General features: G+C 34.7%; 4 protein-coding genes across 6 annotated transcripts; 2 read left to right on the forward strand and 2 right to left on the reverse strand.

Annotated features, from left to right (window-relative positions):
• Positions 1–238: 238 nt before the first annotated feature.
• Positions 239–10,834, forward strand: LOC126823878 (protein phosphatase 1D). The gene is made up of 5 exons (XM_050552926.2): positions 239–580; positions 2,833–3,008; positions 3,249–3,429; positions 3,934–4,139; positions 5,623–10,834. The coding sequence occupies exons 1-5, from the start codon at positions 277–279 to the stop codon at positions 6,682–6,684; spliced, it is 1,929 nt and encodes a 642-aa protein (XP_050408883.1). The 5' UTR covers positions 239–276; the 3' UTR covers positions 6,685–10,834.
• A 3,625-nt stretch (positions 10,835–14,459) lies between these two features.
• LOC126823419 (zinc finger SWIM domain-containing protein 7) lies at positions 14,460–33,854 on the reverse strand. 3 transcript variants are annotated; one of them, XM_050552254.2, is made up of 7 exons: positions 33,496–33,854; positions 19,742–19,813; positions 19,221–19,242; positions 18,685–18,787; positions 17,051–17,132; positions 16,487–16,512; positions 14,460–14,629 (listed from the first exon to the last, which is right to left on the reverse strand). In XM_050552254.2, the coding sequence occupies exons 2-7, from the start codon at positions 19,779–19,781 to the stop codon at positions 14,525–14,527; spliced, it is 378 nt and encodes a 125-aa protein (XP_050408211.1). In that variant the 5' UTR covers positions 19,782–19,813; positions 33,496–33,854; the 3' UTR covers positions 14,460–14,524. The 3 variants fall into 3 exon arrangements, with proteins under 3 accessions (XP_050408211.1, XP_050408212.1, XP_050408210.1); XM_050552255.2 differs by lacking the exon at positions 33,496–33,854 and adding an exon at positions 20,739–21,516; XM_050552253.2 differs by lacking the exon at positions 33,496–33,854 and adding an exon at positions 20,418–20,511.
• On the forward strand, positions 20,573–42,119 carry LOC126823418 (beta-ureidopropionase). The gene is made up of 15 exons (XM_050552252.2): positions 20,573–20,727; positions 21,500–21,671; positions 22,416–22,503; positions 23,975–24,069; positions 24,643–24,727; positions 25,005–25,081; positions 25,252–25,306; positions 25,553–25,667; positions 28,091–28,172; positions 28,377–28,419; positions 28,901–28,927; positions 29,686–29,726; positions 36,664–36,750; positions 40,158–40,248; positions 40,575–42,119. Exons 1-14 carry the CDS (start codon positions 20,627–20,629, stop codon positions 40,242–40,244), a joined length of 1,155 nt encoding a protein of 384 aa, XP_050408209.1. The 5' UTR covers positions 20,573–20,626; the 3' UTR covers positions 40,245–40,248; positions 40,575–42,119.
• Positions 42,120–52,796: 10,677 nt separating this feature from the next.
• LOC126824611 (LHFPL tetraspan subfamily member 2a protein) lies at positions 52,797–72,681 on the reverse strand. The gene is made up of 2 exons (XM_050553874.2): positions 71,775–72,681; positions 52,797–54,011 (listed from the first exon to the last, which is right to left on the reverse strand). The coding sequence occupies exons 1-2, from the start codon at positions 72,136–72,138 to the stop codon at positions 53,797–53,799; spliced, it is 579 nt and encodes a 192-aa protein (XP_050409831.1). The 5' UTR covers positions 72,139–72,681; the 3' UTR covers positions 52,797–53,796.
• Positions 72,682–107,295: the final 34,614 nt, after the last annotated feature.

Below are 107,295 nucleotides of genomic sequence, written 5' to 3' on the forward strand. Positions count from 1 at the left end.
TAGGAGTAGGACGTTAAACTCCATTTCATTTCATTTCATTTATTGCCTACTTATCTTTTGGAAACCATAGAAATATATACTTCAGTATATATTTCTATGTGGAAACTAACAGAGAAAATATCAAGTTGAAAATAGCGCCATCGAGCGCAATATCTATTTTTAGAATTGACATCCAGGTCATTATCCCGCCCCAGCCAATCAAAATCGAGTTGTAGTTTTCAGTCGTTGTGATGAACGGATTTCATGTCGGACAACGGTACACACTTGTGAAAGAAAATGACAAGCCACAAAATAGGTGTTAACCTGAGGGTTTCAGGAAATTGTAACCAAGGTGGCAGAAAGTATATGGAAGATACCCATTCGTTTAGATTTTATAAAACTGATGGAAAAGACTACGACTTTGCTTACTTTGGTATCTTCGATGGTCATGGCGGATCCGAAGCATCGCGTTTTGCGAGGGATAACTTGTTGGACGAAATTATAAAGTACGACTGTTTTTGGAACGACAACGATGAAGACGTGCAATGGGCTATAAAGTCTGGTTTTTTGGACACACACAATGCTATGTGGAAACAATTAGGTAAGGTATTTTTCTCGAGCTGTTGTTATGGTAGGCCCACGTAGTTGTACAACCTTTATACAACTCAGCTGACTGAAAATCATTTCTCCGTCAACAACAGAGTGATTTGACCTATCATCAGACGTACAATTTGGTGAAGATGGGGAGTTCCTGAATAAAATTGAATAGTGTCATAGGTTTTAGGGTTATTCATCGTATGGTTTGAAACATCTACAAAACCTCACACACTGTTTATTTTTTGGTATTTGAAAATACAAATCGCGCGCATTTTCTCATCCGGCCATGTTTTCATATTTTGATTTGATAAGAAACCACCCAACGTACGATGGAGACTGGTTTCCTTGACTGTTTATAGTAATTATAGACAGAACGAGCCATTTACAGTTTTAGTTTATATGCAATTGTTCTTCAAGGAATATTGGTAAATATTTTGGAAACCATGGTGTATCCCCAAACAATGTCAAATAGATCATGACATTTCATAAAGATTATTTTGAGGTTGTCGAGTAAACGTGTGCAGTCGGGTAGTATCGCGTCATCACGGATGATCGATTCCGCGAAGTATTGTAAGGCCAAGGTTACTATACTGGGTTTCCCCTACTACAACACCAATTATCTCCAATACATAGATATTATAATACCGTATATGGGGTATTTTCACAAAAACGTACAAATAATCCTGACAAAAATGGTTTACCCAATATTTGATATAAAATTTTTGCTACCAGTACCATCCCCCAAAAAATTATATATTATATTGTACACATCAGCATGAAAGTACCTTTTTTGGGAAAATATATAACTTATAATTATTATAAGGTTATTATTCAATCAGTATCATTTTATCATACATGTATGTTGTCAAAATACTCAAAATGTCCATTCCGTTATGTGGTAAAACTTCACATTCTCTGCTGTTCAATTAGCCATCCAATAGTGCTGAATAAAATGTCCTATTACTATTAGCTATTTAATGAAGAAATAGAAATCAGCTATATCAAATATTGTTTCTGTCAAAATTTTGAGAACAATTTGTCTTTTTCGTTAATGCTTTTTTAGTGGAGTTAACCATATGCCCCGTTATCAAGTTTGTCACAAGGCATTACTAAATTTAAATCAAAGACAATGTTATTGTCAAGCAGGAATATATAGAAAGAAACAATTTATAGAAAGGAAAATCCAAACAATTAAGTTGATTGCACATTGTTGTCGCACAAATTGTATGTCTCTTCTGTTGGTCTGTTCCAAGACACAAAACACTGACTGAAGTGATTGAGAGGTTTTCACTGAAACAACCAGGGAATAAGGTTGTCAAAGCACTCTGTTAATATCATGCATGTTTATGCAATGTGAATGAGTGCAGGCAGTCAAAGTATGTCTTTTCTGACCTGTTATAAATAATGATAATGGAAAAGATTTCTTGTAATTTGTATCGAGATAGAAAAAACAAAGGGTATTTTGTTAAAATTATAATACGTTATCACTTTTTTATGCTTTCTATTCTCTAATGGTATTCAAGCATTTATTTAGACAACTGGAGCCAAATTAATTACTTTGAATTTTTTGTCTTTTCCATTATGTCTTTTCCATTATGTCTTTACTGTTAACATTCTTACAAATTTTGATTTTGTTAAAATTTTGTTATTTTTAACAGCCCTGTATATGGTTATTGCATATACTTCCTCTTGAGTTATAAACCTACATACATGTACGTAAAGATTACTACAGTGAAAATGTCCTTAAAAATTCTTAGTTACTTTTCAAAATTTGTCTTTAACATTATTTGTACATTTTTGTGAAAAATGCTAGTACAGGCCAAGCCTTGTAAATCTACGGCAAGCCACCTGGGAACGTATCTGAAAAGAAAAAAAAAGCACATATCATACATGTACCTTGAGCGTATGGTCAGAGAGAATATACACAAGATGGTAATAAAAAGATGAAATGAAATCCAAAGAAATCAACATTTTTAACCTTGTCATTTTAAAATAAACTTATTAAATATAACACAATGAATGAAAATAGAAAGATGTTGTCCACTAATTATTGGGGAATGTCCTGTCAGGCTGTGTGCTTGAGGTCAAGAATATTAAGGTTTAAATTTAAAAGTGCTTAATGTGTTGAATTGGATATACTGTATTGTTAAATTAGACTGACAAAGGGAGGGAAGTTACCAATTCAGTTCTTTTTCTTACACATGTTAGTTTTTTAATCAAAATCTTATAAAAAATCTTATAAATGTATTCTTGCAGATAAATGGCCAAGGAGGATGTCAGGTTATCCAAGTACAGCAGGAACAACATGCAGTGTTGCATTTGTAAGGAACTCTAAAATATATATTGGTCATGTAGGAGACTCGGCTATAGTTTTAGGATCAGATATTGGCAAAAAGAATGCAATTATTATGAAGGCAGATTGTTTAACAAAGGTGAGTAAATTGGCAAGAATGGGATTTTAGTTTTGTGACATCTTCCTGATTTGTTATGATCATACAATATCCAAGAGATTTCATAATTATTTTAAAGTTTCATAAAGGCACTAATATAAGTAACAATAAAAAAAAAGCAGTTGGGCTAAGCTAAGATTGAACCTTTGACTAAAGTAGATATCAGTTTCAAGTTTATTTCATAGGACATTATGCCATAAATGAAGACTTTTCATTTTGTAGGACCATAAACCAGAATGTCCTGTAGAAAAAAAGAGAATAGAAAATAGTGGTGGAGAAGTAGTAGCAAAGTCTGGTGTACAGAGAGTAGTGTGGAATAGACCAAAATGGAATCATAAAGGTCCTATACGACGTAGTACACCCATAGATAAAATTCCCTTTTTAGCTGTAGCTAGATCACTAGGTAATTATTTATTCTGAGACTTCCAACAAGATAAGAGGTCAAAAATTGGTTTACAATCCATGGTTTCGAAGTTGGTAACATATACTGCCATGACCATTTTGAGTTGAATTAATCGAAATGTCTCGGGGACCAATCAATACATTAACCATGCCGTAAAACTAACATATTTTACAAAACTCCCATTTTCAAAATGTGACAGACAATAAAATTTTGAAGGGAAAGCACTGTTACAATCTTTCATATTTAGATCAAGCTCAAAACATGAGCTGATTAAATTTTCAATAGCTTTTGTCGTAAAACAAAATATGATAAATGTTCTGTGGCAGTGGGTCATGGGCTAATGACTGCAGTAGCACTGCTGGCAGTGGGTCATGGCTACAGTAGCACTGCTAGCAGTTTGGCGGGGATTGTGTACCATAATGCTTGGTTTAATTAAAAGCATTTGGCATTTAATTTGGTTTCTTATATAATTTCTCATTGTGAAAATATGAATGTTTATTTTAGGTGATTTATGGAGTTATGATTATTCTACAGAAGAATTTGTAGTGTCACCTGAACCTGATGTTAGTGTTCATCGTATAGATCCTTCCATCAATAAATGTATTATACTAGGATCCGATGGTTTATGGAATATGTTGTCACCAGAAGAAGCTGTTTCTGTTGTAACAGATTTAGAGTATCACTTTGAAGATAGAGTAGTCTATGATCCCGTAAGATTTTTATCCACAATTATTTTGAACTAAAATTAAAAATAGTAAACTACATACAGCAATTTCTTCCACAGTGATTTTAAAGTTAAAATACAAAATTGTATGCTTTATTACTAAAGTAAAATCGAATATGAAGGTCCTGTATAATCATTAAAACTACATGTGACACATTGTATGTGTCAGACAGACTTTTATAATAGTATTTGTATTACATGTAGCTACATGTAATGTTCCTAACATATGATGTGTTAAAGTTGAAATGTTGTTGAATATTGTTGTCACCCCTTTTTGTCCATCTGTCCATACATGTACATTTGTATTGTAATCAGAGGTCGCAGTCACGCAAAAATCTGGTATTTCATGCATTTTTTTCAAAATAAACGCAGATATTGACAGACACTGCGTAATTTACACGCAGAAAATTTCCCCGACGTGAGAATAATTAGATTATTCTATGTCGTAGTTTGTACAATTTATGTGCTGCACCCGGCATTTATACACCTCTACTGCATGTAGTCTCCGTAGTTTTTTATATTTCCCCTTATTTCATTCTTAAGTTCATGGCAGTAAGCCTACGTAGATATCCTATTGAAAGCAATAAAGCGCATTTCATACAAGACTTGGGATTGGCTAATACACGATAAACTGTTTACATTCAGCCAATCGAAGTGAGAGATTGATATGACTGCCGTCAACCATAGACATGTCGTTAACCTCCAGTTGTCATTAGACTAAAAGAGGCTCTAAGTCAAGCAGATGTAGAGGGCAAAAACGCAAAATTTTGGAATGTCTGCGTATTTTTATGCAACTCAAAATTGATCCACTGCGACCTCTGATTGTAATTGCTTGGGAATGCACTAGAAGCCAAAGTTGGTCCAATAGACTTGAAATTTAACATTTTTAGGTTTTTTTGTTGATAAGCAAAGAATCCTATTGATTTTCAACAATTTCCAATACTTTGCTGAAAATATCATCAGATGTAAGCTTACCCATTTAAGTTCATGTGACGAAAAACAGCTAAAGTTATCATCTGATTACCGGTTCACATGTACATGTTTTGTTTTATTTTAGTACCTTGAAGAATCCAACAAAATTTCATGTACATGCATTTCTGATTTTAGTGTCTTATAATTACTCTTGTTTACCTACTAAAGGGTTTAAATTTGACAACCTTCATGGACAGCTTGAACATCTTGGCTGCTATTTGTGCATGTTTCGTTGCCTGACAAACTATCGTTTTGCTAGTTGCGCAACTGTCCTGCATACATCCGTATCATGTTTGATATTAGAAATTTGGATGCCATTTCACAAAGCATGGGTGAGACTAAAAGTACTTGTAAATCAAATATTTTAGTTTTACATGCAACTCTATTGAACATGGGTGTATGTAACTTTATAATAAGTGAAACGGACCCAATGGTAATAAAATATGCCTTTAGACGTGTATATTTTACATTTATAAATCTATTTTTTCCATTTTTAGACTGCCACAGTAAGTTACTGGATAAACCCTGCTGAACGTTTAGTGTCTCTTGCATTAAAGAAATGGAAAGCCAGGAATCTACGTGCCGATAATACAAGTTCTATAGTGGTATTCATTGATCCACTAGGTCCTAGTAGATTAACTATTCTCAGGAAAAAGAGGGAGGAACATTTTAGCAAAATTCAAGATCACAGAAGTGCTGACAAAGAAAAATTATCTACGTCAGTAAATAATGACAGCTTGATTAGTAAAGAAAGCCCTGCAACTCCCAACTGTGAGCCAAGACCTGTGATATTACCTAAAAGTGCCCCTCCAAAATTAGTGCCTCATAAAGGAGATAATTGTGTTTTATCTAAAAGCAACGACGAATCTCATTCTAATTTGGATGCAGTCGAGAAAGGAAATATAAAACGTGCTAGAAAACTTTCACTGTTCCCCCAAATTGTTAATTCTGAAATGAATGACAGTGTACAAGCAGGAAGTGCTGCTACTTTTGCAGCTTTGAAAGACCCCCTAACACCAGTTAAACACGACGAATCAAAAGAGTCCTCTAGTGAAAATTCTGAATTCTCTAGATTTGGTGCTTTGAACATTGGTATGCATTCTATGAGGTTACGGAAATCGGACAGTATATCTAGTGTTAAAGATTCTAAAACCAATAAATTAAGTAATCAGGTTAACCCAGGTGTTTTACGCAGCAGCAGTCAAAACAGTGTACATGTTAAAGGTGACAGGTTGCCTAAATCATGTCCTGTTCTGAAAAAGTCTGGTTATGAAAATGGACATAACATTCGATTAGTTACACGGTTACGTGTCAGAGATCAGAACAATTCTCATTCCATCTTATTAAGTGCTAAGAATCTACCAAGTAAAAAATTAGGCAATGGTACACCTGGCAGCAGTCGTAAAACATTGCTAAAGGCAAAACTTGTATCTAGAAAAGCAATAATTCAGAACAGTGCAATTCAAAGAACAAACAAAAGTATTGGTGGTATCAAGAGAAAAATTGAAGATAGTGAAGATTGTCCTGTTTCTAAACGACTGCGGGGAAGTCATCCATAATTTTTTAAATCATAACCTAGACATACATGTATTTGCCTTAATTGACATGCCTTCACTTCAGGAAAACAAATTATTAGGCCATACATATAAAAAATAAACTGGTTTGCATATACGGTCACAACTCATTTTTTATCATGGGTATATATTTTTTGTGTTAAAAAGAAAGGTACATGTAAGTCTATGAAACGTTTTCTATTGAGTTTTGAAGTGTCCAGTAGGTTTCAGTTATCAAGCACACAATCCTGATAAATGACTCTTGATGATCATAACTTGACTAATTGTTATCAGGGAACTGAATTTAAAGATCTAGATAATAATTATTCTGCAAACTGCATCTAACAGTAAAGCTTAGACATACATGTACATTGTATGTAATACTAAGTTGTAACACAAGAATTGGTAATTATGTTAGCAGTCTGATTAAAATACATAGAGGATATTTGTCGTTTTAGAGTGAATAACATATTTTATTTCATCGAGAAGCAAGAAAACTTATATTGTCAGCATTCGTGAAAATATAAACGTTTTCTTGCTTAGAGATGAAATAAAATATGTTATTCACGACAAAACGACAAATGTTCTATTTATTTTATGATTTTACAATCATTTTAGGTAAAAACAACATGGACTACTGCTAGCCAGTGGAATAACACTTTTATTTCACTGATAAAACGCGGTATTCCACTACTGATCATAAAATAAAGATCTGTATTTTGTTTCGTTTTTTTATACTTTCGATGGCCTCTATTCAGGCCTCGAAATGGTAACCTGTCACTCAAAATTATCAAAGACCAATCTCATCACACATCATCCATACATGATAACATGTACATGTGGGTACACAAACACTCTTAAATTGTTTAGGTCTTTACGTACAACGGAGTGAAATGTAAACCGTGCAGATGACGGTTTTTCACAGAATTTCCGTGCTTAGTTCTTTCACTTGAGAAATGATTAATTAAATGTACGTGGCGTGGAGGTGAGTATTGTCTTAAGTCAATTTACTGGAACGTCGAGTAAAATTTTGTCTACCTGTCAAGTAGTTTTACTTCCTACCTGTCAGACGTAAAAATCGTCTGTCCCTGACCAGTACAGATGAACATTTTGATCCATGCCTCTACTACATGAAGATCTGACCAGTTGTAGTGGGAGGTTGCGTCAGAGGTCATGCGAGCGGCTTTCAGACATTGATTAATCAATCATCGTTGACGTTTCTAGTGGTTTACCCACAGTTCCGTGCGCAGCACGCCAAGAACTTGCCCTAACAGACCAGAAAGCCTCTTACATAACAACTCTTCCAGATCCTAGTGTTGTGAAGAGAAGTAAAAACGAAATTTTGAACTATAAAAAAAAACGAAACAAAATAGGATCTGTGTTTTAATCAGATTGTTTTGTAAGAATTCCTGTAAACCAATAATGTAAATGTAGAATCTTAATATTTTGATGCTTATGACAAGTCATTTAGCCGCATAATCCTTTGACAAAGAAACATAAATATAAAAACCATCCTTCCACATCAGATTTTTTTGGGGGAACAATTGTCGGAGAACCGAAATATTTTTTTTGTATGGCCTTATAAAACTATTTTTGTAAGATTTCATTTCAAGTTCTCTACATTACTTTACAAGAGAGGTACATGTATATTCGTGATAATTTCGCTTCATATGTATCATTTACTGGACTATGTTGAAACTGAGGTAAAAATTTATATATTAACTTAATAGTTAATGGCAAGGCCATCTAATGTCAGGTATTTGCCATGCAAACTTAATAATGCATTTTCATGTGCCCTCTTATTTTTATTAATTTGCAAGGGGCTGAAGGTATTCTTCAGTAACAAGTGGAAATTACTGAAACTGATTATTGATTTGAATTTGATACAAATCACTGATTATATTGTAAATATTACATAACTTATTTCAATAAACTTGGGTTCATCAGCCATGGTGATTTTGTTCCTGACTGTTACATAATAAATTCCTGATATTTTATTTCTTACTTTACTCCATGGCTTGTTGCTAGTGCTCTACATGTACAGATGTGTATGTATAAGTAAATTCAAAACATATCAATACGTCAACCTGGTTCTAGAAACTATTGTACTATTTTATCAACCTGGTTCTAGAAACTACATGTATTGTACTATTTTATCAACCTGGTTCTAGAAACTATTGTACTATTTTAGGCATAGAGACTTGGAGTGAGTCACAAAGTGAGTAATGCTTAAGTTAATTACAAAACCTGTATGCTTTCTACAATGTCTAAATTTTAATAGGCAAAAAACAAGTAACTAAAGAAATCTGAGGTGGACTACTTTATCAGGATTTCACATAAAACTTACAATCAAGTTCAATTTGAATCGATTGCATTAAGTTTCATGATGGTAACCAAACATTTAAAAAAAAATTCTTTGGTCTGTGAGTAACTGCCCATTATTGACTTCATGCTGCTTCGTTATGCATCTAAATTCAATAGAAATAGAAATATTACCAATATCTGAATTTCTCTTTATTTTACCAAATCAGAACAACTTTTCCAAGAAATTATAATGTCACAAAGTATTTGCCTATATTTAGTAACCTGTTTATTGCCTATTCATTTCACATTTTAATTTATATAAAAAATTATTTTTGGGAAATTTTTTGGTTTTTGTGTTTGGAAGGTATGGTACTTAAATATGTACTATATGTACAATGTATGTATATTACTATCTTCGTTACAAAGTAAAAGTTGCTCTTAAACTGAATTTTATTTTGTACAAAAATCTATTTTATTATTTTGAAACATAAGTTAATTTAGGTTTTTATGTGTATTACCTTTTATTTTCATAGAACAAGTTATTTTGATAGATGTAAATTATTGATGAGGAACTATATAATTAGTCATGTATTTTTATTAGTTCTGAACTTAATAGAAAATGTATTATTCAGAGAAAGAATCCGTAATTATATTTCTTTTAATTTGATGTATCTAAATAGTTTAATTCTGTACTCTATCTGTAACTGTTGTTTTGTTTGTTGAAATGGAAGAGATTTTAAGTTTTAATTTAACTATACGATTTTAAATTTTTATTATTAAAACAGTTTTGAAATTGTTGAATTTTAGATAATCATTACACTGTTACTGTTATGACATACATGTATAATATTGGCAGCTATAATAATGTATCCATGCCTCTATTGTAAAGACATACTGTATATTCAGATTGTTACTTGCTCATTTGAAATCATTAAAAAGAATAAATTATATTAATATGAAAATGTTTAGTCATTCTAGTACATGTATTATTGAGTTTTGTTTAAATATAGAGATTTGAGTACGGTATGGTTAATCTCATTTTCACAGTCTATGCATTCCATATTATGAAGATTCCAAAACATGAGAAATAACCTGTTAAGATAAATGACTCTCTTGGTACATGTACAACCCGTACTCCAGTTTAGGAATAATCCAATTTTATATCTCTTCAAATTAACTTGTACATGTACATCAACTCAATGAAACAACTTTTTATCATTGACATTTATTAATCAATTCACACACTCTTCAACTGAGTAATATTCAAATATAAATTTTTGGATAAAAATTTGTGGTGTTTCCACAGTAGGCATTTTATCCGGAGCAAATCAGTGATTCATAATATATTTAGGATTGCAGCTTGAAATTTTTTTTATCTTCAGGACAAATTGGCACAACTACACAGACCAATATTGCTTTATGCTGTGGTACTGATTTACATGTATATATGTGTAGGCCAGTGAACAACGATTGAGACAAACATTTAATATTACGGTACTAAACACAATGAAAATTTTGTTCAGAGATCAGCATATTAAAACCAAATTATACTTCTATGCAATATTTTGTGTCTACAGCAAACTAAGTCTTTGTTAGTGTTAATAGTATTTTTTTCCTATGTCCAGTGCATATTATATTTAGGCAGAGCGTATCTGTATATTTAATTATTATATATGTATAAACTATTCCAATTTAATAACCACATGTACATAATATAGACACTGTATATTAATTTTCATCCATGAATGTAGTGCTGTCAAACCACCAAATCTGAAGAATTATTTTATGTTTAACAAAGAAAGGTTTTTTAAATATGAAAGAAATGTATGAATTGTTAAAATAAAATTATTAAAGCAGCAATGCACATTTATTTATTTGTAGAATTTGTCAAAGTTGATCCAGATCTGGGGGAAAACAAGCCAACAGTGAGGCTGATGTCCCCTGCTGAAATCCCAAAATAAATAGATGACACATATTAATTAATTGCACATTTATCTTTTTCAAAAGTATCAAGCAATCAAACTGATTATCTATGCTTAATCTAAGCATAAAATATTCACGATCAAACTCAATCAGGTTTTGAAGTACCTCTCCATCAGTTAGAATCAAAGTTATCTTGACCCAAAGCATCGACCAATGAAATTGCCTTGCTTTAGCGGGAAATATTAATCATTGAACTCAGTCAAAACATTCATGTAATGAACATCTATACCTCAATTAAAGGCAGAGTTGTTATATTCCAAATTGCTTATTGCTACTTAGCCTGAGCATAAAAAGCATTCACCTAATAGACACCTGTACCAATTCTGAACATTCTACCCCCATTAGAAGGAAAATTATTGTGTTCCCAAGTCTCAACCAATCAGATTAAGTGGGGATCACATGGGTAAGACGCTGGCTCGCTAGCATTGGACGAGAAAGTTCACCCAGATTTTCCTGCGTGGTTTCCCCTTGTCAGTGATGGAGGACGGAGGACCTGACAAGGACAGCTGTCTAGTCGTTTGAATATGACGAAAAACCGAGGTCCCGTGTACAAATTGGCGTACACGTAAAAGATCCCTTGGCAGTTGGAATTCGATATAAGAGTAGGCCATAGCGCCGCTGCCTGGGCAAAATTTTCCTCATAGCACACTGTATGGCGTATGCCTGTCTTCATTAGCCCAGTTTAGGAGCAAAACAGTAGGACGATAAACCCCATTTCATTTCATTTCATCAGATTAGGTCTCTGCTTTGCCTAAACAGAAAATGGTCAGCATCGAACTTTGTTAAGGTATTGATGTAATGAAATTATACATGAAGTTTCACCACTATCACTCAATTAGACAATTAGAATCAAAGTTGTCGAGCTCCAAAGTCTCGACCAATCAAATTGCTTATCGCTCTGCTTATTATCAACCAAGTCATTGATGTGATGACTCTATACACCAAGTTTCATCACTCTCACTTAATTATCATGTCCCAAAGCATCAACCAATCAAATTGCTTATCTCTGCTTACCCCAAGCAGTAAATACTTATCCGATCTGTATGAAATTTATATGCATCATTGAATTTCAGCAATTTCCGTGAATTACTTCTAGAGTTATGGCCCTTGTTTCATTGTGAAAGCCCTAACGAAACCTATTGAATTGTAACAGTAATGGTCCTTTGTTGATCCTTGTGAACATTCAAACTGTATGAAATTGATAAATCTTGTAAATGCTCTTATTACCTACAAAAGCATAAATAAATTTAGCTGCTGTGGGCGTATGTTTTGTTGCCAGGCACCCTATCTTCATTATCTACTTTTGAACTATTATGGCAGGAATCTCTTTATTCATTTGATCCGATATGTGCATTTCTATACGCCCACATTGAAATGTGGTCGTATTATTGTCGTCGCCTCCGTCGGTCCGTCATTTACAATTGCTTGTGGACGCTCTAGAGGCTAAAGTTAATATCTGATTGACTTTAAATTTATACACAGTGTTTAAGGTCATGAGACGAAGAAGCCTATTGATTTTCTGCTATTTCCGATAATTACTTCCAGAGTTATGGCCCTTGATCACTTCAAAAAATCTTTTGGACGCTCTAGAGGTCAAAGTTAATATCCGATTGACTTTAAATTTATACACAGTGTTTAAGGTCATGAGACGAAGAAGCCTATTGATTTTCTGCAATTTCCGATAATTACTTCCAGAGTTATGGCCCTTGATTACTTCAAAAAAATCTTGTGGACGCTCTAGAGGCTAAAGTTAATATTCCATTGACTTTAAATTTATACACAGTGTTTAAGGTCATGAGACAAAGAAGCCTATTGATTTTCAGTGATTTCCGATAATTACTGCCAGAGTTATGGCCCTTGATCACTTTGAAAAATCTTGTGGATGCTCTAGAGGCTAAAGTTAATATCCGATTGAGTTTAAATTCATACACAGTGTTTAAGGTCATGAGACGAAGAAGTTTATTCATTTTCAGCAATTTTCGATAATTACTGCCACAGTTATGGCCCTTGATCACTTCAATAAATCTTGTAAATGCTCTAGAGGCTAAAGTTAATATCCGATTGACTTTAAATTGATACAGAGTGTTTGAGGTCATAAGACGAAGAATGATATTGATTTTCAACGATTTCCAATAATTACTGCCAAAGTTATGGCCCTTGATCACTTTGAAAAATCTTGTGACCCTCTAGAAGCTAAAGTTATCATCCGATTGACTTCAGATTGATACACAGAGTTTAAGGTCTTGAGACGAACAAGTATATAGATTTTCAATGAATTTTTATGACCTGAACAGATGTTAAAAGTTTCCTATACTAAACGTTAGCATGGGACAAAACTTTATAAAAAAACAAACAAATTCTAATGGTTTTCTGATAATTACTTAATCAGTTGTTACTCTTAATCAGATTTTAATGTATAATAAATGTTTCTTTACTGAAAAAAGTAAAAATATGTGACAACTCTTGTTGACTGCCCAGACGATTTTAGCTGCTGTGGGCGTATGTTTTATTGCCTGGCAAACTATCTTTTGTTTGTGATGTCTGTACATTGTGTCTTTCACGTAGTAGGTTTGTCTTGCGTAATTGTTTGTGTATGTTGCAACCCCCCCTGCATTTACTATTACATAATGGACCTTTAATTAACAATGGTTGAAGTCGTGAAATAATAAAGGGAGCGAGAGAAAGAAATGGGGTTTAACATCCACTCGACACAAACTAGGTCATTTTGGGACTAATACATGGTTCAATTTAATTTCAATAATTTACTTGCGCATAGGGGTCTTTAGCAGTGGGAGGAAACCGGGGGACCCAAAGAAAACCCATGAGGTTGGACAGGCAACCCTACTCCTCGTCACATACAACCATAGAATCGAAACCCCACCAGTTGACTCAATGACAGCGCGCACATGCTAACCATTCCGTCATCCACCCCCTCCCCCAAATAGAGGGAGCCACGGTGGCTCAGTGGGTAAGATGTTGGCTCGCTAACCTAGTGGTCCTGAGTTTGATCCTGGTGTTGGCCAAGAAAATTTGTTGTGATTTTCCTTCACGGTTCCCCCGTATAGCACACTGCATGTTTTCTTTAGCCCAGTCGGTGCAGAACAGTAGGATGTTAAACCCCATTTCATTTCATGAAATAATTACCCATCTCACCATCCTAAATACATTATGACCATTCTCAATACATCTGAAAGTAGATCACAATTTATTTCTCATATGGCATCAGTTCTAAATCCCTATGCATCACAGCACTATGACCATAAGGCTTCAATCTGATAACCATCTTGTACTGGCATGATCATCAACATTTCGATCCACAGCAAATTTGAACACTTTTCAACAATTATAGACCCAAAAGTCAATTAAAAATAGCATGCGAAACAGCAGAAAAGAAGACAAAGAATTATCTATATATAGTTGGATGCTACATTTGTAGAGAACTAACTGATGTCCAGTTCCATTATCTGTGTACCATTTCAAAGAAGATAGATGACTAAGAAAATATAAAACTTTAATGATCAACATAATTTCAACAAAAAAAAAAATCAAACAAAAAAATTCATTCCAGTTCTTGTATAATAGTAGATAACTCTTTATCACTAATCTCATTTGTCTTCAATAAATCCATGGCTTTACATAATTCTATTGCTAATACGTGTTTACACTAGAAAAAAAGAAAGATGTAACAAGACCTTTATGAAACTCAAAACAATATAATATCTGTTGTATCATGTCCCTCTTGATTTCTTTTTTCATTTTCAATTGCAGGACAGTTTTCCTGAAATTTTAAATCCATTCTGGAAGAGCTGCTCCTTAAGACTCTGCTACATCAATTGTAGTTATTGGATTTTCAGGTTATATACTCAGCCAAATTAAAAACTTGACACTGATGAATTTCAACCAATTTTTTTTTCTGGTAAGTCAAATAAATTTTAAAGTGTTTCTAACGATAGTAAGTAGTAAGAAGCCTTTAATTTCATAAAATTGTAAAGTCATGTGGATCAAAGATGAAAAACCTGAAAAACACGTGAGGTCAATCGATGCAAGTTTGCTTAAACTGAACACGCACACGTAACTTGAACTGGAAAAACAAATTAAAATTGTTATTTTCATCTTTGTTAGAAAATGCCGCGCCTTTCAAATGTAGAACGTCTACGTGCTATAGGTAGGCTCTATGCTGGTCAGTCTGTGGTCACTGTTGCAAGAGCCTTTAATTGTTCATGCCAGACAATAATTAATCTTAGAATGAGAGTGCTTCAAACTGGAACTATTGCCGACCGCCCAAGGGGGGGAGCGCCACGTGTAATGTCACTCCAGGAAGATCAAGCAATACGATTACGTCATCTTAGAAACAGATTTGTCACTGCAACCTCAACAAGTAGAGAGATGTTTGATGGAAGGGTAACTGCACAAACTGTTCGAAATCGCTTGCAGGCTGCTGGTCTTCGAGCTCGGAGGCCCTATAATGGACCAATATTGACACCTCTTCAACGCCGTAACCGACTTGTGTGGGCCACAAGACACATAAGATTTACTCAAAGACAGTGGAATTCGGTTGTGGAATTGAGATTTGCCGATGGCAGGGTCCGAATGTACCGCAGTCGAGGTGAACGTTACGCTCAAGTATGCGTCAGAGAAGTTGACCGATTTGGTGACGGCAGCGTCATGGTTTGGGGGTCTTTTTGTGCACATGGACGTTCTCCTCTTGTTGTTGTCCACGGGAACTTAAATGCTGTCCAGTACAGGGATCCGATTTTGCAACCTGTTCTTCTTCCGTTTATGCAGAGACATGGGCCTGGACTCACGTTTCAACAAGACAATGCTGGACCCCATATACAGCAATTGCTACCCAGAAATGCCGGTGTCCAAGTCCTGGATTGGCCGTCGCTTAGTCCCGACCTTAATCCTATTGAATACATCTGGGACAAACTGGGTCGACGTGTTCGTCAGCAAGTGAATCCACCACTGACGTTGCAGGACCTTCAACATGCTCTTGCTGAGCAGTGGCGACGTCTTCCTCGGGTAGTGTTTAATACTAATGTTCTGAGATCCATGAGAAGACGTGTGGCAGTACAAGACACTAGAGGAGGCCACAACTGTTACTAAACACTTTATTCCGATTGTTCTCCAAGTCTGTGAATTTCATTTTGGGGGGTACTGTGACATCACGAACGTCATCAATGTCAAGGACTTTCGGCGAGACGTATTCTTGCTTTCTGTTGATGTCAAGGTCGTCTGTGCACAACATAACACTAAAATAGTTGCCTTAAACCAAATATTAAAAATCTAGTCCCAAAAATCCTGAGTGTCAAGTTTTTAATTTGGCTGAGTATATTACATGCAAATATGTGCCTTTAATAGAAAAAAAATGGAAGAAAAAAATTGGCTCAACAATGTGGTCAGATTGGCTCAACAATGTGGTCGGAATTTCCACCAATCAGCTTGCCCTACATCCTCTAAGGTTTTGGGGTGCCAGTGTCCTCACTAACATAAAACGTAATAGATGAACAATAATACAAACCATTATATAATCTTCTTTTTTCAGTACTGAAATAAACAGCACAAACCTAAATCATTTTAGTCAAACATTCTATGCAGTCCTCAAATCTGGATGCCTAACTGACTGGGGTCAGATATGGTAAATGTTGTCAAATAAAGAGGAATTATCTATTAGTGGAGTACTACCATAAAGTTATTCCTTTTCTACAGTGTTTTTAACAATAATATAACTCCAATTTATTCCAAATTTCTTTAATATGGAAACTAAAGGGAAATAACTGATATAGTATTCATGAAAATTACAAATATCACAATAAAATTTATAACACCATATTTAATCTACGATTGAATTAAATTGTATCTATATCTTCATAACTGACTAACATCCATATTGTTTAATTTTGATTAAATTTAGACTACAATGTATGTTTAAATTAACAAGATAATATTGAATTATATTGAGATAAAGTTTGATTTGATTGTATAAAGGCATTATTCTAACCACAGTTATATAATAATGTTTCATTGTCAGTGATTTAGCCTTCATCATGGAAGTGTATGAAATGTAAAATGTGTATTACTATACCTGAGAATCTGTACGCTGGACAAGAACAATATTTACTAGATGTAAAACATGTATAATATCTGGTACCAGCACTACCGACAACCTGTCCAACAGACATACATTTTCTTAATTACCAGTAACTACTATACCAATGTCCAAAAGAAAGTATACACTGTGCATCTTGTCCTGCTTCAAACAAAGTCATTTTTTCATTGTATGCGGTATTTGGGTACAATGTCCATTTGTTTTGCCTTTTATTTGCTTAGAAATATTTAGTTTGGACGCACGAGACATGTTCAGTGTAGTTTTATCACATTTTTTTTTAAAATTAAACAAAACTTAGTCATATTTTTATTGTGTATACTTTCTTTTAGACATTAGTCAGTGACCGCCCTAGACTCTTAAAACCTTTAGCCAAATTTTTAGCCAAATCAAATTTTTTTTAGCCAATTCAGAATGTTTTAGCCAAATATTTTATATCATTTTTATTCATATGTTTGTTAATTAAAAATGAAAATAAATGTTTGTTTAATATGTACATGTGACATTTAAAATTGAAGAGGTAACACTTTGTTTTGACAGCAATTTGAACTTCTATTTGCAAGTTGGAATGAACCAGAAGATGGATTGTTTTTTCTGAACTATATAATAGCCATGCATATCCCCCCCCCCCTTCTCCCCCAAACAAACAAAATTAAAGACATTGTTTCATTTTGAATGTGTGAACAATTCTTCTGATTCAGCACACACTTCTTTAGCATTGCTGTGGATGAATTTGGATTATATCACAAAACATCAAGCTCATCTAAAGCTTGATATGTGCCAAAATAGAGGTTAAATACAGAGTTCATCAAAAGTAGGCTATTTGTATTAAAAATATTTTAATCCAACAATTATTCAAATCTATCAATTCTAACTTAAATATCTAGGGTTTTTTTTTTGGCTAAATCAACATTTATATGTATTCAAATTGATTATTTAACATTTAATTAAGAAAAGAAAAGTCCTGGCTTGGATTCAATCAGAGGCGTAGCCGTGAAATATATATTGTGGGGGGGGGGGCGTCTGCAACCCTAACCCTAACCTATTTTTTAAAACCCCTAAAAAATATAAACAAACACCATGTGGCCATGTTGTCTACCTAGACACCGCGTGCAAAAGTATTATGGTTACATTGCTGGCTGAGCGGGCGATAAATATTTGGTTTAGGCGGTAATGTTTTTGGGTACCTACATGCGATTCACTCTGATAAGTGGCAGAAAAAAATTAATAAAATATTACTGACAGGGGATGTTCAGGTGGGTTAGCAATGACCTCACACCAAATTTCAGCCGAATCGGTCAATAACTTTTTATTTTACCTTAGTTTAGCTTCTATAAGAGATAAGTTTATCCGATTTTGACGCCCCCCATGTGTGACGCCCATGGATTCAATTAGATTAAAAAGATTACAGGTAGCGCTGGTATCATCTGCAGACGATGCCAAATAATAATTATTTTATCTTCTTCATATAAGCCAATCCACTCTATATGAAGTTAATTTTGTTCATGGATATGCTTAATTACATAACAACATCCATTAAAGTAGTGTATATTTTTATATGTGAATTATCTCACTTGCTGTACCTTTAAAAACAATAGTATGGTTATTTGTACCTGATATACCTGCCTTCCATTACTTGAAGTTATCAATGTTACTGATTCATTATCTATTAATTCTAGAGCTGGTAGAAGTGGTGTTTGATAAACAAACTGTAGTCTGAAAATACAATAGAAATTTCTTAGTGTGGTATTACTAAATCTGCAAGTAAAGTCCTACTATTTAGTTAAAGTGGTGCAAATGTCGTTACACCAATAATAGCTCTTATCAAATAAAAATCATGTCTCATGCTAGGCCTATAATATGGTGTATAGTTCATCAGTCTAACAAAATACCTCCAAGATAACCTTTGGCTATTGATATTTTCATCGTGTTTGCTATTTATAAACGGCAAAATATGAGACAGGCCTTCTGGCTTAATTTTCTAGACTTGGAAATGATAGTCATATTATTATTTAATTAATAAATTTCTCAAGCAAAAGTTCTTCTAGTAGTGTACAAGAAAAGGAAAGCTTAGAATATAACAAATTCAAACTGAAAATGAGGGTTTTGAACTTGTAGGACATACTCTCTCTTTAGGCTGTGTACTTACGCTGATAATATTTCATCGGTTACTGAAAAATAAAAATTAAAGTGTAATGCAAAGACATAAATTTGAAATAATAAGCAAAAATAGTACATGCATCTGAAATTAAAACTATTTATTTCCTAAGACCATATGATTACAATGAATAAGCCCTGCATATTAAAGTAGGTCTTCAAGTTGAAAGCAAGTGATCTTCTCGCACTTATGCAACCCAATGGCAAATTGAAGGTCAGCTCTTAAAAACTCGCCAGCCTTGCCTATAACATGAAAAATTACCTGTAGGTCATGCTGAAATCCAGAATGCCTTATGATTTGTTGATAGGAAAATATGACCCGTGAATTCATGCAGAAGGCATTGTTGACCTGAGGATTGAGACAATATTTCATTACATAAACCGTACACACAGCAGCCAGTTACCATATATATATATGCAATAACTACTATTTTTTCCAAACTATAGGCCTACATTTGTTATTTGTTACAATCGAAGTAAAATCTGTATAGCCTGTAATGATCGAGAGCTTACATTTCCCATGTTCTCTATAAACCTTTTTTACTTCATTCATTAATTGATTTGTTACTTCTGTTAAAGTTTCCACTGAAAAATAGCAAAGTTATGCATGGTTATAATATCTACGACTTTTTTGTGGCAGTGAATTTGGAAATTTAACTTGTCTTGGTGTCGTTTTAAATTTTGCGTTATTTGATCTGAAAAGTAGCAAAGTTACAAACAGTAGCCTATATACCGGTAATCTATGACTATGAGTATGATTTTTTTCTTTTCCAAAATTTTGATTTTTTGGGGGCAGCAAATTTAGGGAATCCTGAAATGTTGTCTTTTTGGTGAAAAGTGCTGATGGTGGCAAAAAGACAAACACATAATTGTCTTTGCAATTAATTTTATTTTTTTTTTATTGTAACTCTAACTGCTATAAAATGTTATATCTATTGTTGACTGCGATATCACCCCGGTGGAAGCGGACGTTAAAAAAAAGAAGCTATTTCAGAGACACTTTCTCTGTGAGGGAGAGCTAGGATAACCATTCAGCTCTATCATGGACCTTATGTATTATATAAGGTCTATGGCTCTCTATCTATGCCGCTTTGGCATGGCCATAAAGGCCTAACCCTAATATTTCCAGCCTTTAGTTTAAATATTCAAAGCACGGATATATACTCTATTAGAATATACATTTACATACTTAACACTGCTTAAAAACTAGTTCATGAGAATTGATTTTCCAGCTTTTTAACTTGAGCCCCACTGACAAACACTGAGTAAAAACTAGGAAGAGGCCACTTATCTATCAAGGTAAGAGAGCTTTCTGATTTTACCGTTAGCTAGTAGGCCACTGGAAAAGTGTTCAGTAAATGTACCTATCTAAAAATAGTTTAGCCCGATGAACTAAAGATGGCTGGAGAATTGGAAAGTATTGAAAAGCTTTTAGAAAATTATATTCCATCACCAGACTTAGCTGAAGTAAGGCGAATATTGTATGGCAAGGAACTGAGGTAGCACATACCGTTGTTTTACAAGATGTATTTGTAAATGACATGCTTAGCAAATAGTGAAATAATATTACGAATATATCTTGAGTCAGTTGGAATAATCTATTTTGAATGTTAGGGATGACAGCTTGTTTTCTCAAGTTGGTTTTCACATGTTCCTTGGATAAAGTTATCTCCGCATGACACATTAGATTACTTGTCCCTACCCGTATTTCAATGCACTATTATTATGTCTATTACTATTAGTATTATGGACCAAGGTTAAGGTTGGCTAAATTTGGCCAGACATCATAATTAAATCATGTCAAAACCAAATAAATAAAATAATAATCGATTTTTTATAGTACTGAACAAAACCACAGGGCCAGGGGAGCCATGGCTCAGTAAGGTTGACTTGCTAACCTGGAGACCCACTGTTCGATTCCTGTGTTGAAAGAGAAATTTCATTATAGGGACAAAGTATAGTCATTCGGATGGGATGGAAAACTGAGGTCCTGTGTTCACATTAACGTGCATGTTGTAGTGCCGCTGTCCAGACTCATCTTCATTAGCTTTTTTAGTAGGTTCAAAACAGTAGGACGTTAAACCCCATATCTTGTACAAGAAACCATAGAATTTAAGACAGCATAATACCAGGTAGTTGCCTTTGTAAATCATCCCCCGTCTTCATTAGCCCGGTTGGAGCAGAAAACCCTATTTCATTCATTCATTCTATTTAAATCAAAATTTATTTTCTATCTAACTTTTAATTTGTTATCCAACTTTTCTTTAAAAGGAAGTTATCATTACCACAATCAGCATTAGACATTGCTAAACAAAAAGAATTTCAACTAGAAAGTTACGGATTTGATGCAGCTAAAGAAGCAACTAGAACTGCACGTATTGTAAGAGTCGGTGCTATACAGAATAAGATTATAGAACCCACAAGCGCACCAATTACTGTTCAGGTAACACAGAGAGAGAGAGAGAGAAATGGGGTTTAACATCTATTCGACACAAATTGCACGTAGGGGTCTTTATCAGTAGGAGGAAACAAGAGGACCCAGAGAAAACCCATGAGGTTGGACAGACGACCATTCTCCTTGTCACGTACATCTACAAGCAGGGAATCGAAAACACGCCATTTGACTCAATGAGAGACCGTGGGATACAGCGTGCATGTGCTAACCATTCGGTCACCCCCCCCTCGACCTTAATTGTGATATAATACGCACGCATTAAACCATTCGGACCCCCCCCCCATTCATGTAACAGAGACAAGGTGTCGGAAATATTTGATTAAATCTCTGAATATTCTATGTTGACTGCCAATATTTTAAATGAGTTATGTTCTATTGGCAATTATATATTGTCCACTTATGTGTTGCTTACAAAGATGTATGATGATTCTTTAATTGTGTCAATTTACTGATAATTGCTTTCAGAGTTATTGCCCTTCACTACTGTGAAAAATCTTATGGGAACTTTGGGAACTTTGGAGGCCAAAGATATCATTCGATTGACTTCATACCCAGTGTTCAGATGTTTCTTACTAAAAGAATCAAATTAATATTTGAAGATTTCCTATTATAAATTTCAAAGTTATTGCCCTTGATCCCTTTGCAAAATAGACAGAAGCGATACAGTATTATCCAAAAAGTTTAATTTTTTTTAATTAAAAGACATACCTTGTGCTTTTTTTTTTTTTTTAGAGAGAAGCTTTAGAGAAACGTATCAGTGAGATAATAGAAGTAGCAGCAGAATGTGGAGTAAATATTATGTGTTTACAAGAAGCATGGAGTAAGATAGCTATAATAAAATCCATTATCCTTTGAACCCCAGACCTCATAATAGGTCATGCTCCCACACCTTTGCCTCGCAGGGTAAATTGCTCAATTTTTCTATTTTGATTAAATGAGGTTTTGTCATTCCCTTACTAGCAGAAGACATCTATCCTTTTGAAAAGCGGAGTGCCTGACAAGGACAGCTGTCAAGCCGTTCGGATGGAACGGAAAAAAAATGAGGTCCTGTGTATACATTGGCATGCATGTAAAAGATCCCTTGGCGGTTGGAATTCGATATCAGAGTAGACCATAGTGTTGCTGTCTGGCGTATGCCCATCTTCATTAGCCCAGTCGGAGCAGAACAGAAGTATGTTAAACCGCATTTCATTTCATTTCCCTTTGAAAAAAACTTACTTTCTTTGCTAGGATATTCAATAGTGTTGTGAAACCTAATTTACAAAACTTCCAACTTCCAATTTTAGCTCTTAGCCAATGAATGGTCTGAATTATTTAAATGTTTTAAGTTTTTGTCATTAAGGCGCCATCATAATATGATATCAGATATGTGATCTGTCTAAAGTTTCTTTTATGCATGATTTTAAAAAAGTCTCAACAACAAAAATTGTCACAAATTGTACTATTCTGAAGTTGCTAAAATAAGTTTGAATCAAATGGGTAAGCAAAGAAAAGTCACATGTAGACTGCTACAGTTTTCCCTACTTTCTAAAGGTTATGTTTAATAAAACTTCATGTAAATGAAACAACTTTAGATCAAATGATATCCATTTAATTAGGAGTTATTCTCCATTTGTCTTAATTGAAAAATGAAAAATAAACACTGTGCATTGAAGTGTGTGGAGATGTACAAAGAGATCATCAGACTTTACTTTTCAAATTCTAAGTCATTATTTCAAAGCTATTCCAATATTTGATTCAATTAAAATGACCAATATCTAGGCTGTTTTTGCTGCATTTTCAGATATCTAAAAACTATAAATTTTTCAAATCAATATATTTTTCATTATCATTTTATTTTGGGATGTAAGTTGAATAATTGAATTAATATTAATAAATAACAAATAACAGGCAAAATTTTATTATTAGTTTTAAATAACATCAAATAACAAATATTGAAATTTCAATTCAAATAGGATTAAAAAATTTGAATACTTGTGTGAGCCCTAACTGAAAGTATACAGTAGTTCAGTACATTGTAAATGTATAACAAAAAACAAATTCCCTGCAATGTTGCAAGAATTTTTTTCTCCTGATTGGGGTAACTCACCAAAACTTTGCAACAGACAGCATGAATAGAAAGATTGACAAACATTTTAACACTTATCAGAAAAGCACATGCTTTTATGGTAACCATTTAAAATTATTGTGAACAATTACCTACTACATGTACTGGGTAGGTTTAATGATTTTAATTATATACTATAATAATAATCATAAGTATATACTCATTAATTGAATATTTACTTCAGATATGCCGTTTGCTTTCTGTACTCGTGAAAAACAACCATGGTGTGAATTTGCAGAATCTATAGAAAATGGCCCAACCACTTCCTTAATGAAAAAGGTAATATGTAACTAATTTTGTAGTTGAATCAGATGTCCTATTTTTTAAATGATAAAATTTTTCTTATTAAACCACAATCATTTTAAATATATCTTTACAGATAATTTAAAACACTTTGTCTGCGTTAGAAAATTAATCTTCCTAGATTATTTAATGAAACCTTTTGCATACTAAAGAAATCTTTCAAATTGAACCATTTGTGCCCTGCTTGTACATGTAATATGAACTGAGAAAAACAGCTACAATTGGTTCCAAAACCAATATTGATTTAAAGGGGCATTGTCGAATTAATACTAATTCCAACAACCAAATTTGAAAATAGATCTTTGCTGGATAGTCAGGGCTATATTTATATATGTGATATAGTTAGTAAAGTTTTCTCGATCAAACAGACACAAGGTCTGGTGAACATTGACAATTCATTCCCAAATATGGGACCGAATTTGAAAAATCAACAAATACCATGCATTAATGTGCTATAATATCTTGCTTCTGTTTCCATGTTAAACTGTAACTCTAAGCACAGCTATGAAAATATGTTTAATATAGCGTTAAATTGTGTATATTTTACAGTTAGCTAAGAAGTATAATATGGTGATTGTATCTCCTATATTAGAACGAGATGAACAACATGGTGATGTACTGGCTAATACTGCAGGTAGGGGCATCACATTGTTTAGATAGGATTTAAAATAAGTGATAGTGTATTGCGAAGGAAAATCAAATGGTGCATAAGTTCAGAGAAATAATAAACTATAGTATGTACGAGATTATAAACAAAATGTCATAGACTAAATAAGTAACCCCCCCTTGCAAAAACTATCAGGCCAGCTTTTAAACTATCTGGACAACAAGACCGTAATTGAAATGAACATAATATATGTTTTGATACAAGAACACTGAATTCGTCAACCTTTGATGTGTTTTTTTTTTAGTTGTAATTTCTAATAATGGTGAAGTTTTGGGTAAATCAAGAAAGAACCATATTCCTAGAGTAGGAGACTTTAATGAGGTAAATACAATAACCCTTTATTTATCTATGAAGACATTATGACAGCTAGGCTATCTGTAATATCAGCATGGATCAAAAATATTTGTTAAGAGTCATATTATAGGAATAACCTGACTCTTGTATTATTTATTTACTTAAAATGCTTAATTTGGTCACATTTGTTATTTCAGTCCACATATTATATGGAAGGTGATACAGGTCACCCAGTATTCCAAACACAATTTGGTAATTACACACATTTGGGATTTTTCATAGGTAGAAATAGGGAACCATATATATTGAACAATTAGGTAGATTTTTATGGCAAGTCAACATTTTTCTAAAACTTATATAAACGTCATATAGTAGTACTCAGTTAAATTTCATTAACATTTTTCTAATAATTGATTAGGTGTTACTTTTTAAAGCTTATCTGAGACAAAGTACTCATTGGAATTTTAAAAAGAAACTTGGGTGAACTTTTCATTGTAGGTCGTATTGCCATCAATATATGCTATGGTCGACATCACCCTCCTAATTGGATGATGTATGGTATCAATGGTGCTGAAATAGTATTCAATCCGTCTGCTACAGTTGGTGCTTTAAGGTAAACACTTTTATTCTATTACAATTCACAAATTCTTCTGTATCAAATTACAAGTTTTATTTTTTAATGGAAACTGTAAAAGTATTAGGAATTTTGAAAGTAAATGTAAATGGGTGAGTTTTAATGGTTGGTCATTTCAAAACATCAGTCATTTTGAGGGTAGCATGTGGTAATTGTTGTTTTATGCCACTAGCTGTACTACCTGACGTTCCAGCTTGTTATTTGAAATAAAAATCCTAATGATGGTGTCTGTAGTTTTTATATCATATAACCGTAGAAATAGGTTGCTAGTTGACTATGAAAATTATCGTCAAGTTACAACCGCTCTATTACATTGTGCATGTGAAATTCAAAGCATGTGGTTATTTGAGGTTAATATTACCTAAATATCAACCTTACAGAAGGTTGATATGGGCAATAGCCACCTTTAAACATTAATAGTTGCTATGGGAGATATAGTCTGAAGGTGTGTAGCTAATTTGGTCTCTGACTAACGAATAAGGCAGGGGACTATTAATATGGGCTTGTCCGTCCGTCTGTCTGTCCATCACACTTTTTAAGACACAATAACTCTGCTTCCAATTGAGCTAGAATGGTCAAACTTGGTGTAGGTGTTTATTAAGCAAATGCTTTGATGGAGTTGGATGATGTGCTTAGCCTGAGCAGAGATAAACACTTTAATTGGCTTATGCTTTGCAAAAGTAAGTCTTCTTTCTTGGACACCGTTGGAACTGTGTTGTTGTCATAGCAGACACAATTGTCATTTCATCAGTTATGCTACACCAAATATGAAATAATTAGCACTGTTAAATTCCCAGTAAAAGTCTGGTTATTATGAAGGGAGGGGGGAATATTTAATTATACTATTCAAAAAAAGTAGGGGATATTTGATTTTGGGGGCATAATACTAAAATATGCAAATGACTACGAAAAAAGTCACTATAAAACCTAACAGAAGAAACATTTCCAGTTACATGTGACACCCAAACGCACCAATAGCTACCGCATGGAATGCAGGTGATGCTTGGGATCATCATGGGGGTCCAACCCAAGATTTGCACGACTCTGACTTTGAATGTTACAGTCATTGTGGCATTGAATTCCAGGGTGGAAACATCAGTTTAATTGTTTTGGTGACCAGAAAACAAATTTTGATATGCGTCGGCTTACCCAAAATGAAAGGTTACGTGCCCTTGGCATGCTACAGATCGGCACAACACAGGCGGTTGTGACGCGGACGATGAATGTTTCTCAGTCTGTCATAAGCAGGCTATGGTCCAGATACCGTGATACACAATCTGTACAGGACAGACCACGCTCAGGTCGACCAAGGGCGACAACTCAAGCCCAGGATCGATTTATCCGTACCTTGGCCTTGAGAAATCGTGTCATCACAGCAAATCAGATCAGCGCTCGTCTTCAAACAGACACTGGTGTGAGAGTGAGTGGCCAGACGATTCGGAATCGACTGCATAGGGGTCACCTTCGCGCCCGACGTCCTCGCGTGATCCCTTGTTTGAGAGATCATCACATTCAGGCAAGACGTCGTTGGTGTAGGGATCGTCAACACTGGGATAATCGACGCTGGAGCAATGTGATGTTTTCAGATGAGTCAAGGTTCACTGTTGATTTTTTGGACAGACGTAGGAGGGTGTGGCGTCGTCGAAACGAGCGCTTCCAAGACGTTAACGTCATCAGACATGATCGATTTGGGGGTGGTGCTGTTATGGTGTGGGGAGGCATCACTGTTGCTGGAAGAACGGCTTTACATGTTGTTGCAGGGCGTGTTATAGGCCAGTACTACCGGGACAACATCTTGGCAGTCCATGTTGTGCCGTTCGCACGACGTCATGGCCGCCGTTTCATCTTCCAGGATGACAACGCAAGATGTCACAGGGCCAGGATCGTTACAGGTTACCTCCAACAACAGAACATCACCACATTACCTTGGCCAGCACTGAGTCCCGACCTCTCCCCCATCGAGCATGTCTGGGACATGCTTGGACAGAGGTTACGTCAACGTCAACAACGTCCTGCCAATGTCCAAGAACTTGCTGCTGCGTTGCAACAGGAATGGGACAATCTGGACCAAAATGACCTTAGACGTCTCATTAGGAGTATGCCACGTCGGATCAATGCTTGTTTGGCAAACAGAGGAGGATTTACCCGTTACTGACTTGGTTGTGATGCTGTGGTAACTTTGCTGTTTGACCCCGGGTATCATTTTACCCTTATAATGGTCAGTCTGTGCCTTACTTAGTCTAACGATCATTTGGAATAAATCGATGAATGTGAACTTCATTTCATTTTGTCATTTGTTTCTTCGTCAGTTTCATTAGGTAACTTTAATAACACTTAAAAATCAAATATCCCCTACTTTTTTTGAATAGTATATTATAAAAGAATTTCATTCTGTGTTTTAGTGAACCACTGTGGCCAATAGAAGCCAGAAATGCTGCCATAGCTAACAGTTATTTTACTTGTGGAATTAATAGAGTTGGAACAGTAAGTTCATTATAATTGCTATAAAGGGGGAAATATAATTAACTTGTTTACCGGTATTTGCATCTATCTGGATAAGTTCTGAACTCACTGTAACCATGAATTTCTGTTAATTTCTTGTTGACTTTTGGATTACGGTATGGTCCCTGCAGAGGCTATTTAACACTTTAGTATGGCACTTATTTATCTTAGTTTTCTTCTTTTTAGGAAGAATTTCCAAATGAGTTTACTTCTGCCGATGGAAAACCAGGTATATTGAATAAATTCTTATGTTTCTCATAGGTAAAATTATCTCCAACCATTAACTTACAAATTGGTAAACGTGTCTTTTCCTATTCTGGACCTTTCTTTGGAATAAACTATCACATTCAATAAAACAATTAACGTCACTCTGTGAGTCCATTTTAAATCTTATCTCAAAACATTCCTGTTAAGTTAATAATCGGTAAATATAACAACCAACAGCATCTTAGAAATTTTTCCTCAGTATTAAAATGCTTTATAAATTACTATATTTATATTATTATTATATTATGATATCAAATCACAAAAAGACAAGCCTGCTCCTTTATCTTTTAATAGAAAAGTTTTCAATTTCAACCCTTGCTTAATCTTTGAATGGGCTGAAACCATCAACATATTAATATTTCAAGTATTGAACAGTATGCATATGTGGAGTATTATTTTTTCACCCTTAAAACTTAATTCTTATCTGTTTGTCTTAATTTCAGCTCATAAAGATTTTGGACATTTTTATGGTAAGTGCTTTTTCTGGAAAAATCAGATTCTCTCTGTGAGTTATTAAAAGCATATTCTCTCTAGAAATGAAAAGTAATTCAGGTCAAATTTTACAAGCTTACACTATATATGTACTTTATGTAGCCACAATTATGCAGACAATAGTCATGTTTTAATATATGTCAATCCATAAAATAATAATAATTGATTTGCATTTTTCGGAAAAATCGCATTTCTCACAGCTTAATCTACGCTAATAAGTACTCAGATTGGTTATTTAAGATTTAATTAAAAAAGCAAAATCAAAATACCATTGCAAGATAATGTCCTAGCTTGGTTTCAAAACAGGCCCATCAAATTGGTTCATGGCAAATAAAGATGGCAGCATCTTGTTACGTAGGGAGCAGCATAGATCGATGGAATTTTTAATTTGTCATAACTTTGTAAACACTTAACAGAATTGAACCATATTTCAACTGATATTTTTATTAAGGATTCAACCTTCACAATACTGTAGTTTGCCAGGGATTCTATGGAACTAAAATCAGGCATAGAGTCTTTAAATTGTGTAGTTGGCAGAAATAAATTAATAAATGTTGCTCTCTAATTGTATGTTAAATTGACCCCAGTTTTATCATTTCCTTTCTTATACTCCACAGAAATCACTTATAAAACTTGATTGTACTGTAACGTTACAAGTAAAATCCCCAACATTGATAAGATTGTTTTTGCTTCTAATTTAATCAGCTATCTTATAGTTTGTATTTATTGTTTACAGGGTCAAGTTATTTTGCTGGTCCTGATGGCAGTAGAACACCAGTAAGTAGCATATTGTATAAGTCAATAATTAAAAGATACAACCCCATTGCTGAAATGTTTAAACAACCCTCTGACATCTTTTTCTGTCTTTATATACCTGTACATTAATCAAATGTACAAGTGACGTGCATAAAGATTGAATTTGTGGGTGTTGATGGATTCGAAAGGGAACCATGGACACTCATACGATTGATGGGTGCAGGGTGACGTTGTTTTCCCTATGGCGTATTGGCAAACTTCGGAGGCTACTTGATCAGAGCTTGACTGAGAAGCTTATCCACGCATTTGTAAGTTCATGGTGAGTAATAGCTCACTATTTGGTTCATATGGTTACCAATTCCGTAAATTGCAGCACATTCAGAATGCTGCTGCTCGCTTAATAGTCAAACGCAAGTTGGATCGTCTGGCAGATATGACGCCCATATTGATGTAACACCACTGGCTACCAATTGAAGCTCAGGTCCAGTTTAAGGTCATCTGTATAATTTTCAAGTTGATCCGTCATACAACATCTGCACCATTATATCTCACTGACCTGATTTCTGTTCCTACACCGGTGACAAATCTTCGTAGTGCTGACGGTGTGAAACTTTTGTATCAACCACTTCGACCCAAATAATCAAGAGCTTTTGCACCAACCCTATGGAATTCCTTGCCTGGTTACTTGAGGTCTATTACGAATTTGATATCTTTTAAATGCTCTTTAAAAACATACATTTTTCAAAAATGTTATTCAACATAATGTATTTATGTCTAGTGACCAATTAATGTTTTTACATATCTATATATGTTATGTACAGCGGTTTGAGATTTTTTAATGTAAATCGCTATATGAAAAATTAATTATTATTATATTAGTATTATAGGGGTGGGAACTTGAGTCAGAGTTGTGTCCCAAGTTGCCACTCATTAAGTCTGAGTCGCTAACTTCATTACCAAGTTGAGTTGAGTCCCAAGTCTTCACAAAGCCCGTTCATGTCGCCAGTTCATCAAATGAGTCAGCAATACATGTTGAATAAGGGAAGTTAGAATATGTCCCCTCATTGCGTCTTGAGTCCTTAGCTCTTTCAAGTCGCGAGTTGTGACGACAATGAATAAATATTGAGTCACAACTCACAATTTATTCGCAAATATACTCCTAATTTCCTATGAAGTTTGGTTTAGATCATGTTTTTTATTGCTTGCAATGTCTGTGTGGTTTGTGTGTCTTTTCCTGTGCAGGGTTTTCTTATACATGTATTTGTTTGGTTTCATTATGAGTGAAGTCTGTATCACAGCGGACACTTAATACGGCTGGCTCACTTGATTTGATGCATACGTTTGTTGACTATTATTTGAAATGTCTGTGTATACTGTGTGTCTTGTCCACAGGATTCTGTTGTGTAATTGTTTATTTGTGGTGTGGTCCTCCTGCAATTACTATTATGAGGTATTATTACCGCCGAAACTTAAGAAATATACCCATTTGCCATTTGGAAAAAAAGGTGAAATTAAAATATCAGGTTCCTACAGATTGTTAAGCCCATTCAGTCAAAGTTGGATGGCCATATGATCAAAACTGATACTTTTTGCACAAGACAAGTCATTTTCATTACAAATGCACCCTTTGACCCGTAACCTGGTCAAGATTGGTAAAAGTTATCATGATAAAAGTCGTGTCCAGTTTTGTGTGTACGAATGATGTCTATTTTGAATGCACTTTAAATGGTTATAACTATTAAATGCATTATAGGTTTTATAAGAGCCAATTATAGGGCCTCCTGTTTTTATACGCCCACATTGAAATGTGGTCATATATTGTCGTCGCTCCCGTCCGTCCAACGGTCCGGCGTCCACAATTGCTTGTGGGTGGATGCTGTATAGGCTAATGTTAATATCCGATTGACTTTAAATTTATACACAGTGTTTAAGGTCTTGAGACGAAGAATCCTATTGATTTTTAGCGATTTCTGATAATTACTGCCAGAGTTATGGCCCCTGATCATTTCAAAAAAATCTTGTGGACGCTCTAGCGGCTACAGTTAATATCCAATTGACTTTAAATTTATACACAGTGTTTAAGGCCATGAGGCGAAAAACGCTATTGATTTTCAGCGATTTCCGATAATTACTGCCAGAGTTATGGCCCTTGATCACTTCAAAAAATCTTGTGGCCCCTCTAGAGGCTAAAGTTAATATCTGATTGACTTTAAATTTATACACAGTGTTTAAGGTCATGCGATGAAGAAGCCTATTGATTTTCAGCTATTTCCGATAATTACTGCCAGAGTTATGGCCCTTGATCACTTAAAAAAAACTTGTGGACACTCTAGAGGCTAAAGTTAATATCTGATTGACTTTAAATTAATACACAGTGTTTAAGGTCATGAGATGAAGAAGTCTATTCATTTTCAGTGATTTTTGATAATTACTACCAGAGTTATGGCCCTTGATCACTTCAAAAAATCTTGTGGATGCTCTAAAGACTAAGTTAATATCTGATTGACTTTAAATTTATACACAGTGTTTGAGGTCATGAGACAAAGAATCCTATTGATTTTCAGTGATTTCCGATAATTACTGCCAGAGTTATGGCCCTTGATCACTTCAAAAAATCTTGTGGACGCTCTAGAGGCTAAGTTAATATCCGATTGACTTCAGATTGATACACAGAGTTTAAGATCCTGAGACGAACAAGTATATTGATTTTCAATGAATTTTTATGACTTGAACAGCTAAATCCATGACATTAAAAGTTTTGTATACTAAACGTTAGCATGGGGCAGAACTTTATAAAAACCAAAGAAATTCTAATGGTTTTCTGATAATTACTTCATGAGTTGTTACTCTTAATCAGATTTTATTGTATTATAAATGTTTCATTACCGAAAAAAGTAAAAATATGCGACAACATTTGTTGACTGCCTGGACGATTTAGCTGCTGTGGGCGTATGTTTTGTTGCCTGGCAACCTATCTTTACAAAAACAATATCCTACCTCACACTTGCTTTTGCTGAAACTTTTAGTTTGAACATCTGTTACAGTTATTAGATAATTATGAAAACTTAAAAAAAAGCTAAAGAAAATAAAATTTTGTTTGTAAAAATGTCAATAGCGACATTTGTTTTTGTTTGGCAAATTTTTGGTGATTCAAAATTATCAAAAAATTATCAAAAATTCTCTCTGTTGAAAGATTCCATTTCATCTTACAATTATAAAGAATGTTTATACAAAAGAATGAAAAGATTGTTTTTGTGTCCTACATTTTTACAATTATGTACTTAAAAGAAGAAATACATAATAATAAAACCAGTATATTTAGAAACATTTGGTAATATTCTATTGATTATAAAAATAAAAAAAAATATACTACAGTAAATCATTAGTGACAATGTTTTCTAAAAGTACTTTTTTATATAAATTCATATAGGCCAAACCAAATAAAAACTAGATTTCTGCTTAATGAAGCTAAAGAGGTTTCATGGCTTGCTAGTAATGTAAAATCCTCCCCAAAAAGGCATAAAACAAATTGGAATTAATTGGTGCATTTCAAATCCTTTCTTAATTAGCCCAGTTCGGAGCAGAACAGTTGGACGTTAAACCCCATTTCATTTCAGTTGCATTTCAAATCGTATTAACCCACATATTACTTAGAAATTCTAAAAGTCAATCTAGAAAGATTGACCAAATTGCTAATTTTTTTTATTTGAGTTAAATATGTTTTTGATATGAAAAGTATATATATCCAAGTGCTTTCTCTGTTAGTAGTTATTAATAAAAAAACAGTTACCTTATTTTCCATAGTGAGCAACTTTTGTCAATACTCCATTTTGAATAATGCATCTTTCAGTAATATATTGTTATTGTAGGAGTGTTTCAATACATTACGCAATGTCTTGCACAAGATCATTAAACAACTTAAAATACAGACACTATTCTGCATGTGCATTTCAATGAAATCGTCATGCAGGTCCAACATTTCATCTGGTATAAATAATGTACAATTGGCATGTTGCCCATACCATTATTTGAAATAAGGTACACCAACATCATAGGAATAATTGTAGTCACTTTCATATGTATATATACCACCTGTCCCTTAGCGTGGATACACACCTTTAAAGTTATTGATGGTAGTCTGTTCTATAGATTTCCATATTTAAATTTAACAAAATTAATGGCTAAAAGGTGGTTTTTTTTATAGTGATCTATACCTGTTAACTAAATAAAAGTAGGTTATATGTCATCTTATGATCTTAAACTTGATGTTAGGGATAAAAACAAGTTAAGTTAATCTTATTAGTTCGGTGACATTCTAAGATAAAAAATCATAATATCAATATAAAGTAAAAGGATAATGGCTAATATAGGATTGGTTATATTAAATGAATTTTTGGACCAACGTGCCTTTTATTAAAGACTGCTTGTTATATTTTCCTTTTAATCTGGAATACTGGTGCCTTATATAGTTTGTATAGTCATAGTTATTCTTAGAAAATAAAGCAGCCCAAAGCATAGTTCTTTTTTAATGTCAGTACATGATCTCATTTGATTCTGGAATGGACTATTCCAATTACATGGAACTGATCATTATTTCTGGTAGGATATTGCTTGGTAGTTAAAATAACTGTTGACAAACAGACTTAACTGATCAATAACTGTGGCTAGTGTCCCCTTTGTTCTCTTTTATGATGTGTAAATAATACAATTAGTTACTGTATCCATTTGACTTTTAAAGGTCGACTGCTCTTAATGTTGACCCAGACAGAGACCCATGATATTTCTAGGCCACATGTTCTTTTAAGAGGAGGATGTACTCTAAATGTACTATAATACCAAGTGAGTAAACTTTACCCTGAATGACATGTACTTTATACACAATATTATGTCAAATGTGCAATCAGTCAGGTTAGAATTACAAACATGCTTTATTTTCTTTTGTTATAAGTCATCATAAGCTTTTTTTGGTCTACAAAAAGGTAAAAATAAGAATTAAATAGGCTTTACATCGCCAAACATGCTTCTAAAGCAGGGGACTATTTAAATGGATCTGTCTGTCCGTCATACTTTTTGGGACACAATAACTCTGCTTCTAATTGAGCTAGAATGTTCAAACTTGGTGTAGGTGTTTATTAGGTGAATGTCTTGATGGAGTGCGAAGATGAGCATTTTCTGCTTAGAGTATTGAAAGATAGGAAATTTGATTGGTTGATGCTTTGAGACACAATAACTTTAGTTCTAATTAGGTAGGAGTGATGATACTTGGTGCATAGTTTCATTACATCACTCCCTTGACTAAGTTTGATAATGAGCATTTTCTGCTCAGGGTAAGCAGAGTGATAAGCAATTTGTTGATGGAGACTTTGAACACAATAACTCTCCTTCTAATTGAGGTAGAATGTTCAAACTTGGTGTAGGCTTCCATTAGGTGAATGCCTTGATGGAGTCTGAAGATGAGCATTTTCTGCTTAGTGTAAGCAGAGATAAACAATTTGATAGGTTGATGCTTTGTGATCTGATAACTTTAGTTCTAATTAAGTAAGAGTAATTAAACTTGGTGTATAGTTTCATTACATCGATATCTTGACTAAGTTCGATAATAAAAGGTTCGCACACTCCTTGAAACTCATTGAAAATCCTGGAAAAATGAAAATGTGCTTTTAATTGAGGTAGAATGTTTAAACTTGATGTAGATGTTCATTAGGTAAATGTCTTGACTGAGTTCAATGATAAACATTTCCCACTAAAGCTAAGCAGAGCTAAGCAATTTCATTGGTCAATGATTTGGGACAAGATAACTTTGATTTTAACTAATGGATGAAACTTAGTGTATAGTTTCACTACCAGGTTCTTCAAAACCTTGACTGAGTTCGATTGTGAACATTTTATGCTTAGACTAAGTATAGGTAATCAGTTTGATCAATACTTTTGAAAAAGATAAATGTGCAATTAATCTATATGTGTCATCTATCTATTTTGGGATTTTGGCAGGGGACATCAGTGTCATTGTTGGCTTGTTTATATGTAGTTTGGGTATATATAGTTGAATAACTTGTCCATCCACCCTTGAACAATTTGCTCATTAATGCGATACAGGCTACAGTTTTTAACATATTTCTTTTCAAAAATTTGGTGTTCAGTAATGTGGTTAGAAGAAGATGAACTGTATCTATTTTCAGCACTTCGAAACTTTCCATTTTGGAATTACCCTAACTTATTTGAAAACCTTATTAAAGTGATAGAGCATTTCTTCCAAATTTTTCGGGTCAGCGGAAGATGAACCCTATTGATTTTCAGTGCTCCACAACCTTCTGTTCTGGAGTTACCCTTTTTGTCTGAAAACTGTGTTAATGCAATAGAGGCTTCTGTTTTTAACAGATTTCTTTCAAATTTGATGTGAAGCATTGGAATCAGTAGAGGATGAACTCTATCAATTTTCAGTGCTCCACAACCTTCTGTCCCTTATCTGAAAACCTTGTTAATGCTATCGCTTTTAAAGGATTTTTTTTCATATTTGGTGTGAAGCATCGGGGGCATTTGAGGATGAAATCTATTAATATTCATCACTCCGCGACCTTCAGTTCTAGATTTACCTACCTTATGCCAAAATCTTGTGAATGCAATAAAGTACAATTTTAACGGATTGCTTTTGAATTTGGTGTGAAACATTGAGGTCAAGAGAGGACTAACCTCAGTGATTTTCAGTGCTTCGCATTATCTTGGTGTTACCTTCCCTTTGATGATTGGAAACCTTATTAACGCGACGATAGAAGCTACAGTTTTTAACAGATTTCTTTCAAAATTGGGCTTAAGGGTATTTTCATTTTTGCATGGCTATCTTAACAATTATGATTGCTCATGTGCTCAGTAGCAACACTAGGTTACGTGCTTAAAGTGCTGTTGGAGTTTTACCAAATTATCAGATATACCTTTTAGTAGTATGATGTTGTGCTTGTAGGGTTTGTCAAGAACACAAGATGGACTAATTATAGCTGAAATGGATTTGAATTTATGTCGTCAGGTGAAAGACAAATGGGGATTTAGAGTAAGTATTTACACATTTGTATTTATACCACTGCTTTCTGTATCTTTAATTGTAACATACAAAAATTTGTGTCATGGTCATACCTTTATGATTTCTGTTGCATTATAATAATAATAACTAGATCTGCTAGGCAGATATGAAAGGTTTCATATCTATTGTCATCCCTTTCCATTGTTATTGATCTGGTCAAGAATTGTAAAGGGAAAAGAATTATTAACTAAATTATGGTTTTCCATTAGAAATTGAGACCCCTGATTGATATCTCTGACAGTTTTTGAGATATAGGCACTAGGGGTAAAGAATAATATCAATAATAATTTTAGTAAAAACAATAGTCTATCAGACGAAAGCTTGAAAGCCTACATTTTTGTAATAATTATAACTATTATAATAATTAAAAAAACCAATAAGGTTTTGTATGAAATATGAAACCTTAAAGATACATTCCTGGGTACAAACTGGGTGATTTGATGATATATTTGGACTAAAAACATATTCAAACTAATTAATTTATCATAATTGTGCTTCAAATTCTTCTCAAAGCACTGCAATTGTCGGGGAATACCCTGGCTATAAAAAATAGATCAAAATAGGTCATGTTTGTGTCACTTACCAACGGAGGCGAAGTCAGAGGAGAATTCATTGCATACACAAGACGATGTTGTCTTTAATCTTTTATTACAAATATCAAAGCCTAATTAAATTATCAGATTATCCACTGCCTGCGACTTTTTCCGTGATTTTTATCTCAGAAAGTGTTGTACGTCTAATTGTTCATAAAGTTTATCAACATGTACATCAAGCGCTCAATCTCAGCGTGCAACCTTCGACGTCACGCGTGCAGACACTCCTAATCGTCGGGGAAACCCTTACATTTTTGTCCTGATTGCGCTCCATGAGTGTTTTTCATTGAATCCAGTATTTTTCTAGTAAGATTGAATATTTCTACTTTCCATATATACCAAAATTGCCATACTTTTATTGGAAACAACCACCCGATATTTCTGGGAATGTAGCTTTAATGAAAATAAACTTAACAGAAATATGAAAGCTTAATAAGTAATAACCAGCGGCTGCCAGGCAGATACACCCACATTTTGCAAGAGATGAATAGAGAACAAGCTAAACAAATAGAGATTTTTCGTACAATCAAGGGCCATAATTCAGGAAGTTATGATCCGATATGCGCAAATATCGACAGGAACCAAGATCTTTGGGTTATAAAGATGTATTGCAAGTTTTATCAAAATCGGATCACAATTATGACTTCTAGAGGGTCAACAACCTTGATATACCATATAATTACACTATTTGCATACAAGGGGCGGCCATTTGTCTGGCAGTTTTGGTCCGATTTTCACGAAATTCGAACTTGAGCATCATTACAGTCTAATGGTGATATACATGTATTCGAACGTTTATTTAAATCATATAATAATTAAGACCTCTAGAGGGACCACAAGCTAAAAACGTGATTTTTCGTACAATCAGGGCCCATAATCATGAAGTTATGGTCCGATTTATTCCAATATCGAAATGAACCGAGATCTTTGGGAGATAGACTTATATTTTAAGTTTCACTAAAATTGAATGAAAATTGTGACCTGTAGAGTGTCCACAAACAATATGTGGATGGATGGACGGACAGGGGCACCAACAATATAAGTCCACATGAAAATGTGGGCATTTAAAAACTTTTTTAAAGTTGCATTATTCAAGATTTAGAAAAAGAGCTGACCATTCTTGCCATAGAAGCTCAAAAATAGATAATGTAAAATGAAAAAATTGAAAATTTCATTCAAATTACTTCATTCTGAGCCAAGCTACCGCTGTTTGTAGTTTTGGCAAGATGTGTGCATTGTGGTAACCGGGACTCTGGTATATTCAAGACTTAACCTCGTTTTTCCATTTTTTAATTAAATTTTTAAATGGCGAAGCGTTCTAATCTAGTTAAAATCTTGAGTATGTGATGCCATCGAGAGTTGATTATGGTCTTGTTTTGTTAATAAATGTCTAATTAACAATTTAGATAACACTTCAGGCTTAAAGAAAGACCTGCCGTAGGCAGATTTAGCTCTTGCATAATGTATGTTTAATGAGGCTACTTATTTAGTTTGCAACAACTAATCTTCCATAAGTCCCTCCTAAGCTACAAAACATATACACATGTCTCTTTAACCAGAGTGATTTACTCATTTTAAAAATGTATCATTAATATTATTCGAAGACTGTTTTATACCTGTTTTGGTCTCTAAATGGTATATCTATAAACTACTTGAATAATTCAGTTGCAAAAAAGGTTAATCATCTAAAAAATGGCTTTTGTTATTTTTAAAACGGCAATAAAATGTAGATAAACATGCCATACATATTGATTGAATTATCTCAATTCTTTCAAGTTGCAATCTTTGTGTAAAGTATCATTAATTTTCGTCTTTTATATTCAATGCATCAAAAGCCCCATGCAGTAGAATTTAATTAATTCTGATAATTAATTTCCTATAATTAATGTCCCAGTTGTGGATCTTGATCATATAAAAAAATCTTTTAGACGATCTAGGTGCAAAATTAATTATTTCTTATAATTTATGGGTTGATCAGTATTTAACTGCATATATTTCGTTGCCTGGCAACCTACCTTTAATGTCATTTAAATGCTCAAATTACCTGTTGCTGTGTGTTTATGTTTTGCCTGGAAATTTATCTTGAATAACCTCCAGGCTCCAAGACATGGTCTTTATGTCGGTGTATGGAATTATATATAACATGGTAACCGTATATATGTTGTTCTTGGGGGCAATACTTTTCGAAAAAAGTCTTAAAGATACATTATGGGAGATTAGATAAAGAGCTGGCAGTTCTCACTATAATAGTTAAAAATCTAGATATTGTAAAGGGAATTTGCTGAAAATTTCAGTCAAATTGATCCACTCTGAACCGAGAATTTAGCGATTGAAGTTTTGGCCTAGTCTCAATCATCGTTACTAAAGTCGGTACGATAGAAAACATAGCCTCGATTATCCATTTGATGATTAAATCATGAATGAATGCTGAGCAGCAAATCGGCTCCTAATCCAGTAAATATCGCAGGGTAGCGATGACATCGAGAGTTGATTATGGTCTGGATAGTTAATTAATGTCTAATTAATAATTTTTATAACATTTCAGGCCTAAATAGGCAGATTTAGCTCTTGCATAATGTATGTTTAATGCTCCAACAATTCATATACGATTGACATGAAACTTGACATGGTTATTATTTGGACAATTGCGCATCGATTGACAGATTGTGATTTTTAATATGACATCACATTACCAAGATGGCTGCAATGATGCCATACTCAGTTCTTGGTCCATCGTACAGTGATACTTCTGTCTTTATGCTGAATTTTTTTGTGTTATTTCAGATGACCCAGAGGTTAGATATGTATGCTAAAGAACTAACAGAAGCTGTAAAACCAGATTATCAACCTCATATTATTAAAGAAAATTAAACAGGTATGTGTTTACCTGTCCTGATGAGAAAATGTTTTTGTAATCTTCCTATTACTATCCATAGATGAGAATAATTTAGTTTCCTTTTCATCTCTACAGGTTATGGAAATCTTTGTAGATCACAATTTTGTTGAATTCGATTACACTGTTTATTACTGGCTACACTTTCAACTGGGGGTTATCTTTATCAAAACAATTATCAGTTAGGGACAGTCATCAGTTTCTTATTGAAGAAGCAAAACCAAATAAACATTGCATGAATACGGTACAGACAAAAATGTCACTGTGCATGGTAAAAAATAGATTTTGATCTTTTGTTTATATTTCAGATAAACATGATTATTACCCAGTATATATTGGTAAAGGTAAAATGGAATGTATGAATTATGAATTTGGAATTATCAGTGGTCTAACAATTGATTTAAAAAAATAATTGGCGAATTTTATTTTTACATGTATTCAATTTTTGCTTGTCTAACTTACTTTTACATCATAACGTACTTTTAAAATCAATTGCAACTTAAAATCTTCTTTTAAGAGCTGCAGACATTGTAAGATTTACCCATAGGCTTGGCTGGCTGAAGCCTTGGGGGCCACAAGATCAAGGGGGCCAATTTGTGTAATATTTTTAACACTCTCATAAGCATTTCTTACACGCTCTGTAGTCTTAAACATCCTTCATCATCGCTGGTTTTGCTCAATTGTGTTTGAAACACACTTTTTATCTTCCTCTAGTGGGGGACTGGGAGGGCCTCATAAGTTGAATGGCCATGGGCTTCTCTTTATCTAAATAAGGTACTGGCTGCAACTCACAATGGTAAAGCCATTGTATTTTTACAGAAGGAATTTCTCGTCATGGTGCATTTGCATCACAATGGTCAGATACAGTTTGACTGGAAAAAATTTGCTCTAGCAAATATTTTAGGAGCAGTTATCGATTCTACATTTTAACAGCTTCAAACAATTAACCACTCAGATTAAATGATTATGCAGATATCTAAAATCTGATTTCTTGACATATTCCTATAACACTGTATTCCGGTGAGTTTACAAAAAAAATCCTCTTCCAGTAATATCTGTTGACTGGATCATTGCTTTTTGTTTCGACGAATGACCTACACTTATTTTATACAGCATTTGATTTTAAGAGAGAAAGTTTTGATGACTTAGTTCCTAGAAATAAGAATTATATGATATTTCAACTTGAGATTTATTTTTTGATGTACTTGTATAAAGAGTAAATACTTACATTCTTCCCTAAATCTAATTAATTTTATGCTTGCTGGTAAATGTGATCTGATAGTGATAATGGCCACACCAATTTGAATGTCTGTGCTTCAAGAAACCCTGTTAAAATTATGCTTCTTATTTTTTGGGGGAAAAAGACTCATTTAAAAACCAAATGTACTTGGTTCCACAGTTCAAAAGCTTTTAGTTCCAAAATTCTAAGTTTTGAAATTTAAAATTAATCATCTTTTATGTGAATTCAGTGGCTATTTGTTTATCAAGACATTGAATAACTGGAAATTAATGGCCTTTTAATGCAAACAATAATTTCTACATTGGTGCTTTGTGAAAAATACAATTGTTCTGTTATTAAATTTACTACTGATATATACAGTATTATGTGGTTTTGATAATTATGTTTTGTATACTTCATGTAATCAGTATTATTATATCTATATTATTAATAGTGCTTTAATTAAATATAATTGCATAATGCAGATGCATAATACCTCCAAATATATTGTTATACAATCAAGGACCCAATTCTAAAAACATTGTAATGATTAGTAAATCATTTTATTAGCTTAAAAAGCACACAATCTGGAGGAGAACTATTGTGCCTTTATTCTAATAAACGATAAATTTTATTTTAAACAAATTATGTTTTTGTTATCATGTTTTCATCACTTTAAGGCTTTGGTCTGTTGATTACAGTAATTCTGAATTCTATGTACATACCTTGTGGTATGGGTCGTTATCTAATCATCCTAAAAACATCAGCAGGGGACCTCAACTTTGATTAGATCGGGCATTGATATTGTGTTGTTGAGTTATCCCCCTTTAGTCTTCAAGTGCACTAGTAGTGAGGTTTGATCATTTTGAGACTACAAACATAGACATTTCAGATGCAAGTCCTCGACTAACACAGGTCTTTTGAATTGAAGAGAATGCAATTTACCAATATAATGACTGTATGCATGCTCTATTCGCAACAGTAGGTATACATCCATTTGTTATACTCGGTTTGACACTGTAACATGGGGAGTGGGGGGGGGGCGCACTACCAGAAAATTTAAATTCTCAGAGTATAAATGCAGGATTTGGGGCTTTATTTGACGTTTGAGCACAAATTGCAACATTGGAGAATTAGGCTAGCTGATATTATATCACACTATTTGTAGATGTTGTTGTATTGATGATAAACATTTTCTTGAAGTGGTTCTATACTATTCTAAAACTAATGAATGGGATGAAAAGGTCTTATAAGGAGAACATGATAATCTGAAGAGTTACTGCTCAATTCATTTGGTTTCCACAATATATATATTCATTAATATGTCAATGGGACAATCATTGGTGATCTGTGGCCTGTCTAATTACGTCTATTCAGTTAGCTACAACATTGTACCCGCATCCTTTCTTATGTGCAGCTACAATTGATACACTATTCGAGGCTTTGAAAAACTATGAGTATTTTCTATGCAGTTCACAGAACTCAAATATTTCCTTTAACTTAATAAGAAAGAATTTTTAATTTTGGCACAATTTCACAGGCATGTTGCCAGAATACATGGGATGCAAATAAAAAGGCCCTTCGCTGATACCGTGTGTGTGTGAAATAGTTTTATTTAATGTCTGCTTCCACCAGAAGTTTAACCCCTATATAGGACACAGCTCACCAATTATTCCTACGCCGTCTTTCTCCCCCTCCTTCTTTCTCTTTTTCCCCGCTTTGCATGGCGATCTTTGTTGACTTTTTGGTGTAGAATTAATGAAAAGGGTTTGAATATACATTTTCTGCCAGGTTTTTGTGATTATTTATGATTTTGAGGTGGAAGAATACAAGAATTAAAATTGGTTAGGTTGTGTATCTCAAGTTTTTCATGATGAACCTCATACATGCTCTTGGGCAAGAGGTTGCTACATGTTGCTCCATCTGTGGTAGAAAGCGTTCTATGCAACAAAAATTTGGGAAAAGGTTAGAGACGGTCTAATGGGGAAATCATTGGTGATCTGTGGCCAATTACAAGAGCCATGGTAATGTAGAGTTATCCCCCTTTAGTCTCCAGTTGGCTTTTTGGTGTAGAATTAAAGAAAAGGGTTTGAATATACATTTTCTGCCAGGTTTTTGTGATTATTTATGATTTTGAGGTGGAAGAATACAAGAATTAAGATTGGTTAGGTTGAAAGGTAGGGCGGAAAATTGCATGTTATTTGTCTCTACTTCCAGCTTGTGTATCTCAAGTTTTTCATGATGAACCTCATACATGCTCTTGGGCAAGAGGTTGCTACATGTTGCTCCATCTGTGGAAGAAAGCGTTCTATGCAACAAAAATTTGGGAAAAGGTTAGAGACGGTCTAATGGGGAAATCATTGGTGATCTGTGGCCAATTACAAGAGCCATGGTAATGTAGAGTTATCCCCCTTTAGTCTCCAGTTGGCTTTTTCTCTCAACATCTTCTGATTCAGTCAATTACTGACAGTCAACTACTGAATTGAATATTCGCCTGGCAGCTTTCACATCATCAGATTCAAACAATATCAATTTTAACAGTTGAAATTAATAACATGGATATACTAATGGAACAAAACAAACATATCTGCCAACGGAATAGGGGACTTAAAAAAAAATACATTTTTATTCCCAATCCCTTTAGCTATCAAAAACGCAACACCATCTGATTGGTGTGAAATGTCATTTATTAAATTAATATAAATGACATTAAATTGTTGGGTTTTTTTTATTAAAAGGTCAAAATGTGAATAGCTGCCTTACACCCCTTGATAACCAATAACATAGACCGGAGAGATTTTGATTTAACAGTTTTTGTGTATTTTTGAAACAGGCTTCGAAGCGTTTTGGTTCTGTTATGCAAGATCATTTTCGACGTTCCAAAGTAAAAGTTCGGTGCTAAGACCACCTAAAGATAAATTTTAAATGTTCCTATTATTAATTAGAACAGGTTTCGCTTTAGTTTTTAAATTTTACGCTGACATTTGTTACTTTAAATCTTCCTGGTGCTAAAACGGAAAATGTGACCTTTTGACCTCTGGGGTCACAAAGAACAAAAGTGAATTTAGCGAGTTTGCATTTTTATTGAAAGTGTGATTACTTTCGATCATTTTCAGCTTATTTTCATGATACAGGAATGACCGCGCATTCACTTTCAGTGCAAATGAACCCATTTGACCTTTGACCCCGAATATCTCGAAAACGCCCCAACGGCGGACTGATTACCACTCGGCATCGTATTCTACGCAAAATTTCACTCTAGAAAAGTTGGGTCTGGTTTTGTGCCTATTTGATGGACCCCCCCCCCCCCCGCGCTAAGCCTCCAGACTAACAGTGGTCTAACCCAGACCCAAATTCAGCCACAAAAGAGTAAACGATGCAACTGACGAGTAAAGAGGTAATTGTCCATTTAAATAGTAGACTGAAACTCACAAGTCACTTTTTTTACCATTGAGAGTATTGCTCCTCTTTAAAATATGACTTTTTTTGTTCCTTTCTGTTTATGTTCTTTTTCCATTGCCCAATATTTCATTATCGAACCAGGGGCCACGGTGGCTAAGTGAGTAAGACACTGGCTCGCTAGCCTGGAGTTCGCGGGTTCAATCCCGGTGTTGGCCGAGAAAATTCATTGGGATTTTCGAGCGTGGTTTCCCCTTGTCAGTGGTGCAGGACGGAGGGCCTGACGAGGACAGCTGTCTAGTCGTTCGGATGGGACAAAAAAAGAGGCCCCGTGTACACATTGGCGTGCACTGAAAAGATCCTTGGCAGTTGGAATTCGATATAAGAGTAGTAGGCCACTGTACGGGCAAAATTTCCCGTATGGCATATGCTCGTCTTCATTAGCCCCACAAAGCATTTCTTTCATTCTTGTCTCCCTAGAACTTTTGATCAGTTACTTTTGATCAGTTTTTAATGTCTTGTAAATGCTCCCATTAACCACAAAAGTATATGTGATAACCCTTGTTGACTACACATACACCTATGCTGCTGGTTCTTTACCTGGCAAGCTATTTTTGTATAATAATGTAATCAAGATATAGACCTAATGGATGCATTTAATTATTGAATATAACAGCACAGAGCAAAGCATTATTAAGTGTTTTGGTCAACGATTCGCAAATTGTATCAGTGAATTGACTGATTTGTCTGACTGGTCACATACTTTGTCATCTAAACATATCAGACTAAACTGCGTAGTCAAGTGAAAAAGGGGAAACCTATTGCCAATCACCTAAGTGAATTTCAATATATCTAAGTAATGAAATAATAATAACAGCAAAACTAAGACAGTCCTGAAATTACGTCTAAATTTGGTAATTCTACTCCTTTTTTAATTTGTACTGTTGGTTTTAGTTTAATAATAATGAAAATAATAATAATAAGGACTGCATTTATAAAAGTCTAAGGCCTAAGGCTTTTTAGAAATATGTACATACTAATACTTTATTTATATACAGTTTCTGAATGAATGAATGAATGAATAAATGCATGGATGTAAAAAATAGATTCAAACTAAGAGATGAATTAATAAAGTACTTTAAATGTATGAATTAATGACAATTACACACAAATATACGATTATTATTTTAATACAAAAAGAGAAAGATTATTAAATATTTAATATATTAAATAAGTGAACATTTAATGATATGTCAAACAGACGTCTTCTCATCATCACGTTACATACATTTACTTCGTTATCTGTTTCCACAATAACTGAGATAGAAGCACTTTACTTTAATTACAGCTGTAATGTAAATTTTAGAATACCCTTCAAACAAATAATGCATTATAAAGTATAGAATGTTCTCTAAACAAACTATGTTTTATAAAGTTTAAAATAACCTCCTGTACCAGAACGTTTTTTCACACACAGAATTTACCCCCAAGATCAAAGTAAATTGACGCCATACTAGGTTTTATAAATCTAAATGGAGGAGGTTAAGATTATATTGTATTCAATTGCAAAGGGAGAGAGGTTCTACATAGGCTTAGCCTGTTACCCAATCCCATTCAGACAACATGAATAAAATATTGTTTTAAAAGAAAAAAAATGCAAATTTTACAGAACTAAATATTCGGGCTAAATAGATCTCAATCTAAGCGCATTTAAGTCTGTGCATTTATTTAAGTAGATAATTAGACTAGTCTACAGTTATTCTTAAGATTTATTTAAAGTTATTGTTCCCCGCCTTTCGAAGAAAGAAGGGGACTATTAATATGGGTTCGTCCGTTCGTCCGTCCGTCCGCCCGTCCGTCTGTCTGTCCGTCACACTTTTTGGGACACAATAACTCTACCTCTAATTGAGATTGAATGTTCAAACTTGGCGTAGGTGTTTATTTGGTCACTGCCTTGATAGAGTTCTAAGATGAGCGTTTTCTGCTTAGGGTAAGCAGAGATAAGCAATTGATAAGTGAGAGTGATGAAACTTGGTGTATAGTTTCATTACATCAATACCTTGACTAAGTTCGATAATGAGCAATCTCTGCTCAGGGTTAGCAGAGCGATAAGCAATTTGATTGGCCGAGACTTTGGAACTCAATAACTCTCCTTCTAATTGAGCTAGAATGTTCAAACTTGGTGCAGGTGTTTATTAGGCCAATGCCTTGATGGAGTTCGATGATAAACATTGTCTGCTTATTGTAAGCAGAGATAAGCAATCTGATTGGCTGATGCTTTGGGGCACGATAACTTTGGTTATAATTAAGTGAGAGTGATGAAACTCCGATTATAGATTCATTATATCATTACCTTGACTAAGTTCGATGATGAGAATTTTCTGCTTAGGCTAAGGAGCGATAAGCAATTTGGTTGGTCAAGACTATGGAACGTAACAACTCTGCTTTTAATTGAGGTAGAATGCTTAAACTTAATGTAGATGTTCATTAGGTGAATGTCTTGACTGAGTTCAATGATTAACATTTCGAGCTAAAGCAAAGCTGTGCTAAGCAATTTCATTGGTTGATGCCTTGGGACAAGATAACTTTGATTCTATCCGATAGAGAGTGATGAAACTTAGTGTATAGTTGATAATCAGTTTGAATTCTTGATACTTTTGAAAAAAATAAATGTGCGATTAATTAATATGTGTCATCTATTTATTTTGGGATTTCGGCTGGGGACATCCGAACGAAAGCCCAGAAGGCTCATTCAAAATTCCAAATTCCAAATTCCAAATGCGAAATTCCAAATCCGATCCGACCAATCGGATCAGGTTTGGCTTTTGACTAATCAGGTAGAATATAATACCAATATTCCAGTTCCGGTTTGCTTCGGCAGATGTGAACAGTTTGGTGATCGGTGGCATATCAGTTGCAGTACTTGATCACTTACTCAGTTCCCAGGGTAAATGTTCCACGGATATTAAATGTATAGGTCAAATCCCCCCGCATCGGCGACACTTTTCTTCTCTGCAGCAGCCATGATGTCACGTGATTATGTCGAATTTGGAATTTCCCATTTGGAATTTGGAATTTCGAATCTAGTAATTTGGAATTTCGAATCTAGTAATTTGGAACATGTGTTTATCTGGCCCAGGCATCAGATAGGTAAACTAGCACTAATTAGTTGTGTAAAATTACAATTTATTTAAATTCTAATTTGTTTAATTGGGGGGGGGGGGGCTGCCAATTTGCTATTTTATTGGTAAGACATGAATTCGGAATTTCGCATTTGGAATTTGGAATGAGTCTTCTGGGCTTTCGTACATCAGCCTCACTGTTGGCTTGTTTATATTTATTTTCCTGGTAAATGTTATATTGCCTAGTTAAACTTGTGGACTGGTTGTCCTAATTATTGGGTAAGGATTACAATCCATCAAAGATATTGGCACCGCCAGGCCAATGCCACTTTTGTCTATCTTACAATGATGGGTGGCAAATGTACTTGTGATTTAATACGTATAAGGACGTTTATACAGCCCATTTACTTGTTCTATAAAGATTTTCCACCTGAAACATTTGATTAGGGAGGCACTTGATGTAAGAGTGTACCAGATTATTGATGTTACATGTAAACTCTTAGGTTTCTTTGTACATGTATTAGGAAATAATGGGGCTTGACATCCACTCAGTGCATTTATTTAGACAACTCTCCTCTCTGGACTTTATACAACCGAAACGACTATTACCAAAATAATATATTAATATATAAGTGCTAACCATTTGAATTTCACGTTTATTTGTATACGTCTGTATAATAATGATTCGAGTTGTATTTAATTTGTGTAAGAATTATTACTTTAGTGGTATGGAAGACAGTGATATTTCGTGTGCTATGGGAAGACTCGCAGCCTTGGTGAACCTCCTCACCATGGTGAATAGATTGTCCACGTTTTTTCACTTATTTTCTTTTTTAATTACGATCTAAATAACATGTCTATAATTTGAATAATGAACTTTTTTGTCGCTCTGCCTGCTCAATCGATTTAAGTGGCATTAACAGTGAATCTTTGTTCTTAAAAACGAGATTATACATGTCAATCTGATCTTGTCAGCAGTATCTTGATGAAAAAGTAAACATTGGGATGGAGGAAAAACATTCAGGAGTAGCCAGTTTCTAGACACGCTAGTCGTGCTAATAATAAATTCTTAATATAGCACAAAGGGCTTGATGAGATTTTATGGATATAAATAAAATATTTTTTTTATTTTAAACACATTTCCGTAAGCACATTCTGTTTGGGTTTTTTAATTCTAAAATAGCCCCTTGTTTCGTTTGATTCGTGTGAATTTTTTTTAAAAGGCCCTTTTTTTTGGCACAGCCAGTCTTTAATTTCCTAAAATAAGACAGTAGAAAAGACATTGCCATTTTGGTTATTTTTCCACTCACGCAACCTCTTCTACCAAATTGAATTAGGGAGGTGAGATGCTGGAGGGTTTGACGTTGATTGTTCTCTTAATTACAGAGATACACCGTTGTGTCTGTAATCATACTGCCTAATGAACGTTTTTCTAAACATAGGATCGTCGCATCAAGAAACAATGCATCACTCATCAAGGCTGGTTGACATCATTCAAAGCACGTTGAGAACTGCACGAATGCAGGACGTCCAAAATATCCCGACCGAATATACAGTTAAAACTGTTATTGTTGAATTTCATCTATACTGTTCGAGTTGTCCTAAGATTCCGTTAAACGCACAAGGAAACAATAATGAAATGGAATGGGAATTAACATTAACTGGACGAATGAAGATTGAAGACGGCAAACAGCAGTCTGCTATAAATGAAGGAAATTTTGTCCGTATAGCGGCTCTACGACCTTCTCTTATTTCGAATTGCATTTGTCAAGGGTTTTTACGTGAATTATGTAACCCACCCCCTCCCTCTTCCTTAACAATCTGAAAACTCAGTTTCGATCCTTTATAAATTTTTTCACCTTTTGTTTATTCCTCAGCACAATTATGTGCGAAATATAAATTTTAGTGGTGCAAAAACAAGTAAATCCCAGTAAATCGAAAACCATTTTTTACCGAACATCGAAGATGTCTAAAACCTCAAGATATCTTTAAGGCACATTTATAGAACCGGGGGTTTCAAATAAGCCGAGCCGGACACCGATTTCCAACTTCGTCAAGTTCATTATTTGCCGGTCAGACTTCATTATATCTAAATCTCCCTTGCATGTTGATCTGATTAGACACATCCAACATGTTCGGAAACGAAGGCTCCTTTTAAATCAGACCAGAAATTGATATAATCTGACACAGCATGGACCTTTTCTACTTTATTAATCATCTCTATAACTCATAATACAGTCATCAACGCATTCCCTCTCTATAATAAAAACTTCTATCATAATTACTAATATTTGATTGACTGCATGGAGTAATACTTTTATAGTCCAGTTATCAACTAATAACTATTTCACTTATACTTTTACTGGCTACTACTGGTCAGTGTAGCGGCCTGTCTAGGGTGTCATTTAAAGGTTATAATCAATGGTTTAGCCATCAACTGGTCATTCAATCTACTTGTTATCCTCTTCATCTCCCAACTACAGCCAGTGACTCCTGAGATTGTCTTCCTTCGTTATTTGATTACTCTAACAGCTCGACTCGGTCATAGATTCTATCAAAATATCCGGACACTGTCTCCTAAATTGATAAGATGGATGGCTTGTAGAGAATGGCGATAGCTGTGTTCTGTCTTGAGCAACTGTTTATCCGCCCATTTGGTTCTTGTTTCTGTCGATGTGGTAGCGTATTGAATTTTGTTTCGACAAAGAATGGCGAAGTCTGTATTCTGTCTTTTCATGCTTGCATGCCAGGTTAGTCAATGTGAAACTATTAATTCAAAGAAATTAATATAAAGGAAATAAATTTTGAGACTCCATATGCGTTTCCAAACGGCCATAATATGATATAGTTCGAAGCATAATTTGTAAGAATATCCAAACTCTCACACCAGTTAGCAATAAGCATTACCGATTATCGAGTATGAGACGGATTTGCATTTATGTGATCTGGATATGACCAAACGTCTAACCTTACTAAGTCGTCTACTTGGAAAACCCTGAAACAACACTGCTTTGCAACGTTAATTATCGTCCTACTTTTCTGCACCACAAACTAATGACTATGGACATACTACACGTCATGCGGCGTGCTGTGCTGTGCGGTGGTGGGGTGAAATGATATGAAATGAAATGGGGTTTAACGTCCTACTGATTTGCTCCTAACTGGGCTAGTGAGGGGGTGAGCATTGCAACTGTGTTTCTACTAAATTTGCACGCCGACTTGCATGTCAACATAATAAAATCTTACTAAAACCGAAGCCTCTCCGTCTACGCCACCGACCACATGGTATACTATGCTCTCTGTCTACATTTAGCCCCACTCGAAGTACATAGTTGGCTTGGCTCAGTGGGTATTGCACTGACTTACTAAACATGAGTTCACGGGTTCGATCCTTGTGTTGGCGAAGAAAGTTCCTAGCCTCAAGGTTTCAGTGGTGTAGGACCGTCTTCATTAGCCCAGTTGAAGAAAAAACTAGAACGTTAAACCCCTTTTTCATTTACACCGCTGAAGGTCAGGATTTACATTATTGCAACTGGAAACTTAGTTCATATTATTTATATAACTGTGTATGCTTATAAAATTATTATTTAGGTTAACACAATTTTATTTAAAATCACTAAACATGCCTTTGATCATTCTACCAGTCGTCTGTCCTCATTAAATTCCTCACCATGCCACAGATTGTCAATATGCCGCACTGTTATTTGCCAAGGATTTAATCTTTATAAAAATACCAGGGAAATAATCAGAAAATAATGGCTCACACGTCAATGGTGACTTAACGGATTTTCTACCGTATGGCGATCTCAATCTAAAAACAAATCCCATGGATAACAGACTAATAATCATAACACTGGCAGTGAAATCTATTCCACGTCTCCAGTAGTTATGTCTGTCGCGGGTAAGACATTTAAGCTATTAATAATAGTGGGGGACCAGTAACGGGCTAATATCTGTCTGGTTGAGAGACCAAGACAAAACTAAGAATATACTCATATTTCAATCAATATTATACCTCATTATACATTCTATAAATAAAATGCTATTGTTAACGCGTTCGTGCGATTTCACAAAAAAAAAATCTGCAAATTCTTTGTTTTATCAAGTTTTAATATCGTATGCTGTAATACTCTGTGTGGTGTACGAGGCAGGATAATATTATGTCTACTTTTTCTATAGCTTATCGCTCCGCGTGTTGGCGTCCAGTATTTCGGATTGGACGAAAACCCTGGTGTGCACCCAATAAAACCCTTGACATTTGGAATCAGAAATGAGAGTAGGCCGTAGCGCAACTGTCTGGGCAAAATTTCCCTGCATGGTGTATGCTCGTCTTCGTGATCTCGGTTGGTGCAGAGAAGTTGGACGTTAATCCCCATTTAACCTGATGCCCTGATATTTCTTCACATTTGAATGAGCAGGTTACCAACATCTTTTTTGTATTTTGGACCAGTAATTTTTGTCGATTAATCTGTTTTGTCTAAAGGGAGCTAAACCTCTTTGATTCAGGTCAAAATAAAGGTCGACCGGGTGTCATAGTGACGGGGCAAGCTCTGTCCGATTAATGTTTTGTCTGGTTTCGTACAATTAAGCCAATCTCGACTTGTTTACTAATTTTTAGTTTAATCTGAATACTTGTTTTATCTATAGACGTAAACATTTCAACGAAGACACAATGTCATCTAACTAAACAAAGCAACATATTAAATCCAATGAAATCGACAATTTTAATTTTGACCCAAATCAAAGAGATCTAGTGATTTTAATTTAAAAATCAAACATGTAACGCACAATTCTTTTAAATAATTTACTGAATGACACATACATACGTTAAAAACAAAATATTTTACACCATTACATGTATCCCCATTTAATCAATTCTGTTTTAGAGTGAATAGTTTGCTTCCATTGACCAAATGTTCAGTGGAACACTTCAGATGCTGAGCCAATCCTTTCTGACAATGGAAAACGGAACGAGAACAACCATTCCTTTATTTACATACAAATCACAGGGCCACTAGCTAGATGTTGTAGCTGTTGTTCGACACGGTAGCTATATATACGATAATGGGGCACAATCGAGTTTGATTGACATTTTATCATCCATTTGACATCAACGATATATGTCAGTAGTTTGGAAGAATAAATATTAAATCACGATTTATAGTTGATTCGATTGTTAAGGATAACGATTGTTTAATTTTAACTGTACATTTATTTCAATAGTTCTCATCCATACACCATGAAACCATCACTATTCTGCTTTACGTTTACTTCTCCCGCGAAAGTTGTACGGGTGGGTGACCCATAATACTACAAGTTGTGACGTGTATCATGTTTGTGGCGTATGTCATGCACACGACATGTTATGCTTACTTTATCATTTGTTAGAAGGCCCATCTGTGAAACGCGTGGTGTCTTGTGGTGCCACGTAACTAATAGCTGGATTTACCGTGACACCCAAACTGTGCTGTATTCACGTATGTATGTTTTGATGTGCAGCTAGCTTGTATTGTTTCACCAATCATAGATTCATTTGATGTAGTCCTAACCAAATCGTGACGAGATCCGATCTAAGAGATCACAATAAGGTCTATGTGAATATTGAATCATAGTAAAATAAATAATAAAGTGAACATCACAACGCAATCCACAATCAATTCTTTGAACACCTATGAAAAAATGTCAGCACAATAAATTATATAATATTGCCTCACAACCAATGGCGGACATTTTCCATGAACATTATGCCATATTGAAGATACCGACCACATACATTTCTGAAAATATTTCTCAAGAAAATAAGTCTGTGGCGTTCATATCGGTGTATTGTGATAAAAACGGACAAAATATTGATAATGCTGTTCCCATGATTCCTAACATGTAACTCCAGCCAACGACACAATGTCCAAAATTATACGGTGCCGATGCCTTGCCACAATAATGTTGATAAAAGGAAGAATTCAGTCCCAATGGAAAAATAAGCAAACCAGCTCCCATTACCAGAACTGAAATGAAAAACAACGAGCATTAGACATAACAATCGGGTGTCAAAACATAATCCATTTGAAACACACATTTTTCTTAATATATATTGAAGTAGTACTTGTTGTTGGACAACATATCTTTTAGGAGCTCAGGGTCGACGGACACCCCCCCCCCCCCGCCCCAAATAATTTCCACAAGAAACCGGAACCCCATTTTGGATCGCGCTCTCCCAAAATTAATTTCATTTAACATTATTCATTTGCGTTGATATATGCCTGATAACAACTTGTGCAATCATGTTGAAACGTCGCAGTGTAATAAACCATAGTAATTATTATCCATATAATAGTGTTTTATTTGATTATGTTTCAATTACTAAATGCCATTCAAAGAAAACACATTTTTATGTTTGTTCCTTATGGTAGATAAATGTTTTGTGTAATGAGCTGGCTAAATGATTGGGTTTTACATTCTTTGATAAAACTGATGGAAAAAAACTTTCGCATGGAAATCACATGGTAATTTTTCCTCGTGGTAATAATTCCAAATACACAGTGAATCCCTAAGCTCGTTATTCAGTGTCTTTACTCGTCTATATAGTAATTATTACCACTGAGAAACTAACTCATATACTTAATAACGCCTTGTGCTAATCTTAGACTAAGTTAATATCTCCAACAAGATTGTTTTGCCGTATTTTCTAATTAACGTTGCGATTAATTAGGTTTTTGGTGGATGTGATGACCCCAATGTCAGTTAAGTATAGTCATTGACCCTGTCCTTAAGGTATTCAGGTACATACAATTATAAAACATACCAGATATGTGGTTCAGGTTTAGCTTCCGGCCTGGTTTTCAAACAAGACGGGGATTTAAATCTAGTACCAAGTTACCCAACTAAAAAATGAAATTGTGAATGCGGGTAGTTGTGTCCTGGACTCTGGACGGACAGTAATCTTGGGGGATTGATAAGGAAGGTATGGTTAATCGTTCAGATATTACCCAAATGATATTACCCCTTAGGCATTTGGAATTAGTAAATAGAATTGCCGCTATCCGAACAATATTCCTCTTTTGCACTGCACACGTAACCATAGAAATAGAAATTCTCTAAAATGCTTCAAAAAAGTGATGACATGACGAAACTTTAAACCCTTTTCAGCAGTTCTTGGTGATACCTAATAAGTGTTCTATCAATTAAAAAAATCAGTAGCATCTGAGAATGTTAATTCTGTGGCATCAAACCATTAAACGTCTCACCAAAGAGGATCTTCAAAGAATACAGTTAATGTAATTGGTAATTCCATTAGGGAATGCCAATATTGAAATAGAAGTATTGGTTTTGTGGGTGTCCAATTACAATCAGATCCCGTCTCTTGCGCATTATCTAAATTGACCAAACAAAATTTGCATAGTTTGAATTGACAATTTGCGTTGGAACTTTTTTTATTGATAATAATGTAAAATCGATCAGGAGTACCAATGCACTGCACGGTAAATCGAACACATAGATCGCTTTATGTAAATTCCCCTTTCACCATCCAATTCAACATGCCCCAAGGGCTGGCGGGAACGGTTGCGTTTCTTTATCTTCTTCTGCACCAAGAAACCCAAACAATGAACAAAATGTGTGTTTGGTGTGATTGAATTGTAGCTGTAGTATGTATAGAATCAGTGAAGAAAAAGATGAAACCTTTTCACTTCTCTTTTGAGGTATTTGACAGTGAAATTGTCCTCATATCATACGCTTAAAGAAACTTTTTTTTTACAGAGGCTGGTTTGACTTACGCTCAAGGGCGGTATAATTAACTTGTCTGTAAGAATTTCAGCGTGATGGTTTTATGGAGAGATGCTATGATAGTGGCTCGATTTCTCTAGGGTCATTTAAGCAACCTGTGCTGTCAATACATGCCGTTAGAAAGTAATGAACATTTCCGTTAAGCCATAATTTTGAAGCCCACCACCCACCGTGAACGAGATGCACAGTATAATAAGCTTGTAAGAATATAGTTTATCCTGGCGTTGGAGATGGTAATAAGAGCAAATCTCTATGTTTAAGAATTAATGCAATTAAATGTACTATAGAAAATAGCATGTGTAACTTATCTATAACATCGGTAGAAAAAACTATGTCCAAAATGTAGCGAAAAGTATGATCTCTAATGTATGTTGGCAATTCAGACAATTTTTCCCGTAATATAGTAGACAAACCATTCAGGAGTCTATTATGCACTCACGGTTCAACACAGTTTTATCCACTGGTCTAACCACCCCTTTAAAGGACAATATTGGTGTCAGCCATTATCAGATATGTGATAGAACTTGTTAAACACGTTCCAAATATAATTTTAACACAGAGATCATTGCAACAATAGATGCGCAACAAAGATTTAAAAAAACGGAAATGACGAAAGCAAAAAAAACCCACGAGCTATCCTTCTATATAACTGCCTGAAGGAACGAGAGATAATAGAGACACAGCCGAATTTCCGCCAACTGATAATTCCTTCGAAGACCATCTATCGTGCAATGATTACTGTGTTAAAATTATATCTGGAACGTGCTAAACAAGTTCTATCACATAATATGATAATAGCTGACACCAATATCGTCCTTTAAGAAACATTTTACACACCAGTATAATTAGTAGGATAGTTTCTAACGAGATATTAGACGGAGCAAGAGATTGACATGCTTTAAGAAAAAAAATATAAAATAACATTCCATCATAGTATATAGCCGATGGTGAGTTATGGCAAGCTGTGTAATGAGCTTTTTGTTCATCTGAATGACATTAATTTTCCAGCTTGATTGACAAGTTCCCTATAGAGTAAAAGTTAATATCAAAGTAATAATTTGCCTGTGTTATTACCGAGTTCTATGATTGAGGTCACCATCGCTAATATATATGATCATACAGATCTCTCTTTATAGTCAACAAATCTCACACTAATTTCTGAGAAAACACATTTTATGTGGATTAATATTGCATGGGCAACAGATTTGCTTTTTTTACTTTGCAAAATTCTGTATTTGTAAGACAATACCCAGCGCAGATCCCAAAATGTTTGGAGCGGGGGTTGTGAAGGATAAACCCAGAAAGGGTACATTTCAAATGCCCCCCCCCTCCCCGACCCGTCCATTTGGATCATTTGACTTTCAAGTTAACATATTTTTAGTAAATATTTCGTCATTTTCTTCGTTTTGTTACTTTTGTTATTAAACCATGTGGATTAAAAGGAAAAATGGACACTTAAAGTTTTTGTCCGATAGATTGATGAAAATAAAGCCTTTGTCCCGGTTCAAATGCCCTGGCAATGTTATTTAACAACGAAAGATAAAATAAATCATCACATAGATCGAAACAAGGATCATCTTTAATGTTCTTTCAATACTACACCGAGGATATTTTAAATTTAAAGACAGTTTTTTATATTTATGAATAATGACTACATGAAAATATGAATAAGATATTCTGGCTCCATTAAAAACGAAAACAATCTTCTGATTTTGTCTGTTATTTTCATTAATTCAATTGATTGGAAACTCAATTGATATTGACGCAAATAAGCAACTCGCGAGATTCAATAAGTGCTGGTAAATAGATGTGAAATTGCATCTATTGTTTAAAAATTATAACACTCTTTTAGTTCACCTCAAGGGAATAATTACTGAAATGAGCAACCTAGCTAATGGGCTCTACTTAAGTACACTAGCTAGTGTAATTTGTCAGACTATTTTCGTTTCCATGGTTAAACGTTTTGATTAACTATAAACTCCCATATTGAGTCAACTATTTCCTTGATACGCTATTACCACCAGAAGGAGAACTCGCTATATTCCTAAAGTATTGAATTTTCGAGAAATTTAAACTAAATTCATAATATTGTGTACAGAAAATAAACATGTAGGGAAATAAATTATAACTGTTTGAAAAGGCCATATAAAACAAACTCAATCTCAAAATAAAAAAAAACCCAACAAATCTACCCACTTCATCATGTCAAATGTCTTAAAGTAATTAACAAACTAATTAAAGCTTATTTACTGATTATTCTAGTCGAAAGGAAAATATATCTTTAATGACACGTTAAAGAAATGAAAACATTTTTAATGGAAATGGTTTAAGAATATAAACATTCATATAAATCTCGTTTTTTCAAATACCATATGCTTATATGTAATCAAATCAAATGTCAAATTATTAATTAAAGACAGGAAAAATATATATTTGGCATACCATAAATCTTTTTGTAATCATAAAATGTTCAGTTTTTAATTTGAATGACGATAAAACATTTACGTGTTGCAATTAAATCTCACATCAATGATTGCAACATATTGTAAAAAAAATAAATGTATTTAAATATCTGCACACAGAAAATCACGATTGATTTTTTTATGAGCGGTTAACGGCTTTAAGAAAGACTTGAATATATCTATTTCATGGCACATGTTAGCTCTCCGATCTCGACTGTTATATCATTTTGAATAAATTGTCGGATCGAAAATGGTCTTTTTTATTTTCATATCTTTATTCCGATCATTAGTGCCGTACCTAGATTTCAAAACGCAATTGATATAGATGTATCCGTTACGTTTGTTCATTAAGTTATGTCGATCACATAGGTTGCCCAGCGAGGAAATATACACCAACAGCAGCCAAGTCGTCCGTGTGTTCCATATTGCGATTCTTTTAAAGGCAAACCAGTAATACTGAGCTTGTGAACAATGGTTATAAATTTCGAAATGGTTCAGAAATAACTTTATCCTCTAGAGTGTATACGTAATATATTCGAAAGTCCGTGGGTTCCATATTGCGATTCTTTTAAAGGCAAACCAGTAATACAAAGCTTATGAACAATGCTTATAAATTTCGAAATGGTTGAGAAATAACTTTATCCTCTATAGTGCAGTTATTTCTCAACCATTTCGAATATACGTAATATTTTCGAAAGTTATCCAGGTCAATAATTATAACTCTGAAAAATTACCAAAATCGGCCAAATTTGATATTAGGCGTCTTCATCTCATTAATAACAAACATATAATTTGGACAGGATTCGATTACATCTTATAGACTGCGGAGCCCTCACAAGGAATTATGAATAGAAAAACGAGGTGACTATACAATCTAGGATCACATTTTCAGAGTGGACGTACAAAAGAAATGGTGAAGCATAATAAATAAGGACGTTATATCGAGATGGCTTGACTTATTAGCCAAGCTGTCTGGTCTTGGAAGAGTCCAACGTTTATGTAAATGTATCAAACTGGCCAAGGCTTTATGCTCGGGATAATATGTCCCAGTGGGCAGTTGCTTTGAAAAAGGCTATATAGGACCATTGGGATTTCACAGTCCTTATAAAAACTAACAACCATTAAACGGACTGCATGCGTATAAAGGACAACAGATGACGCAAAAACACAACCTATCATGAAATTTGAACCATAGTTAAAAGCTATATATATATTTATAAAGATCAGATTAGTTACGCTGATAAGTACACGTGCCCCTAACACTGAGGAAAACTGGTTAATGATAATGCGAGGTGCATTATAGTTGAAATTCATTACACAAAACACAACGCATAGGATGATAGGAAGCGTAGTTTTTAGCAAGTATTTTCCTTTAAATGAAAATGTTACTATATAATTTATTGCAATCATTCTACCTTTGAACTATACCAATCAGGCGCGGATTTAGGGGGTGTGAAGGGTGCGCGGGTGCGGACGTCTCCCCCATAGGACCAATTAAGCACCCCCGTGAGACAAAGTCCCAAATTACATATTATCTGTTGCTTAAATAATATACGTGGCTGTCTAAAAAGATGTTTGCGCCTAAAGCGCTCGATTCCATTATACCATAATTCTTCCGCTCCTCATCTGTGGTCTTATACTCTCTCATCACTATCATATTCACTGTTAGTGAATCGTCCAGTTATTAGTAGCACCAGTGAGTGGGCCTTGGGGCCACAGACTGTACAAGAATCTGTCCCATTTCTTATCCTCTCGTTCACAAGAATTTGCTCCCGACAATGAACTCAAATGCCAGGAAATTTAGGCCTAGTCCCAAAAAATTAAAAGCTTAATTACATATTATACGTTGACTCGATTCCATTATGGGTTCATTCTTCCTCCATTCCTCTATGGTCTTATACTATCTCATCACTATCATTCACGGTTATAGTAAGCCGCCCAGTTAGTAGTACCACTAGTGGGGCGACAGAGTCACTTTATACATTTTCTGCTAACTTTAACAAAACAGGCGGAATTGACAGGCAGATCTCAAGATTCTGTCCCACTGACTCCCATTTCTGGTCCCCTCGTTCACAAGAATTTGCTCCTAGCAATGACGTCAAAATCCAGGATATTGTCTCAAATTTTCAAAATTTTCTCTAAGGTTGGCAAAATCAATAACAATCATAATACATGAAAATTATGTCAACTTGAACAAAACTGCTTTTCGGGAGATAACGATCGGTAAACAACTATATAGGCAATGCGATCTATGTTCTGCTGGGGAGCTCAGACAGTGTTATAGCCAGCATTTTGTTGACTTTCATTGCGGGGTTGGATTGTGGATAGTGCTCTAGATTTGGAACCGGACCCCCTCACTATTCACAGCTTCTAGATCCGCCACTGAAACCAATACGTTCACGAACCGCTGGCAAATTATAGGTTTTCCAAAACAAGTTACCCATTTGGTAAAAAAGAAAATCCATAATTAGACGAAGTAGGCAAATTGAATTTTGTCAGATATAATTAGATATAACCTAGTCGATGCTGAAAAATTGTGACGACCATTTCAAGGTAATCGTTATAAACGTGCTATTGAATGTCGACCAATTTTATTAGATCTTTTTTAAATACAACCAGGGATGATGGAAGCTACGTCAATAAGTACGACAGATGCCATCAGTTAAATGCCGAGCTACATCCAGAAAAAAAAGTTAAAAATACACAAGACGTATCATTTATATTACTCCGGAGGCAGACAATTTGATGTTATGGTACGTTATTGTAGCTTAGATTATAATTCAAAGGGCTAAAGATTACAAAGATTACACATAATAATTATAATGTTTATTAATGTGTGTTGAATGCATCATGCCGTCAGTTTTAGACGAACTTGAGCAAAATGTTCCATATACGGCCTTGTAAATGTTTTATGATAAATTGATCCTGCTCAATGAGTACGAAGATATATCTGTAAGTAGCTCAGAATACTGCTATTATACTTTCCTTTCAAAATTAAAGATTTAAAATTGATTTTTAAACATAGCTATATAGATGACTATTCAAAATTACTATGGTTATTCTGGTCATTGTGTTAGAATTGGCTCTCAATTATTGAATCCCAACTTCCTGGAAATCATTTATGTACTCTGTCAATATTTAAACCTGGGACATCAATTTCTTATGTGTTTACCCCATCAATAATTGTGTAATTTCTGTTGAGTTTTTTGGCTAGACATAATAAGAGGTAACTTGTCCACTTCTTAAAGGTTCCCTACGATTTCAACAATCTTTGTTAACCTTGAAGTCTTCTTGTCAAACATAATTGAAATTGAGTTTGGAAAACAGAACAGAAATGGTTGATGGTGGATTGAACATTTAGTCTTACAGTGTAGCAGGCGGTAATATATCTGAACTAGGCAGACGACATTTCTTCCGATTACTTTATATGATTATCAATATCACCCTCCAGGTCTACATCTGTTCAACACCACAAGAGGAAATGATGGTCCAATACATCAAACATCGTAAACACGAACACGTCTAAAATTCTCTCTCTCTCCTCCACAAGTCAAATAAAACTAGAAGTGTATTCATATCACAAGAGAAAACTTCCCCGATCTGTCTATAGACAACATTACGTGTAGACTTTATCTATTAACTCTTGTCTGGAATTGTTCCGGGGAATACCACTATGAACACTGCTTAGAATTTCCTCCAAAGATTGCGTGGGCCATTATCGCTCCATTCAGAATTATTTTATAATAGGCCAATTTCTACAATTTTCAACACAACAAAATACAGAATATATTATATAATAACCAGACATACGAGAGAGAGAGAGAGAGAGAGAGAGAGAGAGAGAGAGGGTAACGTTCAATCCACGTAAACTAGGCCATTTTGGGTCTAACATAATTCGTGGGGCTGAAACCGGGGGACCACAAAACTGTACAGGCGAATCGTACTAGCTTGGGATTAAAACCATTCCACTTGACTCAATAACAGATCTTATGATCTAAAGCGAAAGCGTTACACAACTTGCTGCCCCCCCCCCTTTACACATTATTTAGACTATTTGAGGGGACAAGGAATACAATCATTGGAATAAAGCATACTAAAAGTTTTCTTCTGTATATGTTCTGGATATTGTACATCTATGGTAGATGTGGTACAATTCTATCATGGCCCAATTGAGTAATATTTGGATATTTTGACATAATAGTGACAAACACAGTTGATATGTACTTAGTATGATCTCTTCATCAGTAAGGTTAACATCAAAGAAAAGCGTTTATTTAACAGAATTAATTCCTTTCCTTATATATGAATAATTCATTAATAAGATCGATAATTAGACGTGCCTACCATTCCTCTAGTGACATCTCTCTCTTTGACCAGAATCACAAATTTCTCATCTGTCTACTTAGTTCTTTAATGGGGTATCACCACAGCTCACGTATGTTGTTAGACGGCATGTTGTAATTTTCAACACGACCAGACACATTATTGAGCTACGCCTGTCTTTAATAAGTATAATTTTATCCAACGAATTACTTTATAAAAGTAATACATTTGGGCGTCTCTTTAGTCTGACTTGGAATTACTCGATGACTTGCATTTCATTACCCTGGTCCTCGGACACAGTACTTACTGTAATGTTTTTACCTCGTATACATGACTATTTCTATGCGTCATACAGGTTTTTCTTATCACATGTTTTGTACTATCCTATTGGTACTCAACTATAACCAAGCAAAGCGGGATATAGGGTTACAGTGCCTTATTTAATCAATAACAAGGATTTGACACCTAGTTGATATGATAATCCAGGTTGAATCCGTGTGGTGATAACTTTGGTCCAATAACCGATGTGACGCTTTTCTCCCATTCAGTAAAAGACAAGGGAAAAAAAATAAAGCGTTGCCAAAAATACCAAAGGTGGTCAATTTTAACCATTTTATTCTCCCATTATGCGATTTCAGAAAGAAATCAGTTTGAATATTCAGTTTTAAAAAGATGTCAAAAACAAATTTATATCTTTAAAATATTTTCGTTAAATATTTTTAGCAATTTCTACAAATAATCTTGAGATTTTAACCAAAATGACTCATTAGCAACCAACAGACGATTAAGATAACAGAGCCCTTTCTGAGCTTTTCTGAGGTCCGACAATTGACCGACTTTGTAATTAAATCGACCTTCTTATAAGCAAACCGTAATGGATGTGTAAGTAATAGAGCGCTTACAGCACCTAATACCTTTACTACAATAGAAGAGACTCTTAGAATAATAAGCCACCAATCCAAGCTGTTATCTTTGTACAACAGTATATAATTTTAACCGACTTTCCTTGAGAAGAACTGTTATTTTCCTGTTTTATTTGCGAAAACCCGGGTATTAACGAGCCTATATAACCTATTATTATTGAGAATGTGTGGAGATGATAAAAACTATAAATAACATTGATCCTAAAGAAAAAGGCGTAATTAAACCTTATCTTTCCATCCATATTTCATATTATACGTTAAAGGAATGGTGTTCAATGGTCGTCATTTTATCAGTCCGCTGTTCAAACGGCATTGCCCAGTTACGGTCATCGTCTTCAGTGCCGTTGCCACGTGTTTGCTAAAGAGGGAAAATAGTCTAAGAACTTGTTTTCTCTTTTTCTAATTTCAACATTTTCTTATATAGGGCTCCAAGATATTCGGATTAAAATTAAGATCCTATTTCGTTTTGTCTTTTATGGCTTGAATTTGGTTTCATTTGTCTTCACTACAGTAGAACTTTGAAGGTCTTTTTTAAAAAATAAATTGCAGGGAGGTGTGTACGCGGAATTCTGGGAGATGGGTGCTTTAAACGGTTTGGGAAGACCATTAGAAACGGAGATACTGATTGGTTAAATAACCAGTCGACGTAATTAAGTCAAGGTTCACCATACGTGACCGTCCTCGTCAGATATATCTGTAGTAGAGGCCGATCAAGGGGTAAATAAAAACTAAACGTTATTTGACTGAATTTCGGACAAATTTTATGTCGCCAAGGTAGCTATAAAACAAAATCCGCAACTTAAACGATTACAACAATTGCCAATTCTCAACAATAACTAGTATATATAGATATGGACAACTAAATTTATGGTAAGTCAGATAAAGCAATGGTATACATTTTCCCCTTTCCTACCAATCCTATTATCTGTTTAGAACAAACAAAACAGAACAACACAAGATGACACTTATGATATCTGCTTTGATAGAAAACATTGCTGTTGGCAGCTTTTTCAATTTTCTAATGTTATGTTGATAATGCTGAATGATCAATCATAGATTGACATGGCTGTTTACAAAATAACACACATGCGCGCAAATAAAGAGTCAGAAAACCCCCCAGAACATTTAGCAAGAAAGAAGGCATTAGCGATAACAATAAAATCATCTTGTTGGGCATTCAGCGTAATGGCGTAATTTTCCTGTCATGGTTTGCTAGATACATGATGATTATTCCGCCTCGTTTAAGACAGTGTATGATAATAATCGCATAACGGATATTAACGATACGATATCGCCCACGATGTTATCAAATCAGATAACCGTTTATCCATAATTCATTGAACGTTTTATTAATTACCGATAATGTCCAACAAAAATTAGTGTTGAAGAAACGTCTTCACTGATTTATGGTTACGTGTAGTTACATAACTTGATATGCTCTCTGCTCTGTTTGTGAATTATCTTATTAGAGCCAAATGTTCGTAAATTTTATAACAGAACCATTAAAAGTAACAAGTCCCATTAAAGAATTAGCCCGCCTTTAAAGGAACAACCATTTTATTGTCCATATTATTTAAAGCCAATAATGTTCGTTAAAAAATGTTTCCCAGAGTGAGGTATTGCATAATCACAGATACCAGTTCCGCTAATAGTTCCTCTAATGAAATTAGATTGATTATTATAACATCATACAAATCGTTGTATCGCTGTACATTTTTGTGTAATATTATCATAATATTTATTTTATTGTGGTATTGTATTATTCTCGGTTTGTATAAAACTGGATGGCTTATTTAGAATTCCTTGTATCCATTATGTCATCCAAAGACGCATTTATTGGCAGACGGTAGTTTATAACTTAGAAATTATAAATAGACGTTTATAATGCTATATATCAGGAAAAAAAAGTAAAAGTGGTTTTTGGTGATTTTTTTTTTCTTTTTAAAAACAATGTTCACATCGAATATTGCTTTTGCTAATTTAAGTTATTATTCGTATGATAGCGAACATTCGGTTAATTTAAAATGTCTTGCATAATCAGGTTTCTAGAAATGTTCGAATATTTATTTATTTGTAACCTGTTCCCGTCTTCATTAGCCCAGCATAGGAGCAGAACAGTAGGACGTTAACCTATTTGTAACCTATTTAAGTCAGAATGGGTCTTTCCAATAATTATTTTTTCGAAATAGCAACTAATTATCCAAATTTAAACATCACAAAATGTTTGACTGAAACTATTAAACCACTAAACAACTGTTGTGACTATTATATTTACATTATGCTATAATTGTCTAAAGTGGCAGTAATTGGTTCCTGTATTAAGGAAAATAAGAAATATTAGTAAAAGTCCACTTAGAACTTTGGAAATCCTAAACATTTGTGCAACTGAATGACATTACCGGTTTTCTGTAATGGGTAATACTATTGATTAGAACTACGGAAATTCAAGCTTTTGTCTAACAAGCACCACGTCTGTTGTGCAAAATTAAGACCAGTGTTGCTTAAAATAGTAACATCGCTCTAACATGGCTTGTTCAATATAACAATATAATTGGTTTTCAATGATTACGTCACAATGTGGCAGTTAAATATTTCTTGTATCAATTTATCCCAAGACGGCCAAATGCAAACCTCTTCTGTTATAAGCCTATTCATATTGACGTATTTAAAGGTACGGTTTAATTTCGCCATCAAAAAAAAATTCCTGTGTATTAAAATTCCTACATTTTGATTCATACCATTATCATATCCAAAATTAAATACATATTACTCTTGTCCAATTGCCAAAATTCCAAAACCTAGCATACAAATCAAGTCGTATTTATCATGTTACCATAATCTTAGGACTGGTTCGCAAGGCTCAAATTTCGGACACAATCTAACAATACAACTATATCGATTAATTGATACAATCACCAAGGAAATATAGTACCGCCAATATAAGCACCCAAAAAGCCAAAAACCCAGCATACATAAAGCAGTGCTGATCGGTCATATCGCATATGTATCTAGTTATATAGATTCTACATGACGTTTTTCTCTGGAATCTTGTTAATGGTTCGCGAGGCTAAGATTTTGAACACAATCTAGCAATCAAATCGATTAATCGATAAGATCACCAAAGAAGTAGCGCACCAATTTAAATCTTTAAATCTGATTAATGAATGCCAGGATATATTGCCCACTGAGTACTGACCGTCCGATCTGGAAGCTAGCCAGATATTCCTGGCTTATTATATCGCCGAAAATATAAATATTCAGTAACACACACTCGGACACCTTGATGTCACTGATGTGTCAATATATTCCGGCCGGGTTCAATCTCCATAACAACGATGTATGAAGCAAGGGCGACATTTATGTCAATAACCGTCGAAAATGTTTCTGAATTAACGATATGAAACTTCTTTAGTACAGTCCAGCGTGTCAATAATAATACGTGGATCTGCTCACTGGACTTTTATTGGGAATGCATTGTTACCGGACCTTCAAAATAATTAACTTTAGATTGTAAATTACGTTTATATTTATTACCTGAATACAATTTGTTGCCTATACTTGTCTATCAGTTAGTAATAATTCTTTATATTGAGAATGCCAACTCGATGCAATTATCGTTCAACATAACGATGTTCCTTTAAAATTTGAACAATTGTTCAATTTTACTTTAATTAAAGATGCTTTATGTAAAATTTAGATAATAAGCTGTCCATTGAGAAATGAATATATTGAAAATTTCAGTCACATTTTACCTTATTTTGAGCATCGGACTCACGATGTCCAAGCCCATGACGTATAGACCCTACTATCATCCTAATGCAAATCTACTTCTAGACGGGCATACAATGAAAGAAGTCAATGAAGAAATTGGCAAACAAAAGTTCTCTCGACTTAAGATTCTTTTCAAAGCAATGCCAAGTTCGTTTGTAACTTGCATAAATATTTAAAATCATACAACTTTGTCTTGTGAATTAAACTATCAACACGGCCATTTTTCAATTACAGATTTAACCGCTGGCAAGGAGCTTGTATAATTAGGTAATTACCCTTGTCACAAACATGCGATGAACTTTTCACAAACCGGCTGTACACCGGAAATAACTCGACTTTTTTCCCTTATTCGATTAGAGCCGAACGTAAAATGTTCTGATTTATTTTTCCACCAGGGACTCTCATTTACATTCAAGAAACAACATGATAATTCATCATTATACGATCTCCCATATGGACGTTATTTTAAAGGGGAAACATTCCATATTGTTCACAAAATATCATAAAAGTAGAACAGTATAATACTATTTTACTGTTGTATCTTATTTAGCACATCTAAATACCTACATCCCTCCTCCACAAAACTACGACGGCATGAAAATTGGACGGAATGATAGCTGAATTATACCCAGACGTAAAAAGATGGGGGCGTGATATAATTACCAAGAATCATAAATTAAAGAGGCATAATTACTTTCCACAAGAATATAGATATAATCTATTTGATATAATTAACATATGGATTGCCAGGCCTGTCTCAGATTCTGCACGCAATCTAATTTAAATATCCTTTGTGTAATCAAACCAAGATTTCAAACCATTAACGCATCTTCTTTCCATAAGAATTCAGCGACTTGAAAAGTATATGGCTTGTTACCCTTTTCGATAAGACCAACTTTTGGGGGTAAAAGAGTAGCTTGTTATGAGAACATATCGTTTGTTGTCCAACTCTGTAAAAACATAATGCCGTAGTAAACTGTGTTTTCCCGTACCATTGTGATTGGTAATTGGCTCAACACTGTTTCCATTCATCGCTGTTAAAGACGAATAAAGAATTCCAGGAAGGTTTTTGACAAGCTGTTTACCAGGATTACGTTTCCAAGTTCGAATATATTAGCTAGAAACATGACTTGTATATAATAAAACAATATCTACCAAATATACTCCAAAATGACCCCACGTACTCATTTTATGTCCATAATTTTGGTATTTGCAGAATTGCGATTGAAATTACTTTACAAACACGTCTAAATGCTGTCCATAATGACAATTGTCGACTTTATTTCACTCTCAAAGACACATCGGTTACTTTTCATCTTATTGCTTTGTTTACGCAATGTCGAATACAGCCTGGGAGCACTTCTCCAAATAAAATAGACTGATCTATAATGACAAATAAAGCCGCAGAGAAATACACTAATTACTATAAAACGTGAGTACTTTAAGTGCTTCCGAGTTACTTATAATTATTTTACCTAAGACATATTCCTGAAGGTATTTCCACATGCACGTGTGTCTGTTGAGTTATAAATGCTCAGGGACTTTAAATGAACAAGAGTTTCGATTCTGTATATTTGGATTAGATCGTCCGGTATACCAGTGGTACCAAGTTGATGCCGTTACCAGGAGGCAATTAGCTCTTCGTATATTTGCTTTAGTCAGGCGTCTGACCGAGGTCAAAGGATTATAAGCATTACGTATTTGTAATGAACTTTATTGAAAATCCGCTCCATCTGGACAAAGTTCCCAGCAACTTACCGATCGTTAAAACCAAGGGATTAGTCACCGTCTCCCAAACATTCGAACCAATAAATTGAGTGATTATCATTCATCAATTGTTAATCTCGACATGATTAATATTGCAAAAGTCTATCACTAAATTATGTACATCATTGTACATTCTTATACGTATAATTTTGAGGTGCTTTTTATGGACTAAGCCTAGTAATTACTTTCTCTACTTGGTTCCTCTACTTACACAACCCCCTTCCCCCGACCAAACACGCTCACACACTCACACATACACTTACACCTTTTGCATAACAACTGTTTTTGACTTTTTAGTTTAGAATCGAAGAAAGATGTTTGAATTTACAGGTGTGGGTGAATATTCATGATTTTGAGACTGAAGGGCCATCAAGTAAATAGGCATGCATCAGGAAAATCGCCTACTAAAATGGCGTCATTGCCTATAGATTCCATTGACCAGGGCTAGCATAAAATCGAAATGGTCAACTCCATTCAATATTTTTATAAAATGATTGTGACATGTCGGGCTCTTTGTGGATATAAAGATTAAGATTATCGGAATGTAAAAAAAAAACCAACCTGTTATAAGCCAAGAAATGTCATGGATTTAACATTGAAATCAATACAGCGAGAATTACTAGTCTGTAGTAACCGTCAACCCTCCGAGGTGAGGTGGGAAAAGGAATGACTGATTTAGTGGGGATGTTCAGGGAAACGTATAGCAACTCGAGGGTTTGATGATGATATATCAATGTTATTTATTTAGACAATGTATACATAACACTCGTACAAAGTTAGACGATGACAGATTTGTAGCATGGGGGTTGGGATAAACAAAGACAGCACTGTTGTATAGGGCGCATGCAAGAATTGTTAAAAAGAGGTATACTATAAATAGACCATAAAATAAAAAAAAAGCTCGGGGTGAGTGAGTTCACAACCCTTTACTTCCCGCCCATTTGGGTTTTTCTCAATTATCATTTCGTATAATTCGCTTACGGAAAAACGAAGAAGACTATGATAGATAATTCGACAGAAATGTTCTCAGATTCCAATTTACACCATTTCCATGATGATATCAAAATCACGATGAGTTGAATCATCCATCATTAAAATGTATAATCAATTCAAATAGACATCAAGAAGTATAAAAAGATAAGAAACAAGTTATACTTCCTATGGTTTAATTTTGATATGTAAAACAGTTAAGCGTGATGTTTGCAAGAAGAATAGCCAATTACATGTAGAAACCATATCTCCAGGAATCCTAACCAGTGATATCACCTGTCAGATGTATTACCCCGGTTATAAATCTATAAATCTACCAGCTAGAATTAAGATCAGTCGTTGAGATAAAATATGTATAGCAAACATATACCGAATATCGTTGATTAGTATCTAAAGACAGAAATGTATTTGAAGTAGATATATACCATGTACCATACATATATACGGTTTACTTAAAAACTTACAAGGGGTGGGGGGGGGGTAATCTTTTGGTCTAAAAATTATTCATGTCGATCAATCCTAGCGTAAGTTATAGCCATTTAATGTGAACCTTACCTTCCACTGATTTAACATTGCCATCTTTTTCTCTTATACTGGAAAGATGACTAGTGAAGGATAATTCATTTGCATCTATGAACACATGTTTATTGGCTTTCTAGCTAGGTGATGTTATAATGCTCAAGAAAGGCAATAGAAGAGCAAATAAATGAATGCCGCCCAAAATAGACAAACTAAAATATACCATTTTTGTAACTACGAGAACGTAACTAAAACTTTGGGATATAGAGATGTGTATGTTTTTAGCTACAATTGGATGCCACTAAATTCACCTGGCAAATAATTTTATACTGTTAGGATTAATTAAAAATACCCGGCCCAAAACTTTCGCTTGACTGCAAATATTAACCCCGCCAGTTCAATATCCATGTTGACAACAGACCCAGACCCTACGTACGTTGAAGATTAGGAGATTCTGGGTGACAGAGACTATAAAGTTAGATCTCTTCCGTTTTAAAACGTCGGATATAGCCGTGTAAATTTCATTAACTCTGGAACCCATTTTATAGTATGAGCAAAGTTACACAATTTCATTAACTCATGTCTAACTGTCAACAACATATTGTGGACTTCCGAGAATAGTAGTAGAAGTCACAACCAGAAAAAAAAAATTTCATGTTTAAAAATAAAGACAGATGACGAAACTACAGATATTTGTGAAAATTAAATCTAAAGTTACTATAAATGAAAGTGAAGAACCACAAAATAATATTTTATTATGCTCTATAGTAACATGTGCAATGCGGGGATAAGCCTTTCATCACAAGATATATTATGTGCAATACAGGACCATTGTTTCCCCATATCTAAAATCACAAACTATCTAATTCAGCACTTTGAATCTTATACCCATCTTTTGCATACTCGGTTTGGTTCGGACCACTGTGCATAGCACTCGAGTGAAAGAGCATTATAGCAAAACCTGTCCATTTGATACGGACATAGACGTCGACATAAAGAGCACAAATGTTTTCAATATCTATATAAAATGAGCACATTTATTAGTTATGTCTCACAATTACTAAACCAGAAAAAAACACGGAAGTAGTTATTAGATCTGAAGTTTAATCTTACTTCAAAGTAATCTCATTCTTTCATCTTTAAAAAAAGATGGAAACTGAAGATGATATGATTACATATTGTTTTACCTGTTTATATAAACAAAATAAAATAGCTATAAAGTATAACATACCTGCAACCGCTTGTAAATATCCTGATAATAAAGATAACTTTTTATTATGCGCTCTGATCATAATAACAGTACATATAGCTAGGAATGCTGATAGACACATTAGTACACACCCTACTCCATACAGTACACACGACGCCTGCCAGGCACCGGACGGGATGTTTCCTAAATGATAATAACCCCCATACGCCGTACATAACTCACGATTGTTTTCGTAATCCGAATCCACGTAACAATAACTTATCATTCCAAAAGCATGAATACAATCCAAGTGCATGATCCAGAACGGTTGAAGAAACGTAAAGGTGCATGCCCCGGCCACCATCACAGACAGGAGAGCCCAAAGCAGTAATATCGGAGGAACCATGTTTTTTGTTAATAAAATCTAATACTCGTTATCACTAAATAACCAACTCTAAAATCTGCATTTAACAAAAACGGATCGCTCTCAACATTATTTTTAATGAAAACTGTTGCTTCGAGTTTTTTTTTTGCTCTGTTCTTCTGCTGGAATTTTTTTTCTCTTTTTCAATCAAACTCGAGAACACGGTGAAAAGATTCGCTGGATATTGAGAAAGTCTATTGTCAATTAAGGCGAGAAAACGAGATTTCCAATTAGCCTTCTACATGATAGAATAAGTCAACTTGATTCCAGAGATCTCATATTGTACTATCCAATCAACCAGCTAACACGACCCATTCTCCCAATTCTATTATTAATCCATTGTAGCGACACTGTACAGTCCTCCAATATTGACTGTCAATGCCAATAACGTTTAACCACAGACTGACGGCTTTATGGTGCCCTCGCTTAGCGTACGATGAGAGAGTATGCCGCGATATCTTGCTTCTCTCCTACTTGGATTGCCAGTAAAATGTGAGGCGAGAAGCGGAATCAATTGACTAACCATATGAACACTATAGTTAGATTAGAATATGTATATGATAAACCAACACTGTCTAGAAGTTTTTTTTTATAATACTTATCACACTAAAGAAATTTTAAAAAAGCAAAGAACACACTAATGAATGTAGGTCAACACGAGTTTTGTTTTCTGAAATTGTTATGACTTCACAAATTAAAATCAGAAGTTGAAGTTGAGCTCGTATAACTATTTAAAGTGATTCTTGAACATATGAGACAGTTGATTATTCCGGAAGTCGGACGATCCGACATCTATTTTTCATCTTACAATTATTCTACCCTCCTCCGTAAGTCTTAGACTGTTTCATTGTTTCTTTTTAATTGATTTTGCTTTACATTTATACTAGATCTTAACAACATATTTAAGATGTGTTTGCTCACTTAACCGAACATAGTATCTAGCCAATGCTGGGATACATGGTCTTGGGCAAGAATGGTAGGAGCGATGATTATATACATAATCTGCCCACCACATTATTTTCTAATTACTTCAGGTAACCAGTGAATTTTAGATTAAGTCTGGTTTAAACATATTTTATTACCATAAAATAAAAGGATTGGACAGAAGTTACTTACAAAAACATCATTTCTTTCATAAGTTCATCAAGGATATAATATTCAAGTACTAAATTTTGCCTACTTGTCTGTCTTTCTTTAGGCCTTAAATGTTATATAAATTATTAATTAGACATTTATTAACGTGGCAAGACCATAACCAACTCTCGATGCCATCGGATGCTCAAAATTTTAACTTGATTAGGACGGTTCGGCCATTTAATGATTTAATCTAAAAATTACTATAGTGCACACATCTTGTCAAAACTACAAACAGTGATTACTTGGCTCAGAATAAGGTAATTTGAATGAAATATTTTCAATATATTCATTTTGCATGATCTATGTTTGAACTATTATAACAAGGACGACCAAATCTTTATCTAAATCTTACATAAAACATCTTGCTTCACAAAGTACCGATAACACATTAATGTGGTCATTTAGAAATTACAGTTATAGTTGTCTATGAACTGTGTTGTGCAGTACGTGGAAGCATTATTCTGCCTTGCAGGCTATATACTGTTACTTTAATCCAACTCTCTTGTTATTTAACAGATCATTTCTGGCAGATGCATATCTAAAGATGTATATAAACAAGTCGTTATATCTAATTCCTACAACTATTACTCTTATAAATCATACACGATATTGCGGCTCTTTGTAACTGAGATAGATCAAGTAATTACAAACGTAGAAAATACAAATTGGCTGCAGACAGCTTGGTAAAGGGTAATAAACGGCTTTCTAATTTACAGAGCCTAATATAAGTGGAGTTGGCAATCACTGCTCAGAGAATGGTTCACCTAACTCATATTTAGATTCCTTACATACACATTTGTAGTAGAAGTAATATTGACAGTAGTAAATAGTTTCACTAGCTTCCAAAACATTCTACTAATAGAACAAAAACTCAGATGGTTTTGGTCTTTTTTCTTTCTTTTTTTGATGATTCTAACAGTTGTTGGGATATATCTGAAAGTCAACCATGTCAAATTATCTTTAGATTTTTGCTTTTTATAAACTCAGTAAAACTAATTGAAGTATATTTGTGGTACTGGGGTTAGACTAAAAGATTGTCAATTTCTCGTTTACCGTCTCCTTATTTTATTGTATTGTTTTACCACCCTGTAACGATTTTAAAGCTCAACTAAAATGTGCTAAAGATATATAAATATATAGATCAGAAAATGACGGGAAAGGTATTTGGGCTCTAAGGGTCGAGTACAATGATTTGTTAGAGAATGATTAATTGGAAATAGAATAAAATGGGGTTTAACGCCCCTATAGCTCTCTGCACCGGAAATTTTGCCCTGACAGTGGAGTTTCCGCTTACTCTTCACTGACTTCGATTTATCGAGGGCTCTTTTACGTGCACGCCAACGTGGGCACGGAACCTCGTTTTACCGACGCATCCGAACGACGGTTAGGTCCTCCTAATTAACCTTGTTTTGCAAAACCTTGGCCGGGTCGTGCACTTGAGTAAAGTTATAAAGTTAAGTAGCAAACTTATTCACAGCTGCACCATAACGTCGTGGTGCTTATAATTGTGTGAGCAGCCCAGTTTCGTTCATTTACTTCTAATGTTTTCGATTCTTTTTCCTCTTTAAACCCCGTTGGTAATTTTCATCCAGCCGAAATATCACCTCTGTCATTACTTTCGATATTATCTCAGAATTAGGTGTAAACGATACCTATATAGGACTGTTTAGAGAAGTTCTTACCCGTGGTACTTTTGATCTTAACTAAGATACGACATTTTCGGAATATAAGGCGACGTTACTCATTATAAAAGATGCAATACCATTAAGTCTTTCATTTTCAACAATAAGAATTAAGCTTTCGTCGATCCAATACGTTTGTGTTATAGAATATAATGGTTCTACCATGGGAAATATTTCAGAGAATTATTCCACCATTCATATCTTTCTCTGTTCAAGTCATTCTAGCTCATTGAGCCATATTTACCATAGATCATGCGAGGTTCTACTTTTTCCATCGCCATAAATCAAACGGAATCTGGTGGTTCCATGGTGCTCGTCTACTCTATGCCAAGATTTTGGGACTGGTGAAGAAAGGAGGGGGTCACGGTGGCTAAGTGGGTAAGACGCTGGCTCGCTAGCATGGATGTCGGGTGTTCGATCCCTGCATTGGCCGAGAAAGATCATCCAGATTATCAGGCGTGGTTCCCCCTCCCCTTGTCAGTGATGTAGGACGAAGGGTCTGACAATGACAGCTTTCTAGTCGTTCGGATGGTACGAAAAACCGACGTCCCGTGTACACATTGGCGTTCACGTAAATGATCCCTTGACAGTTGGAATTCGATGTATAAGAGTAGGCCGTGGTGCCGCTATCCGGGCAAAATTTCCCTCATAGCACACTATGGCGTATGCCCGTCTTCATTAGACCAGTTTGGAGCAGAACAGTTGGACGTTAAACCCCATTTCATTTCATTTCATTTCGGTGAAGAAAGGGTATTGCATAGCGCCCCCTACAAACGTACTGTGAAGCTGTAACTTGTTTCGAATCGAGGTGGGGTAAAATGATTATCTCGACCACATGAATTACATTTTAAACCGGAACCTCTGTATTTTTCCCCAAATGCATTTATATTTACCTTCCTTCAAACATTTCTCCATTAAAAAGAGAAGGCAAATAGTCATCTTATTCGACTTGGTAAATTTGTCTTCGAATACACGATTTACAAAAATGTCATAATCAACATAAATACAGCTTCTCATGAATAAAAATCGTCTGATTTGTTATAGTTTTAGAATGAAATCGAAATTGCAATTTGCAATCCATATGGAGGGACCTGTAAATCTAAGACTATTCATTCAAAATGGATACAAAAGGTATCGATTGGGTTATCTGTCTATATTTCAAACTATTAGGTCCCCTTGAGAAATAACTGATTTTGATTCACAGTTTACAGTTTTTAAAAGGTGCAATCAATTAGATTAATTAAAGTAGCTAAGTCTCTAACTCAATATCATCCAAAGTCTTACACATTGAAAATACGAATTATTTGTCAATTCAAATCAACATTGATGTTGTGGTCTTACCAGGAAAGGCAGGCTTCTGATAACCAATATTGAAGACAAAATAAACGTTTTACCATTGGTACACGAATCGTGTACCATAGTGCGTTTTAGCGTCATTTGCAACAAGTGACCAGAAAGAACGAGGCTAGACATATTCAACTGGAGAGCCTGTTCAATTGACTGGAATAACCAGACGCTAGAAATTTCTATAGGGTTGAGACACGTGCCTTATTTCGCTGGACATAACTGATTTGAAATTAAGAGTCAAAACGGAAACAATTGAAAGTAAATCAGTTTATATACAATCACATTACATTATTATATATGTTGCGACCCATTTGGGTCAATTTCTATGTCCCAAATATTAGCGATTTAGCTCCTTTAAATTTAAAAAACCGTTATCTTGCCACGGCCAACACCTGAGTGATGTAAAGCGCATTACCAAACATCACTTTTTTGTCTCTCTCTCTCTTACTTTTTGATATTCTTGCACCTACCAATAACCCGTCGACAAGTTTATTTCTACTGTTGACGTTTCATTGAATAGAGTTTTCAAAGTATCTCTCGGTACAGTTCTTCTTCATTAAATACAAACAAGACTTTATGGGTTTCATAGCGTAGAAAACAGTTGAAACAACAGTCGGGTGTTATTGCATGTGCAATATTAATTGACCTGTAAGGTGACATGTTTGGCTACGCGATATTACAACATAAGGCTCAGATATATAAGTAATATCTATATGTACGATACTTATATTTGTGAAATAATAAGCTAGAGATGAAACGGCAAACTCGTACTAAAGCTCTGTCAGTCGAGGACTCTATTTTTAACTTTTACTGGGGTTATACAGGTTTTTACACGCGTTATTAATATCGAAGGTTTTTTTTCTCGCCTTCTTTCTTCCTGTCGATGTCTTTAAAAAAAGCCCACAGAATTGTAGAACCATTATTATATAAGTGCACTTGTTGGTTTAGTGTGATGTCTTAAAGGACTACGTTTAGAGCTTGGAAAGATTTCAGAATCCATCCACCAAATCCCCCACCCTGACCCCTGTGTGTTAATTCTTTTGTTTTCCCAGATATCTTAAATAAGAAAAGAATTGCAGTTAATAGAATTATATAATTAACGTAATTCCGGTGCTTGTTTTATTCTGTAATGGCCTATTCAGAGCTTTTATCGATTTCAAAATTCATCTACGTAATTTCCATAACCCTAACCCTGAGATGGGGGTTATGTAATGGGGGTAATATGAGTGGTAGATAGCCGCTATATACTACGTTTATCCCTTATTTAAATAAAATAAATAGATTTACAAGAATTAAACACATCAAACTAGTTCGAAATTCACAGTGTCTGAAATATGTAAGTTTGGCTTATTCCTCTGGTCACCTTATATAAAACTTGTTGAAAGTAAAATATACTTCTTGTACTAGAGACCATCTCTTTATGCTAGTTTTGAGTATGATATAAAATGACGTGTACTGGTTGTTATTCCAAACATCCGTACAAACATGTAATATATATATAGTTATGAATAGGTGAAGATAGATGAAGCGATTTTTTGTTTGGTAGATTACTAAAAACGAACAACTAATTCGCGTTGCTGAGTACATTAGCTCTGAATTATTAATACACCATACTGTATAAATTGTCCGTACAATACCGAATAAAAATAGAACTAGGGCCACTTAATAATTCTGTCGACATTATAGATCTATTTTAGAGGGGCTGTATAATGTGCTATAAAACCAGTAATACATTAAGAAAATATGGATGAAATAAAATCGTTAAATTATTAAAAATTAGAATCACATACAAGTAAGGTAAAACAATAATGATGAATGGTTATATATAAGCAAGATTGGAAGGAAAGGTATAGGTTATTTAATCTCTTGACGTCGATATAAGCGGATAGAAAATCACATTGATCAATTTCAAATTTGACAAAATGACCTAGACTAGGACAATTTTTAATCAAACTTTTGTTACCTTGACACTATTTTGTGTGGACGGATTCAAATTTTTGGTCACATCTGATTGTGAAAATTGTCTTCAGATCAGTAATATTCTTGGTTTCTGCCTTCCCCCTCCCTTTAAACGCTATTATCTATACTTGTAAAATTATGATTTATTTATGTAAATACTGTTAACAATGGACAAATATTGACAATAATGAGTAAAGTTGAAAAGAGTAGCTAAACTAGATTATTAATCAGTTTATCCCCAAGTTATGCATTTTTAATAAAACGACACTTCCCGCATATTAAACCATGCTGCAAGTAAAACTGCAGTGTTTCTCATTATTTTAAAAGGTGAGTGCAAGTGCCGACAGCTGCTGATCTGTATATATTAAATAATTATCTGGTATTTATATCATTTCAAAACATATCAATGTTATAAATTGCCGCAAGAGGTCGTTTGGTACTAATCTGACACGATGACGAAAAAAAAAAAAAAAAAAAAATGCCGTCTGTTTCGCCAATAAGAAACCTCGTTCAGTATCTATAGCTCTCTATTCAGTCTGATTCAGATACAGATCTATATTTCATTTCGTTTATTTTAATACTAATTCGTATTTCGAACTATAAAAAACGAAACGAAATAGGATCCGTGTTTTAATCAGATTAGCTCTCTATTTTGCAAACCAGATCTTGTCTGCGATATCACCCTAGACTATGAAGAAGACGGAAATGAGAGTGATCTTGCAGGGCCCCGACTAATCGTATAACCGGATTAGATTTACTGCTAACACTGTTCCGATTCATTAATAATTGTAGTTGCTATACACCATTTGTTACATGGTTATATTGGTTTGAAATACAATAAAACATATAACTAACAAACTGATACATCTGAATTCCGATAGTATTAATTGGCACTATCATTGAATATTATACATAAGCTACACTAAAACCCAGCTACGCTATAAGCGACTGTTGACTTCCATTAAGTTTAAATCAGATATTAAAATGTCAATTAAATAAAAGTTCGGTAGAAGATATCGTTACTTCTATGACGTATGGTGAAGAAGACGGGACTGCTCGCCTCAGTTAACGGGGTGATTTTACACAACAAAAATGACACGTAGGCAACAACAAAAAGAGAAACAGTTTGGAATCAGACCAGAGATGATTTATAACAGTAAACAGAACACATCCTATGTGGAAGCGGGCGTAAAATCCCTATTAGAAGAAGAAGAAGCAAACCCGATTGTCAGAGATCTGATCGACCAGAGGTAAAGCTTTCCCATTGAATTGGAGGAAACAAACCTTACCATCACTATTTATTATTTTTTTTGCGGGGTGCTTTGTTTTAGTATGGCAACTTTAAGCCTGATATTGAGCATTTCATTTTAATAGCACTTTTTTATTACATTGAAAGAAGTATTTAATGTATTGTAATATGGTAAATTTTCATTGTCTGGCACACTATGCATGCAAGGTTTTATTTGTAAAGTCCACTTCATCCTTGTATTCGGGCGATGGACATCTCCTGTACCTCTGGTAAGCATGTGACTTGATAAACTGAATTAAAAATCTCGATTATCCATCTTAAATTAGATTATTAAATGGCGATCGCGTTTCAGTCCATTGGTGGTCTAGAGAGTTGATTATGGGTTTACCATGTGAATAAATGTATAATTTGTAATTCATTTAACATGATGCAAAAAGAAAGACCTCCAATATGCAGATTTAGCTCTTACATAATGCATCATTGTAATGGTTGTTATTCACTCATGGTTAGTTGGTCTATAAATCTGTTCTAATTTATATGTTCCATTCTGTCTCCCTGATGTGCTCTGTGCTCGTACGTTCTCTTCTCTCACGGTCTCTATGAGCTACCATTGGAACTGTCCGCCTTGATCTCGTGTGCCATCTACTGTCACAGTCTCTCTGAACTATCATCATTGGATCTGTCCACCCTAATGTCCTCTACTGCTACGGTCTCTCATACGCTTTCCTGAATTGTCCACGCTGTTTTAAAAGTCCTTTTATCTCTCGGTCTCTCTAATACAACGCGAACTGCTCACCTGTTCTCAAACGTTCTCCCCTCCCAGTCTCATAAATGTCACTTAACTATGTACTGCCTGCCTAATCGTGGGTTGTCTCCGTGTACACCGGTCCCGTCACACAATAAAAAATGAATACATCTAAAATTTCAGTCAAATATAGTTTATTCTGAACAAAGTTATGAATATTTGAAGTTTTGACAAGAAATCGCCAAAATTATTGTTTCGATTATCAAGTACCATTGTCACGATAAGAAACAAACTTTCGATTTTCAGTTCTTCAACCGGCAGTCTCCGTGATTCTACGTGAGTGGCGTTATTATCGTTTAATGAATATATGATAGGCATTGCCCAATCCACTCAATAGCTAAGCCATCCGAATGTCTAAAGAGGCTTGTCACGTGAATAAATTTCTAAATAATAATTTTGATAACATTTAAAGTCACCAAAAAACCCTGCAATAGGCATATTTACATCTCGTTAATAGAGTTACAACGCAATACGGGTGATCGGCGGGCATTTACAATAACAGTTCAGGGAGACCGTGAGAGGGGAGGGCATTCAGAAAGACGGTTTGGGCAGAATAATTCAGAAACAATTTGAACAGAACTAATATTTAGCTGGATTTCGGATAAAAATTAATGCAGAAACACTGAAACAAACCTTCAGTTTATTGTAAATGTTACAAAACAACAGATATATACTTTTGCCGTAATACAAGATGTGAAATTTGTAATTGATAAACCACAGACTACCAGATGTATGAATATATAAATAAACATAAATGGGTGGAGTTCTTCTGTCTGTTTTATTTTATAATGTTTACAGCAAATATTTCAAAAGCGGACCCAGGAATATGTGGACGGGGCAGCTATTTGCTAAATTAAAGGTCGAGCAGGGCGAGATAAAATTTTGGGATATTGTTGACAATGACCATCAAAGCCTCGACATCTGTCCTTCTTATCGACAGATTAATAGTAAATATATACATATCTTTGTCTTTTAGTCTTTAGTCACCTACATATTCTTATAATTATTTTGGTATTTTTTTTCGTGTGTGGGGGTATTACATACGTTATTTTTTTATATGAGCACTGAACAAAACAATTAATTTAGACACATGTAGGGACAAGAAAGCACGGATATTGAAAGCAAACAAAGATATATCAAATCTTGTTAATGTATCTATAAAGTCTCTTTTTCTAAAATGACGTTTGTAAGACTAAATACATTCTTCCAATATCCCCAAAACTGTTTTGCATTGCACTTTTAACGCAAAATCCAGAAGATTGTGTGTGCGAATTTCGCAACCACGCCCAGATTGTTATAATGGCACACTCTCTTCAATCTGGAGCAAAAATAAAAAATTATAAATTTCATTGGATTTGTTGCATGACAGCGTTTGTTCTAAATTGTATTGCTTTTCTGCCCCGTCCGGGCTATTGAAGACGGGCATACGACATGCAATGTGCAATGCAGGAAATTTTGCCATGGGTAGCGGCGCTATGGTTTACTCTTATTTCGAATTCCAACTGTCAAAGGACCGTGGATTTTCCTTCCCATCCTAACGACTAGACGTTATCCCTTGTTAGAGACTGGTAGTTTTCTACAGATAAACAATTACTAGAATTACCAATAACAGTGTCTGTGTGAAAAAAATACCCACTCTTACACTTTTTTACGATCGACTCGAACTATTGATTCCTAGAAACACTGTTTCATTGTGAGTATTTTTATATCTTCCCAAAAGCAATAATGGGATACCCAAGTTTTAGCCTCTAATGGATTTTAGTGTCAAAATGCAGCAAAGCAAAATATATAAACGAGTTATTTCGTTGTGAGAAAACTTCCTCAAATACGCAATCGGTTAACGTAATTTGAAGACTGCTGAAATTGACCGTTTGATTTCCCCGGAGAACTTGAAAACAAGTCACAGTACATCTCTGCTTTTATCCAAATGTCAGATTTAATCATTGTTAAAATAATAGTAGATACATGTACACGTATAAATCCTGATCCTTTAACTTTGGTTATATGAAACTAATGTATGGTAGCTTTACATTGTCGATTTGAGAGAAAGAGAGAGAAATTGGGTTTAACGTCCACTCGACACAAACTAGGTCATTTCGGGACTAACATATGGTTTAATTTTATTTCAATAATTCGCTTGCGCATAGGGGTCTTTAGCAGTGGGAGGAAACCGGAGGACCCGGAGAAAACCCACGAGGTTGGACAGGCGACCCTACTCCTTGTCACGTACAAGCGGGGATTTCTAACCACGCCAGTCGACTCAATGACGCTAACCCCCCTTGTCGATTTGATCTTGTCCTATAAACCGGTTTGATCCCGGTGTTGGTCGAGAAGGTTCCTCGGCATTTCCCAGCCTGGCCTCCTCTGGTACAGGGCAGAGGTTCAAGCAAGGAACAGCGTCTAGTCGTTCTGGTAGAACTAAAAAAAGACAAATAAACGGCAAATACAGATTACTATACTATTTGAAGAAGAAAACCCTTTGACCGCTACGTGAATTACACTATTATCCATCCAGCCCAATGCAAAAAGGGCTCAGACAGACCGAGACAGATACCAAAATCATAAGAGATTACATTTTGTGGATTCGTTTGATTTGTAGTGGTGGCAGTAGCAACGTTCAGTTGATGAGTTTTTCTATTACGTATTTATTGGTTGTAACAGTCGGCAGACGAATCAAACAAACCAAAACCAATATTTTAGTGAAGCTCTAGCGCAGCTAGCACACTACTAACGCAAACTTGTTTTTCTTACAGATACCTAAGTACCTAATTTAATAATTAACAAAACTATAACATACATGTTTAGGAAATGACTTAAATTAAAATAAATGTTGTACATGCAGTCTCTATTAACTTTAATTACGGGGGTTATTTCTAAACTATCTTTCTCCTTATACCTTATTTCCTTAATGTGCACTTGTGGTCGTCAAATAGCTTTAACCTGGAAGGCAGCAATGGCAGACTAACTGCCTTGGTGATTAACTATGCGCAAAAAAAGCAAAATGGCGGAGAAATGTCAAAACAGACTTAGAGCGGTGGGAAAAGACATTAAATATTATGATTAATAGCAAATGTTTCTATTTTTAAAACGAGAGAATTTATATTCTCAGTGTTAAAAGGGTTTGCTGCGAACACGGAGGTTTATACACGCAGTAAGAATATTTAGTAATTACAACGTAACAACGTAAACAGCAACATGAGGACATGTTTATTCTTTAATACGGGATCCCCTGCTCACCAGACAACCCAAAATTTCTAAACATCTTTTGATGAGAAAGGCATTTTCCAGACGTTTTACTCAGTTATACCGTCATGTAATAAAATTCACGGTTGGATATTGGTGTTATGTTATTATTATATATTTATTCAAATGCCATCCTATTCGCTTTTCGTCTTTTCTTTCCTTTTTATTTTTCAAGTGAAAAAAGATCTGACAATAATTTCTTTCATGTAAAACGTATGTTCGCTGTAGGAGATGTAATTTTGTAAATTAAGAACGGTAATTCATGGCATATCTGGTTTGATTGATTTACATTTTGAAATAATCTGATTAAAGAAACATTAAATCGTTAGTACAGTGCTCATAGAAAGAACAGCTTCTATTTCTGAAATGTTTGAAGTTTCCAGAAATGTTTTGAAATGAGTTGCTCATAATCACTAAAACATAATAATTACATTAAGAGGGAATTATTTTATAACTTAATTCTTGTGAATGATGGAACAGGGACGTGCGGCTAATTAAAGTTTTTATCAAATGAAAAGTGGTACCAGTTAATTATAATTCTTTGAGGACAGGATGGAAGCAGTAACGTAGCAATGGCTAAACACTTTGGCGATTTAATGGACTTAATTAAACCTTGAAAACTGTAGTAAATGATCGTTACACAATGTGTTTTTTTGGTCTCTATGTGTTATCTCATCACTAAATAGGCAACTACAGCTCTTGTTAGAGCTTTGGTATTTTCTAGACTTCACTATTGTACATGTATTCTTATAGTCCGGTGGCTGATGGGGTGGGGGGATCGCCAACCGAGCATTGAATTTATGAGACCAAGTTTTTCTAGACCAGTTTTTTTTGCGTAGATTCCGAATCTGGGTGGTGATCAGGCGTTTGAGGGGGCGTTTCGAGAAATGGTACGTCCAATGTCTGCAATTAGGTGGAAATGTCATTATGTTGACATAAATGATGATTATGTTGTATATTAATAAAACAGAAATGTCTACGACTGTTCATCTCTGAATAAGTGTATATGATGCCCCTAGACAACTATTTTGATTTGTAGGGAGGTGGGGTGGGGGTAGCAGGGGAGCGTGTAATGAGGGGGGGGGGGCGTAAAATTGGCGGGAAATGAGTTTATATTGATTTAAATGACGATTTTCTTAGAGCTTGGTAAAAACATTAGTTTTTGGTTCCGGGGAGCGGGGTCAAAAGAAATTTTGGGGTCAGAAACCACTTGGTTCAAAATTGACCTGAAAAGTGTTTCCTCATTAGCTTTTTCGTTTAATCTGATTAAAACACAGAATATGCTATTTCGTTTCGTTTTTTAGTTCAAAATTTCGTTTTAATTGTCTTCACAACACTTGGATCTAGAAGAGTTGTTATATAACAGGCGGTCTAGTTGGTGAGAGAAATTAGCCAATGAAGCTGTCTGTTACGGCGAGTTCTTGGCGTGCTCTGCACGGAACTGTGGGTAAACCCCTAGAAACGTCAACGCTGATTGATTAATCAATGTCTGACGTCATAAGGTCAAAAGCCGTTCGTATGACCCCTGACTCGACCTCCCAGTACAACTGGTCAGATTTTCATGCAGTGTAAGCCATCAAAAGTATAAAAAAACGAAACGAAATATACATCTGTATTTTAATCAGATCGCCTTTTCGTTCTGTACCAATTTCGTCAAAAGATTCAAAATCAAAGTTCATAATAATATGAGCAGGATAGATATCTTCTTGATGGCTAATCAGCAGCTCGCATATATTCTTAGGATATGCTTCAGATACCCATTCACATTGTAAATCTTCATTCCAGCCTTGTACCGCAGGGTCGTCTTGTTTGATCATACTGTTACGTTTAATGTACAGCAAAAGACTATACTCAGGAAAGATGGTAATAAAGAAAGGAGGGTTTGTTATTTTTCATCTAAACCAGCAATTACGCCATCAGACACATCATTTGTCTGTCTCAGCTCTTTAAAAATTGTTAGAACTTTGGAAAAAGTAAGACAGATAGTCATTACCACTGAATGCATGTAGGCCGAGATATTCTCGACACTTTCAATACTAATCTTGATTGGATCAAAAAAAAATTATTGAAAGTGTCGAGAATATCCTAGAACTGACAACAAACCACGAGGACACCAAAAGAGCTTACCTACTCCTCTTCGCATTGCAAATTAATGGAGGAGCTGAAACAAATTGTATTTTGCGTTCTTGCTCGGGCGAAAAAGACATTCCAATCATTCTCCTCGCAAACAATGATCCAAATCTACACATTTTGATTGATAATGAAACGGACAAAGGTAGAAAATATTGTGGAAGGCGACTTACATCAGTAGATGACGCTAGAACAAAGATTTTCTGGGTGGAAAAATAAGAGACCTTTCTTTATTACCACCTTGCCGTAGTGGTCTTTTGCTGCATGGCTGGAATGGAGATTTACAATGTGAATGGGTATCTGAAGCATATCCAAAGGATATATGCGAGCTGTTGGTCAGCAATCAAGAAGATATTTATTTACCCCGCTCATATTATGAACTTTGATTTTGAATCTTCTGATGAAGACTAAGAATAAACTAATATCTAAACATGTCTCTGATTTACTCTGGTTTTTTAAAAAGTACATTCCCAGATCTCTTGAAAAGTACCATTATAATTTAATATATTGAATGACGAAATAGGTACTGAACAAAAAAGCTAACGAGAAACTAATTTAAAAATTTTAAGGTCAATTTTGAACCAAATGATTTCTGTACCCACCACGCCACCAAATCAGTTGTCCAATGGCATCATAAACACTTATTTAGAGATAGGCAGTCCTAGAAATTTATGTTTTATTAATATTGACATTGTACCCCCCCGCAATATATCTCGATAACGCCCCCTCAAACGCCTGGTCACCACCCAGATTCGGAATCTACGCAAAAAACTGGTCTAGAAAAACCTGGTCTCATAAATTCACAGCTCGGGTGGCGATTCCCCTCCTTCAGCCACCGTACTATTAGCATATTTATCGGTATTACACAGAAACAAATAGAACGTCATCGCATTGACAATACAACTGCTTATATGGTGACTTTATAGGTGACTTTATATTGCTCATATAATGAAAAAAAACCCCAAACAACATTGGCTGCTTGTTCAAGCAGAGATCATGTTCAAAATAGCGTATCTGGCATATTAGACTCTGGATGGAAGTGTTCCGAAGTACCAAATGCGACCTCTCGAAATTGTACGCTCCATTAAAAACAAGGTTTTCTGTCATTCTTTCTGAGTCTCTGTAGCTACAAAGTGTGATAAAATACCTTAACCTTAAGTCCTATACTCGATCAATTCAAATCTGACATAAACATTATCAATTAACAGGTATCGTAAACCAGAGCCAAGACCAATTTCACTGATTAACCTTCGTCGTTCTTTTCCAGATTCTGTATAAATTTGTTGACTATCATTATCAATCGCACCCGTCTTCAGCAATAAACATGTATTTGATTCCCTGGTACACGCGATAACAGATCTGATTTGATCTATCCTCAATAGCCTACACGTACCGTAATTAATCAAAATTGGAAAATTGTCAATTCACTAGAATTGTACAGACGTGTTAAGTTTATTGCATGGTTGGTTGTTGTTTAGATCAAAGCACTTTAGCAGCAATATGAAGTAAAATATGATATCTAGTGATCAATTTACATGATCAGGCATTGGTCTACTTGTTTACACTATCCACGTGTCACCAGTTCAACAACAGACCTATTTACATGTCAGATTCTACCACTGATCTCTATGACATGTTCTGTGTATTCATACACGATCAGAATTATCAATAAAGGGATATGTCAATCACAGAGTTTTATTTCTCGATAAACTTGTATCTGGGGAACTCCGAGTTCACTGATTGTATGGCAATGGCTTGATTCTCCTGTCACGTCAATTTGCCGTCATTCGAACATAATTGTAAACAGTGTGACACATACAGTAGTGTTTACTCCAACGAATCAAGAAACATTAGCCGAAAGCGAATAAATATAAAACACAGAGTCTAGCACAGAGAAGTAAAGTAAAAAATTAAATAAAGTAGATTATTTCTATAAGACAAATTAAACTGCGACCACCCCACCCGTCTTACAAAATTGCTTGTGGACGCTCTGGCTGCGAAAGTTTTCATCTCACTTTATATTAATTAATACACATGGTTTGTGTTCATGAGACGAAGAATCCCACTGGATTCCGTTAGTTACTGTTAGAGCTATTGATAAATTAAAAAAAAAACAACAAAAAACATTGTGGACATCTTAGAGACTAAAGTTATAATCCGATTGACTATAGATTAATACGCAGTTTTATATACGCCCACATCCAATTGACTTTAAGCGATTTCCAGTAATCACTGTAGGGGTTATTTCCCTTGATCATCGGAATGACTTCAAATTAAAGATGCCTTCCCGCGTACAAACTGGGTGGTTTGATGATATATTTGGACTAAAAACATATTAAAAAAACTAATTAATCTATCTAACATTTGTTTCAAATCCGTCTCAAAACACTGTTCGCGAGGAAGTACCCCAAGATATAAAAAAAAATCTATTTATAGAATCCATGTTTGTCATGTAACTTGATTGAGGGAGGGCCCATTTTCCGAATGTATTTGTCGTTACTTACTGTCCATTTGCCATATAATTGAAGCCTAAGTAAATTCTTGGATTATATTCTGCCAACTTCTTTTCCCGCCGTTTAATCGTAGAGTCTGTTCTACGTTTAAACCCATCAATGTTAGCACATTACATTGAATATCCGGATTTGGGATATGGTCAGGAATCGAATACACAAATTCTGAAAGAATCTGTAATCACCCTGGTAGACAATAATTAGACCTATATAACATTTTGAATTAAAATAAAATTACGCACTAATTATTATCTTCAGTGGGAAACGAAATTAGATAAATCAGAAAGAAAACAATAAAGTAAACATTAAGCACTAGGGTGTTTTAAATCTTTGTTTTTATTATTTGAAGGACATTATCCGTATTGTAACAGAAATATCTGTTATTTGAGATAATTAATTCGTATTTTTACAAAAAAATCGGTTGTTTTAGTTGAATTTCTGTATTTGGACAGAATCATTGTCGGTATATTTACATACTTTTCAGTATTTTAACTGTTAAAATATTTTGATTAACAATATATTAATCAAAAGACCTGTAATATTCCTAAATAACTTGTGTATTAACGGCACTGTTCTGTTAATTCACAAAGTTGTACTGCTGGGCTCAGTTAACGCCTGGGCTTCGTAGACTTTACTTGGCGTTGGCTGTGTAAATATGCGTTGACGATGCAGAAGGGACTCATCAATAAGATGTGAAGGTAAGTCTTCCTGTGTATGTGTGAAGACAAATGTACAGATGTAGATACTGAGACTGTTATTGGGTTTGAAGATACAGCCTCTGTACTGTCTGAACAGTGTGCTGCCTGTTTATGTTTGGAATCTGTAATCAATTTGGCTGAATTTAAAAAATGGCACCGACCGATTCCGAAAAGTTTGGGTCATACCGAACATTTTGGTATACGGTGCCAAGCGGTTACCATTTTTTTTCTACAAAACTGATTTCAGCTTCATAACCCTACAGACTAAATACACTACGGCGGCCAAACAAATGTATATTTGAATTGACAATGTAAACAATATTAATATGTCAGACACGATGACCAAGAGAATTTGATCCTAGGTTATTAACCATCGGCCATGGTGCACGTTGGAATTTATTCTGTTTGGAAGAACAACCGGGGTACTGTGTGCCGTTGACAGCGCATGTTCAGCTCTAAACAGTTATTTCCGCCGCCTTGGAAAGATTTCGCTGAAAGGAAACTCCATGGCATATGCATGAACGTTAACACCGTTTAATTTCATATGACTTTATGTGCTTCGTCATTGTGTTTCAGGTTTGTATTACAGATACAAAATTGCAAGAAGAAGCGAGAGAAAGTACTAAACCTAGTTTCAGAAATCACAAAATTTGAAGCCATGTCAGATCTCTTGCTCTTGATTTCTGTTCGTTTTAATTATTATTGTAAATTCATGTCTGAAACATTATATTTACAGAAAATAAATTATTTTTCACAGAAGGTGATTCTGTTTTATATTTAACCAAAATAATTATGTTAGAGACCAGAAAATATTCTGGTTGCAGATTTACCCGATTTTCTTTCTGTAATTTTACCTGTTTTTCAACAGAAACATGTTGCTGTGGCTAAAATAAAAATTACAGAAAAAATGTCTGGTAAATCTGCTGCCAGAATTTTTTCTGTTTTAAAGTTTTTTTGTTTTTTTTACAGTGTGTGTCCTACTTAATCACCAACAAGAGCGTTTTTTGTCAATATCGCTCTATAAAGTATTGCAAGAAGTGGCCGACATGGAAAGATACGTTATAGATAAGCATATTCTAACATCGTATCCAAAATTTAACTGATTTCATAAAAAATATAAAAAAATAAGGATAAGTAAAATTGAGGAACAACACTATTATCGGTAATTAGTAAGACCAGGGCCCGGTTCCTGGAAAATTCTTAAAAGTAAGAACAAAGTCATGCTTCACTTTTGCTTATGTAAGAAACTTTATAAAATACCGTCTCTAGAAAATTCTCAAGACTGTTGTTCTTACGTAAGCACAAGTCAAGTTCGAGTCTAAGCACATTGTGACTGGTAAACTGAGACCACGATGCTCTCTAACGAATAAAAACAATTTTGGTATGCGAATTACGTCATAAATTGGTCAGCTGCGGAGAGTTATAATTAGATCAATGACATTAACTTCCCGGCAAATAGTCGATTTAGATGCATTCGAAGTGTCCCCCACACATATAAAATGTGCCACAAACTAACAACCCCCCCCCCCCCCAAAAAAAAAAACAAACGCACGCACATGCAAACAGACGGAATAATTGTGAGAGCGCCTGTTTATGTTGTTTACTAATTTGTAAATAAATAAATAAAATGGTTTCAGGGTATGTTTCTAAAGGATTTTCTCTTGTCTTTCAATTGTCTCTTTGGCATCAAAAGATGTAGGGAATGCCGTCGAATAACTCTACATACGGTCAGCGATCTTGTTTGACGCAGAAACAGGCTTAAGGTTGGTAAGCAAGCCGTATACCTTGCTTTAGACTTGTGCTTAGATGACAATGTTTAAGAACGAAGTTGTGCTTAAGTTTTTTCTTGGAACACATAATAACGTGCTTGTGCTTACACTGAAGTCTACTTAAAATTTAAGCACAAGAACGTTCTTAAGAATTTTCTGTGAATACAAAATAAGATAAGTTTACTTAAATGCAAAGTCTAATTAAAATCTAAGCACAAGAACGTGCTTAAGAATTTTCTAGGAATCGGGCACTGTACTGATCGGTGTTAATTTTACGCAAATATAAATAGTAATTGATTAGCAATAGAAACAAAAAACAACTAAAAAATGACTATCTCAATTCAGCAGTGTCAGAGGATACAAATTTCTGTATTCAAGATAGCTGAAAATTTCCGCCGCTAATTCATTTGGTTCTTATAATATTTTTGATTGTCCTGGCTGGTCTCTTTTGCTGGATTAGTTTTATGTTTTTATAGCATATAGCCAGAGGTGAAAACTACGAAAACAATATTAATTTGAGTCTAGATCTCGTTGATTGACGTTTTTGATAGGTTTTAATGCTTTGATATCCACGATGAATAATAAGCATTGTTTTATTACATGATTTGATGATAAAGCAATCTCTTTATTCATGAGTACCATATCGATCTTTCGACATATCCTAGCAGACGACATTTTAATTAGTGTATTAAGATTATTATAGAATATCTTTTAGAAATGGTTAACTCGAATGTCTAGTAACACGTGTCTTAAATCCCCCTATCCCGGAAAAAACATCAAAAATACGAAACTATCTAATTAAGAGGCAAAGCAAATGTTCCGTATCACCCGCAGGGTTAAGTTATACTGTTTGAACTGAAATTCATACCATGAAACCTAAACCAGTTTGATTTTATTTCAATGATCTCCTTTGCCAACGAATCTCTGAAATCTTTCAAAAAATCCATAACTGCTTGTTTACGGAAATGCGGAGCATGCAGCAATATTTGAAATTTTATTAGTTCTGCCTTGTGTGTGTTGACTGTTCGTGTTGTTTGATTCAGCCAAGCAACTAGTCGCTTACAAAATTGAGTCTGTAATTCCAATGAACTAGGAGATTAGTTTCTGTCTCTGAGCTTTTCTCTTAATTATTTGATCAAATATTTGGTGAATTTTTGTTCGCTTGCACCGCAAGGCAATGAGCACTTGGATTATTGAAACCACATTTTATGGCTAATTTTTTTTTGTGTGACTGGAGGAGGATTGAGTCACGTCTGCACCGGAGGATGAATTTAATTATTTTACATTTGCTCAAACACTTGTTCCTTCTTGTTTTACACTTAGTCTGAAACAAATGATTTACCAAAAACATCTAGAATTGATAGAAATTATCATTTTCTGTTGCTTAAAAACCCAACTGACAATTTACGGCGCGGGCGTGAACAGATGTATTCCACTAAGTAACTTATTGCAGGCCAGGATGGCAGCAGAAAAAATGTAGAAATTAGCATGTTGTCGAGAAAAAATGCCATTATGAACATTATCAAATTACTTGAGCACGAGAGGATGTTGTTTCTGCAAAACTGTACATTTAAAGAATGAATGAGAAAACATGAACTCTTAATATCAGTCGACATTTTTTGATATTTTTGATTGACAGGAACTGTATGAACAACAGATGTCAGCTGCCGGATATTTTAATATAACAATATGTGAGCATGTTTTAAAGGGCTATTAGGCCAAGCGAGTTCGTAAAAAGATAATTATATTAACATGATTTTGTTCTTGTATAATTTGTATATACAAGAATAACATTTTTTAACAAATAAAAAGTTATTTCATCAGTTGACGAAAACGTTGCTGATGTACTAAATTACCAGATTTTTACATAACTTTCAGTAATTAAATGCGTGCTATATTAATGATGTTATTTGAAGATTTACGTTCCCTTGAGTATAATTAGGATATCTGTTTGGCCCTCTTATGCTATCTGAAATTATATCTACAATGACCACGTACAGTAATATTATAGATCAATATTGCATAATAAAACCACCACTGGTCAGTAATACGACCTTAACAGTCACGTATTGGCTTGTTTTCAAGTATTTTGTTAAAGTCCCGATGCGACATTTCAAAGCAAGATGAATCACTTGCAAACTACGATATTGTGAAAGACGAATCTCTAAAGGGAACCAGTCCATTAATGATTCAATTCCGTTAAGCATTTACAAGAATATGTAGAATTGAAATTTCATCAATCTATGCTGCTCTCTATCCCGTATCCGTTCAATAAGTCCGCCGCCATTTTGTCGTCCACGAACATTTAATGATAGGCCTGTATTAAACCCGACCGAATCCAAACCGAGACATTATCTAGCGTTGGTATTTTGAGTTTGTTTTCTTAATTAAATGTTAAATAATCAATCTGGGTACATTATATTAGCGTGGACTATCCGTGAGAAATTTGATATTTTAGCGATAAATGCCAATGGCTCATCGTTACTTTAAAGGGCGTGTGACTCTATTCATTTGGATCTTAAAATAGACAAAAATCGGTCTAAAAGCACATATTAATGTAAATTAAATGTATCAAAGTGATTTATATTCAATTTAATATTGTAATTTCTAATGAATTATGTTGGGTGAAATACGTGAACAATCCAAACTGAACGACAGTCCTATACGCCTGTTTAGTCCAGTCGTGTTGGGTTTTTTTTTCTCGAACATTGTGGATAATATTAAGTTAGAGGTTTAGCTCCTTTAAGTAATTATATATTTTGTTCTGTATGTTTTGCAATCGATTGTTAGTTATTATCAGTTGAAATAAGTCCACATAATAATAGTAATTACTGGAAATGTATCCAAAAAATAATTTTCATAAAATGTGAAACCCATATCGCCTAAAACCTTTTCATAAAAAGGCTGATGAAAAAAAGCGTGAAAGTGATATTCCCTGCTCTTAATTATTTTGCTCTTCTGAATATCAGTCAAATATCAAACATGAATCATCAGCGACATTTATATGGGTATAATATCTTAATTATCATTCCATCTAAAAGTGCTAAATATTTTATCTTCATTAATAATGACTTGATACAAGTTTGTTTAGACCAAATCAATTTAAGTTTTATCAGTAGATAAATAAATAAATAACCAAGTTTCGTTAATTCTTTGGAGAAGAACAACCAAGTATTTTTTGTTTGTTTTAAGATTAATTTTCTTCCCAAAGAAACAAGAAGAAAAATTTTGATAGGTGTACCCGAAGAACAAGAATGCAAATGGTGTGGCAATACTAGTATTGTTTTATTTTAAAGTGGGTGCACCCAAACTTTGGAAAGACCAGGAAAAGATGGATTCCCTGAGCCATTTCGATGAAAGTATAAAATTATAAGGTAGAACCATAATTTATTTTCTAATGCTATAGATTTAACTTTATGCCCACCTGGTTTTACCAGAAAGTGGTCATCATTTCGTCTCCTATGTGAAAATAGTTTATTTATGGTTTTACCAGAAAGTGGTCATCATTTCGTCTCCTATGTGAAAATAGTTTATTTATGTAATTAAAACTTTACTGCTTATACATATTATAGGACCTATACTTCGGTATATTGACCATGAACAAAATTGAGTTTATTTTAAATATACACCCACATTCAATGTACACGTCCGTCATCTGACCCAACATTTCTTGTGAGAGGTCTTAACACACTTTGTGTCGGATTTATTCAAAATCCCAAAGGTTCTAAAGGGAATTCATAGAGGTATAAAGTGAAACATTATTAAGATTTCGATGGCACACTGTATTGCCCCCCAGCCCCCATCCCCTTTCCCCGTTAAATTCTAATTCACGAAATCTTGTGATCACGATAAAAGGAACAGATCTTAATTCCATGAGATTGATCATTGTGGCATAAAGAAGAACTTGTTCAAATTTCACAATTTTCGTATCGTAAACTGTGTAAACACATTTTTACTTTTAAAGCTTGGTACATAGTTCAAAGTGGACACTAATCTACAACGGGGTGACTTTGTTTGCTGGTATAGGACCTGAGAAGCTCCGTCTATTTTATTTTACACTGTATTCTGAAAAATTAACGAAACGAATAGTAACCTAATTAGAATGATGATTAATTATAACATAATAAACATTTATTTAGGTATAGTAGAAGCGGTAAAATTGAAGAAATGTTTTTATTATGGTATACCTCGTTTACGCCGATATGAAACATCACTTAGGACATTCCCTTATGAACTTGACCGTTACAGCGGTCAGTAGATACTAGTCTAGATCATTAAGTGATAAACCACACAAACACACACACTTGCCTCTTGTAGCAATCAACCATATCATTTGATGTTTGCTTGTATTTCTTTAGATATTCCTGATATATTTGGCAAGGGAATATATATAAAGTGCAAATGAGATACAACCTATTGGGCATTAAAGATTAACAGTAGGCATAAAGGTGCCAGCGTTGTGATGTTTTCTCGGGAGAGAAAATCCGAAAGTTCAGCCCAATTCCAAAGTAAGTTTAGAATATTCATAATAACACAACTTTATAATAGGATATTTTGTTTAGAATACCTTACAAGAAGATTTTACCAGCTCAATCTCATTTGGACATCTTAAATTATCATCCCTTCCCATGCCATGTCACCGACGACTCTCGCTTTTAGTAACGGATATCCTTTAATTTTAAAGTTGCCTAAAAGGAATAACAATTACTTAAACAGGACTGAATCCCCCCTTCGTTTATTTGTTAAGGTAATTATAGTACTTCTTCTTTTTGAAGTATATTACTATAACATTATAGTTTTCACTAACCTGTTTGTTTTGCCTGTTTTTTTCTACAGCATGTTTTTTTCCCACATTTTAAAAAAAACCCAAAAACAACATGTTTCTTCATTATATCAGCATCTTCATTATAAACATATTAATAATCTGTATTATTTGAGCGAGTAATTCTTTAAGACGATTAACATGTTTTAAGAGTATTCTTAGTATGAAATCATTAAGAAAGGGGGGTAGATGGAGGAAACTACAGAAGGAAAAACAATAGAATAATAGAGTACTTATTTATATTATATGATATACAACCTTGCTTCTTATGTACATAAAGATGCTCAAATCTCAGGTATCGTATATACCTTTATGGAAACACATGTTAATCTATTTGCAACCTGGTACCATAAAGACTCGCTCATCTTTCCTTAATTGGCAAACTTTGTCACTCGACGCACCGTGAAGCCATTGATGATCTGAAACTGAGTTAAATTCCACGATGCATTAATGGCCGAATCACAGTGATTCGTTTGTCTGGCTTTAAAAAAAGGTTTTCAAACAGTTGGATGTCATCAACGAGAACAAAAAATGCCCCCCAGCGTTTATGTAATTTCTCAGAGGCTATTAAATTAAAAGTAAAAATTATTAGTAATGACTCAAAAATGCCGTTGATAACCATTTCCCCCTAGCTAACGATGTGCTTAAAAAGTGACCTTTCAAGGATTCAGTGTTTGATTAAAGAAGGGAAGAGTCTCTAGACGTTTTTTAGCTTTGATTTCTAAAAACATCGGCTGCACCATCTCAAACATTTTGTTATGTAACGTCTGAGAATCTCTGTCAATACGAAAATTATTGTTTTTATATTCATGTAAAGCATTACCAATGAAAAGTATAATTCTGACCATTATATATTATTATTAATAACAGTCTATATATATATTTCGTTGCATGATCATGTTCAAAGCACAACCTCAAAACGACCATAACTGAAACAAAATGAAAGCTTTCTTAAACAAGAAAACTTTAAGTTTGGAGATAAACACAGCACTATCTTTATTTCCAGTGACACGCCATTCCACTTTATTGGGGATGCTCAGGAAAATGTTCTTTGAAGTTTCTTATCTACAGATCTTATTAAACGATGTCTTACAATAAACATACCTGTATCTCGAAGTTGAGCTTTCGCAACCCTTCTTCAGCCTAAAGCATTTGGAATTTAATATAGTCGTGATACTAATATATTGACTAAATGACAGATTGCATTAAAAGACATGTATGGATATCATTTAGCACTATGAATACAAGCATTTTTAATATGCTTAAAGTAAATTATCTATTGTCCTAATCGCTGGTCTTAAATTTAGTCTACTGTAGCAGACTTGATTAAATTTTTCGATGTCTGAAACACAAATCCTTTAAATCAATCAAAAGTTGACTGAGGTCTTCGTGATTGGTAGTCTAATAGGATTGGTGTTGGAATATAAAACCTAGAATTATGTAGATTATTGGAGCTTTATCATTTGAAAGTTTTCGTCAAAAGAATTTTAGCAAAAACTAAACGGGCTTCGCGGAGTTTAATCTGCCACATAAGTGTCGTTATATTTTCGAAGAAAGAAATAGAATTCTTTACTGCGATTGTATCCACGAATATCTGAATTCCCTGCAGAAAACTTGAGAAACGTTGATAGTCATTCCTTCTTTATATACAAAATACTAGTTTTTCTTGTCCGTAGAGGAAGTGGCCATCAAACCTAAAACGTAGAATAAATAAAGGAAGCGAACTTGTTATGTTAGGTTACTGGTTAATCCATCAATTGAATTTTTCAGGAACAGCCACACATGTGGCTACACAACACACAACTCCACAGAGAATTGAAACCGAGAATATAGCTGTATAGATCATGGACGATTGAAGATAACGGCGGATCCAAGATTTGATTAAAAACGGGGTCAAGTGGGTGGCAGCGTATGATAAACAAAGAGAATTAAAGATCCACTTAATGTGGGATGATACAAATATCTATAAATGATCAAATGTTGATCCAGAGTTGAGTGCAAGTTCCATATGTGAAATTATGATTTGTAATCCATCTGGTATTCACTTAAAGGGTGAAGTACAAAGTTAAAGACGACCATTACCCCTTCAGTATGAAATTTTGTTTGATATATCTTAGCATACTTTCATGACAAGACCCGTTCCAATGGTTTCTCATAACAGACAACTTCCGGTTGAAATCCGAATAATATGGGGTGGGGCGGGGGGCAAAACTTGCGATGCAATATATAGCTAGTAACGTTGACACCCTGTGTATTCAACATGATCACCAAGTCCTGTTTAGATACGGATGTTGGTGGCGTATTGTCAAAGTGGACAATGGATTTTAAAGGTAGAAAACATGAAAGGGAGTGTTTTACATATCCAGTGATTGCTCCCTTGATATCCGCCATCCAATGTGTAGTAGTAGTAGACATAAGAGAAAGTGATAGACACCGTAAGACGGAAGCTGGTATATGGGTATTTTCAATTGAACTAACCCCCGTCTGGGAAATGTAAGACTAATTGAATCTAGATATAGACAAACTCATGAATACATAAATACATAGAAATTACCAACTTACTCTACAATACAACTCTGTGAGACGTTCTTGGAATACGATAAAGCAATAATTATTACCATTTTCAATTGGTCGTCATGAAATTCTTAAAAGGCGGGTTTCCGGAATTTGGTTCTAATTACTAGAATTTACGCGCTTTTAAAGCTGTCAGATTTTACATTCCAGAACAAAATGATTGTGAAAGTTTTTAGAGATTCTGTCGACGAATTATTTCATGCTCGTTAAAACGGGGAGTGTAAGGAGTGATTGTTGAAGCGTCTAAAAATATTACCGTCCTGTCCATCTTTCGATAATATCGATTTTAATAGCCTCGCTGTATAATGTCAAGTAGTACATGACCCCAGAAAATTGCTTAATTAAACGTAATCAATCGTCACTGGTTCCCGGTATTGTTCAAATCAATCAACTTAACCACGCAGAAAAAAACAATTATTCTTCCAGTCATGTCCCATTTTAAAGTTCAAAACATAAACAGGCAGAATTCTATTAAATAACATGTATGATTTGATTTACTTTGACAACGTAAATGAAACAGATCAGATCTTGTCGAATTCCTTTGGTAAAGAATCATTTTTGTTTTCTGTACTCCGCTGGCCTACAACAACACCATTCTGTTCCATGTCGGCTTTAATATGTTAATTATAAATGTCAAAATAGTTAAAGTGCAGGGGGATCACATCACAGACCAGAAGCAAGCAATTCAAACACCAATGAGACAAAACATGGGCACTGTATCATATGGTAACATCAGAGCAAATATTGGTGTCGCGGTTCCTTGCGTATTGGTTACCTATCATTTTGGTACCCACATTCCATAAGGAATCTGTTTCAAAGCCACCGAGAATTTATTTATCCCACAGCTTCTTTTTATTTTCAACATGATAACATAACTCTTTGTAAGCGTGTAGGGGATCACGTGGCTAAGTGGGTAAGACGCTGGTTCATTAGCCTGGAGGTCAGGTGTTCGATCCCTGCATTGGCCGAGAAAATTCATCCATATTTTCCGGCGTGGTTCCCCCTTGTCAGTTATGCAGGACGGAGGGCCTGACAAGGACAGCTGTCTAGTCCTTCCGGTGAGACGAAAAACCGAGGTCCCGTGTATACATTGGAATGCACGTTAAAGATCCCTTGGCAGTAAGACGTTAAACCCCATTTCATTTCATTTCATTTCTGTAAGCGTGCATGCCAGCAATCCCAACTGTTTATTATTAGTATAAACCTTTGATTTGGCGTTGTCTTAAATATTATGTTATTATGTGTATTGCATTGTATAATATGTAGGTCTACCGTGTTACGTCATTTTTAACTAAAAAAGGCGAGGTACTAAACCAAACCGGGTTCAGAGACAAACTGTGACACCGGATGTAAACAGCCACGGCGTTGTGTAGTTCTGAATCTGTAGGGTTTGTTTTTAATCAAACATCCCGAGTTCGTTGTTAACTTCTCTAACTCCGGTTTTTAAACTTGCAGACCGATTTTGAAGTTTGTGTCTCTTTTGACAGATGAGTCTACTAAAATGGTGGTTGTTTTTTGTTGATTTTGTTGTAATTTGTATTATTCCCAGTATCATATTTCATACCGTGTCTTAAAGATTGAACTTATCGTTATGGTGCAACTAGTCATTTTAATTCTGGTCGCCAATCTACTGATCAGAACTAAAATCGTATTAAATGCCCTAGGTTTACGTGAGAAACGACAGTTTCCTAGAGAAGATAACACGATCTGATTACATACAGCGTGTTTAATCTAAACAATATACCATTTACTCACGAGAACCAGTTGAACAAATTGTTAACGGTTTGATCTGTCACATACGCTTGACGTATCTGGATAATCTGAACGTCGTGCGATTACCACATTTAGATAATTGATTTGATCTTCAGTACGTTTTCAAAGCACAAAATAAATATTGCTAATTACTAATTAGACTGTTTTATTATATTTTGGATGCAAGCTGTGTGATAAGATAAGAAAATTACACCAAAACATATGTTCGTTGTCGCGAGAGAAGCAGAATGCAGATATCGAACGATAACAGATGCATTATTAGATAAATTTATTTCTTCGGTTTTATTTCGTCACCAAACACTGTTTCTTCGTGTTGCTCTGTCCGTCTGAAAGATTTTTGGCACATAACACTATCATGAATTACAATAAAATTGACGAGCCACGTCATCTCAAGAGTCTCTTCTATTAGGAATTCCGGGCACAATTAATATTGTACTTGATTAATTAGGTAGCCACGAGATGTTGTTGAGAAATTTGCATAGAAAAACACGATACAAAAGGAATCGTTATATGACAAATCCATGCTGTGTCTAGTCAAATGTTATGGGATTGAAACTGAACTAAATTTATAACTGAATTGATATTTACGCGAAAAATATGTCGGCGTGGATTTCCCCAGCTTCCCTTAAAATGTACTTAATCATCAAGTAAACAAGTACGAGCGTATTCTGTACCAGGAACCCAGTTGCAGGGGCGGATCCAGTAATTTGTTGCATGAGGGGGTTTGCCAGGTTCCTGTTTGACAGTTTACAATGCATGATGCCATCATCGTCTCCAAATTACGTAGGCATACATACACACTGAGAGAAATCCAACACCATGTTTGACATTGTTAATCAATTTCATTGATGCAAAGCATTAATTGTGATATGACCTATGTCTATATCATTATCTCGCGCATTTAATGCACATCTAATTGTGATATCATATATGTCTATAAAATAAAACCAAGTACGAACAATCCAAACCATAAGACAGAATTCGAAGTCCTAAAAAACGTTATAGGCAAAATAGTGTATTCAAGCAAAATAGTGTAATCAGCAAATGGACTGCTCCTCGTGTACGAAATACACGACAAAAAGTGGTAACAGGTGTCCGGAAGAGTAAGCTTACCCTGCCTGGCGCCACACCCGCCATAGCTGCATCCAAACTATTAGGCGAAATCTCGGTAAAATAGCGTGATTGGCCAATGGGCTATCAATGAAAGCCTACACCGGTTGTGTTCCCAAAACAAACGGTATAGGCAAAATAGTGTAATCAGGCAAAATAGTGTAATCAGCAAATGGACTGCTCACCGTATATCATTATCTCGCGCATTTAATGCTCATCTAATTGTGATATCGCATATGTCTATATCATTATCTCGCACATTTAATGCTCATCTAATTGTGATATCGCATATGTCTATATCATTATCATTGAATTAAATCCTGAATTACCCTCATTAAAGATGCACGAACCCCTTCATATGTGAATCCCGAATAACGAGGTGAAAAACGAATAACAAAAAGCTCGTTATTCGCTGGAAGTCGTTTTACGGTCTTTTATACTACTGGGGGATATTTGACATCCATCATTCTAGTCATAGCTAGCTGCATATTTGAATCACGAATCAAAAGCTGAATAACGAATAACGAAAAACGATCCAACTTCACACTGCCTCTCATCCCACCATTTGAGGATAAAGGATAAAGCACACGGCCGTGACACTTTTCTCATAAATCTGTTGTTTTATATTTTTTTTATGTAGCTGAGCAGGGATGGGGGAAGGTAGACCCCCCCCCCCCCCCGAATATGCCACTGGAGTTGTGGCATCATATCAAAAATCGTACGAGAAATGGCCTGTAACATGTCGATCGTAATTTTGCGAAGAGCGTCGAGCTAAGAAGAAAAATAACAAGGTGCGTGGCGCTTGGAGTCAACAGTTCCTGGTAAAAAAAATACCTAAATCAAACCATATTTGAACTCTTATATTTCTGCCGAAATAATGTGGGGTATCGAATAAAGAGATATTAGAAGGGTGCAAGTAGAATAAAACTGGGTTATACAGTTTTATTTGAAGATATCAAACTATCTACTTGGGACTTGGAACGTAACGGAAACTTCAAAATCCAGGCATATGAATTCTGGATTTACGATCGACGAACCCGAAAGGGGATCGATGAAAACATGCCGACAAATGGCGCAAGTAAAGACATTAAGATTTCAACGTGTGTGATGCGAGGAATCTTGTATTTAGCTGTACACGAGACTGGAGTCAGATTGTTTAAAGTAAGGTTATACCGTATAAGAAGATCGAATTGAAATGATAAGGTTATTAATAGACGAGTAGAAAAATACATTAACATTCTTGTCATGTTGTTTTTACGACTCAATCTCAGGTAAAGCCGTTTACACTTCTCCTATCATTCCAAATAAAATGATATGCAAAAAACGGTCTTAGCACGACTTAGCCTTTCATCTTGTGGTAATGACAAAAAAATCTTGTTCGTTTCTCGTGTTACTGCAAGCAAGACATACGTACGTGTCGATTGCAAAATTTCTAAAGTTTAAAAACTTTTAATCGATTTGCAATAACAAGGATGCTGTATAATGCTAGATGTGTTTTTCTAGTATTAATGGACCAAGCAAGCGAGACCAGTTGTATTTCAACAAATAATATTCGGGGAAAACTTCATCGCATTTTCATGACTAATAATCCATATCCAGTAAGGCACTTTTAAGCCCGTTCCTAGTTTTCACGTGTAGTGACCACAGAGCTGAGGAGGAAAGTGTGTGAGCGAGTAAAATAACTAATAACAGTAGTTGGAGGAAAAGCCGATGCCATGTGCCCCCCGCCCCCAAACCATGGTCAGTAAAAATAACCAAACATAACATAACGCAGGTCTATGGATAACAATCACTATATTATAGACACACGTCGCTTCGACAAAATTTCACTGTTCGTAAATTTGGATGCTTGATAACGACCAGTGAAATCTTGTCGAAACGTCGTGTGTATAGAACTGTGTTGTGTTATATTATGTTCAATCGTTAAATGCCATTCAAAGATAACCTGATATTTTTTTAAAACAATGAGCTAGGTAAAGTCTTGACTAGGTATTAAAGACCATTCTATTCCATTCTCATCACGTGGCATGACGTCATGACTATTTAACAAGACGTCTTAGTCCATTATCAGTTAAGGATCTTGCCGTAGTTATAGTGTAAGTAAGAATCGACAAATTAGTAAACATGGGTATTATATATCTAAACTGTTTCAATACGATCATCAATGTTTGTTTATCTATGGTATATAAGTTGACTAAATAAAACCAGAAAGGTGATGGGGATAGCGTAGTCGTGCTTGTTAACAACAGATCAAATAGCAACAACATTGGTCATTATATACCCCCATCAGTACAAGAGTTATTCTCTCATAGTTCAACTGTTAAAGTAGCCAAGTCTCTAACTCAATATCATCCAAAGTCTTAGACATTTAAAACACGAATTATTTGTCAATTTAAATCAACATTGATGTTGTGATATTACCGGGAAAAGATGTAAAATAAACATTTTACCATTGGTACACGAATAGTGTATCATAATGCGTTTCAGCGCCATTTGTAACAAGGAACTCGAAGAACGAGGCTAGACATATTCCACACTTTATGTCAAACGGTGACGTAATATTCATATCTGAAGAGCATGCGCAGTAAATACTATTGGTGTCGACTGGCACGGTGATTTGAAATTAAGATTAAAAAGGGAAGCAATTGAATATATACATTCATATTGCAGTATTCTATGCGCTGCGACCCATTTGTGTCAATTTCTAGGTCCTAAATATTAGCGATTTAGCTCCTTATTATGGACAGAGATCTCGCAGAGGAAATAAAAACACCACAGACATAATTATATGTTCTTATTGGGATAATAATACAATTGTCTGAACAAAAACATTTCGACTTGTCGAATACAGGCTGATTTTTCCAGCGACAGAAAAACGCGAATGGTTATGGTTGAATCATTACAGGACATACCGAAGTCTCTTCATACTGTGGCCTATTTATTTAAATCAACGGTGTACCTCCTATCGTTACATCGGTTTCCAAATTCATTAGAAAAATCAGTTTTCTTACGACTCTAACTGTAATCTCGTTTTACCCCCAGCCACTGTTTTATTGTAAATGAACCAGACTTTTATAAACAATGTATATTTTGTATTATGTTAACATCATATCTGTCCTCTGTTACAGTAACTAAACCTTTAAAAATACATCTCTAAAAATACCACATCAGCTATCATTGACTGACACTGTAACAAAATGACTAGTTGAACGAAGGGAAAGGGGAGCTGGAAAAAAAAACCCAACAAAAACCTGTCTCTTTCAACACCTCATAAAGATGTAAAACGAGTCTATCAGAATGGTGATTTGTGCCTGTTAACATTCCTTTATACATACTTCAAGTAAACTACATACCTCGCCTCTCAACAAATCGTCCTCAACTTTCATTATTATAATGTATGTATTTCGCATAACCTTCTTCCATACTTTGTAAATTTGTGATAAAAACAAAAAATGGTTTAATATTGTTGGAGTCATTTAATATATGTTTCCAACGATCTGCATGGGCGGATATCTGATGACTTTTTATCTCCTGATAGATATTACTTAGTACTGGGAAACCTCGAGAAAAAGCTAACAACTTAGTCACTGGCTTAGTGGTGTAAATAAAACAGTAAAACAAAACCTAGCATATTCAATCTAATCAAAACTGAAAGGTGTTATTTTCTTTCTGTTTAATAAGTTGGTCACACCATTAAAATCGAAATCTGTAACGATATCATTATGATACTTTGACCTCGATAATCAAAACCTTTCATAAGGTTTCCACTAACGTTCTGTTTCAAAGGTTTTGATTGGTTGTTTGATGTGGAGTCCTCGATAATTAAAGCCTTCCAAAACATTTCCCGGAATGTTCCGTGTCGCGAGTTGACAAATGGCTATCAGTTCATTACTGAACAAACACTGTAAAGACATACCGCATAAACAGAGAACGAATAAAACAAAAATACGGCACAGAGAGAGATGTCCACTTGACAAAAACTAGGTCATTTCATCAACTCCTTGTGCGTAGGGGTATTTAGCAGTAGGTGATATCAGACGAGCTAACGTGCACGCCAGTATGTACATGGGACCTCGTTTTTTCGTCCCATCCGAACGACTATACGATGTCCATTGACGGGCCCTCCGTCCTTCACCACTTTCAAGGGAAACCCCGAAACCATCCCGGAAATTCCCGATATGAACTTTCTTGGCCAACGTATAGATCGAACACTTGAACTCCAGGTTAGCGAGCAAACGTCTTACCCACCGAGCCACCGTGGCTTCCACCTTATGATCCAACCCACCCTGAATGTCAAGATAGGTACAAAATGGTTAACTACCGTTACTTAAGTCACCAGTGAACAATCATGACCTTCTTGGATGAGGCCAGCAAGAACAGGTAGCACTGGTTCTTCAGAGACTAAACCTGTTGCTATGAGACCAAGATATTTCTGGAAATACTGTTTATTCAAATTCACAATATTTAAATTATTTGACTGTCAAATTTATAAAACAAAAGAAAGTCGATTGAATATTAAAGCAATACCGTGGTTCAATAACTCGGGCTTTAGGGAATTGGATTCCCGGAGTTGAAAGATGTCGTATGTATATGACGTCTGTCAGATGGCTCGTCACGGGTGATTTTGACAAGCGGGATGGAGTTTATTGGCTCTAATTAACCGTCAGTGAATCGAGCAAAGTTTTAGTCGAATTGAATCGTGACTCATTCTCTTTTGTAAGAAAACGGACATAAATATCAAGGGGGACCCAATATCTTCTTTAGATTAATTTAACACGGTCGGTAATTTTATTCTACGCCATTGATAATGATAGTTAGTAACGCAACCTTTCTGATATAACCTGTTGATAGTAGACGACCTGTCCTTTTCTCAACAATTCCTGTCCAGTCCTCCAAGGAATTCAAAGGGAAAAATGTCTTGGCATTCGCTGGCGTATTTATTCAACCTATGTCTGGGAATCTGAAAGTTTAGTTGAAAACTGATCAAGAAAATGTGGTTAAGGAAATCTACTTTTACGATTTCCGTTACTGCAAGATACATGTCTTAGATAATCAATTATTATTCTGTTTCCTTTCTTGGTTCTAATTTCTTGAAAGCTTTTTCCGTTTTTGAATCGAAATAGACAAAATGTTGTGATCTAATCTGGGTATAGGGAGATGGATCTTAGTGACAATTTCAAATCGAGTATCGAAAACAAATTACAGTCTAAATTTATCTTAAAGACAACTCGAATAAAATTCATGTATGCATTTGAATGTAATCCTTGAAGAGTTCCAAGCACAGAACTCATCTCTGTGGTGTTGAAAAAGGAAATGCGAAAGGTAAAAGGGTTAATCCTCTTAGACGAGTCGTGACGTTTACCATAAGCTTGAGTAATAAGAGTTTTAAGCCACGTTATTAAAATCATTGTAAAAGAGTCAACCTATTGGATAGTCTATTACTATCACGTATCAATAAAAGATCCAGAGCCAGTTGAAATACAAAGAAACGCTGGCGGAAGCACCATCGGGAAATAGGTCTCCAAATAGTATTAATTGCACGCTTAACAACAGCAATTTGGTCAATAGAACTTTACGATTTTGAATTTGTCCTATTTGCTGACTAAAAATCTAGTGTCTTAACGTTGAAATGGGGGAAGCTGATATTTGTTTACACGTTAAAAAGATATATTGCAACAACTTTCATCTATATCATTTCATGAAATTGGATCCAATTTCTAACATCCTTATAAAATAAAAAAAAATCCACGCAACACACATATTCCACGATACTTTCGAAAGGTGAAGAGGATAACCATATCAGATACAACACCAGTATTAAACAGTAAGAATATTCCTGAAAAATAATTAATATTTACAATGGACTTTGTTTATCCCTAGACATGAAAATGTTTTGCTAAAAAAAACTCTTTAAAAAATAAAACCCATCTAAAAACATGCAAAAGAATTGCATCTTTCAAAAGCCATTTTGGAAACAGTTAATTCATTTTTTCAGATTTTGTATGATGCTCAGCGCATTTTATTATAAATACTTGCATTACTGATGCCACTTAAGCAGACAGCAGAGTACCGTTTTTACCAAGGTATTCAAATTTCTTACACACTGTCCCTTGTGAACGAAATTGTCAATCTCGGAAGTCAAGCACTCCAGCATGGTTTATAATGAGTATAGTTATGCGTCACGGTATAAATTGGGTTGAAGATGTACATCTGGTTGATGGAAGAGGGTGGGAGGCATTGTATACTCCTGGGATTATCATCATTTCAAGCAATGGTTCCAACGCCAATCTATTAAATGATGACACCATCGACGGGTTGTCTTAATGCCAGA

This window comes from Patella vulgata, chromosome 6, assembly GCF_932274485.2.
Source record: "Patella vulgata chromosome 6, xgPatVulg1.2, whole genome shotgun sequence".
Lineage (NCBI taxonomy): Eukaryota > Metazoa > Mollusca > Gastropoda > Patellidae > Patella > Patella vulgata.

Excerpts from the sequence above, each read along its gene's own strand:
- LOC126823878 (XM_050552926.2), top strand. The coding sequence starts at position 277 with ATGACAAGCCACAAAATAGGTGTTAACCTGAGGGTTTCAGGAAATTGT. Across the intron at positions 581-2,832 it reads TGCTATGTGGAAACAATTAG|ATAAATGGCCAAGGAGGATG; the intron begins GTAAGGTATTTT and ends GTATTCTTGCAG. Across the intron at positions 4,140-5,622 it reads ATAGAGTAGTCTATGATCCC|ACTGCCACAGTAAGTTACTG; the intron begins GTAAGATTTTTA and ends TTCCATTTTTAG.
- LOC126823419 (XM_050552253.2), bottom strand. Across the intron at positions 19,243-19,741 it reads TTATAGAGAACATGGGAAAT|TAACCGATGAAATATTATCA; the intron begins GTAAGCTCTCGA and ends TTTATTTTTCAG. Across the intron at positions 16,513-17,050 it reads TCCAGCGTACAGATTCTCAG|TACTGAAAAAAGAAGATTAT; the intron begins GTATAGTAATAC and ends TGTTTATTTCAG.
- LOC126823418 (XM_050552252.2), top strand. The coding sequence starts at position 20,627 with ATGGCTGGAGAATTGGAAAGTATTGAAAAGCTTTTAGAAAATTATATT. Across the intron at positions 25,082-25,251 it reads GAGTAGGAGACTTTAATGAG|TCCACATATTATATGGAAGG; the intron begins GTAAATACAATA and ends TTGTTATTTCAG. Across the intron at positions 28,420-28,900 it reads TTCTGCCGATGGAAAACCAG|CTCATAAAGATTTTGGACAT; the intron begins GTATATTGAATA and ends TCTTAATTTCAG.
- LOC126824611 (XM_050553874.2), bottom strand. The coding sequence starts at position 72,138 with ATGGTTCCTCCGATATTACTGCTTTGGGCTCTCCTGTCTGTGATGGTG. Across the intron at positions 54,012-71,774 it reads ATATTTACAAGCGGTTGCAG|TTCTGGTAATGGGAGCTGGT; the intron begins GTATGTTATACT and ends TTTTCATTTCAG.